This window comes from Uloborus diversus, chromosome 4 (assembly GCF_026930045.1).
Source record: "Uloborus diversus isolate 005 chromosome 4, Udiv.v.3.1, whole genome shotgun sequence".
Taxonomy (NCBI): domain Eukaryota; kingdom Metazoa; phylum Arthropoda; class Arachnida; order Araneae; family Uloboridae; genus Uloborus; species Uloborus diversus.
Window position 1 is genome coordinate 150,024,468 of NC_072734.1, and position 121,896 is coordinate 150,146,363.

The window sequence follows — 121,896 nt, forward strand, 5'->3', positions numbered from 1 at the left end:
TTTGCTTATTGCCGTAATGTTTGGTCACAGAGAGGGGAGGGCTTTTTTTTAAGCAGAAAGAGAAATCTGCTGATAATTTTCTTTCTAATGAAAATTAATCATTTGTGAATAGGAGAAAGTTTTACTTATTTATTTATTTCTTTTCTAAAGTTTATTTATTTATTTATTTTTTTTAAGTTTTGGCTTCAGGGGATAAATGAAATCAGAGGCGTTTTATTATTACACAAAAGAAAGATATCCAAACGATTTTTTTTCTATAAAATGTGCTTAATTCAATGTGTTTTTTATACTGAGTTTTTTTTTCTTTTAAAAATATTTGTTTATTTATTGTATTTTATTTATTAAAGTATCAACTTATTTTAGAAAACGATTAGAGATTTTTTTCTGAACAAACTCCTATTTTAGCTGTTTTTGCGTTAATTATAGGTTGCTGATGCTTAATATTCTTTAGTTTAATTATTGTTTTAATATATCTTTCATCAGATAGGCGAGGCATACTTTATTTTAAAAAATCAGCTTTAAATTTTAAAAAAGGATGTTTCACATAAAATTCAATTTGAACAAATGAAGAGTATATTGATTAGATGTTAAAAAACTGATGTATACGTACAAGAAAGTAAGCGTATTTAGTTCTGTACGGAACTTCTTTCTAATTATCAGTTAGAGTGAAACAAATATTCATATCGACAAAAATAATAGAAAACATTTATGCATGAGTAACAGCAATGATAAGTTAAAACTACTATACTAAGTAATTTAAAGAATACTTCATTTTTTATGTCTTGAACAAAAGGTTGACATTAGTTCGATATTTTGAAAAAAAAAAACGAAAAACTTTTGAGAGTGTTTCAAATTAGTACAAGCAAGCTAGATTAATTTTCCGAAATAATTTCATACTGAAAATACAACGCAGAATTGCATTGAAGCGAAAACTTTATACGAAAGTACAGCTTACGAAAAACGTTTCCAAGTATAGAAATATTTCAATTCCCCATAGAAAATATTTCCGAATTCCACTATTTAATTTACGTCGATTTGCTGTAATATTTGTTAAGCCTGAAGAAACTTTCTATTCCCTTATAACTTTGTAGTAAGCTGTAAACAATTTAAATTTATTTCTTATATTTTAGAGATTTTCATACTGAAATATGGCTTATTTCCTATGCAGAAGCTTAACTAGCATACAAAAGTTATGCGTATCGTTAGATAAACTCACCATGTAGCCATTTCCATGAGATTTATTTTATCTAAAAGTAACATTCCAAAAAAATATTTCGGCTCATGTTTACCTTTTAAATTTCAAATTTTTATCGGATATCAGTCGAGTACAGAAGTTGAATGCTGAATTTCAAACAGAAATGTAAATTCGGAATATTCTGGCCTTAAAATATAGCTGGAGATGTATTTGACTCAAAAATGTGACAGAAACCAAATCAGATGGGAAGAATAACAAGCTGTGTGATAAATTTAAAATTATACTGTGTTTTTAGTTAAGATCCATCCGAATGGTAAGCATTTAGAGATTATTTGTTTTAAACTGTAGGTAAATTTGATTTAAACAACACTCTCATTCAAATGCTTTTTTTTTTTGAGCAATCGCGATTGCTTATTGTTCTTGACTATTTTGATGTGTTATCATTTCATTTTCCCTCCAGCACCCTCTGCAGCATCACCGTCGACCGGCTCCTCACGCTGCTCCTATAGCGAAAACCGTCTCCAGGTTGCGTCTACATGCTACACACACGCGAATACATACACACGCACACACAAATACATACACACGCACACACAAATACATACACCTACACACGCATACACACACAAACACATACACACACTCAAACACATACATATACACACGCATACATACAGACACCTACACATACATACAAAAACATAGACATACACACACACCTGCACACAACTACCCACACACTCATCACACTCATGCCTACACACAACTACCACACGCTCATCACACTCATGCTTGCACACAAACACAAACATATATGCCTACAAACACATACACAATCCCCACCACACACAAACACTCATACACACAACTATCTACACACTTATTCCTGCACACAGACACAAACACACATGCCTACACACACATACACATACCCCCTACACACAAACACACATACCCCACACACACATAAACACACACGCCTACATACACGCATACACACGCTCGTGATTACGAAAAACATAATTTGAATTCAAAAGGTCAAAATTCTTTTTTTTTTTTTTTTTTTTTTTTTTGAGATTGAAAAAAAGATAGTATTGAATGGTATGCTTGAAATTTCTGAAAATATTAATTATCAGGTTTTTCTATCACAAATTTTAAGAATCAACTTTCCCAAAATGTAATTAACAAACATTTTTTGAATAAAATTTTGGGATCCAGGTGTTCCCGTTCGTATTTATGGAAATCACTGCCATAAATAAAATTTATAGTCAATAAAATTAACATTAGTGCGACTAAAACTCACCGAAATATGAAACACAGCGTTTTGTGAACTGTACCACTTTACACTTGTGGTTAGTTACATCTTTTATTTCTCAGTAGCAATACAAAATGTATATATATATATATATATATATATATATATATATATATATATATATATATATATATATATATATATATATATATATATATATATATATATATATGCGTGCATTTGTATTCTTCTGATAGAACGATTGGTTCTAATCTCATTTTCAGCTTGGTCCCTTTAAATTTTTAACTCGAATATCACCTTTAATTTTGGCTGTCATGTTTCGAATTTTCTTATCAGTATTGTTTTTTACTTCTTGTACATTCCCTAAATATAACCTTAGGGGCCCATGAGGCAAAGAAGCAAATAAATTTTGTGTTTTTTTACTGACTTTTTCGTTTTGCTTAAAACTTTGTACAACTTAAATCTACTTTTTTTAAAAAAAAAAACATTTTTTTGAAATTGGAAATGTGTTTCCAGGACTAAGATGTGTATGTTTGTACTAACGTGAACGTGTATACGCTGTATGTGAGCATAAAAAATTATGTATTTATTCATTTATTAGTATACGCATGCATGTCGGATATAATTAAATTGCCAATGTATTGCACTTCCGTATTCAGACATTTAACAAGTGTAATGAATGTAAATAAATAAATAAATATGATATTCACTGTATGTATATTTTTAAATATTTAAATATTAAGAGTTGGAAGCGCTCAACTTTAAGCATAAATGATCGAAAGGAAAAGTCTTATTACGAAGAAGCTTGTGCAAGAAAAGCCTCGAAAGTGATAAGAAAAATCCTTGTTCAAAACTATCAAATTAGGCAAATAAAAAAGTCAGAACCTCTGCAACTCCTAGAAGCTTTCCAGCACAACTCTAGTAAATCTCAGAAGCTTCTCTGGAATAGAAAAAGTATTGCACTGCCGTGATGCAATCTTCTTGTTTGCTAGAATTATGTTTTCCTCTTCCAAAAGGAAAGTTGCAAAAGCTACGACCCTCCTTGCAGAGTCAACAAAAAAACTCCGCAATCAGAACTTACTCACATTCCTCCCCCCCCCCCCCCCTCTTTGAATGCATGAGGTACAAGTTGCTTATTTTTTCATCACTTTAAAAATCGTCAAACATTTTTGACTCACTTTTAGAGCAGTATAACTTAAAATATTTGAAAATTTTGATGACATCATTACTGCAACACGGGGAATGAAAATGAAAAGAAAATGTTACAAATCAATGTGAGAGTAGTTTTTTACAACACTTTAACAAAAAATCAAACTAACATAATTGTAAATGTTTTGTATAAATTTACACAGCAAGTTGCATGCTTTAGATTTTTTTTAAATATTGAATCTGATGCCCTTCCTCGCACTTGATTTCGAAAATGAATCTTCAATTCTCACCACTTCGTCAGAATGTTTCAAAACCACAAGTTATTAATTTTATACAAATGGAAATAGGGTAATTTCTAAATAGGATGAAAATGCTTTGGTCTTAATTTATTACTTTGACGAATTTTCTCAATTTTTATATCTAAGAGTGGGTGGAAAAGGTAAGGCACACAATATATTACCACAAAATTTGCCTAAATTGCCTTCCTCGAGTGCGTTTAAATTAAACTTATTAGCTATTTTTTACGAAGTGCCTGTATATCGCGTCTTCATAAACCACTCTCGTTTTTGGTCCGATTTGAATGACGAAAATGGAAAATGTTTGCAATTTTTCCACGCATCAAAGCATCTTTGGATCTGTTATTCTTGTATCGAGCTTTTTATTTTGATTTTCCCTGAAGGAAGCCTTTCCTTTAATTTTCAAAATAACAAAAAAAGCCTTTAGAGGTGACTTTGATCCCTATTTCCATTATTAAATGTTCATAATTTGCTGCTGGAACAAAAATTAATTTTGAGGAAACCCAAGAAAATGGCACATAGCAAAGAAGATCAAATTTAGAACTCAATAGCTTACGATAGGTCACGCTGTCACACTGGAAAAGAACCGCTTTAAGTCTTCAATGCCCAACCAACTGGCACACGGAGATGAGGCAGGAAAAATCTAAGATGGATTGATGGCCTAGAAAAAAAACTTTCTAGTTTGAGAGCTCAAAACTGGCAGGGAGACACTGATAGGGAGAAGGCTGATCTGGAAAAGTCTTCTTGAGAAGGCTAAGGCCCAACCTGGACTGTCGAACTACTAACGAGGGAAGGAAGTAAAATTTGAGGCTGTTCCATGAGCTGGAAGCTTTTATTTATAAATAAAAATTTGATTTAACTATCGCATAGGCGTGTAGGAAATTTCATTGGATCATCAACGAAATGAATATAAGGTCTCAAGTAAAATTCGCCCCCACGAAAAAGGAGCATTTGCCAGTACCTTATGCTACATCGACACGATTTTGAGACCAAAGAACTTTCGACATATAAAACAAATTGTTTTGTCACCAAAGATAAATGGAAACAGACAGATATGAAGATAAGATATATCTCATAAAACTACATTGCTTTAAAAATACACAAAAAAAACCTAAGCACTTTTTACAGCAATTTTATGTAGAAATTAAGTTGTTTATAAACCTTTTACCGTTTTGTATGATCTCTTGCCTGTTTAGATATAGAAATACATAGCATAAAGAAATTGTATGAAACGTATAAAAGAAACATTTATACTTAATTTTGTGATGAAATTTTTCAAGTTTATGCATAGCTTAAAATTTGTAATTTCCGACAATTACTGAAATGATGAAAACAAATGTAAAGACATTTCCAATTTCGGTGCTAAAAAAATTAACTAAAAAATTAAAACACATAGCGATTTCAGACTCTCGTTATTTATGCTCAGTATGTTTACCCCTACAACTGTATTTAACCATCTGCTACCATCTGCGCTCAAAACGGAAGCACGCATTATTCAAACCAACATGAAACGTTTGATTCCTGTCAAGTTCCTTTACCAGCTTAAATAAAAACTACAATTTGCCAGAAATAGGATTCCCGAAAAAGTTCTACTTGCACTACTTCCATCTAATTAACTACTTCCAAAAGTAGCTTAGTTTTAAAAACACAAACAGCTTAAAGTTTAAACCTAAAGGGTTTTAACTAAGCAAAAGTCAATTCGTATTGAAAGGTTTAATTTAGGTTAAATCCAATGTTTAATATGTATCGTCGGGGCAACACCAAGAATATCCCTAACTTGAATAATGAGTCCAGAAAGCAATTTTAAACGTATCTATTTTTAGAAACATACCTCTTTTACTTTTATTATAATTAATCTTAAAATTAACTAACACAAACAAAACAAACAATCTTCCTTTTTTTCCTCTCTTCAATATCTGATATGTACATGAAAAAAAAGTAATGGATTAATGAAAAGTTTTGGAAAATGTCTGTGTGTGTGAGATTGAGTGACTGTCTGTCAGCGTGTCGTTTTGTACCTGCTTTTATGGTCACTCTTGATGCCCCCTTTAGTGTATATATCTTTATATCCCTTAAATTGTATAGATGTTGATTTAGCTTTGATTACAAGGGAGGGGGGGGTGAAGCAACCGAACATGTTTCTTGTTTCCTGTGACTACCATCCCTCAAAAAGTAAAAGTGGTTTTGGTGCCAATAGCTCCAAGAGGGGTGTTCGTTCCTGTTCATTGCTACTGCTATATATCTAGAAGTAACGGGTGAAGTTCTTGTCCGCAGAAGCAGTCGCTGATTTAATTTCAGAGACAATCAGCCCAAAGGAGGGGCGAAGATTTTTTCATCGTTTGCACGTGTTTGCATTCAGATTAATTAAATCTCAATGTGAGAGACAAATTGCATTAATATGTTTTCACTTAAGGTTGAGTCAAAAACACTTAAAACGTAAAAATCGAACAAGAACTCAAAATATTAAAATTTGCAAGTCTGTTAAATCCGTTTTCGATTTTTTAGGTATTTAATTAACACCGAGTTAGGATGATTTCGTGAATTTTGGTGGTGGAAACATATTTGCATTCTTTATATTCATACCAATCGGAAGAACTACTATTTCTGATGATAACATACTCTTTCTGAGTATGATGTAATTACTTTGGAACTTACAAGTTACATAAAATTCTAGCTATGTACATTTTAGGAAAATTTAAAATAAAATTTTTAGCCTTTCACACGATTTAATTATTTGCAAACGATACGAACATATAAATCCAATGATTTAAAATTGCTGCAATCAACTGTTTGTTAAGAAATAAAAGGTCTCGTAATTAACTTAAGCAAGGTTCTTGAAATAGTTTCAATTTTGGCTCTTGATTCCATTTTTGCAAATATCAAAACTCTCTCTCTCTCTCTCTGTTTATTTATTATGTATTATTTAAGTATTGCCTTTTTTTTAAGTTTAAGTACTAAAAACTTTTTTTTATGTAAAAAAGTGTTTCAAAATAGTTAGCAGAACTCTGGATCGTGAAACTGATTACAGCAGCCTCCCATTACTGCGTAACGCGTTATATAGCTCAATCGCATCTATCGCGTTTTTTCATTGACTACTGGAGAATTTTAAAAAAAAAATCTTGCTCTTAATTTGAGACCGCTAAAGCAAAAGTGTTGTATTTCTTTCAAGGAGGTTTCTCTAAAATTTTTTTTTACTAAACGCGTATCATTATTTTTTTTTTATTTAATTCAACTACAAAGAAGGTCTTTGTGTGTTTGTGTGTATGTATGATTGGGGGGGGGGTACATGTTTGTGTTTCCCCAAGTAGATAAAACTTTAAACTCGATATAAAGATTTAAGCCACTAAACACCGGATAACCAGTCCCTTAAACAGTCGTTAAAATTTCGACAAAACTCAAATTATGATTCCTACATATATTTGTTACTTTTCTTTTAAAAAGTTCAATTTTTAATGCTAACGCACATAAATATTTCTTATTGCATTTCCACTTCTTTCCTGCATGTATTACTGACACGCGTCATTCATCGAGAATTAGTAACTTAAACATATGTGCGATGACATTATTATTGATCTCAGAATTGCTGATTCAGTTTCGAGATATTTAATGGATTTTTGATAGCCTCTCATATTGATGCTGAATAATAAATCACTACGCTGTCTCATCATCATTAACTTTGAAGCTCAAGTACATTTTCGAACACAGGCAAAATTGCTTCTGGAACGACTTTGAAGGTAAAGAATCATTTTACGAATAAGGTCTCGAACTCTTAGTTTACCGGTAATATCGTGCTTGCTTCAGTAAATATTCGAGTTACTTTTTTGAAGATAAAGATATATCGTCAGAGAGTGCTTTTCGAATTTTTATTTTGACTAAAGTTTAGTATGTAATGCACAAAAAAAAAATTCTACTTTAGATTGATAAACTCTTTATATTTTATACAAAATTTCTCAAAATATGTTGCGTATAAATAGATATAAAAAAATATAAATTTTGAGCTGGATAATTGGATAAAAATATTTTTCAGCTGGTATGCAAAGCAAAGGGATAAAGAAGTAATAAACACGAGTAGGAAATAAAAGGAGGTTTTTTTTTTTTAAGGAATATGATTATTGGTTCATAATAGCAGTGTTGCTGTGGTCGAGAGGGAAACACTGTGAGAAAAATAGAGTCGTTACTATGATTCATGCATTCAAAATTTAAAAAAAAAAAAAACGTGTCATATAGGGACATCGTGAAAATTAGCCACTGCTATATTTCATCTTGGATGGATATTGTAGCTCTTTTTATCTATGCTACCACTAATGGACAAATCATGCAAGTTTGAATTTAAAATGTAAATTTTCATTCAATAATCAATATTTATGCAGCAGTTTAAAGCAGGAACCAACTTAATTGCATTTTTTTAGCAGCCCCAAAGTAGATTTGAATTTCTTCTAGCATTTGTGCCAGTTATCCCCAAATTTTTAACTTTGACGCTTACACCATTTTGCTTCTCGGCGCTTCAGATGTAACCTCATGTATCAAACACAAGCCATACCCCCATGTAGTTTAACTGTAGACAGATGCATATTTTACAAAACCAGTTTCAACACTTCCAAATAAATATTTGAAGACAAAATGAATCATAAAATGTATTATAGAGCGTTTTCTTTGCAGTAAATCAAGCAAAGTGTTCTTGAGATAAACAATTTGAAAAAAGAAACAAATCGCGAAATTTTATTTGGGTCAGAAAACAGTTTCTTTCATTGTTAATAACTCGTTAATTTATTTCCCATCCCATCAAAAAACGTATAAATTAATTTCGTTGACAACTGAAAAGCATTCACACAAAATTTCAATTTTTACTTTGTGTTTAATTTTCATAATTAAGATACACCGTAAAAAAATGTCAAGCGATTTTTTCCATAAAAATCTTTCTTTTGGTGAAGTTCCATCATATTTCTTTCTTATTTCCAGTCTTGAATATTCAGTTGTTTGCATAAGAATAGCATTTATGTTAATGTTGGGCATTTGTCTTTCGTGTTATTTTAAGCAAAACAATAAGCTTGCTTCATGAATATGTTATGAGCAAATTATCTTGCCTGTTGCTTGCTCTTCTCCTATCTTCAAGTCTTCTTTATTTGTTTTTAAGGGAATTGTTTTTAAATCAGAGTGCAATATTTATTTGCAGTCTCATGAACAAAAAAATCTAACCGCTGTGAAAATAATTTCGATGAACTTAGCATATTTCGTATATTTTTTCCTTCGCAAATTTTACCTTTTCCATTTGGCATTTGACATTTGTCACCCTCAGAGACCCCTGCACAAAACAATTGCTTGGTTTATCGGTTTTAAATGCTCAGATAAAGCTGATCAAGTTAGGTCCAAAGGAATTTTGTTTTGGGTAGACCGGGGCACATTTGCGAGGATTTTTTCTAATTAATTTTCTAATTTTTATGTTTGAAAAAAGGAAATTTTAGACATTGTGGTTTTATGAAGCAGTTAGCGAAATCAAAGTTTATATATTCAGTTGTTGCACAGCATGTTATTTTAACCATAACAAAATGTTTCAGTTACGTAAACTTGTCCGCAACACGCGGCAACATTACGCATCGAGTGGGGAACATTTACGCATATTGAAAATGATACCAAGGAGTAAGTGAAATAGATATTTAATCAAATTTAAATATTTGATTCCTCTTAAAACACTTAAAAAATAAGAAAATCTCGAATAAGTAATAAAAGAACATTTTATAGTCCTAAAATCATATTGCTAGTTAAAAACAAATTATTTAGTCGTCTTCTTCATCACTGCTAGATTTACTGACAAAAACAAAGTACAGTAAACTCCCGATTATCCGCGGAATAGGGTGGCACGGTAACTGCGGAAAAGCGAAACCGCGGATAATCCGAATAATAAGTAAAAAACAATACTTAGTGTATACGATGGCAAAAAAAGAATATATATATATATATATATATATATATATATATATTAATATTAATAACACTCGCGCATGCATTTAAATTCTAACTGAAAACATTGCTACATTGCATCTACTGACATTGATTATAAAAAAAAATGTAAAATCTAAGAGCGAACAATCACACGATCATAATTTTGAGAGGGAATGTGAAAAGACCCGCGGATAATCCGAGCAGCGGTTAATCCGACCGCTGATAATCGGGAGTTTACTGTATTTCTTTTCGCATACTTGTCATGGTACTGTGTTTTGACATCTAAGACATGGAAACCTTTCTTATCCTTTTTTCGATTGGTTTTGTGCTTTTAAACAATAGATGCAAGCACAATTTTCTACTTCGTAAACAGAATCGTTCATTAATTTCCATTTTAAAGAATGAACTAACTTTTTCCCTGTCGCAGGTTTTGGTTTCATAATTTTTTCTTTGATTTCTTCTATTTCTGCTTCAATAGAAACTTGTAAATTTTAAAGTAATTTCTCCTTTTTGTTCTGTTCTGCCCATTTTGTTTTTTCTCTTTGTAGCTTCTAACTTCTCTTGTCTGAGGGCTTCTTAAATCGGAGTATCAGTTAGGATTCCGAGCATCCTTATTTTTTTCCTTTCCTGGTTCTTAAACTTTTGTCCTACTTTTCAAATGGTCTCAGTTGGGGGTAGTACACATGGGTTCGTTGTGGAAGGCCTACTGTGAAAAATACTTGTATTATCGATAAGCCTTTTCATTATTTTGACATCTAACGTGGTTCTGTTAAGTGTTTTGAATTTTATGTCTTACTATCTTTAAAATAAAAAAAAAAAGTTATTACAGGCTGAATAGTGCTGAAAGTTGAAGCTGAACAGTCATGAAGACAACACTATAATATTGTAAGCTATAAGATACGAATCTTTTATTTAATTTAAAATGAATGGTGAATTTGAAAACAAAATAACCTGAAAATACTAAAGATTTGAAACAGTACACAGCGAAAAAAGCGTCCGAGGCCCGTTTAGAAGTAAGACCGAGTAGTAACACACAGTAAGATGTTACTACTAAATAAATGCTAAACACCCGAGGGTCCCCCGTTTTTATCACTGTAGTGTAGCCATGCTCCCAGAGACTTGATTATAGCAACTAGATAGTATTATTAAATAGAATTCAGCCGTGACTTGTGCTGTCAGAGCCATGCATACAGAGACTTGACTACAGCAATCGGACAGTATAATTGCCTCGAATTTAAACATGCAGCTGTCAGCAATGGAGAAAAAAACATTAACCATCGTCATTTGTCGCCATCGCTTAATTCAACTCGTTAAAACATGAGTTATTAATGCCTTAAGGCTCAACTAAAAACAATTGTCAACGCCATTTAAAATTCCAAAATATCCTAAATTATGCCTCGCAAATTTCTTCATTTGTAATTTACTTTACTTAAATCAATTCGAAAATAAAATACAAAACAACATTCGTTCTTGGAAAATACTTGACGAAAAAAGGAAAAACTAAGTCTCTAACATTTTGAATAATTGCATTAAATATTTGCCTCTGTTTTGCTTCTAAGCATTATATATTCAAAAGAATCACCTTAATTAAGTTTTAAACATTTTACCAAATCAAAATTTTTGCAGAAGGATGTTCTAAAAAACTAAAATTTTACAACTACTAACTACTGTTGCTTAAATAATGAAATGAATTTATAAAACCAGCCAATGTTCTTCAAGAAAGCTAATTTGTACAGATATTTACAGATTACAAATGTATTTACAGAGAGAGTGTATTAATTAATTAATATCTTCAGAAGACAAATTAGACTCCCAACAGACGTCTTTAATTTTTAGTGACTAAATATTTGTTTATTGTTTTTGAACAGCATCTCTTGAACGCCTTATTTTTACAACATTTTTACTTTTTCTGATGTTGCTCATCAGATGTGTTGATCTGCAGCCATTCGATCGAAATTTATAGATTTTACTTTATTTCTTAGTGCACAAAAAATAATAATTTATCATAAAACATGCTATGTTATTTGTTTGTTTGTTTTTTTTTTTCAGAATATTTAAAAGATCAAATTTATATTCGAAAATATCAAAATGTCGGGAAAGAACATTCAAACGAAAAACAAAAGAAAGATGGATAATGACATGGAAGGTAAAAACATAAATCAAGATCTTATAAAAGCATCTGAAAGTTAAGAAGAACAAGAAACTGTATATCAACTAAGAGCTAGTTTTAGAGTTATTTTCAATGCTTAGCCGCATGATAAAAAGTTGCCTATTCTTTTTAAAAATTAAAAAAAAGAAAAAAAAATGTTTTTAAATTACGTTTTGCAAATAACGAAATAACGCCATAAAAACAAATATAAGGGCAAGAAAAACTAACAATTTCTTAAATTAAAAAATTACGCAATAATTTCCGGATAAAAATATAAATGAAAAATATTTTACGCATTCTAAATAATTAAAAGGCTTGAATTTTCAGAAATTTAATTGCTTATTACTTGGGAAACAAATATAAATCGAAGCAAAAATTCATGCATTTAGTCTTACAATAGAATTTCTCAAAGCTAACAAAAAATTAAGCAATATGATTAGTCACTGTATCGCATTCTTCGTCATGCTGTATGAACGTCATGCTGCAGCACGTATTTATATGAATTTTAAAAGGAGAAAAATTATTTCGGTACAGAAAAAAATGAAGGAATGGACATGAAATTAAAAGAAAAAAACAGATCTGAGCCTCTAATTTATATGCAATAATAATAATAATAATTATAATTTAAAAGATTTGCTGATTCGTTTCGGCCATCAATTGCTTCAAGGGTGTTTAGCAATTGAGGGCAGAAACTGCCCACGCAGAATAGTTGTTAAATTTTACATTGCGCAAAAAAGCATTCAATCTCCAGCAATTGCTAACTAGATACACGACGAGACTCTGGTTTCATGGGCAACCGAGACCTTCTAGTAGAGGGGCAAGCGTCCAAAAATCTTATGCATGCAGAAAACTTTAGCCAGATAAGATTAAAACTGCGTTGCATCCATGTAGGCTACGCGTATGCTCCTTACTTTAAGTTTCGTGAGTTCAATCGCGGTCAGAGACTGCCGCTACTACGTTGTACATTTTGTTATACTACGTCTATAGGCTCAACATGGAGCAGGATCAGTCAAAAGACCTCCAGAATTCGACCCCAAATGAGGAAACACTCACATTCAAGGGGTAAAAAATTCCACTATATCTCACGCGATGAGGAAAACACTCAGACTTCGGCTACTACGATTAACAACGCCCCCCCCCCCTCCCACACAACACACACGTACCCTCGGGATAGTCAGACAAAGACTAATTACTGAGAAGTACCTCCGGCAGTAAGTCAAGGTTACAAGGAGAAGAGAGAGCAGTACCTTCCAGTATTTCGTAGAATACTTGATGTACTTATTCTATTCTTGGTGTGAGTGTTTTGCTCACGGCGTGAGGTCTAGAAGGCTAAAGGCGATATTTCAGCCATCCGTCCCCATATTTTATGTCCCCCCATCCATTTCACAATGTTAGAACTCGCCGCAGTTGAGTTCCAATCAAAGTTCATGATGTGAAGCATGCTTGCGTCTAAGATCGGAACATGAGTCACATAGATACAACGAATCATGTGTGACTTAGCTAGACAAACGCTGGAATTTTCTCAAAACCAAAGCTTGAGAGAATAAACTTTGTACACTCATAAAACAGGTTGAAAATGTATATTTTTCTGGAAAATTTCACTAATAACCAGTTTTTTTCAACGAAAGAATCTTTATCGGGAAAAATAAATTATAAGCTAATATTTTCATGATATAGTTAAAAACTTAACGTCTTGGATCGATGCTGTAAGGCAATAAAGACGTATGTTTATGTAAGAGCCAATAACATAATAAAAATATATAGAAGTTTTCAAAGAGTGAATGAGGCGGCAAAAGATTAGTTCTGTAAGAGGATACCGCCGGAACTGTAAGAGGATACCGCCCGACAGTAACTCCCCCTATGAATGCTGCATTTGTCCCTGTGATTAACACAAACAGCTGGCAGAACGCTTGCCAGGTACCTACGGGAAGAAATAAATACAAGTCATATGTGTATCTCTGTGTATGAAACAATTGAGTTAACGTCCGAATTTCTGAATAGTAACATTTCGGACTGGATTATTTTATTGCGAGTAGTAATTTGTCGGATTTAAGTTACTCGGTATCCTATCCAAATGTTAATCGACATGCACTAGTCTGTATAAAATTTTGCATTAAAAGGGTTAAATCTTAAAAATTCTTTAAAACTGTTTATTTGTCATTTTAGACTTAAAAATTTAATTTTTCAGGCAAGGACACTTTGCTATTACGATAGGAGTTGACACAACTGGTTTGAAACAGTGTGTATGAAACCAGTTCTCACGTTTAAAACATACGAAAATGATTACATTATTTTATAACTCGATTGCGTGGGGAAAATGTAATATCACATTTAGAAGTAATTAGGATTTGAAAATGTGTTGCTTCTTTGGAAAAAAAATCATTTTAATTCATTCAAAAAAATCTAAGAAATATTAACATTCGAGTATTTAAAAAAAATGGTTTTCATGTGTCAAACTTCTTAAAAAATATTGTTTTGAACTTCGTTATTTAAACGTTCCGCAGGAAAACGCTAAATTTTAACGCATTGAAATGTTTAAGAAAGCTTTCTTATTTAAGTATTTTAAATCAAACTGGTTTTCATTTATTTATCTTAGAAAATGTACTCTAATGATGATGAGTTTTGTTCTATAATTCTCTACTACTGAAAGAAGAAATTTTACGACAGCTTTATTGTGAGAAAGAGTTTATAGTGATTAAAAGTAGTTTTACGCTTGCATTCAAAATGCGAACAAACAAGATAAGTACCTTTCCTACATGAGCTAAAGTAATTCGTAATCTGCTTCCATAGTTAGTCTAAAATATACTATCACATCTAACAACTAACACGCTTCTGTTTAAAAGTTTCAAAAGGATAGAAGATTAATCAGTAAATAGAAGCTTAGCATTGACGAAACTCCTATTCTAATAGCAAAGTGTTCATTGCTGAAAAAATAAATTTTTAAGTCTAAAATGGCAAACAAACAGTTTTAAAGAATTCTTAAGATTTTACCGTTTTAATCCTAAATTTTATATAGACTAGTGCATGTCGATTAACATTTGGATAGAATATCCGAGTAACTTAAATCCGATAAATTACTACTCTCAATAAAATAATGCAGTCCGAAATGTTGCTATTCAGAAATTCGGACGTTAACTCAATTTCTTCTTTGCCATATGGACATTGAGTTTTTGAAGAAAGTGTTAACATAGTTATTGTTCTTATTAGTTTCGCATGTTTTGTTGATAACTGTCTTTGGTGTACAGATAAATCGACATGAGTTTCTTGAAACAGAACTTAATTAACTGAAAGTTTTACAGTTTTTTCGTGCCAATTCATATGGGTATTAGAATATTTAATTTAAAATTCCCTTTTAAAACAACTTTGATTATTACAAAATCATCAACATGAAGCATTAAAATAACGTCCAAATTTATACACAGAAATCGCAAAGAGAATTTTTTTTAAATAAAAATATTAAAGTATACAATATCAACAAACCAATTTCTTCCTGATTGATATACAAGCTAAGAACATAAAGTTATATGCAATTACTAAGGATGCATTTTTAATAACATGACAAATAGTATTTCAGGTGTATAAAAAACCTTCAACTCCAAATTATCGAGTTTATTTTGAAAATATTTAAGTATATCGACTACAGTGTGAAGCATTTACTTACACCGTTTTGTTAGAAAGGAATGTATATTTTCGTTCCACATTAATACGATGGTTTAAATTTTATTCTTTTTTTTTTCTTAATTCTGCGAGGAAAATTTAAATTCTGCAAATGCAGGGTGGGCGTGGGAGCTTCATTTTTTGAATTTGGCGAGCAAAAAGCGGAGCATCACAGAGTGGTGGGGAGAGAATCAACGGAAAGATCTGAATGGGAAGTATTGTTACATCATGTTTTCAGTTGTCATTGTGCTGTGGTCGAGACAGTATCGCGCTTTTACTGTGCAAGTGTATTCTTCTAACAGCTACTCGATCGGAATAGGGATTTAAACTGGCCTGCACGCTCGCCTGATTTAGCCCCTCTCGACTACTTCCTGTGGGGTTATCTGAAGTCGCAGGCTTACAACAATCGTCCCCGAACTCTGGAGAATCTGAAGAACCACATCCGAGCCGAAACTGCTAATATACCGGTCGACATGACCAAAGAGTTGACCAAAACTTCCGAGTTCGACTGAACCAGTGTATTGACAATGGAGGGCAACCTTTACAAGATATTGTTTTTAAAACATTGTAAGGAGTAATTTCGCATTATGTGTGGCAGGAATAAGATAATAATAAAGAATTTTTATATAAGTATGTTAGTTTTTTTTTATTTCATTTTCAAAAAAGGAAGTTCCTTCTCCCCACCCTTTGCGGCATATATCGCATGGTAATTAAAAGTCTTCATTAAAAACGGTAGGACAAAAGTTTCAGAAAAATGTGATAACGTTTAAAAATTTAGAACATAAAAATATTTCATTCCGTTTCTGATAATTTTTGAAGCAGTGAAAAACTTCTTTCAACGGAAAGACCGCTACTCTTCTTGAAAAACAGTTGTTAATAAATAAGAAGCACCTTAAATATCCTGTTGCTACATTTGGAAGTCGTTGAATTCTAAGGGTTCTCCTGAACTGGCTTTGTACAACGCTTTAAAAGTAACTCATCTAGATTTCAAAAGTTTGAATGGCTCACAATCTAAATTTTCATTCGTAGGATTTCCTTTGAAGAAGCAGAATTGTTATCACTTCTGTTAAAAATGTGTCTTGCACTGAAAGGGCAAAATCCTTCCTGCCACACTTTTAAGTTTAAATTGAATTTCACATTCGAGAAAACACTTCCACGTAAGAGTTTCTAAAAATCACCAGAATCCTTACATTTTAAGCTATGATTAAAGTAACCAGAGACGAGTTATATATGTTACCGTTAAGGATATAATGCAGTTATTTTATAGAATACCTAGTTATTCCATGAAATAACTGATCGTGTCCGGTAAAGTGCATAATATGTTATTAATTTGACACTTTAACTAGTTATTCTATGAAGTAACTAGGTATTCTATAAATTAACGAATGAGAGACAGTTAAAGGGTAAAATAAACAATTTATCTAAAATGAAATAACTATATATATATAGGTATTCTATAAATAAACAAATGATAGACAATTAAAATGAAAAAGAAGCAATTTATCTGATTTGTGCAGCGTATAAATGGTATTTATGGAAACTTACCATAAAATCATTTGTTACAACAATTATTACTAAAATGACACTTGGAATAACGAAGAACATTATTTCTAAAACAAAACCTCAGTCAGTACCTCAACTTTGAGATGTCGTGCAAGATATATGATATGGATTACTTTACACTTTAACGGGCTAACATAAAATAACGGATCGTTATTTTATGAAATAACTAGTTAAACCATGAAATAGAAGAGTGTTTTACACTTTAACGGACACGATCAGTTATTTCATGTAATAACTAGGTATTCTATAAAAAAAACAGATTTCATACAACTGTAACATATATACAGAATATAGTTTATTTCGGACAGAAATCTTAACTATATGTTCATTGAAAATTTTATCAAAACTGCAGTCGCCATATATTAAATACTTGGGAATTAATATACTAAATACTTGATTTTTTCCCAATAGCAGGAACAGTCTTATGCTCTTGCTTGATGCTGATTGTTACGCCAATTACAGTATACTTAACGCTGAAGGCATTTTTTTTTTCCCTCAGCAGTTAGTTCACATTCTTGTTTTTTTTTTATGATTTTTTTTTTTTTTTCGGAAAGGTGGTACTGGGGATTTAACTTAAGAGTAGGTCAAACCATAGGGGAGGTTTGACCTACTCTCTCTTTTTCCCATTTAAACATCTATTTCAGCATAATATCAAGTATCATCAAAAGTTGTTTCCACTTTCTTGCCATTTTGAAGTAGTAACAAGGAGCAACCATATGTGATATCTTTTACAGGCAAAAAAGTATTTTTTTGTTGAAAGTTTATCTTTTATGTACTATTCGTCAATAATTTACACAAAAGTAAATTATTTGTGCACTTTTATCAGGGTTGACAAAAACCCGTGTTTTTTTTTTCTTTCAAAGCCCATGGACCCAATGTTTTTGGAGGTTTTTTTATTAAATAAAACCCCCCCAAAAAAAACCCATCTAAACTGGGTTTCAAAAAAAAAAAGTTTTTTTTTTTTTTTTTTTTTTTTTTTTTGTCGTTCTAGGGAAAAGGTGGTGCATTTCTAGCAAATGGTAGTGTAAGCATATGAACAAAGTGTAGAAATTGTCTTGGGGTGGCAAAAGCTGAAAAACTAATTGAAATTCAGCGTTTTCTGAAGAAAAGTACAAAAGACTATGAAATCCAAGAATGTTGAAGTTTTAGATTTTGTAGTTTCTATGATTACCAACAGTTTAGACCAAGTTACTTCTCAAGTGATAAATCTATTGTTCTTTTTTAATTACTACATTTTTTTTTTCGAATTTTACTTTATTGTAATTCATTTTGTCATGCAAAACTATAGTAGAACCTCAAATTGTCTTAATCCCTTTTTACTGAATTCCAGCTTAAGACAATTTTTTTTTTAATTATATTTTGCCTGTTTTTCTAGTTGTTTGTACAGAGTAAGAAATACTAAACTTTTTTGTAAGATAATAAAATGGCTGTTTATCTTATTCTGTTTTCTGTCCGACCGTTTGTTAATCCTGTTAATTTCTAAAAAATATCTCTTCTTTATTTGAGATTTGTGATGTGTTGATTCACAGAAAATAATTCACATGAAAGCTTTTTGGCTAGTGTAGTTTTCTCTGTACAATCTACAAATCTGGAGAAAATCAGACCTGACAGAACTTAGTCAAGATATTTTGTATTATTTATTAATCAGTTAAAGTAAAAAGCAAAATATGTTTATTTAAAATCTTTGAAATATTTTTTTCAATGCCGTTAGACATGAGAAAGTAAGTACATTGGTGTATTTAAATTTGACTAAAATGAAAATACAATGCATTTATAGAGGCTGTTAATGTTCAAAAGTCATTTTTGCTATGTTCACTGTCTGTAGTGCAGAACAAATAAATAATAAGTTTAAATTGTAAAAGTATTTAAATTAAATAAATTTATTAAAAACTTCTCAAATTAAATAAAAAACAAAAGTGGGCTGAATTATGGGTTTTTTTAAATGGGGTTATCAAAAAAACCCCATTGGATCCAACTAAATCGGGTTCAATCCGGCCAACCCTGACTCTGATTAGTATTATAAAAAACTGCACTTTATTTTTTACTTTAGTTTTTTTTTATTAATGTAGTTTTTAATATTTTGCTAAAAGGGTTATCAAGGGAGGTTCGATCCACATTATTTCTGAAAGTCTTGAGCCGAATCAAACTTCCCCATTTTGCTTTATTTGATGGTGACACAATTTGCGAGCTAAGTACAACATTTGAGGCTACAGTGGACCCTAAAAATGCTGAAAACTGAGCAAAAAAAATTTAAACAAAGTTTTAGCCTGTTTTTATACTATATCAGCTACTGTATCCAGGGCAGCAAGATTTTTTTCATTCCATGCGTTATTTAATGAGTTATGGGTTAATTTTTCTTTGCACCATCCGTAATCACGCTCCGTAGTTTACATTTTGCAGCACGTATACACTGCTATCATTATTTACATAAAAACAAACTTAAAATGTTTCATGCACCACATCATTTATCGGATTATGATGAAACTTTTGAAACACATTCGGATAATATCTACAGTGGTGGTAAAAAAAAAAAATGCATAACCGCGCCGCAAAGGAGAGAAATATCATCACGACTGCATTCAACACACAGTCGAGCCATCCGTATCCCAGATGATTTGGGGATGTATTTCTGATCAAGGCGTTTGTGGGCTTCACTTTATACAAGGAACAGTATACACTCACGTGTATATTGGCATTTTGGAGGAGAAATTACTTCCTACTATCCAGGATCACTTTACTTCAGTTCCAAACGTCATTTTCCAGGATGATTCTGCTCTGTGCCATAGGGCAAAACTCGTAAGTAACAATTTAAAAACCTTTATCCTGCCATCAGACTTGAACTGACATGTGGTTAAGTATTTTTTTTTCTCTAAACTCACACTCAGGTTCAGAAATGGAAAAATGAGCATGGAGTCAGCAGTTTGCCTTGGCCCGGAAACAGCCCCGATATACGTAAACAATTATCGAATTCCTGCTGTTAACTGTTTATTTCATAAGTTTGCAGAATTTCACATACATTCAACGTTAATCGGCCGACCAAAACTTCTCACATAATCCCATTAATGTGAAAATGCGAGGGTGATGCAATTTTGTTTACCAGCACTGAAGTTACCAGCTGCGTCGCCCGTCTTTGCACGGTCTACCTCGAAAATAAAAGTTAGGTCAAGTGACGCGTGTTCAACAATCACGCTTGAACAAAAAAACAAAAAAAAATCAGTAAAATTTTGCGGCAAATTCCGGAAAAATAATTACAAAGGAAACATTTCAAATCTTCCGATTACAGGGAATGCCTCAAAACAAAACCCAGAATTTTATTTGTTCATATTCGAGAAAAAAAATGGCAACAGATCTTTCTTCTCAATGATTTTCTTCACATTACAAATTTCAATTAAAGCATTGTTACGGAAAGTTGAGATGAAACACTGAATAATAATTTGTGAATGGAGGAAAGCCTTCAAAAAGTAGAGATTTTATGTCGAAATCTAAGCGTCATAAGTAATAGCTTTTAATTGATATCTCCGCTAATTATAATCGGAGGATTATGTTAAACAGCCGAACATAAAGACGGAAAAATTACAAGTCTATTGATATCTGGCTCGACGATGGTCAGTTCACTGACGTTCGGGAGAAGTAACTGGGACATAGATACATACATGGATACATAGTTACATGCATAGATCCATACATAGATACATAGTTACACACACAGATACATACATAGATACATACGCTCAGTTTTTAATTATATAATATAGTTGTACGCATGAATTTCAGTAAAATTAGAAATTCAACTCTTTTGTTGTTAAAATCACCGTATTTGCTGAAAATTTCACATAAATTCTCCTTTTCATCTTTTTTTTTTACAAACTGTCTCATAAAACATTACATGTAATGCTTACATTGATTTAATTATGCCTTATGATTGAATAACAAGTGGAAATTCAAATTTTGGAAAAAAATTGGGGTGTTTGGAGCAATTTGAAACTTTTAAATATTTTGTTTATTTATTTATTTATTTTTTTAACTTCTGAAAAAGTATTAATTTATTTTGCACCGATTATTTTATTGTTTTAGATGTAAGGAATATTCAAGCACACAAAGTTTTAAGCATCTATATTGATTATTGAAAAAAAAATAGTCCACTGTAGCCTTAAATAGTTTTAAAAAGAAATAATTTCAATTTAAATGGAAAGAATTTTCGTTCTTAACTAGTTATTAATTCCATGATATTTATTTAAAGCTCGATACATTGCGCTTCATTTAAAGTTCAAAGTATGAAACTCGATTAAAAACAGATGAGACAAATTATCTCGGTATTTAAAGAGGTCGTGCTTACTTAGTCAGTTTGTTATAAAATTTGGATTATCGTGCCCAATTCGTTTATTCGTAATAGATCCAATATAGGCAGTCTTCCGCTACTCAAACTATACCAAATAGGTAAATGCAAAAAAAAAATGAAAAATAAAAAATATATTTAAAAAAACTTAACAGGGAGAAACATAAAATTCTGAAACTTGGATTTTTGAATATGTTTTAACTTTTGTGAATACGTGTGCATTTCTTTGACATCAATGTCGAAATTGTATTTCATTTAGTTATGTTAATTCAGTAGTTTTGATAAATTGCAAATTTTAAAGTTCACAGAAACTGGAAGAATTGCTACTTCAAAATAAACTAATATTTTATTCTCATATTTTATTCTCCTTTTTTCCCATGTACTAAGTACTGTCATTCATAAACAGATTGAACGAAGTAATGGTTTCGCGTTCATTTAACTTCCAAAAGTTTGTAACGGCCATTATAAATTTGTCATCTGTTTGTTTCAGTAATCATAGAAATTAACAAATCTTGCATTTCTACAACAATTTTAAAGATTTTGCTTCCTAAAAATGTTCTAAAAAAAATTCCTCCACAACACTTTCGCACACTCAGCTATTTCCATTCTGATTGATCCCTTTCGAAATATAAACAAGCAAACACATTTATTTAAACTTTGCTGCCAAAGAAACCTCAACCATTAAGTTTCAAACTGTCCCAAGTCGCAGAATCCCCTTTTTCTCCTTCGGCAAATTCCCCCTTAAATCCCAACCAGAAGAGATAGATAATCCCTCCTCAATAAGTTACCTCTACCACTACCCCTACAAAAATAACCGTTTCCCTGCCTCATAACCTCTTTTGCTCTGAATTCTAAAGAAAAGCAAAAGGTTTCCCTTCACTTCTTATCGTTTTTTTTTTTTTTTTTTTTATTTGGCAGACGATCGACTGGTCCGGTTGAAAGAAATAAAAAATTAAAAGGCAGCAAAAGTTCCAATCCAACAACATCTCATTGAAGAGCTCGACAAGAGAGAAGAGGACAAACTAACGGGGTTTCTTTTCCCCTACTCCCACAACGACATCTACCTCGAAACTTTTTCTTCTTCCATCGCTTTTTCTCCGTCTTTTTTTTCTTCTGTGACTCTCTCTTTCAGTTTTTCTTCCAGGTGAATCAAGAGGCCTCGTCTCTTTCTGGGATGTGCAGAAGGTTGGGAATTGTGGGATGAGGAAGGAGTGTGTGAGGAGTAGTAGCACGGAGTTTTCGGTCTTTTAGAAGAGCTATGGATGGTGCGACAACCAGATACTCTTGGCTTCGGGCTTCCGTTATTTTCCTCGTTATTTTACAGGGTAAGAATTGTTCATTAATGTTTTTTTTAATTGCTTTATGTAGTAATTTTTGTCGACCTCATGTTTACACTTTCGCCTATGCGGTTCATATTTAAAACCACATGGTTTTGTTTATATTGTTGTTTAATTGTTGTTCCAAAGGTTTACTGATCGCAACTAAGTTTAACAGTTCTAGAAAATATAGCTTTCTGTTTTCGTTATTTTCCTCGTTGTTTTAAAGGTTAAGAAACATTTATAATCACTCCTTTAATAGTTTTATGTAATAAAGTTTGCCTGTACTATGTTGAAACTTTTGCCTATACGCTACACATTAACCACCACATGGTTTTGTTTACATTGTCTTTTAATTATCAGTTCAGAAAATTAACCCATCACACACAAATTTTAAATTGCAAAAAAAATATGGTTTTGTGTTTCCGTTACTTTCCTCGTTATTTTACCTGGTGATAAATATAAATTAACACTCTTTTAATAGCTTTTATGTAATATTTTTTCCTCAATTATGTTAACATTTTCTCCCATTTAAGAAACACTAACCACCATATGGTTTTGTTTTTAATATCATCCAGCTATAGATTCAGAAAATTAACTAATTTCATCTAAGTTTTAAATTGCTAGACAATTAAGTTTCGTTTTATCGTTATTTTCCTCGTTATTTTACCGTGTAAAGTTCTTTTTTAACTCTTCTCTAATTTATTTATGCAATAATTATTGTTTATGTCATGCCTACATTTTCCCCTGTATAGCACACATTTATAACGGCAGGGTTTTGTTTTTAATTTCGATTAATTGTCAGTCCAGAAAATTAACTGATCACAACTAAGTTTTAAACTAATCTTTAGAAAATATGTATATTGTAAAATTAAGAATATTTTATTCACAGAAACACTGTAGTACTGTCTGACCACGGATTGCATGGAAAGACAAACATCCATTTTACAGCCGGAAATGGAGCAATCTATTTTTTTTAGCGATGCCAGCTTTTGCAGAAGCAAAGTCTCATTCAAATGAGCGGAATACCGGCATCAAATTTTTACTTTCAACCCTCAGTCAAATAGATTAGTCTTGTCTGGACGTTTGAAAATTCTATACAATCCGTGGTTGGACAGTAGTGTAATTAATTTGTCTATATCGTGTAATATCATACAACTTTTATTACAACTTGAATTCCATTCATTTCATATTTTTAAAACACTTTCCAGTTATACTCACAACTTTTAGTTGGAACCTATAATGAAGTTCCTTCTGAAGTTAAGTGAATTTAGATGCATAATTGTGGTTTTATAATAATACTGAAACATCACAGATCAGTGTAAACAAACATCATAAGGACAAAGCATCGTATTTTACCTTTCTACTTTTGGTGAAATTGTTGCCAGTTTAAATAAAAAACTAAGTGAAACTGCATTTTAAGTAGTAGGGGAATGTGGGGCAAAGGAAAATACGGGGGAAAGGGAAAAAGTAGAAATTTACTCTGTTGATAGCTCTACCTATTTAATGACATTTGAACTACAAAGTAACACATGTAGTTTATTGAATAATTATATTAGATCATTTATTAAATCATTTACGTATTCTTTTATTAATTAATTCATTTACATTCCTTCATTTTGTAATTCACTCGTTTATTAATTAACTTATTTTCTCATTCATTCAATAATTCATTTAAACATTTATTTTTACATATCGTTGCCTCAGAGCAACAGTAAGATATCTAATCTCAAAAATATCACTAAGATATCTTACGGTTGCTCTCAGGCGACAATATACTAATATTTTTTTACTATTTTTTTTTTCGTTTATTGCTTCATTTATCTATTTATTCATTCATCGTATTAGTTACTCATCCACTTGATCAAAAATATTTTTAACAATTAAATGTGAAAAGAATTCATTCGAAAAATATTTACTTTGCCCCATGAAAAATAAGAGCTGAAAATTTCCACTTTCTTTTTCAAGGTACTAATTGACTTTAAAGAAGAAAAGAAAAACGTTCCGATTCAAGTGTTGTTTAAAATATACTGCTCTTTCTTTATGTAGTGTAGTTTTCAAAACAAAATTCCATTTCTTCATTTTGGAAATAGTAAGTTATCGTAACAATCACTTTGGTCCACATTCCCTTACATTTGTCTTATTTAAAACAATCAAAATCAATGTAGTAGAAAGAATAAAAATGGTATACATTTTTAAATACCTTTGAATCAAACCATTCTACAGTTAAAGGCAACATCAGCTCTGTATTAAAAATTGATATTCTTATTCGTAAACGAATGAAAACACTCAAAGTTCAAAAATAAACAAAAATCTGATCGTTAAAAAATGCGAAGTTTTACCTTAAATTTGCAGTTGCAGCTAAAAATTTAATTTTTCTGCTTTTTTTTTTTTTTTTTTTTTTTTTTTTTTTTTTTTTTTTTTTTTTTTTGCATGCTGTAACTGAAATATTTTGAAAAGAAAGTTGTGTCGTTAAAGAAACAAAAATAAATAAATAAGAAGTTTGTAAATTAAGGACTCACTAAAAGTTGTCTTTGTTTGACGTTAGGTACAATATCAATTAAACAAATGTTTAAACGCTATGTGAATTTTCCCAATCAGGGGCTCGTTAATGAACGTTACATTTATTTATTTACTTGCATGTATTTATTTATTTTAGTGATTGCTGCAATAATCATGATGTTAATGGATTGCTATATTTTCATAAGCTAAATTGTTGACACTTTTGCATATATTTATTTCTTTAAAAAGCAATATTGTGCAACCAAACTGCTGTGTTCAACATCGATAAAAATCAAAAAATATCGATCACACTGAATTTGTATTTTGTGTGAAAATTTACGTAACATTAATTATAAATTGCCTTGTACATTTTTTTCTATAGTGTCTACTACATTTGTACACATTAAATTAATTGCGCATATTTTGTTTTTCTCTTTTGAACATTTTTTGGTTTATTTCAAGTAAAAAGATCATTTTATTTTGAGTACTTCTTTTAGTTTTAAAAGCATTCATTTACTTGACTCTTCTTCTTTGTTAGCGAGAATGTATTTTTTTTAATCCTTGAAAGTTCTTTTGAGCAATTATTAATACATCTGTTACAATAGAATTTCTCTGGATCAAATATATTAAATTTAAAGTGGAATTTGGAAAATTATTAAATAATATAGCATTTCTTAAATTGAATTATTATATTTTAGATTCTCATGTTCTTCCGTTTTGTTATTCATAGGAATGATTGCGAAAATTTTCAAAATTAAAAGATAGATTTCAATGCTTTTGGAAACGCTTTAAGAAAAGAATTGGTACTCAGGAAGAATTTTAAAAACTTATTTCGAATTGAAATGATCTAATAATGCATTTTACAATGGTGAAATCTATCAAATTAGCAAAACAAAATAAATCATGGAAGAATATATAACATATTTTTGATTTTCTTAAACGTAGTATACCTGTTTTTAAAACGTTTAAAACAGGCTTCCCTTTAAAAAAATTAGGGGGGTGGCGTGGAGTTGAGTGCTACCACAAGCATTTTTAACTTCGCTTGGTTTCAAAAAAAAGTTTAAATAAAAAAAAAATCAGAATATTAATATTAAAATTTTGTATGTTAGAAGGTTTTTTAAAAACCATGCTAAGTTTCTTTCATGTAAATAAAATTATCGAATAGAAGTTTTTTATTATTATTAGTGTTGTTATTATTTTTTTAAACGTGACTTTATAGTAAATTCAACTTCAGAATAGTAGCTTTTCCTTTTTTTATTTTTCTATTCCCAAATTGTAAACATACATTTTAAAACTACATTCACATTGTTAGCCCAAGATAGTGCAAAAATATTGCAGACTTATCTTTTGTTTTCCTAATTGAAAAGTAGATTTGTTCTTTCTAATATTTATTGCACGAAATTAATCGATATTTTATTGCATCATTAATTATTGGTGGTTGTCAATTGCATGATATAAAATTTAAAAACGAATAAAATATGAAACTTTTTTTATTCTTTTATGTAGACGAAAAATGCCCCATGTTTTAAAAAACACGGGAGGATCAGGTAGGCTTTCTTTGAAGTGAAATTGAAAAAGATGTTAGCTCGATATACGGTTAATATCGCACTTGCGATCTTTCAAGAGGCGTGCTTAACAAAGAACTTTTTTTTCAAATCCATTGAAATTCAACCATGTAGATTTTCATTTTACAATGGGTGAATATCAGAGTTGAGTTTTAAAAAATCTGCTTTTTCTTGGTTGTTCTGGGTTCCTAACACAGCGCCTTTCCTTCGGATAAAGCATACTCAAGTAGCCCACCAAATCCTTAACAGTCAAGTGCTATAAAAAATTCGACTGGTTAAACATAAAAAAAAAAAGCCAAAAGAGGGCAAACCTTAGGAGAGTTGAATAAAATTAGCGCGAAGTGCCTATATAGATTACAAGGCAAGATGAAAAAGTTTGAAACGTATGATCTATGTCAATCCAGGCCCATTATTACCTTTGTAGTCTAGAAAGTTTTTGAATTTAACATATGTTAGATTTCGGAAATACGTTAAAGGTCATCAACTGTCGTAAGGGGAATCATTGTTAATTTCAATGCAAACTCAAGTGATGTTATGATTTGGTGGACACATGGCGCTATATTGTCGGGCTTTTGGTCGCCAAGTTTTTTCTTCAACTTGGCGAGAAATTTTGCGGATTTTTTTTTTATGCCAGATTTCTGAAATGTTCAACCGGGACACCAGAAAGTCCCCTCCCCTCCCCCCCCCCCCCCGAGCATAGCTAATATTCAAAAGGGTATACACCTGTGTCTCGTTTTTGAAGAGTTTCATAGGGCAGTTCATTCTCATTGCTATCAATAAATGGTTACTAATTATGAAACTAAAACAGGCGTAATAACAAGAAGTTCCATCCAAAACTAAACAAGAATACTTACCCGTATATCAATATCATCTTTCTAGTATCTGATAAACATTCCCAAAATTAACTAAACTTGCAAATTATTTCTAAAACAACTTATTAACATTATGAGCTGATTTCTAAAAATAAAAGATGCATCGCTCATCTAAAGAAACAGATGCGTGAAAATAAATAAACAAACAAATTAAGTAATATCACCTTTTACCTATAGCAAGTAATATATTACTTTCCTTTAAAAAAATACATAATCGCTTTCAAAAAGAATTAAAAATAATAAGCTTGTTAAAATAAATACATTATATTAACAAAAAAAATCGTTTGTTTTTCCCCTGTTGCCAAAAAATTATTTTAAAAAAAGGACAAATGTACTTTAATAAATAAATAAACGACAATAAAATGTCGACTTAAAAGAAAAAATGTACATCATCAAAAAAAATCGTTTACCCTTATCTTTATGTTAAAACATAAAAGATTTCTAATTTCTCCGATAAAAATTGAATAAATAAATTAAAACTTTATAGTGAAAATAAAAACTAATCATGTCAACAATAATTATTTGATAGCAAAAGAGTACGACTGCGGAGACGGAGTCAATTTATTTTGGGGTTAAGGAGTCAGAGACAGGAGTTGAAGGTTTTTAATTCAAGGACTCGGAGTCGGAGTCGTTCCCTTTCCTTCAAAGTCTGCAACTCTACCAATGTTTGTGGAGTCGGAGTTGGACTTACTTTGGGATAAATGAGTCGGAGTTGAAGTTGAGGACTTTAAATTTCCAAGAGTGGGAGTCAGTCATTTTCCCATCATGTCTAAATTTTTTTCCAAAGCTACGAAGCCAGAATCGGAGTCGGGGAGTGGAAGTCCGACTAATTTTTGGGTACAGAAGTCGGAATCGACGGATCTATAATTCTTGGAGTCGAAATTTTTGTCTAAAATTGAAAGTGAGAAAAGGTGCTCAGGTTGTCATCCTTCACGGGCTGTATTTCGGGACAGTTTTTTTTTTTTTTTGATTATGTTTTTCTTTTCATGAATTGTCATGGACTATACTGAAAAGAGTTAAGGAATGAAAAAAACAGCGAATATTAAGAAAGGTATCACGAAAAAAACTCTCAAAGACTGTAAGTAAAGAATAATCATACTAATAAAACAAAAAGATTTTTTTTTAAGAATGAGCTGGCTAAATAAGGCACTGGATCTTTACTGCGTTTTAAGCCAGTATAAAAATAATCATAATAATCATACTAATAAAACAAAAAGATTTTTTTTAAGAATGAGCTGGCTAAATAAGACACTGGATCTTTACTGCGTTTTAGGATGTAAAGAGTTGCGTCAGAGGTCTTTAACTTGGGCTGAACGAAATTACATGTGATTAACTCGAACTTGGACAGGGGTTTACAAGTGCTCACTATTTGCTAAATCAAAATGTTTACAGGTAGTGCTCGTGAAATAACAAACAAATGTTTTATTGGTAGCTTTTGGGAATTTTTCATTAAGCTATTCAATTTATTAAACCAATAAAAAACTGTTTAGCTACCTTGTATTTCATTGAGATGCTTGCATTGCGATGAAATAAATATACAAAAATAGTTTTCTAAATTTAAGTGGGAAAAGGTTTCTACAAGAAAACGGTAAGCTCAAAAGGTTCCCTAAAGTGTAAAGAGTTACATTTTAGGAAACCTTTACACGTAGGGAAATACTTCTTGGTTAATCTACAGCAATATGATGTATCTAGATTCCGTTTTTAGCCTACTTTCCCAGTAAAAGTCAGAGAAAGAAGAAAAAAGCATGAAAGAAGGCTTGATGCATCTTAAAAATATCCCGAAAAACAAAAAAAGTCAAAAATAAATAAAATAGTTAGATAAATATTGAAAAATTAAAAATTGGAAAGTAGGGTATTGAGATGGGGAAAAATGTCTGTCGGTCTGTCTGTCTGTCGGTCCTTCTGTCTGTCCCCCCCCCCTAATAACTTCTGAATGAATAGTCCGATTCAAACAAACTTTTTTTTTTGTTCGAAAGGTCTCAGCGAGTAAACCTCATTCCATATTTCACATTTTGATTTGAACTATTTTTTGTTCAATTTTGAACAGTTCAAAAAAACTTAACATTAGCGCCTACGAGAAAATTCAACTATAAATCCTGAACGAAGAGGCGAATCGGCTTCATAAAAATTTTGCAGGAAAAAGCTTTTGATGAACATGTACCGAAGATACCTTTTTTTGATTTCAACAATTTTCCGTTCAATTTTGAACAATTCAAATCCCTTAACATTAGCGCCTACGGGGAAACTGAAAGTCAATGTAGATTCCGTACTTGAAGGCGGATTTACTTCAAACAAATTTTGTTGGAAACAGCTCTTGACGCCAAACTCCAGACTCCGACTCCGAGAATTAAGGAGCACCTGACTCCGACTCGACTCCTGTACCCGATAATTAATCGGACTCCGACTCTGACTTCATAGCTTTGACAAAAATTTATACACGGAGGACAGATGACTGACTCTGATTTTTGGATATTCGACTCCGACTCCTTTATCCCAAAATGAGATTGACTCCGACTCCGCAGCTATGGTTTTAACTGTGAAATAATTATAGTTGATATGACTTGTTTTTATTTTGACGCTAAAGTTTTAATTTAGGCATTCAGTTTTCGGCGCATAAACTCGAAGTCATTCATGTTTCTACATAAAGATATACGCAGCTGTTTTGTTTAAAAAAGCTGCTTTTTTTAAGATAAGTGAGGAATATTTTATTCCTAGAAATCAGCTTAAAATATTTAAAAAATATTTTTGAAACAATCTGCGATTTTAGCTATTTTTGAGAACATTGATCAGGTACTAGAAAGTAATATGGGTATATGGGAAATTAGGCTAGTTTAGTTCTAGACAGAACTTATTGTTTACAAGAAAATTACGAGGGTTACGCCTTGTAGATTAGTGAGGAACTCAAGAAAGGTTTTTTTTTTTCTTGCATTCTCAATGCACATGAAACAAACATATATTTTTATCAAACAATTAATCAGAATATTATTTATTTGCTTCAAAGTTCAAATAAAAACCGCTAACAACACATGACGAAAAGGAAGTCATATTTAAAATTGCCTTTACAAAAAATTTTGGAAAGGGTTAAATCCTCCTAAAAGTGCCTACTCGGTTGATGATATTTAAAACCGTTTTTAGGAAAGATAGAGTTAGAGGGTATTGTGATGAAATATATTCTTTAAACGGTCATTTAAAAAGAGATTACGCCCTTAAGAGTTTAGGAAAAAAAATTCCGTTACTCAGAAAGTAAATGTAGTTATTTAATATTTTTCTGTGACTTGAACTAAATTCGTTTGACAAAAAATATAACAAAACATTTGCTTAAGAATACAACTTTTTATGAATCCTAAATGTATAATATAAACTGTAGAGACGCAAAATCATGCTGGGTGAAAATATTCTCTTCATTTACCTTATTTTTGAATATTTTTCTTTAATCAACGAACAGTGACCAAAATTTCCTGCAGTGTAATATATTTGAGAATGTCACACGAGTAACTTTATTTTCTTCGCGCATTTCCCAAAAACGAAAACTCAAAAAACATCGCCAAAAGAGAAACATTTTCTCACATCTCGCCCATTTCAAACCTAATTTTATTCTGCCTCCCTTTTTTTTCGAGCAATTCACATTTTCTCTCTTCAGAGTAATTTTCTACATATTCACCCTTAAGTTACGCCATAAACATTTTAATGGATACCTTTTCAAACTTTCCTCTAATATTAAGGAAATGGACCCCACGTCGCGTGAATTTATTATCATTATGTCCATTAATACGATCGCACGACGAAAGATAAAATTCATGTGCCCATAGCAGTTAGTATGTGTATATAAAAGGTACGATGAATAAGAATGTTTTTATTTCTTAAGGACTGTTGCATAATCTAAAGGAAAGCACTTCGGAATGTAAAGTAGTCATTGATGTTTTCTATGTTCTTCGGAGGTTTTATTTAAGTTATAAAATTTTGATGATAAATAAAGTATTTACATTTACAATACTTTAAGTTCTCCATGAATTTGAGGAAAGAGAAGAGTAAAGTAATTTTTTGAAAGTTTTATAGCCTTGCAAGATTTTTTTTCTCGTATAAATTTTTATCCAATGTCTAACTATAATTTTTATTTTTCTTTCACCGAAAACCTTATGATATCCATATCTTTTTAAGTCATGCCATAGTTGTACCAGTTATACAGGGTCCATTATGAAAGTAATGAGCATTTACTGGCAAAATATATTTATTGATCGTAATTTGTCCAAAGTTCAATATTCTTCAAAATACATTCCTCCTGCATCAATACACTTGCGGAGACGTGTTTGCTACGCCTGAAAGGCACCCTGAAACTCTTCCAAGGGAATGCCTCTCAGGAACGTTGTAACATGGTGTTGGATGTTTCCCAAGGTTCCCCAATGTTTTCCTTTCTTCTATCTCTCTCCCTTGAGTCGCGGAAACAAAAAGAAGTCACATGGAGCTAAGTAGGGACTGTAAGGTGGTGAGGGATCACCGGGGGGGGGGGGGTGACATCCATAACGGGGTTCGTCGGCGACCTCCTCCTGGCTCTCTTTGAATGCCTTGTGCCACTTCCCAGACTGTGATCTTGAAATGCAATCGTCCTTGAAGGCTTCTTGCAGCATCTGGAATGTTTTGGTTGCATTTTTTCCAAACCTCACGCAAAACTTTATGGCGTATCATTGTTCAAGCGAACGCTCCATTGCGTTATGTTACAAAAGTTGAAAACATACTTCAAGCGGAGGCACTTATCTCCGCTCACACTGCTCGAAAGCAACTGACGACTGGATGCATTGAAAGGGCATATCCCGCACCACATTTCCCAGCCGGTTTTACCGTGCTGCCATCTATCGTCGCGTCACAATAACATTATGCTCATTACTTTCATAATGGACCCTGTATATTTTGATCAAATACAATTTCAAATTTAACGTACTACAACATGCAGTAGCGTCATTCTGTCAAGGAATATTGTTTTCTTTTTTTTTTCTTTTTTTGTGGGGCGGGTGTTCCTTGAAACCCCGAAACAGGTATCTGCAATCGAAATTTGAATTTTCAATGTACTTAATGTAATATGTACTTAGCGAATGATTCCTAAATGTTGACTCAGGAAACAAAAAAAGAAAAAAAAATGGAGGGGGAAAAATCTTTAAATCAAAACTGCACATGTAAAGTTGGCAGTCACTCTATGGAAACTCTTTATTTCTCCGAAGGGAGGTGAGGGAGATTGTGACAGCAGGTAATAGATCGAGATTTACTCGGTAGGTAATGGAGAGATCTTGACAAAACGAGTTCTAATTAATTTGTATATCTTAAGTCTTGGTTGAACAAAATACTATTTTTTGGGGGGGGGGTACTATTTTTTATATTATTATTACTACTGTTATACATTTTTTGCATACGCTGTTGCGTGCTTATTACTCATCTGGGCAGGATTAGAGTCCAATTTTTCTGGATTGCCATGGTTTCTTCTCAACGCCAGGAAATTTCGGTACAAAGTTCCCGACTGCTGTCAAATACAGGAGGCAATGAGGGCCAATGCTCAAGGACCTAGAAATCAAGAAGGAAATACACTCAAACCTGTTTTTTTTTTTTTTTTTTTTTTTTTTTTTTTTTTGAGCAATCACGATTGCTTATTGTTCTCACTAGACCGTTTTTGGCGTCCGTGCCTTTTTCAGCTTGGACCAGGCCTGCAGCACCACCGTCCACCGGCGGCGGCGCGGCTGGTCCTGAGCACTGTCCCCCGGAATCCACTTTTGCTGGGCGGTGGCGTCCATGTCCCACACACACGAACGCCTACACACACACACACACACACGAACGCCTACACACACACACACGAACGCCTACACACACACACACGAACGCCTACACACACACACACACGAACGCCTACACACACACACACACACGAACGCCTACACACACACGCGAACACCTACACGCACACGCACGTACACAACACTCACTCACACACATGCATACATACACTTACGCACCCACGCACCCACACACATGCGCCTACACAAACACACACGCTCGTGATTGCGAAAAACATAATTTGAATTCAAGATGCCAAAAATTCAATTTTTTTTTTTTTTTTTGAGCAATCACGATTGTTTATTGCTTTCATTTGACTGTTTTTGGCGTGCTATCATTTTATTTTCCCACCGCTACCCTCTGCACCATCACCGTCGACCGGCTCCTCACGATGCAGCTCCTATAGCGAAAGCCGTCTCCAGGTTGCATCCATGTCCTACACACATGCGCATACATACACAACTACACACATGCACACACATACACCTACGCACACATACACACAACTACCCACACATTCATGCCTGCACACAGACACAAACACATATGCCTACACACACATACACATACCCCCCACACACATTCATACACACAACTACCCACACACTTATGCCAGCAAACAGACACAAACACACATGCCTACAGACACATAACCCTTCACACAAAAAAACATACCCCACACACAAACATACACACCTACATACACACACTCGTGATAGCGAAAAACATAATTTGAATTCAAGATGTCAAAATTCAAATTAATTTTTTTTTTTTTTTTTTTTTTTTTGAGCAATCACGATTGCTTATTGTTCTCACTTGACTGTTTTGATGTCCTTTCATTTTATTTTCCCACCGCCACCCTCTGCAGCATCACCGTCGACCGGGTCCTCACGATGCTGCTCCTATAGCGAAAGCCGTCTCCAGGTTGCATCCATGTCCTACACACACGTGCATACATACACAACTACACACACACGCGCACACAAGCACACACACACGCACAAACACATACACACACATACACCTACACACATACACAAACACATACACACAATTACCCACACATTCATGCCTGCACATAGAGACAAACACATATGCCTACACACACATACCACATACACAACTACACACATACGCACGCACACACACAAACACATACACACATACACCTACATACACCTACACAAACACATACACACAACTACACAAACACACATGCCTACACACATATACATACACAACTACACACATGCACACACATACACCTACGCACACATACACACAACTACCCACACATTCATGCCTGCACACAGACACAAACACATATGCCTACACACACATACACATACCCCCCACACACATTCATACACACAACTACCCACACACTTATGCCAGCAAACAGACACAAACACACATGCCTACAGACACATAACCCTTCACACAAAAAAACATACCCCACACACAAACATACACACCTACATACACACACTCGTGATAGCGAAAAACATAATTTGAATTCAAGATGTCAAAATTCAAATTAATTTTTTTTTTTTTTTTTTTTTTTTTTTGAGCAATCACGATTGCTTATTGTTCTCACTTGACTGTTTTGATGTCCTTTCATTTTATTTTCCCACCGCCACCCTCTGCAGCATCACCGTCGACCGGGTCCTCACGATGCTGCTCCTATAGCGAAAGCCGTCTCCAGGTTGCATCCATGTCCTACACACACGTGCATACATACACAACTACACACACACGCGCACACAAGCACACACACGCACAAACACATACACACACATACACCTACACACATACACAAACACATACACACAATTACCCACACATTCATGCCTGCACATAGAGACAAACACATATGCCTACACACACATACCACATACACAACTACACACATACGCACGCACACACACAAACACATACACACATACACCTACATACACCTACACAAACACATACACACAACTACACAAACACACATGCCTACACACATATACACATACCCCTACACACAAACATACATACCCCCCCCCCCCCCCACACACAAACACACACGCCTACATACTGACACATAATTTCAATTCAAGATGTCAATTTTTTTTTTTTTTTTTTTTTTTTTTTTTTTTTTTTTTTTTTTTTTTTTTTTGTGGCATATGAAAATTTTACACAAATTGGGACTCAACTGAATAACCTATCTTTAAAACGAGTGCTTATTAGTGCAATTTTGAGCGGTTTTTTTTATACGGTCCCTTTTCTACCGTACAAAAACAGGTTTGAATGTGAACCCAATAGCTTAAAGAAGTAGATTACTGTTGTAAGTACGATCTTTACCGTCACAGCGATACTTACAAACATAAGTGGGTGGAATATATTCGTTCCATGACCCGTGAGGTAAAACTTGAAATAAAATCCAGTTACATGTTACAAATGTGCATACATTAAAGTAGAAAAAGTATTATTGAATAATTAGTGTGTGTTTAGACCGTCAATCTTTTATTTCTCCTAGTTAACAATTTAAATTAGCAATTACTAGAAAAAGCAGATTTTTTTAAGCTGGTTAACATTTCTGTATTTCATTACTTAAATATAAGAAACGAAAACATTTTGCTTAAGAAGGCACACATTTTCATAGACAAAATATTTTTGCTTATTCTTCTTTTTTTTTCTTGCCAACTTTCCAGTAAAAATAAAATAAAGAAGTAGAAATAATGAAAAAAAGACGTTAATCCATCGTAAAAATATCGCTGAAAAAAGAAACAAAAAACCAAAAATTCAATATTTTTAAAAAAATTGAAAAATAAAAGATTCTCAATAAGAGTTTTGAGATGGTGAAAATGCATGTCTATCGACCAATCTCTCCCCCCCCCCCCTCACCGTGAAAATATTTTACAGACTAGTCCCGTTTGTAAGATCTCGCAGAGTACACCTCAGTCCAGTATTTTCTATTTATTTGATTTTTTTTTCCAATTTTGAATCGTTCAAAAAATTTCGTAAATATAGATTTTAGATAGCGAATTTTGTTAAAACAATCTATGTTGGAAAAACCTCTTGTTGAGTCATCAAACTTTCATCAAAAATTAAAGTTGAGCCTTAAACAGTTTTTTTTTTTTTTTTTCAAAAAACAGATGTTAGCAATTTTTTTTAATTAAGAATCACCACAGAGTCAAGCCAACATTTTTCTAATGCTATGAGTTTCACTTACGTTGCAACATATTATTATTGGACATGTTTTTCTTTTTTATGTTATACTTCTTTTTTGTGATAAAGGTGAAATTTCGATACATTACTGAAGCTTCAAAAATTAAGAAATGTAGGGAAAGTTATGTCGTAAATTTTTACGATCATTTGTGGGTGTGTTGGCAAATTCAGTGCCAAAAGTGAAATGGCAAAATTGCAGTTTGCTAATATTAGCTAGGTTTTCATTGCAAGAAAACGCTAGCCAGATTTACTTGTAAAATCTCTAAAACAATGTGTCTTGCGTTGGCTGATAACAGAGTTTAGAACTATCTCTTGCGTTTCTCAAAACATTCTGTTTTATGTCACTATAAGTTGGAAACTGAGAAAACAGGTAGAAACTGATCAAAAACTAATCTCATAGGGCAAACTTTTTTTACATAACCTCCTTAACATAATTTCGCTATCATGTGAACTTTAGATTAATATTTAAAAACAATGAGCTTAAGAAGTATAACTTCTAATTTTCCCACATGGTTAAATATACCTATTTTCACCAATTATTTCGGCAAAAAAAGAAGCTTGCAATTTCTTTTACTTAAATAAATTTAAAGTACTGTTTTTTCTCCAAAATTAATTAACATTAGTCATTTTTACGTCACAAAATCTTCTCGTCTTGATAAGTCCAAATTCTATAACTCCGAAAATTTGATGTTAAAGAATACACAAGAGACAATTGTTACTTAAACTCTTATAATATCACTTAACATTATTAATGTACATTTGCAGCATTCATTTTGCAGTTTTCATTCTTTTACTATTATTAATTTATAAAATTTTCAAAAAAGAAACTTAACTTAACAAATTAAATTAACTCATCACTTGATATTACTTGAAGTAGATTAATTTTCCCAGGGTAAACGACTTAATGTGAAGTTGCTACTAATTAAAAAGGAATTCAATATAGGATTAATAAAAAGTAATGCATGCAGTTCATTTACGAATATTAACCTGCAAGCAAAATTTTCCGTAGAGCATTTATCGAAACAGTAATTATTTTGTTGTGATGTAAAATAAAACTGAACACGAAATTTTGTTAGCATGATATTCGTATTTATGCGATTCATTTTAGCTTAATTTAAAACAGTATCATCACGTCATCTGTTAATTTTATTTAGACATTTTTCTGTCTTTCCGTTCTGTCTTTTAATTAATATAGATATCCTGTTAATTTATCGTAAAATGTTCCAATATTTTACATTAATCCATTTCTGAGGGTGTTCCCGTGAAGAAAAATTTAATAAAGTAAGAAAATAAAAGTAAAGTCCACGTAAAGTACTGAATCGGTGGTTGCTACCTACCAATGTCAGTATGCGGTGGTGTCCAAAAATGACGCTGCAGTGGCGTCTTCATAATGTCATGAAGTAACAGGTAACGAATCAATTATTGCAGAAACGTTGTGTGATGTCGCATGATACATGTCCCTTGTATGCCACAATGTGACTTCTGTCTGTCAGTCGTAACGATTTCCTCACTTTGTGAAAGTGACCATTGTGTGTTTAATTACTACTGTTAAAAATCGCTAACAAGTCAAAATTGTAACTAATAATCAGTGTATTTGTTTCGAGTTGAATTAAAAATCCTTGGGGACACGCTTTCTCAGAGTTTTTTAAGTATTTAAATCCGATAAACCAAGCAATGGGTAGGTGCAGGTGTCTCTGAGGGTGTCAAATGTGACTTGAAGAGACATCCCTTTAACTTTACCATAAAATGTTGCGATATTAGGTTATATCTGAACATCTTTGACCAATTACGAATTATTTACGTCAATTACTGAGTTTATTCAAAATGAGATTAATGCGTCAAAATCGCTTTTTGGAAACTTAGGACAAATAATGATTAGATTAACCGTTTATTTACCTACATTCATTTGAACTCAATTCATGTAATTGAACAGATTTATGTAAATTATTAATGACTGATAAAAACGTTCAGAACAGCTCAAGGAAGCCGCATGCGACATTAGAGGTCGAAAATTCGATACTGACCCAGAATATTTGCTTCCAAAATTACTTTTGATAAAATATTTTAAAGAATTGCGAATATTTTTCTTTGTAAAGTTTCTTAGCTAAAATAATCATATCTTCAACACAATGTTGTATGGATGACATTCACTAAAAAAATCCAAATTGAGTTACCATGTTTTGAAAACTCAAGCTTACCGCCCCCCGCACAAACTCTTCTCTTTGCTTCCTCATTATTTCTACCTTTACTATGATAATACTTCTCAGTATTCTATAGAATAAGAATGGCTTGCTTCCCGTGCATCCTTAAACCTTAGGCAAACAAAACTTTTCTTGAATTAGATTATGAAGTCAGAAAACTAGTTCTCTCACTTTTCACCTAAAAAAATCATGGATTTTCTATAAGATATTTATTCAGCTGTTTTACTTTTCCTCCAGAGAATTTTCTTCCATTCTTCAAACCAATCTTTACAAACTCAGCACGTTGGCCGGAGGGCTTAACTGGCTTTTAATAAAAAAATTATTTCGAAGATAACTTTTTTCGTGACTCTTGAATAAAGAAAATAGAGAAATTTAAATTATTATCTCTGATTTACGGGTAATCCCTGAAAGCTGCGTACCTCATTTTTTATAGCACACTAATTTTACTAAATATATTTTTATTTAAAAAATATTTTACCTGTTGACTTTATTAACATAATATAAGTTATATTCGTTTCACATGAAACAAAAGTTAGCAAAGAAACTGGTATCAAATAATTCCGGCACAGATTTGCAATATGATCAAGTATGCCAAATGAAATTTTACTTTGTCAAAATTTTACTAAGAAAAGGGGGGATTAAAAAATATATTTACATTTTTTTTGTTAACAGCTATATAAGCTCTGAAAATGCATAAATCACAGCTGGTGCAAAGTGATATAAGTCACTAAACAATACGCTTTATATCGGTGAATATTGGTCGACTAATGGCGCAGATTTTTGTGCTGAAATTGTGTTTTATACTTGCGCTTTCTCTTAATAAGAACAAAAAAGACTGGAAGCTATATGAAAGTTCAGATTTTGTATTATTTTACCCTTTTCTTTGAGTAAAGTTTTGGATATTTTAACTCCGCATCGAGTTTTGTCCATTTCTATAACTGAAGTATGCATTTAGAACTAACGGTAGCGAAAATAGAGATCTTTAAGCTATTAAAATATTAAAAATAGACGTGGACACGCTGTATGTAATATACATATATATATGTAGTATATATATAATGTGTGTGAGTGGGGGCTGGTGTCTGTGCGTATGTTTTAGGGTGACATTAAATACAAATATAGTACCTCAAAACAGGCAAAAATAAATGTCACATCCAGTTAAAAAATAATTTTACGTAGTTATTTACGAAAGACGCAACTAATATTTTAAAAATATTGCCTTTGTAGTATATCTAAAAGGATATATCAATTAAAAACCATTATTTTTTAAAAATTTTACACAAACCAAAAAATAACTTAAAAGTAGAATACACATACAGATGTGTATAAATTTGAATTATAGGGAAACCAAAAGTAAGTTTTCTAAAATTACCATTGAAAAGTTTATCCTGCTATAATCTTCTCTCTTGAAGATACTTTTTTTCTTTCCACAAGATAAGGAAAATGAAAGATGAAAATCTATTCGTGACAGAATAATAAGTTTATATTTATGTACATTCCTGAACATACAAAAAAATATTGCAATTTTTTATTTCTTTTTTTAATTATTTATTTATTTATTTATTTTTATTGCGCAATCACGATTGCTTATTGTTCTCATTTGACCGTTTTTGGTGTTCGTGCCTTTTTCAACTTGGACCAGGGACACCAGCACCACCGCCCACCGTCCTCTGCTGGCGGCGCGGCTGCTCCGGTTTTGAGCTATCCCTCTCCCTCGGAGGCGTCCATGTCCTACACACACGCACGTTCACACACATACACACACACGACTTCACACACATACACTCACACACGCCTACGTGCATACACACAGGTCTACGCGCACACACAACTATGCACACGTAGGAGGAGAGGCAGGCTTGGGGGGGGGGGACAGGAGCCATTTCTAGAAACAATAACTCCAATGAGTAGGGTCCTGTCTCAGTTCGTGATTGCGAAAAACATAATTTGGATTCAAAATTTCAGAATTCAAATTATTTTTTTTTTTCTTTTTGCAACATCTGTTAAAAAAACTACAATTTCGTTGAAAGGTAAAATCGTTCCGCATTTACTTTTGCCAAGAGTTATTTGTGTTACATTTGTGTGATTTCTTTTACTCATAATGACTAATCACTGTGAAACATAAAAATTCTTCCGTTGCTTCCAACGAGACTAAAAATCAATTATTTCATCTAACCAGAAACTCACAACAGGATTTTCCAACTCGTTGGAACCATTCCATTTACTGTTTACCTTACACTCCATGAGAAATTCATGGATAATTAGACAGCAAAAGAGTCGTTCATTTACTCATCATCTAAATCTAAAAGTAATTGTCAGAACGTAAACGTTCGGAATTAGTTGTAGATATGTGTACAGATTTCATAATGCTGCTATTCTTTTTAGCACGGAGAAAGATTTTCCAATTACTAGGAATTAAAAAGATTTGTTCTGGGTTTTTAAATATGTTAGTAAATACCAAAAGCACTACCTCAAGGATGAACAAGCCAAAAATGTATTTAATGTATTATTTTTCTTGTTAAGGCTTATAAGTCTATCGAGTATCATTTATAAAAGCCGATCTTGGTGCTCAACAATGTTTAAAAGTAGATCTTCGGTTTATTAAAGTTGCCAACCGCTGACTTTTTTTTTTCTTTTTTGTCAATTATAGTTAGTATAGTCCCGAAAAAAAAAGTGCTTGAAGGTTCTAGTGAGATATATTTGCAAAAATCATTTTACATGTTTAAGTTAACCCTTAAAAGAAAAATCAATAAAATTAGTGATGCAAGTATTTTTCTAATCAAAATGAATATCTTCAATCATTTCAAGATATAATTCGTTTTTTGAGTTCCAAAAGAATTTACTTGCACCACAATCCATTAAAATTTAATGGAATGGAAACTCATCCGATGTTTTCAAATCAAGGTCCTGAAAAAACATTTAGAAACAATCTAAAATTTTTAGCGAAATTTTTCATCATTACTCTCTTAAAAATGTAAGTGAAGCTTTGAAATATTCTATTTAAAAAAAAATTAAAAGTTTTAACATTTTATACACTATTATACAGCATTAAATTTTCACTGTTATTTTATAGTCAGATTATTAAATAAGTGCAATTAACAATTTTTATTGTAAACCTGTAATTAAAAACTATCCTTCTGTTGCATTACACAATTTGATTTTTAAATTGACATTTTAAATTTAATGTTCTTTAAATATCAGCGGACTTAGTTCAAAGAACAGATAAATTCTTCATCTTATGTGTATTTGACCCACCCTCTTTCAATTATTATTCAGAGAATTTGTAGTAGTTCCTCCACATTTTTAATCTAATTCAAAATCCAAAAAAGGATCTTCATATTTCACATTTGCAATTATTTTTAAGAATTAATCCTTAACAAAGTTTTAAATATCTTTAACCTCAATTCTAAAGAAAATGTTTCGAAGAAGAATTAATTTTTATCTCCATTTCCATTAGAAATATTTAACATTCTTTAGAATATTTCAGAACAATAAAGAATATTAAGCCGCTAAAGATAAGAGATTCAAGTCTGAGACTATATCAAAAAGAATCAAGAGTGTAAGAGCATAATGTTGAGAAGTAAGTTTTTCGTTCAGTCTATCCACCATTTTATTTCAAGAATAAAACATTTTTGAAGTTCTTCCATTGCTATTGATCTTGTACGAGTTTCAGTTTGAGCAAAATGATCGGGATTAAAACTCTTAGACTAGGGCTCTTAGAGTTCTAGGGAAAGTTGTGTTCATTGTTGAGAACTCCACTTAATCCTCAAAATTCGAATTCTTTTTACTGAAAATCAGCGTAACGTTTATACGTAAGATGAAAGATTTCCGCTCTTACATAGAAACTCATGCGCCCCGTCCGGTTTTAAAACTGAGACTGACTAGCTGGGTGTAAGGTTTCCTAGTGAAGATAAAGCTAGTTACTGCTAAATTTTAAAGTTTTCTGCTCAGATTTATTTATTTTTTTTTTATTTTTTTAAATAAATTTCAATTATGAATTTACTTTCAAATAAAGATCATTGTGACAATCTTATCAGTATAACAATAAAAAAAATTATATTTCTTTTTTTTTTTTTTTTTTTTTTTGATAATTAAAATAGTAGGTGCAGGTTTTTGAAGTTATATAACTTTTGGCTTTTTTTAAGTAAAATTTAAATATTAAACGAAAAGGAAAGAAATGATAAGACCTCACCAATTGGTAATAACTTGGCGATTTATCGATAAAATTCCATGTCAAAAATGGAATGCCGAAGTCGGTGTCGTCTTGGAACGAGTTTTGACGAGTTTCCTTTAGAACTCAATGTATTTCTTCCAAAAGAGCGTTTTTTTGAAGACTTCAATCAACTCAAATTATGTATGAACAATGCAAACATTCTTAATATTGGTATAACGACGTTTCTTTACAGCTTAATAATTTCGCTAGTCATTGGCACTTGATTCAAACAAGATTCGACTGCATCATTCAAAACTGTAGTAATTGAAGTATGATATTAAAAAAAAAATTTTAAAAAAATTAAAAAATTAAAAAATAAAAAAAAAACATGTTTATTGACACATGTAGTTGTTTAAATAACTGACAGAATTTTTGTAGTTCTGGTGCAGATTATTGTAGTGCGTAAACACGAAAAGTGCAGCAACCCTGTAAATAAACTCATCTAACCAGTAATTAACAGCATATTTTGGTTATTTCTTGTTTGAAATTACGTAGGCGGTTCAAAAAGAAAGGTAAGAAGATCTCTGACGAGCGTGGAGTTTATTCGAATACCGTAAAGTGGGGCTACTTGAGCCTCCATGGATTACTTGAACCCATGAGAAAACGAGCTGATGTGTGCATCACATGACTTCCTTTTACTCCAATTTAATGTCATTTCCCCATTATTCGCTATTTTAATGTGATTCAATATTTATTCTCTAAATATCACCAACAATGGCCAAATTGAAACCAAAAAAAAAAAAAAAAAAAAACTCCGCCAAATTTGTCGCCAAGTTGGCGACAAAACTTGGCGACCAAAAGACTGGCGATATATCGCCAAGTGTCCGACAAATTATAACGCCACTTGAGTTTACATCGAAATTAACAATGATTTCCCCCCAAAAAGGTGCAAAAGACCCCCTTAGGAACATCCGAAAGCAACCAAAAGGGGAGGTGCACAACTAGACCCCACTACGAGTCTATGTACCAAATTTCAACTTTCTAGGACATACCATTTTTGAGTTATGCGAGATACATACGCACATACGCACATACACACATACGCACATACATACAGACGTCACGAGAAAAGTCGTTGTAATTACCTCGGTGATGGTCAAAATGGATATTTCGCGTGTCTATACATTCTTAGGCACTTTTCCGCATGTGGTCGAATCGAAAAAAAACTCAACATTCATTTGGGGGTGAGCAAAATGGAAATTAAGGGCGATTTTTGAGTGAAAATTTTTTCGCGAATACAATACTTCCTTTTTTGTAAAAGGAAGTAAAAAAGGTTTAAAATCCGTCCTGGTCCTATATAACGCAATGTATTAACTTTTAAAAAAACTCCATGACAGGTATCAGTACTAGGTAGAAGCTGGAGCATGAAACAAAGTTTCTGCTATTCCCGCCTTATTCTGATTGAGATTATGATTGCAAGTTGTCACAACAGTTGTTTTTTGTAACTGCAAACTTTCATATCTTAGTTCGTGGAAACATCTGATATACACAAGGTCAAGATAGTTTTATGTTTGCATTGTTTTTCTTAATAAAATAACAGTGTTTTAAGGTTATAGCCACATAATTAAAACAGTAACTAATGTAAGTTAGTAAAAGTGCACTGGTTGCCTTAAAATGGGGTTACTTGAACCCAGCGATCAAACAGCCCCAAATCACATTCCATCACTAAATTATGTTATTTAAGGTTTGTAATCTTTTAAAATAAAGAGGGTAGTTACCATTTATACCTTTTTTTACTTCCTTTTACAAAAAAGGAAGTATTGTATTCGCGAAAAAATTTTCACTCAAAAATCGCCCTTAATTTCCATTTTGCTCACCCCCAAATGAATGTTGAGTTTTTTTTTCGATTCGACCACATGCGGAAAAGTGCCTAAGAATGTATAGACACGCGAAATATCCATTTTGACCATCACCGAGGTAATTACAACGACTTTTCTCGTGACGTCTGTATGTATGTGCGTATGTGTGTATGTGCGTATGTGCGTATGTGCGTATGTATCTCGCATAACTCAAAAATGGTATGTCCTAGAAAGTTGAAATTTGGTACATAGACTCGTAGTGGGGTCTAGTTGTGCACCTCCCCTTTTGGTTGCTTTCGGATGTTCCTAAGGGGGTCTTTTGCACCTTTTTGGGGGGAAATCATTGTTAATTTCGATGTAAACTCAAGTGGCGTTATAATTTGTCGGACACTTGGCGATATATCGCCAGTCTTTTGGTCGCCAAGTTTTGTCGCCAACTTGGCGACAAATTTGGCGGAGTTTTTTTTTTTTTTTTTTTGGTTTCAATTTGGCCATTGTTGGTGATATTTAGAGAATAAATATTGAATCACATTAAAATAGCGAATAATGGGGAAATGACATTAAATTGGAGTAAAAGGAAGTCATGTGATGCACACATCAGCTCGTTTTTTTGTAGATCTGGGGATTAAAAAGGGTCCGAAAGTAAAAGAGAACCCCTTGAAGTAGGGAATAATGCGGAAGAGGAAAAATTAAAATTGTGTCCAGATTGAACTAATTCCGGAGAAATGTCTTATAGAGAGGCATCAGCCCATTTCGACTGAAGTATGTATATCAACTCTAAAAAGGATATTAAAAGATCGTTCACAAAACAAGCCTGGGCATCCTGTAGTATTTAGTATCTAGGAAGAGCAGATATTAAATAATATCAGAGAAAAAAAAATCCATCCAAGCCATTAAATTGAGGGGTTTTCAGTCTTTCTGATGTTTAAATAATGAGCATTTCAAATTGGTTTTAGCTGTAGTTAGATTGTTTCAATTTGAAGAATTATTTTGCCTAAAATTATGTTTTTATATACATGTTGATTTTATATTAATTTATATAAATAATTTTCAGTTTATATAAATAGTTTGCTCATTAGAATATACATTTTGAGTTTATTTTTCAAAATCAAGAACCAATCTTCTTGATACCACCACCAGTTTTATAGCTTTTTCTAAAGGATTTGCTGAGTGGGACCAAGTAGCCCCAGCGCGGGGCTACTTGAACCCAATTTTTAAAAACAGAAAAAAATATAAAAAGTTAAAATTGTTATTTTAAAAAGGCTTTAGGTGGTAGCAGAACGTCTGAAAAGAGGTAAAAACAAGGTTATCAGTTCACATTATGCGTTTAACAAAGCACTCAGTTTAAAACTCGCAAAACGTATGAAATTTCGGGTTCAAGTAGCCCCACTTTAGGGAAAGTAAAAACCACGTTGAAGACAACAAAGATTATCAGAGTTTCTAAACGGTACCGGTGGATGGAACTGGGTGTCCACTAAATGAAAAAAAATGTCAGATAAAGACGACTGCCGTTGACGGAACAATATCCCGCCAATGAAACAAGAAGCGTGATAATATTTTTCAAGCGGTCCAGATCTCACTCCAAGTGATTTTTATCTTTTTGGATCTTAATGAAACACCTAGGAAGACAACAGTTCACAATCGGTGCTGTGGTTCAGCAAAAGCCATTTTGCTGAGGTTCCACATTCTTGAAGATGATTTTTTTCATGCAGGAACTACAAAGGTTTCTTTAAAGATCTAAAGACATAAAAATCACTTGATGCATGGTCGGGACTGTAAGGAGGATGCTCCAATACCTCACAAAGCAAAAGCCTTATCATACTTCTTGTATCATTGGCAGGACTTGTTTCCGTCAACGCAGCCGTCTTCCAACTGACATTTTATCCTGTTAGTGTAAAATCAGCTATATCAACCATCACCGTTTGAAAGCTTTGATAATCTTCGTTATCTTCAGCGAGATTTATATTCAAGAACAGAATCTAAACACCCGTCAAAGATCTTGCTCCCTTGCTTTTTCAAAACCCTCGTGTATAGAAGGAAGTTACTGTTTCGAATTCATCAATAAAAACTTTAAAATTCGATTTTTAAAAACAAATTACGAGTTGAGCTTTAATGGGAGATGGGGCCATTCACTGGTCGGTTAGCCCAAATCTTAAAAATATTGGCCAGTGTAGAAATAATCATAAAGAGCACTTTTTTATTCCGTTGAATTAATGTTAAAATGTCATGTTTGTATTAATCTGCAGAATATGCTTTCCCAAATCTTAATACAAGTTGAGTATGGCATAAATAATTTAATATTCAACTTAAAAATTCCCAAACCCGAATTTGTAAGCGTCTTTTCCGATGTTTGAAACGAAAAGTCATCTTCATCGCCGTATCCTACATTTATATGCCAGTTATATCTATCGTAAAATCAATTATTCTTATTTTGTTAAATTTCCGTTCAAATACCATGTCTTGTAGTTATTCGGGCACAAACTGATGGGATTATAAAATTCTGCAAGCGAAAGCAAATAGAGACGCGTTCGCGAGTAATACACCTAAGAAAATTAGGATTCAAGTCAGATTTCAGTACCGCATAAATTCATATTTATTACGGTAAGAGCTGGATTGCAAAGTTTTACGATTTCATTTTATCTACTGAGCAAAATGGATCTTTTTTATAGTGCATTTCTGAAATAAATGAAGGCTGGATTTTTTATTGCTATAGATGATGCATAGTGAGGCTTTTTTTTTTTCTTTGGGGTAAAAAGATTTTATAATTTTAAAACATTTTAAGTATGAAACTAATCACTAATGTTTATGCACACACCCGTATTGTATAATTTTACTAGTGTACGTACATTTGTGGATTAAAACTCAATATTTAAAATTCATATTGATTTTTTTAATATCAAAATACGGTTTAAGGCTTTAAAGAGGAATGTTAATGCGTTTGAGCTTTTTTCGGTATAATTTTTAACGTTATTCAATTGGTGGCAATCTGTGAATTGTGTTCCTTGATCTAAACATTTAAAACTCATCTTGGTCATTAATTGTGGAATCATTTTTTAAATGCTCAAAATAAAAAGGATTTCAATGTTATATGCTTACATATGCTACAGTTCAGCTTAGATTCTTAAAACCGGTTATAAAAACGTAAGATTAAGTAATGAAATCTTTTGATTGAACTTATAAGGGGTTTTTTTTTTTTTTCGAGGCATTAGTTACGAATAATTCAGTCAGATTTTCAAACATCTAATTAAATTGAAGTTAAATATAGAATAAATGTGTGTGTCATCGTCCTTCTTACTGAATACGTGCACAACGTATTTAACAACCTCGTTTTTAAAATATTATACGTATATAATAACGTTTTTAAAATATTTTTCGTTCCTAGTTTCACGAAATATTCCAAATAAAATACACTGAATGTGACAATAAGCATATCCAGCTTAGTTTGGTTAGAAATGTTTTCTGAAGGAGCAATTTTAAAAAGTAGTCACATTTGTTTTCTTGTCGGAATGCCTTCAAACTCAAATCATTTTCTATTTAAAAATGCTTTTAAAGAATTTTGCTCGATTACAATTATTTTTGTCATAGTACCAATCCAGAGACCAGAATGTTTTTTACACGAAGCACTAGCGTAATTGTATTTTTTCCTACCAGAATTATCTGCAGAGGAGGGGGGAGGGAGAGCATGCTATTTCTTGCATGTATATCTATTACCGTATCAAGGTTCACAATGCAGCTTTGAAATCTTTTCAAAATTAGTAATGATATGCCCCAAAAAAAGGGCAGTGGTTGCACACTGTTCAAAAATTTCCTGAAGTTTTACCGTAAAATGTGCTGGCATCCATATAACCAATATGTTTTACCAATGACGGAACCAGAATTTTTTCAAGGGAGGGGTGGTTGACTTTTATTACCTACTTCTTCTAATGTATACTGATTTAAAAATATTGATCGCGATGGTTCATAAGACTAAGAGATAGGGTTATAAATTCAAAACTCTTTTCTCCCAACATCAATGAAACGCGACAAAATTTATGTTTTTTGAACTTCATTTTCGAAATATTACCGGTGGAGTGACCATCAAGGGAAGGGCCGGTCCGCCCCCATCACCCCTTCCTTGTATCCGTCCCTGTGTTTTACCATAAAGTTATATTTTGAAGTAAAATTTTCCGCGAGAAAAACGAGAATGCTGTGGATAGTTTCGCTAAAGGGAAAAGTGCGTAGGGGAGAGCGAGACTTGTGGTAGTCACACGAGTTGCTTGTTAATGGGATATTCTATTGTCAGTAGTGGATGCGAACGAGTTGGCGTTTGCAAACAAGTGAACAAAAATCACATAATGAATTTTTTTTTCATCTACAAATATTTTTTATTGTGTATTTAATTATTATCTGTGTTTTTGACAGTTTAAAACTTCTGAAGACAATTATTTTGACAATTAAAAGACTACAATTTTAGTTGGTAATTATCAAAATTTTTTCTGCTCCCAAGTGTTCGCTTCTTAAAATATTGAGCTCACACTATGAAAATGGCTCAATAGAATAGTTGTCACATCAATATTGAGACTGCATGTCCCAAGATTGTTCCAAGCATATAGTAAATATGGACCCAATTTTTTTCATTTTGTGGATGAGACCATCAATGCACAGTAGTACTATTTTTTCGTATTTATGCATGGTGGCAGCGAGTTCGAATCTCACATCTACACGTAGTTTTCTTTCCAAAATTAACTTGATTGCACTCCCCCCCCCCCGCCCCCCAACCCGGATCCACACTGCAGTTTAAGTCTCTTTTATGTGTTTATAATGAAATAGTTCCATGGGATATTCTACACATCTGGCTAGAAACAGTAAATGTTTTGTTCCATCGAGTTAAAATATTATTTTCTTAGTAACCACTTAAGACATTAAAATGCTTATTTTTAACTGAAAAGCTGTCCTTGTTTACTTAGTTAAGTTAAAGTAACGTCTAGCCATTTGAAAGCTTAATCTTCAAGATGCAATCAGTAGCATTTTAAACAAAAGAACTTTTTTTTCGTTTTGTAAAAAAAAATGAGTTTATAAAAAATAAAAAGCTTTTAAGACACTGTAGTTTAGTAATAGGAAGCTATAAAGTTAAGTGATGCAACGCTCCTTACTAAACATAATTCTCATAATACAATTTTTTAATCCCATGCTGATAATTCATTTATTTTAGCACTGACGGAGAAAATTTATGTTTAAACGAATGAATAGAATTAAGATTTCTAATTCCAAAAAAATTCCCATGTTAACACTTGCTTTACATCTACAAATTATTTTCCATCTTTCGCTAGTGTTTACAACTAACTTAGTTAAGAAAGACCTACTTACTTTAATAGTAATTATTTTCTGCTGTTTGTGCACCATAAAACGTTTTGAATGATTTCTCTAACAATTTAAAGTAAATATCTACTTAAAAGTATCAGAATAATTTTTATAATTATAAAAAAATGCCTGTTTATATATATATATATATATATATATATATATATATATATATATATATGTGTGTGTGTGTGTGTGTGTGTGTGTGTGTGTGTATGTATAGAGAGAGAGACAGAACAAATGAAAATTGCTTAAAAATAATTAACATGCATTTGCTATGCGTTGTTAGCTTACTTATCTGTAAAAAAACGAAAAAAAGAAAGAAAAAACAAGGGCTTCAAATTGTTAAAAAGAAAAAACAATAATAATACGTCTACCTATAAAAACAGGTGATGAACAAATGTTTTTAAAATAAGAAAGTTAAGTTAGAGTTGGGGTATGTGCCGATCCATCTCTAACCTCCTTCTCTTCAATACTTTTTGAGAGTATAATCCGATTCAAACGAGGTTTTCCAATTTAAACATTTCTGTTAAAGTGGTTTTAGCTGAGAGAATTCATTACCTTGATTTAAACAAATATTCGTTAAATATTGAACAGTTAAGAAAATACTAATAAAATAATAGGTTCAAAACAGAAATTTGAATCATTCATAAATAGACAGGATCATTAACAGACGGATTTTTTTCCAAACTAATTTTGTCAAAAAGGGATTATAATGTGTTAGGATTTCAAATCAATTTTTTTTCTCATCATACTGCAAGATTCTGAACCACAGATGTACTGTTGCGTTAAAATCAGTAAAGAAAACGTTTATTTTAAGCGTGGTAAATGGCAGTATCATATAAATCATATTTCAGAAGAGTTTTGTTTATATATATATATATATATATATATATATATATATATATATATATATATTTCATACAACTGCAAAAGTAGGGGGCGCCATTTAAGTTTTTTTCCCTGCCACACCGAAAACTAAACAAAAAATTCCTAAAGTGATTGTTTTTTTTGAAAAATTACCATAAAAAAACAACAGATTTTTGATTTACCCCTGTCAAACGCGAATACTTCGCACTGGTAAACAAGTTTTATTTAAACGATTTCTTATTTACAGACACCAACGGGATACATTCAAAAAATTTAATGTAAAAAGCAGTAATAATAAGCATATTTTAGTATCAAAAATATTGAAGAACTTGTCGAGATTCCGACCCTTTTTAAAGTTTTTTTATGTCAATAAACTTAAAAACCAAAACTTAAATGCATTTATCCTTAGACTGTACGCAGTAATCGTTAGAGACTTATTACTTGAAGGAAACTGAAGTGAAATCGAAGCAATTTTTGAACAAGTTAAGAAAATGGAGACGATCTTCTTACAATTGTTTTTTTTTTTTTTATGTTAACAAATATGTGTGCCACTATATTATCCGAAAAGTATTTTTACTTGACTCGTTCATTTGTTTTTACCTGTTCAGTTTTAAAGTATATATATATATATGTGTGTGTGTGTGTGTGTGTGTGTATGTGTGTGTGTGTCATAAATGATATCTTTTCCCCTTGCCCATTTCCAAAATTATATGTATCCATCACTGTTCTTTTTTGCATTTTCTTCATGCGTCTATGGATTTTCTAACGGTTCCTTCAAACTCCGCGCAAGAAACGGAAATCTACGGCGTAATGCCACGTCATTTTCTTCCGATTTACTCTCATTGATATGCCACTACAAAATAGGCAACGGACCGCAAATGTCAGAAAATATCATGCTCAACTCGTAAAGAAGAGACACTCCATTTCCTTGCATCACTCAGGATGCGATGAGGGACACGGCAGTGCACATTATTCAATATTGCACTTTTGCTGAAGGGAATACTTCTAAAATGTAAAGTTAAGCAACAAAATTTGATCGAGTGTGTTCAATGGATTTGTTACTATTAATAACACTGTTATTATTATCATTTATTACTATTATTGTTATTATTATCGTTAAAGTTATATTAATTTATTACTATTATTACCATTATTATTAGTATTATTATCGTTATAGTTACATTAATATCTTTATTATTATTGTTGTTATTATTATTATTATTATTACCATTATTATTATTATTGTTATTATTATCGTTATAGTTACATTAATATGTTTATTATTACTATTATTATTATTATTATTATTATCGTTATAGTTATATTAATATGTTTATTATCATTATCATTGTTATTATTTGGTTCATTATTATTTTTATTATACTTATATTAATATTTTTATTATTTTTATTGTTATATTTATATTATCACTAATAATATTGTTACTGTTTCTATTATACCTTTTTAGCAATATATTTTTATCATTGTTATTTTTATTGTTATCGTTGTTGCTGTTGTGGTCACTATTAAAATTTTTACCATTGTGTTTTTTATCAAACAAAATTATTTTTACTAAAAATAATTTTGTTTTATTTTTAGTATTATTATTATTAATATTGTTGTTGTTGTTACTATTATTACTGTGATTTTTTATTATTTCAAGCAACGTTTTTATCGTTCTTCTCGGCTGTGGTTGAACTGGTAATTTTATGTGGCAAAATTTACTTTACAAAATGAATAATATTTTTTAAATTAACAATAACTATTTAAAAGTTATCATTTTAATGACGCATATTTTATAAGTAAACTAGAGAGATATTTACTATTAGCTATAATACATATATAAATATGTGTATGCGTGTGTACAAATACATGTACATTTTCTTTTATTATTATTCTATCCTTAAAAACACATTTCAATAAGTATAAAAAATTTTTTAAACGGGAACTAAAGCTGAAACCTTTCACCTCAAACGTTACCTAACCGATAAATTTAATAAAAAACATGAATTGAAAATTTCTTCTCATGTAAGTTTGAAATATCATGTCAAACAAGCCTAAAACATAGATTTCTTTTAAATCGATACTCCTCGAAGATTTCCACGTATTTCGTTCTTTTTTTCTCCGATAAAAAGAAAGGGGATAGAATTTCTTCTTCTGGATTTTTACTTCTTGCAGACATCTAATTCTATTGTTTGACGAGATTTTCCTTTAATAGTTAAAATAAACGGTTATGTTTCAATTTTCTGACTATAATAACTATTCGAGGAATACTGTTAAACGATGCATATTTGGTAAAACGTTCATAATTGTACTTAATTTATTTTATCATATACTTCTAAATTTCAATTTCCAACTATTTTTCAATGTATCATTTAAAAAAATACTGATATTCAAAATCTAAAATGTAGTTCTTACATTAAAAGAAAAACTTTAAAATATTGTTTTCGATTAAAACGTTTTATATTTATTACATCTGTATTGTAAAAACAAAAAAAATGTACAATGTTAAATATAATGTAGGGTAATGTTAGAAATGTATGTAACTAACTTCTCTTATCGACCGCATGTAAACAAGGTAGGGTACTCGGTTGACAAATTTCGAAAAAATTAAAAATTATCACAAATTGTAATCGGAATTAAAAAAATGAATATAAAAACATCTACACACTGTGCAAAAACGGTACTAAAGACTTATCTAAAAATTTCTCTTGCATTTTTTTCAGGAAACTGCACTAAACGTTTACGTTTACATTTTATTAGTAAAAATCGTAAACAAACTTCAAAGACGCTCAACTTCCTTTGCGCACAATAATTTACAAATCTAAGAATTTTTTTTCCTCCTCAAACTAGAAATGTATTTAAATAAATTTATGTAAATATTTAAGCTAATAGCTTGATGTAGACAATACATTTTAAACTGTAAGAATTTCTTCGAAAAGTTATTGCTCTCACGTTATGGCGATAAAGGGCTTTCATATGAGTAAAAATTGGTCAAACAAACGGTTTTTCATTTAGTATATTTTCTAAAAACTGCACCTTTAGTTGAACCGTTAAAGAAAAAATTGAATCGGTGGAAAACGGGCGAAGTTATGACACTTTCTCTGGGAGCCACGCCTCTTAGTTTGCAGAAAATGCATATAAAATGCATCTGTAAAAAATTCTTACAAAATACATCTGTAAAAAATGCATTTAATGTTTTCATATTGAATAAACATTAAATTGTTTATTCAATAATGATATTTTCTACAATAAAACAAAAAATGTTGATTTTCTCAAAACCTGATTTTCTAGATAACCACAAAGTTCAAACTATTCCAGTGTAATCAATTACTATTTAAATTTGCTCAAAATTTTATGCCAGGTACTTAATAGGTTTGTTAATATTATGCTGTAAAAAGTTTTTCTATTTGGCTAGATTTGTGGAATATATTCGCTATATTTTATTGAAGTATGAACATATTCTATCGAAAACGTCTAGTTTCTAGTTTTTCTTCCATTATTTATCTTTACCACATTTTGAAAAAGTACTTCCAACATTCTATTTTCGGTTGTTTTACGTATCATATTTTTTTAGTATTTCATAATTTTGAGGAAATTTCATGCGCTAGGAATTTTTTGAAAAAAGCGTCATAATATCAAAATTTAAATTTAAAAAAAACAATTATATTTTAAAACAAGTCAATGAAATTTTATTTTTGAGTTGGTATTAGCATCATATAACTATGCTGAAATTTTCAAAGAAATTCATTGAAAATTAGTGAAAACAAAATTGATAGCCCCTTATATATCGCCTTAAATAGTTTTTTCTGTTGCACAAGTTTTAAGAGGCTGTTCCTAAATATTGCTAGTTGAAAACTTTTTGTAGGGCATATCTAAAGATTTATGACTTTCAGTTGAAATTATTTGACTCGACTTATTACCAGATGACAATTAAGCAAATTAAAGTAATTTTAAAAACTATTCTTGCTATTCCATTAGCATGAAAAATAAATTTTCTATCGTTTGAAGGAATCTTTCTGAATATCATTGGATTGGGAAAATAAGTTGGACATTATTTTTGAAGAACATTTTTACGGAGATGCCTGATTTGATTTTCTAACTGTTCAAACCAATTTTGTGTCGCTATTGAATCGCTGATCTTACGGCTTTTTCGAACATTTTGAGTTCGATATTTCTTTTCTAGAATAATCTTATGGAACTGCACGAAACAGTGGAGGAAAAACGCCAAATGGCTCAAACTACTACAACACCGGCCATGTCACAAGGCCATTTTATTTTCTCCTCCCAAAGACGGAGGCACATTTCCACCATGCATAAGTCCCTGTTTGAAAATAAGATATTCTTTTCCATTAGACGACGAGCCATCGCTTTGGCAAACAGCTTTTTCTCCTCAACGACCGTTTAGGGAGAAAGAAAATAAAAATAAATCGCCAGTTTCAAAAAAAAACACTAACAAAATGGTGAAGAGCTTATGGCACGATGCAAAGGGCAAACAGGTAAAGGGAAAAGTTTTCTTAGCTAAACGAAAAGTTTAGGGTGTTTTAGTTAAAATCGTCAGCAGCCTGTCAACTTGGTACTAAATAACGCATTCATGTACGCGTGTTAGAATTTACACTTCTTAATTTTATAACTTGTTTCATAAAGTTTCAGTTTGGTTGAAAGTGAGATTTCACTAATGGGAGAAAAAACGCACGCAAGGTACAACATTATGAAAAAAAGATTTTACCCAAATTTTTCACCACAAAAAAAGTTCATTAATACGAAAATATACATATATATGGGTGCAGAAATACAACCACATTCAGTGCTACCAAAGCTTTCTTAGCATTTCAGCATCATGAACTTAACAGTACGTATGAAAATTTGGGGACGTTTTGGAAAACGAAAGGTTGGCAATATTTTAATATTCAAACTGTCTGAATTTATAAAAATATATTGCATTGCAGTATGTGTTTGGGTATTTTAATGTGACTTTTAGATTTTAAATTTGATTCAAATAATTGAAGTTATAAATTAAAATATGAAAAGTGTCCCAAGGTACAGCATTCTCCCCTACATGGCAACATTTTTATGTTAGTTCCAAAACATGTGTACACACATGTTTTACCTCAGCAAGTGACAGACAACAGTTTCTACAAATGTATCAATGCTCATATCGACATAATAATTATAATAATAATAATAATAATGATAATAATAATAATAATAATAATAATAATAATAATAATAACAATAATAATGAGAGAAATAGCAATGCTTATGACAAAAATCACATCAAATCCAAACACTGACGTCAAATTTTCAGTGATTCAGTCATTTTGTATTTCTTTCACCTTAGAGAACCAAACAGATAGAAAAAATATACCATAATTGATAACAGGATAGGTAAAAGAGTAATGGCAAACGTCATCATTTATACCAAAGCATTATCGCGTAAAATATAGAGCAAACGGAGCGAAAGTTCAAATTTACTTTAACATTTTCATTTTTCAAACTGTCTTCAGCATCAACAGTGAAAGATTCCTCAAAACTATATCCATCACAGAGAAGAATAGTGATTTCACTTTTTTCCTGCGTCTTTTCTTTAAAAAAAAAACATAAATCGTTTTTCACTTATAAAGAGCTTTTAAAAATAGTTCCGTAAGGATATGAACATGAGCGCAAACAAATATTTCAAATAGATTTATTATTAAAACGGCTTTTGTTCGGGAGAAATCAATAAACATATCAATTGTAAAAAAAAATAATATTTTTTAAATAAATCTTCTATTTTATTTACCATTCCGTAAGTTATAAATATACATAGTAAATTATGTGTGTTATCTTCGCTATTTACATGATTGTTTTTAAGAGTACCACTACACATATAACAAAATAATATGCTGCGTAAAATTGAGCTTTTGAAGGACGCTGGACAATGCTTGTTGTTCTCACACTCACATTATAATTTTGCTACTACTATAAAATAAGTAAATGATGACTTCTATGAGTAATTAATAAAAATATGTATCGTTATGGTTTCGTTACAGGTGAATTTCCAAATTTTATGAGGCCTCAAAAAATGTTAATGTAATAGAATCAGAACTGCATATGTAATTTTCACCATAACATGTTATTATCGACTCACCATAAAATGACATTATAATTGGAAAAAAAAGAAATACTATTAGTAATGAATTAAGTTTCATTAATTTAAAGTGTGCTCATCGGGTATTTGTATATATTAAATATTTGTATATATTATAACATCGAATATTAGTATAAGCATTTGTAGACTGGTATGTAAACTTACTTGTACGCTTTTTGTGATAGTACGATTACAGACATATGCGTATGTCAAAATGTTTATGTGTACATTATGATGTTCCAAAAAACGGAAGTCCATTTTTCAAGTCGCACACCTTTTCATATTTTTCCTTTTAAGTCAAAACAAATGAAAAAAAAGCTTCGTATAATTTGAACAACGGCAACCCGTGCCGACTTTTTACGCGGAAGCAATATCCAGCACATAACATCCAGCTTCGAGCCACTGGCATTCGATTGATTTTCGACGTTGCGAATTCAAACTATGGTTACGATAAAAGCCATTAGTAGAAACAAGAAACCCAACGATTAGAGTCCTATCGCAATTCATTATTGCAAAAACATAATTTGAGCTCAAAATCTCAAAATTAAAACTTTTTTTTTTAATTGTTGTTTTAAAATATTTTTTTTAACATATATATATAAATGCACTTAGCAATGTCTATTTCATTTTTGGGAGTTTTCTATCTCTTGTTACATTTATTAAATTTTACATCAATTGTTACAAATAACTTGTATTCCGACTTTCAGCCTACATTTAACTAAAAGTCAAATTTATAATGTAAACCGTGAAACAAACTCTTCCATAATTCATTGTGTCATAAAAAACTATTCTCCCCTGAATACCAGCTACCTCATACATAACCAAATCATTGAAAATGTTGGAAATAAAATGCGAACGCCTGCATAACTCAGAGAGAAATGAAAATTTCTCCAGGAATAGATGACCATAATATGTAAACTCCCCCATTCACAGAAAATACAATCAAATGGAACATCCCCACTTTGTTGGAAAGCCATTTTCAGAAATAGGCCCATCCGTAAAGGTAAAGTCATCAGTTTTTCAAACGATGAGGGATTGTTCGCTGCAGCAACAAACATATTTGCGACCACAGTTTATGAGGCATGCTCGGCCGGCATTTTTCGCCGATGGGTTCTATTTATGGAACTTTTTGGAATATATCCAGAACAATGGGGGAAGTTGCGCTGATGCAAGAACACACAAGAGGATCCAAAAATTTTAAAATTCAGAAGGAGTTTTTATACTATCGGGGCATCGAACTAGAACTTCTTTAGTTACATGTTTACGCACTCCATTAGTTTAATATTTATTTTGTTTCAAATTCAAGTTTGGTAAAATACGTTGTACCACTTCAAGCGGATGATGCAATATTTGCAAAACTTCTAAGAGAAGGTTCTAAGGGAAGAGATTTTTAGCGGGTATATATTTTAAAATTTTAACTACATTTTTCTTTCATCTATTTTTTTAATTTGACTCGAGGCTATATAACAATATATAATGCTTAAGAGTCGCAATTCAAGACCAAAATAATCACTCTTGTAAATGTATTAAACTTCTTTTTTGAGTAAAATACGTCGTGTCGTTACAAACTAATGATGCAATATTTCCGAAATTTAAGTACAATCTTTTAGCAAATTGTTTCCTTTTTTTCTGGTTGATATTTTAAATGTTTAATTCCTACTTTTATATCTTGTTATCAATTTGTCTGGTGGCTCCATAAAGATATGTTCTGTTTAATAGCATCAATTCAATAGTAAAATCATCAAACTTATTACTGTATTAAACGTCTTATCTGGTTAACGTACGTTGTGACATCTAGAACTGTTGATGCAATATTTTAACGAGCTCTTGGTGGACAGTTATTATTATTATTATTATTAACTTTAAGAATATTTTAAGTGCAATTCACTTTTTCATTTACGTTTTCTATTTGTATAGCTACTCTGTAAAGATATAGTCTGCTTAGTAGAGGCAATTCAATAATAAAATTATCAAACATATAACTGCATTCAGTTTCTTATTCAGGTAAAGTAGGTGAGAGCGGGAATGGTTGACTAACTTTTGACTTAAGCTCGTATATCTCTGATGTTTAACTTAATATGACAAAAACAACAATTGCTGCAGATAGAAGAACTATTCAGGTACCTAAAACACTATAATACTTATTTAGCCGATTTTATAAACCCCTGACGCTTGATCAACCTACCCAATGTACCGGGGGTAAACTGACAATACGCATGGGGTAGGTTGACCTAGGCAGTAATTAGTGTAAATAAAGAGGATTAATATAAAATAAAACACCAAAATTCACTAAATTGATTGAAACTTTTTATTTAACATAAACAAACTTAAATTTGCGATCCATTCTCCGTTCACAAAGGACTTTGATAAATGTAGCAATTTTTAATTCTTTTATTTTAAAGATTAAAAAAGTTTAAAAATAACAATAAGCAAGATTAATTCTTTGTATCCTCTCTGTTCCAAACTTAATTATAACTTGAATTATTGTAAAAAAATCGCTAATCAATTAGTCTACCTACCATCATTATCAGTCTACCTACGCCGAGCAAAATTTGTCAACCAGCCCCTAACGCCATTTTGAATTTTACCTGCTCATCATATGCAAACTCTGGCACTAACATAGAAGCAATACTGTGTTATATATAATAGAACTACTATATTTTATTTTGGCATAAGAACAATATTGCTTCTAACATTTTTATAGGCATAATAACAAAAAAAAGTACGAACGAAAAAAATTAATTACCGAGACCAAAAACACAGCTGTAATCTCACTTACGAACGCCTCGCGACTGCCGCGGCTCACTTCGCACAAGTTCGCGGGTCGCGGGGAGGCATCGACGCTCGTGATTAGTTGATGAAAATCACGTGATGGTTATGAGTTATTGTTGCTTGGCCTACCTGCCCCATAGCCAGCCATCCCCGGTCTCCCCTACATTGTTTCATTCTGAGTTGATAATACAATATTTTTGAAATTTTACCAGATTCTTAGCGAATAGTTTTCCAGGTGAATAATTTAAAACTTTTTTTTTACGTGTTTATTCTTTTTGAATTTATCTAGTAATTTTGTAACGGTAACTGTTTAATAGCAAAACCATTGAACTTATAACTGTGTTGAATTAAATTATTCGTAATTCATAAATAGCGTAATTAACCTCTTGTTTTCATCCCTTGCTGAAAATATCTTTAAACCAGTATAATTCATTCCTATGGAATTCGCTAAACTATAAACATGGGATAATTAAATTTTTTTACTAATCGTTGTATTCAATAGCAACAATTCAATACTAAAACCAGCACACCTATAACCAAATAACGAATAAATACCTTGTGCTTGATGGTAATTCGTTCATTTAACATTCATTTAACACCTAATTAACAGAATTACAAATACAGAATTAATAACTATTTAATTCTGTACTTGTAATTCTGTAAAAGCAAAGTAATTATCATCCCTTTTCAGTGCTACACTGAAAATAACTTCAAAATAGATAAAATCATTCTTCTAAAAGGGCTAAACAATAGACGTACGTTGTAGTAAATTAACTTGCTACAAAATACCATGCTTTGCCATCAATCTTTGAGTTGAACCGCACCATTGCTGCGGTCATTCATCTGGTATGCTAATTCTACATTAGCTGCCAGTTTGTTTGGCTCTCTTGGCTCCCTTAAGAGGTTTTCGCCTCCCGCTCATGTGATTCCTATTCCGGGCTGATGAGTGCTAAAAAGCACGAAATTGCAGACCTCGGATGGAATAACTGAGCTGGTGGTGTATTTTAAGTAATAGACGTATGATTCTTAAATTTCATCATTTTTCTTTTACTATACATGCAAATGCATTTAATGGAAAATTACCAGTAAGTTTAAGAATCACTTTTAACTAAAATGTCAACTAAATATGTTGATAAAAAAATCAACTAAAATTGTTTTTATAAAAAAAATTTAGTTTCGATATTAAATACATAGAAATAGCACAATATTTATCAACTTGTAATTATTTTTCAATTAATCAGACAAATCATTTGCTACCAAATAGATAACGCTTATCAAATTTCCTCAATATTTGTGCCAAAAAATGTGATTAATTGTCCTTTTATAGGAACAAACTTTTCTAATTAGAACAAACTGCGAGAAATTTTTATTTTCGTAAGCCTAAATTGTCTCAAAATCTCACGTAACACCAATTTATTGTTCCTTAGCGCCAAACTAAATGTCATATCTCCTAATTGGTTAGCCGAGTTTAAAGCCCATTCATTAATCGTAGATCTAGTAGTTTAGTCTCAAGGCTGAAATTCTGCTGAAACTGCCTAAAACTTTTTTACTACCTTTCGAACAAAGTACACCTGTTCTTTCGTCTCAAATAATTGGATCACTTTTTTTTCCCTCCGCACCCTGATCAAATCATTCTATTTCTTGATCACGTACGTCGACACCACGAAGAAAATTGATGCTCTACCTTCGATTCTTCATTCGAACGCAGTTGCTGAAACTTTCTAGATTTCTTGTATACAAATGGAATTTCTTCGAACCTTTAGCATGCATAAAATAATTTTCCCAAAAATTACAAATTTCAGAAATTTCTCAGTCATTTCGGATGTAGGTAGATGTGATTTTGCTAATTCTATCATAATTAAAACCAGCGAGGTTCTCTACTCTATTTACAGTACGTAACAAATAAATTTCTGGATGTTTTGTAGTCAATCAGAATTCTCAGACTTGTGATTCCTCATTCGAACGCAGTTGCAGAAACTTCATCGACTTTTGTTTACAAATGAAATTCTTTCGAACCTTAAGCATACATTTTAAAAAATTCCAAATATTGCAAGCGTCAGAAGATTGATAAGTCACTTCGATTTTAGGGAAAAGTGTTTTTGCAAAATCTCATTAAAGCCAACGGGTTTATCGATTGTATTACAATAAATAAAAATAGTATTTTTATCCTTCATAGATATAATGCCAGATATATTTACTGACCCGACATACGGCAAAACATTTGATGCGTTCTTACTTCCTTTTACAAAAAAGGAAGTATTATATTCGCGAAAAAATTTTTACTCAAAAGAGGGGGGTTTTTTTTTCGACTCGACGAGACGTGGATAAATGCCTAAGAACGTATAGATGCGCAAAATATCCATAATAACGATTCCCGAGTTAATTACAACGAATTTTCTCGTGACGTCTGTATGTACGTATGCATGTACGTGCGGATGTGCGTACGTGCGTATGTATGTCGCATAACTCAAGAACGGCATGTCCTAGAAAGTTGAAATTTGGTACGTAGACTCCTAATGGGTCCTAGTTGTGCACTTCCCCTTTTGCTTGCATTCGAGTGTTTCTAAAGGGGTCTTTTGTCCCTTTGTGGGGGGGGGGGAGATCATTGTTAATTTCGATGTAAACTTAAGTGGTGTTATAATTTAGCGGACACTTGGCGACAAATTTAGCAATTTTTTTTTTTAATCTGATTTCAATTTGGCCACTGTTGGTGATAATTAGAGAGTAAACTATTGAATCACATTAAAATTGCCAGTAATGGGGAAATGACATTAAATTGGAGTAAAAGAAAGTCATGTGATGCGCACATCAGCTCGTTTATCATGGAGGCTTAAAAGCTATAATATTCAGACTAGCCAGATATTTTTTTCGGTAAATCTGCATAATCTTTTTAGTAGGTATCTAGTAAAAATTTCAGCTGCTCCAACTTCTAGCTACAAAAAAAAACCCTGCGTCAGAAAATTTGAGAGCTCAAGGAGGATATTACACCAAAAAAAAAATATTGTTAATATGTTTTGAATAAATACTTTTGTTCAAGAAACTAACAATAGTACACAACATAATATCAAGCACATGCTGCAGACACGGGTTCCGGCGTTTCAATGAACCCCTTTTTCAATGCAACGAAGTGTGATCTTCGGGATGAATAGTCATCTGAGGAAAGCTAAAAAATATTAATAAAGCTAAATATTACCTTTTCTTAGACGATTTTTCACCCTAAAGCTTAAGTTTCTCGAGGTTCCTTATAATGCCGTAACACCAGTTTGCTAACTTTGGCTTAATTACAATTCTTACTATTGTTACTAATATCATCAATGTCCCATTTACCTTTTCGGAAATAAGCATTTGAAAGAAAAAAATTCTCCTTAAAAACTCATTTTAAGTTCGAATGCTAGCTTTAAATTAGTCTTATAATCTTTGAAAATTTCACGTCTGACTCTTAAACTAAGGATGTGCAAACAACAATCAGTTGTGAGATTCTCCTGCCTAATTAAACTTCGAACATCAAATTAATTATCTTTGAAAAATGTGATACAGCGAAACATTAGAAAAACGAGCTGATGTTTGCATCACATGACTTCCTTTTACTCCAATTTAATGTCATTTCCCCATTATTGGCATTTTTAATGTGATTCAATAGTTTACTCTCTAAATATCACCAACAGTGACCAAATTAAAACCGGATTTAAAAAAAAAAAATTAAAAATCACCAAATTTTTCGCCAAGCAGTCGACAAAACTTGGCGACCAAAATACTGGCGATATATCGCCAAGTGTCCGCTAAATTATAACACCACTTGAGTTTACATCGAAATTAACAATTATTTCCCCCAAAAAGGGACAAAAGCCCCCTTTAGAAACACCCGAATGCAGGCAAAAGAGGAGGTGCACAACTAGACCCGACTAGAAGTCTACGTACCAAATTTCAAATTTCTAGGACATACCGTTCTTGAGTTATGTGACATACATACGCACATACGCACATCTGCACATACGAACATACATATCTACAGACGTCACGAGAAAACACGTTGTAATTCATTCGGGAATTGTCGAAAGGGATATTTCCGTGTCTATACGTTCTTGGCCTCTTATCCACGTCTGGTCGGGTCGAGAAAAAAAAACTCAACATTCATTCAGGGGTGAGTAAAATGGAAATTAAGGTCGATTTTTGAGCGAAATTTTTTTCGAGAATACAAATACTTCCTTTTCACCAACAGTGGCCAAATTAAAACCAGATTAAAAAAAAAATAATCGTCAAGTCTTGTCGTCAACTTGGCGATAAACTTGGCGATTTTTTTTTTTAATTTGGTTTCAATTTGGTCATTGTTGGTAACATTTAGAGAGTAAACAATTGAATCACATTAAAATTGCCAATAACGGGGATGATGCACATATGTGAAGTCATGTGATGCACATTGCACACATCAGCTCGTTCATTTAAAGAGGCAGCCTAGTTCTACTGATACTATTTAGACATTAAATAATTGGTTTCTAAATTCTTTATCTAATTTAAACCGAAAACCAAAATTTTCGGGCACATATGTGAAATTCAGAACAATGTCTAAAGAAAACTTAAGCTCCTATCCATACTTCTAAAATGTAAAACATCCGAATAATAAGAGGTTCGATTGAATAGGAAATCATTATCCATTCCTGAATGACGCTCCTGGTAACGTCATTTTCGATTACTTTTCCGTGTAAGAAGGTTACGGGAACGTCATACGTCCCTACGTTCTTTAGGAAATGATTTCAAGAACCGCAGTTTCAGCTTTGAATTTGAATCATGAATTTCAAATATATTCCATTGTGCAGTGTGTAAGGCATTTACATGACGGTTTTCAGAATGATTCATATGAAAAATCTATCGTAAAAATATTCATTCAATACAGTGCAAAGATCTTGCTTTTGGAGTTACTGTCTTAAATATGATATTAATGTGTGACATTAAAATACTTCTTCGATATACAGGGTGCTCCGATTTAACCTGCAAAAAGACCTCTATTTTCGCAACCGTTAGTCCTTGATGCAAACTTCCAATTGCATAAATGTTCAAATTCAGATGCGAACTTAAGATATTGAACGTTTGAAGTAAAAATAAACTAGTATGTTGTGGCCATTACGAAACTTTCTTCTATATTTTTCTTTTTTTTTTCTGATCCCTCCCCATGCTTGACGAGGAAGCAATATTCCCAACAAAAACGAAATTACACATGCAAAAACTTGACGACCATCCCAATGTCTGAATTATTGCAAAAGCAAAGCAAAGAGCGAAAATTGAAAGTTATTTTAAAAGCCTTGCTTGAATTAATTACAAATATTTTATTTGTTAACAAATATAAGATGGCAACAGTTAAAAATTTTAAATCATTGAGATAATATTTCCGATCATTTCCATACAATTAAAATCACGAGAAATACGCAGACGACAATCTATTACGATTTATCTTTCTTATTGTTGCATTAATAAAACTATTTTTATTCGCTAAAAAATAATGATAATAAAAATAAATCAGCACATCTTGGCACGATTGGCGCCAAAGTTGAACCAAAGCCTGTTTACATATAGATTCACATATATTCCAAATTTCAACCAGAACGTAGCATTACTTCTTGAGATAGGGCACTCACAATGGAAAAAAAGAACGGGTGATTGCGCTACCCCCTTTTTAGCTGTTGACACCAAAATAAAATCAGCTCTTATACCCACTAAGGGGTACTTGCCGATAAATTTTTCTTTCATTCCGTTCATTATTTCTTGAGATACAGCAGGCACAATTGACGGCGAAAAACGTTCTATAGCTCAACCCCCGTTTGAGTTATTGACACCAAAATTGAATCAGCACCTGTTCTTGTTAATGGCAACGTATGGACCAAATTTTGTTTGATTCCGCCAGTTACTTCCTGAGGAATAGCAATCACGCGTAACTCAAAAAACGTCCCATTGCTCCACCCCCCCTTGGAGGAATTCTCGCCAAAAACCAATGGGCACAAGTTCACATAGGGGCACATATGTGTACCAAGTTTCGTTCGATTTCATGCGGTAGTTTTTGCTGTAGCGCGGCCACAAAAAACTGGTCACACACAGACGTGACACACACACACACATACACACACACATACATACACACACACAGACAGACAGACATTTTCCAAAAATAGTCGAAATGGACTCAGCACACCTCAAAACGTTCGAATCCGTCAAAATTCGAAAATTTGCACGAATCCAATACTTTCTTCTATGTATTAGATATAGAAGAAAGTAAAATGACTCAAAAAATACAAAATTTAACTTTTTGTACGGAACCTAGGTCTCCTAACTTATATTTAGGGAAATACAAATGGCTCTCTGTTTAATGACTTTCAAGGGACAACAAAAAATCGTCCTTAAGTAGAAAACGGCCTTAAATAGAATGCTTTTATCACTACACTGGACCACCTGGGACCATGAAAAGCCGTCGTTAAATAGAGAAAGCCGTTAAATAGAGAAAGTCGTTAAATAGAGAAAGTCGTTAAATAGAGCGTCGTTAAACAGAGAGCCAACTGTAATATCCATTAAAAAATGTTACCAACACAAAAAAAACTTGACATTTGTGGTACCAAAACTCGAGGAGATATTTGAGTTCAAAGTTTTAAGGAACCATACAGAGGATGAGATTGGAACTTATAGCCCTATCAGAAGAATGACAGGTTGAAGAGAAAAACCAACGTAAATAAAGCACAAATTTTGAAGAAAATACAGCATATAGCTATTTCAAAGCTACAATGGAGCCTCTTAATTAGTGCAAGAAGCTCACCAACACAACCGAAAGTCGCGAAGAAACTAACAACAACCAAGTGAACACCGGTATTTATACCAAAAGAGGGCAAACCAATAGGAATTCAGGCCACTAGACAGAAACCAACCAATCAACGAACAGCATGTCAACCCCGGGATCAGAACTGACAAAAACCAATAGTGAGTGTAATTGTAAATGTAAACATGATTTAAAGTCATATGAGTTATTTTGGGTGAAATATGTGTCAAATATACAAATTAATACTTAATTTTTGATTAAGCACAGCGATGCCTTTTTTACTTTCTTCTATATCTAATATATAGAAGAAAGTATTGGATTCGTGCAAATTTTCGAATTTCGAATTTTGACGGATTCGAACGTTTTGATTATAGTGTGAAATAAATAAATTAAACAAGCATTATAAACTGTTTAACAAAAGATTTAATTCGAGATCTCTAGAAGCTCACTTTTCAAATCAAAAACCATGAGTTACTTTTAAGAAATCCATCAACGCAGAAAACATATCGATGACCCACGCTACAGGCTCAATTTTTCATCCGCTTCACTAAGTGCTTGAAAAGTGGAAGAAATCCCATATCTGAAACATTGAACCGAAAACAATATAAACTCCGCCAACCTTTTATTTTGCCATGCACATCCAAAAGCAATAAGTTTGCTGAAATTTATTTTCTGGAATTCTGGAGCTCAAAACATTAAATTCATCTAAAATTTATAACTAAACATAAATTCGTCCGTGGAAAAAATGGCAAAGAAAGTTGAAACAGCGCAGACCTGAGTAATATGTTATTTATGTGCTCACGTTTCAACTAGGTCCTAAGCGCTAGTTTCGGGCCTTTAAAAGTATTTATTGTTTTCTGGTACAGAGGGAGGAGTTCTTGGGAAATGGAAAGTAAAACAGTAGTTTATGCTTTTTTTTCTGTATGAAAATGCTCTTCAAATTAGTACACTGTGTATTGTTTTCTTCTATCGGAGTTCTTTCTTTGAACTCAAATGGAAAATTTATGCTACTTTTGCATTGTATGATATTGCACTTTGCCTGATATGAGCAATTTCAATTGAATTATTTAGGGTACATTGGATTATAGGGACTCCGTTTCGTTACATTAATATAGTTTTATTTATATTTCTGCATATACCTCATAACTTAAGAATAGCATGGTTTACAAGCTTTTGAAAATTACTTTGTGTTTCTCGAGTTCTGCAAATTTAAAGCTAAATAGGATACAAATATTTAAATTTTTATAGCGCTCCTACTGTTAAAACGTTTTCTCATATTTTTTCCGGCATTTTACACAAAATATTTTAGTGTATATTTAGACTAGTATTGCTAAAAATAATTTGTTAACTATACGAATATTGCAACTTAGAAAAATTGTTTAAATTGCCTACTTCTCTTTCTTTGGCGGGGAGGGGGGGTTAAATAACGATAAGCAATCCGAATTAAACTGTATTTAGTTAATATGTTTGAAAACTTTTTAATAATGTTCCTTTTTATCTATGAAATATTTATTTTGGAAAAGCTAAGGAAAAATATAGAATAGCTTGAGAAAAAAGAATTCAAAATGAGACAAACAATTACTGAAATTTGCAAATCTTTAGTACTTTTACTTTAAACATGTCCTATGATACAGAATAATTTAATTATTATTTAGTTTGAAAGATATTAAGCACACTTAATTTAATTTTTAATCTTAATTATATTGCATATTATTTCTCTAGCCTGTTTTTCTGTCTGTCCGCAAGATCTCTATCAGTCCTTTATCATATTCCATGATTTACCCCTCATTTTAAAGCTTGTCGTGCCGGTTAATGACGAAAACTGGACCCAATGTGTAAAGATGTGCCGCTTTCTATAAAATTTTAGATTTGCATTGTTCGACAGTGAAAATGCATCACCAAGAAGGCGTGGTCAGAAATTAATGCAAATTTCAGGGTAGACGCACGTCACCGAGTTATGCAAATGATGTGCAATGTGCAGCTCTCAAAAGTTCGTGAAGTAAGATGTAAAAGAAGGAACTTCTAGCGCAGGCAGTATTCGTGCCGTTATTTCTGCCGGGCGAATAATCGAAGCGATTTTATTTTCGTCTCGGAGGATACGTGTAATAGGAGAGAATGATAGGCCGCCTGCAAAATTAAGGCTCTTCCATAAGACAGACGGTTTGACAAGGGGTAGGGTAATAGGGTTGAGAAGGACAGATTGGTCCTTACGTCAAATCGCAGCTGATACCAACATGGATGAGTCCATGGTGTATCGGTTGTGGCGAAGATGGTTGGAGCAAGGAAATGTGGCAAGTTTGAGGGGTGCAGGTGCAGTCAGTGACGTCAGCATGCGTAGATTGACGCATCCGCCGAAAAATGGTGGCAGCCCCGCAAGCCACGTGTTATTAATTTGTTTCGAATGTCGAAAACAATTTGTTTGGGAGAATGTTTCGCACGGATAAGCTGCTTTTTTTTTTTTGGTGTGACAACGCCATAGCTTCGTCAATAATTCGTCTAATCTTCATATGTAAGTCATAATTTTAAAGATGTTTTCACCGCTTTCTGCAAAATTAAAACTCACATTGTGGTGTGTTCCAAAAAAATCTGTTTATTCTGTTTTTGTATTAAGCATGTCTTTAATCTACCGCGCCCCCAAGAGACGACAAAACCTTCGAATTATCGGAAATTCCTTTCCTAGCCTTTTGAAGAATCATTTTTATTTTATTTTTTAGGAGTACTACATAAGGCACCTATAGTTTGTAAAAAATTAATTATTAATTCTACGTAAAAATATCTTAACACATAAAAAAAAGTTCTGGTATCACACTTGTGTGATGTGTAAATTGTTTTCGAAGACCACATATCGCTACTTATAGATAAACACATCGACATATAAGCAAGAATGTCATCATATTTTTTAATTTCGAAGCAGGGTCCAATAAAATCCAATGACAGAATCGTGCCGATTTTGAAATTTATATTTTTATAAAGATTTTGCTTGCATTAGTTATTAATTCATTATTGCACACACGAATGTTAACGGTAATTTTTATGGATTGATTTAAATTGTCCAACCTCTGATTCACGTTGGAAAAAATTCTGCCCGCCTCTCGACTAGCATTCCAAAATGCGCTCTTTGAAACAAAAAGGGCCGTGCCTCTGCTCTAAGCAATAAAACTGTTAAAGTAGGCAAGTATAGAAGGTATTAATACCCTCCTTCAAACTCTTTTAAATGATTCAATCAACACAAGCATCGCTCTTTTTTTTTTCTAAAATACTACGCGTTTTTTTACCTTCCTCAAGATGAAGATATTTTTAGCCATCTACTTTCAACTCGTGTGGGATGCAAAAAGCGTTACTAAGCAACAGGTTCTTTCGTCAACAAAAATTTATACTAAGTAAAGCGAGCTTGGAATATTTACTTCTCGCATATGTATACCGTAACAAAATACTTTTTATAGACAAGCCGGGTATTTCGAAGCGAATTGTTTTTTCACGATGTTTTCCCGCTGATATGAAAACACGTTTTTTGTTTTTCCTCGCTCATTTTCAGACTGCTCTTCCAAAACAGTAAAAAGATATGAAACAAAAGTGGTATATATTGTAAAAAGTTGCTTCAAAGAACTTTGAAGAGATGATACGGAGCCTAAATCAATGAAAATTCTCTGGTTGATCTTGTTCTCAAGTTATCATACCAAATAATGTCTAAACGGCAAAAAATTCCTATTTTCAGAAGCTTATAAAAACACTGCATAAAAATAGAATGCTTGAAATACGTTTAATTATTATTACGATAGTTTCAGAAATTGTTCGAATGAGCTTCGACTACTAGTAATGAATGTCTCGCACCTGCGCTGTTGTGAGCGACACACAATAGAAGAAACACCCGGTAATTAGATGCAGAGTTATGATAATGAAAGTGGGAAACGAAAAAATTGAAAATTTAACTCTTTATATAGTCCCTAGGTCCCCTACATTGCATTTAGGGAAATCACAAGCACCAAGGAACAATTTGAGTGCAAAAAATGTGATATTAGTGCAACGAATATTCACCGAGATAGTCAAATAGAGATGTTTAGTAAATTTGTTTTTTTCCTCTTAAATCGTAAGAGTTTTTTCCATATATTTTACGTGCTATTGTATTTTATATTCATTTATTTTTCAATAGCAATGAAAAGTATAAATAGGTATTTTTTTTCCTTTTTGCTTAAAGAGTTCTCGTACTTCAAGAAAAAAGTCTAGTCGATGATGAAAAAACATTTAAAAAGGGGGAGGGGAGGGGTCATGAACAACATTTTTGCAAAATATTAATTAGAAATAGTGAATTGCGATGAGAGACAGCAAAAACTCTTACTGCTTTTTTTAAAACATTATTATTGCCTCCTGGGAACCAGAAGTTAAAAAAACATTGATCGAAGGAGAATTTAAATAAAGACCTCACAAATTCCAGTTCGAATCACTTGAAACTAAAAAGAAAAAAACGCCTTGTTATTTCACCAAAAAAAGAAAATTGAGGCGAGAATTTCGTTTTTATTTTCGTTGGAATGGTTTGTCAACTATGATATTCACAAAATATAATCTAGAAAAAAATCATGTTCTCTTGAATATCTTTTTTACATTGAGCATGCATAAACCATAGTGTTGAAGAGCCTTCTGAACACAACGTGTGTATGTTGATGTCCTTAAAATTGTCGCTACACTTTTGAAGTAAAAACTGCATCTGCTGCTCAAAAATTTAAAAAAGAAAGTTTTATGGCTCCTCGAATTTGAAGAGCTGCATTAGAGTAGAGGTTACATCGGTAGCTTCCGATATACGGTGACAGGAGACAGACGAAATAGTGTGGCTGTTGCTAAAATGAGCGACGTGGGGACAACTCTACTGCATTCTACGACGCTTGCCAGAAAACAGAAATAGCTTAGCTGAAGTTTAGCATCCCCGGATGAGGATGCTTGCATCGAGGGCAATGGAGTTTGATTCGATATGTATTCTTTGAAGAAATGGCACAGAATGAAAGTTTTTATATCTTAGCTCGTTTGTGGACTTGCAATAAGAATATTTGTGGGGCACATTTTTGACACAAGAAAGCTTGTTAAGATGAGTTTTTATATAGATAAGAAACTCGACGCTGTTAAAGATAGTTATCCATATTTATTATTGCCTATATAAATGAAAATTTTCAACCTCAACAGTATTTATTTTAATATTTTTTTTTCTGATGCACAAATGCAAATGTTCTTTTTTTCCCCCTTCGTAATATGCAGATTGTTTAAAGTATCGTACTGTTACAGAAACTTTATTTCAAAAAAAGCTATATAAGGTTTACTAAAAATTATTTTTTATATTGCCTATTTCGTCGTTTTTTTTTTCTATTGGTACAATATTTTAACAATATAGCAACAATATTAGATATAATGTAGATGACGATCACATCGAAAATTGAAAATAGCGTCTATGAAACAAAAACTCCCTTTGCGTTTGGGGGGGTAAGGATCAAACTCCCAGAACCTTTGAACTCTAGACAGTTTATATCCGTATAATGATTGCTATGACCAAGCACCCCCCCCCCCCTTCCTCCACCTCCAGAAGGCCAATCCTGCCTGCGCTATATCTTCCAGGAACTACAAAAGGTATACACGTAAAAGCTTACTAATATTTTTAAAAACTTTTTGAGGTTTAGGATCAAAACAATAAACGAATTGTGTTTAAATCTGAAATAGTTCTTTTTTAATGACTCAAAGACCCCAAGTCACGTGACTCAACAACGCCGAATGGTTGGCCTGTTTTGCATGAAACAAGCAAAAGAAATCTCATTTCTTTCAACTGACTGTCCTTAAGGCTTCTATCATAAGGATTCTTTTTTATGTTGTAGTAAATACAAGGACTTTTCAGGGAAACAGTAAAAAATTTTATATTCTCCCTGTATATTGTATTCATAATCCTTTTTCGTTCATCCAGAGTTTTTGCGAAATTAGGCTATACAATTACACATAGCGTTTGGGACAAATGAGTTTAAGGGTTCAAAAATTATTCCATTGACAGTACTAAAAGCTTCATTTACAAATCTCAAGTTGCAAAAAAAAAAGGTACGTAATTGTTAATTTGCGATAGGATTGATTCACTAAGATTTATAATCACAAATTTATATAGTAGTCAATCAAGGTTCTTTGATTCACGATTTGATATATCTATCTATCTATTTATTTATTTATTTATTTATTTATATATAAACAGCAGTCCGTCACATATTTTATTAGTTTAACGGTACTTGTTGGCATAATACGAAATAAACACTCCTAAAGCATCGTTGTTTAGTTTCCAAACCTAAGAAATAATAATTATGAAATCAATTTACAGTAAATTATGAGCCACGTTCAAGGTGCTCCCACCATTTAGGGAAATTTTGAACCAGTTTCGAAAAGTACGACAAGATAAATTATTTTAATACAATTAGTAACCATAAAAATAAAATTTAAAAATATTTAAAAACTTCCCATCTTACCTTCACAACTTCAGAAACTTTCCTTTGTTTATAATACTGCATAGAATATTACAATGCAGGAACAGCGATTACAGATACTCCAAAAATAGCTTCCAAACGTCCACTTCAGAATTACTGAATAATTCAATGAGCTGTATACAAAATTTCCAACTTTTTCTCTAAACCCGCTGTATGATTTTTTTACTTTGTTTCTTTTTTTTTTTTCTTTTTTTTTTTAAATATAGAAAGAAAAAGTTTAGGTTATCTTAAATGACTGTCCTTCATGTTTTATCATAAGGGTTCTTTTTTATGTTTTAGTAAATACAGGCATTTTTCAGGGAAACAGTAAAAATAATTTCAATAATAAAATGCAAAGAATGAAATTGGAGTATACAGGATGTCTCAGTTAAATGTTTCAACCTAACGCCTAAGAGGGGTAGGATACACCCTAACGACTCTAAATGATATATCAATACAGGTTCGGAAATGCTTTCCCAATCCAAGAAATTGAAGATATGCTAGGAATATTATTCCGCGCTGTTCGGAGTTCTATGCGCCTAAGATGTAAGGTGTGCATTGTAGCCGGTTGAAAAAACTTCGAACACTTACTTAGGACCATGTACCCTGAGGTTTTTAAAAGTATTATTAAAAAGATTTTTGACTTACTGTATCTTTTCTTTATGGTGCTTCTGTGTACATCACCGCTTCAGAAAAGCATTTCCAACCCTGCATTGCCATATGATTTCGAGTCTTCAGGATGCATACTACCCCTCTTTGGAGTTCTAAAACATTTAACTGAGACACCCTGTATAGACAAACATTTAATGTTGACAGAGTATAAAGAAGCAATCTCTGGACACTTGTTCATATTCTGTTCTTTTTCAGCAAGTCTTCAACAGACAACGTCATTTCTACTTTTTTTTCTTTGAGTCATGGTTTTACCTAAGAGCAGGAATTAAAATGGAGGGAGCGAGTCCAATCATTGGTTTAGCAAAAGCTGACCCAACAACCCCAAGTCAAGTGACTCATTAACGATGAATGGTTGGTACGTTTTGCACTAAACAAGCGAAAGAAATCTGATTTCTTTCAATGATTTGCATTAAAATCTATCACGTGACATAGGGCCTTGGTTTCATGAATGAAAGTCTTCACTCCCTCCATTTTATCTCTTCTCAATGGGTTTTACTCATGCAATGAGTGTTCTTGACGCAAGATTAGAAATATCTCCAAAGCCTTGGAAAGCGACATCGTTCAAACACAGACATAAAAGAAAACCCAAGACGTCACTTTGAAATCTTAATTTGTAGTTAAGGCACAAGCTTTCGAATTCATCCTCCAAACACACATACTACGTATATATAAGACTTCAGAAAAATCTTCAAAATGTATGGCTTCAGTTAGTATCTTAAAATTTATGTTTTCACGCAAGCGTTTTCCCTTTTCCTTTTGTCCACAACCTGGCTAAAGAGTGGTGGAAACATGTGCTCTAAGGAATGTGTCTTGAAAAATTCACACATTCATCTCGTTAAAAGACATGTAGCAACGCAGGTCCTTTGTTCATAGCACTTTCTTACATGTTCAAGATTAAAGGGAAAGAAAAACGCATGAGAGTAACGAAAGCTAAATGTTTGTTTTACATTTCTTTGGTAATATTTAATATATCTGTGCAAGTGGGAGGGGTGAATTTTATTTTTGGCAGTAGCTTCCAAAAAATGTTTTTCATTGGTAATAAATTGTTACAATATTTATCACTATAGTTTCCAAACGTTTAGGCGCATACACCAAACATCTCGGAATAATTCCTTTACATTCAGCATTTCAGCTTAATAATTTCTGAGGGATGGTTAATCATTTACATGCACCTACAGAGTTCTCGAAGTTAAGCTCAAAGGGCTGTGCTGGGTGATATATGGTTCATTTTGACACGAAATCTTCACGACAGATTCCTAAGATAATGCATCGATATTTTATTAAGTTTTTAAAAATAGTACACAAATTCGCTGATTGGTGGTGCTAATGTGCAGAAAGAGTTTTACAAAATTTCTCCTGTGGTTCTACAACAATGCTCCGTGACTATTATGTTTTTTGAGTTCTCACAGACAAAGAGTGCAAGGGATAGAGAAATGAAACAAAACCAAGCGGGGAAAAAAATACGTGTCATATGTTCTTCGGTGAAAGTTTGACTGTCGTAACAGCTGCTTGACACTAAAACGAATATGAGGAGGTCCAACGTCCGACACAACAGGTGTAACATAAAGGTGATTATAATGATCAATTTCGTTATGACAAACATTTTCACCTTTCCCTATGAATAATGGTTCAATGAAGTCAATCGTTCAGATTTTTTGACTTTTACAACGCCCTGAACGTAACTTTTTGTTCGGGAATTATAATTTCGACAACCCCATACATCATAAAGTTTTACACTTCCATTCTATTTTTCTCAAAACTAATTATTTTTTTTCTCTTAGAATGTTTGTCGCTGGAGATAACCCGACTAACAGTTCCAAGTTTCGTCCAAAACGGTAGCGAAGAATCTGTACTCCTGGACTGCGAATACACCTACAACCTCAAAGAAGACAAGAAGCTAGTGGTCAAGTGGTTCCATGAAGACGACCCGAACCCTGTTTACCAGTGGATACCAGAATTTGACGCGAAACTCCATTCTGAAAAGTTTCGAGTGAATGAGGACTACTTAGTACCGGCAGGAAACGAGTACACTCGCTCTAGGGCGCTCAACATACAAAGACCTACCACAGAACTCAGTGGAAAGTATTCGTGTCAAGTGCAATCTCTAGAAGGCTCGGATACCAGAGAAGATCATATGGTGGTATATGGTGAGTAATTACACTTGATATATTCAACTGACGGTCACAAGTTTCTGTTAAAGCAAGCCCTCATCAAAATACTCAACCCTCACTAACAGACGTTCAATAGTAGGTAAAAAAAAAGTTCAATACCAGAAAAAAGCCCCAAGTTTGCTTCCTAAACCTTTGAGGAGTTTGAGTTTTCGTAATTGTGCAGAAAGAACCGGCGCAAAAACATTATCGGTTTGACGTCAGGACAAATATGACCGATGAACCACTGTTAAAACTAGATTGCACTTTGAATAACATGCAACTGAAAGCATAAAATCTGACAACATTTCCAAAGGGGGAATAGTGACATATTCACATTAGAATCAATAAAACAATTTCTACATTCATTGAAGGTTGAGTTTCAAAACATTGTTGGGTTGGTTGAAAAATTTCAATGCAATACAAGTTATCAGTTTTATTTTGTAGGGCGCTGCTGCATTGTTCATAGTGAATGATTTTTGAGATGTTGCGTCTTGGTTATGCTTTGATTCGTACCATTTCTATACTATCTTTCAAAAACCGATTTCATTTTTAGCTCTCATCCATAAAGCTTCATATAAATTATTTATATTTTTAGCAATGTACTTGAATTTTGATGCGTAATATTTTAAATAAATTTAAAAAATATATTTGCTCTCAGCAGTAAATTATTTTTCAACAATACCAACTGGGCGTTTAAAGCAAGCTCTCACTCGCAAAAATGTTATATTTTCTGACTTTTGCTTACTACTGACTGTTTTGCCTAGCCCTGGTTGAATCGTAAACTTAGCGCGTCAGTTCAAAAAGAGGAAGAAATAATAGCAATAATAATTTTCAGAAAAATTAAAATCCATAGCGCCAGGTCCTCCGGGAGACTAAAAAATGCCTTGATGACTAGCTCTTTTAGGACAAAAACGTTTAAAAAGACATGTTATGCTGAATTCTTCTGCAAACTCTGTAAAATAGTTTGTCCGTCCTCTAAACATTTATCCAGGCTTCTAAGATTTTACAACTTTTGTCGACCCTCTGATAATAATAGCAATCCAAAGCCAGCTGCCATCAACTCTCATCCCCCTCCGGCTATACAGATCACAACTAGTTCACAGGGGCATAGTGAAAATTAGTGTGAGTTACAATCAAGCCTTCTAATATGTGTGTGTGTGTTGCTGACTTTTTCTAACAAACAGTTTTTTGGTTAATCGAATCTTCAGTCACTTACGAAAGAGAAAAAAGTACTATTTTAGTGCGCGAAGTTTAGATCACATCTGGCACAAAAAGAAGTTTATTTCACATCTGGAAAAGCTATTCACGCCCCATATCCTGAACTTTTGTGGTAGTTTATGACCAGGCCACCCACAGAAATACAGTGCTTACGTGTAGCACATTTTCTGAACTAAACGAAAGAGTAAATTTTTCTACAGAGGAAAAATGCCGTAGTTGTATATACAACGTGTTCCCGTTAAAGTTGCAAAACCTCTATTTTCGCAACCATTAGTACCCGATGCATACTTTCAATTGTAAAAAACGGTCAAAATAAGTTGCAGGGATAAAATATGAAACGTTTCAATTGAAAGTAAAATAATAATAAATTAATTAGCTTAATTGGTTAAAAAAAAATACTGAACCTAACTTTTTATATACTTTCCAAATCCATTGTGTTAAGGGAAATGAAAAGCATGAAAGAACAGTTCGAACACAAAAAGTTAGACATTAGTATTACCAATATTCACCGATATTTGAAACGGAGCGTTTTGTGACGTACAGCACTTTACACTCGCAGCAAATTACACCTTTTAGGGGGGGGGGAGAGATATAGCGACTAACAAGGTTTGAAATTATGCATGTGCATAGAGGGGGGGATTTCGGATTGTATGAGCTAGAGTTTTTACGTATCATAGTATAACGTTTGCATTTATTTTTTAATAGCAATGAAAAATATAAATATTTTGTTCTTTTACTTTGACAGCCTGTTATTCTTCTGAAAAGGCGATAAGTTCTAATCTCATCTTCCGCACGGTCCCTTAAAACTTTGAACTCTAATATCTGCTTGAGCTTTGGTCGCCAATGTTTCAATTTTTTTTATTCAATTTTTCTAAATCATGCTGTATAACAGCACCAACCAGGGCTACTAGTACCATCTCTTGCTCCAAGACAGAGGAGAAGTTCACCTACCATTTGTACTGATTATTTCCAAATTCTTAATTTTGACACTTACATCCCTTTGCTTCTCACTCCTCAATTGAGATTATATCCCTAAAGATAAGTTAGGGGGCCTAGGATCTATATAAAAATTTAGATTTTGTATTTGTACGCTAGCTTTCAACTTTGCTTCAAACTTTTAATATCTAAACTCGGAACATTAGTTTGACACTTTTTGCAATCGAAAGTATGCACCTAGGACAAACGGATGTGAAAATAGAGGTATTGCTGGTTAAACGGAAACACGCGGTAGATAGTCTTTTAAATTTCATAATTATATTGAAAACAATATAAGTCCTCGAGATTCAATCTTCAAGCGTCCGGATGTATCGCCAAGGCGTAAGTGTACTTCCACCATAGAATTAGCAATCAAACAATGCCAACGACAAACCGGTACACGATATGTCGCGATTTACAGGCCCGTAAACTTTTTATGTTTGTTATTTTAATTCCTAGAAATTAAGAAAAAATCGAACATTATTTGATCTGTTTTATATCGAGCGTCGTTATAAACAATCGTGACTTTTTTTGCCTTGATAATTTATCTACTGGTCAAATACGACGAAATATATTAAAATAACACTCCAGTTCATTTTTGTTTTCAAGCTTCTACTTTGTTTTCAAGCTACTACAACCAAGCCAATGAAACATGAAAACAATTTTACTATGACCATGGCAATGTGATATTTCTGTAGTTTTTCGCATTTCAAATAGTTTCATTAACTGTGTTGATTCTAAAACGTAATATTTCATTGGTGTACAGTTACTAAACTTTGATTACTAAATTTAAATTACATTATTTCAAATTCGGCTCGCTTCTCAAATTTAATTTACGTAAACAGCCTCTTTTCAGCTTTTGCTTTTTTCTTTTTCGTCTCTAGCTCAAATTATAATGCTTCGGTTTGGATTAGTTTAGCCATCAACTTCGCTTTAATGGCGTAAACTTGTTCAATCTGAGTTTATTACATAGTATTGAAATTCATAGCACGCGAGGGAATAAAGGATTTAATTTCATCTTCAAGATGGTTTTGCGCTTTGGAAATATTTTGTCACTTCCTCACGATGGTGCCGAAAATTAATATTCATTTGCTAGGTTTTCCGACATGAACGCCCGTCTCATATAAGTGAAAAATTATCAAGCGAACCTGTCATACCTGTCCCAAGTTCCGCTTAAATGCATTAAAATGGCTCACTCAAATTTCAAACCTGTAAAGATTCTTCCAAAAGTATAAGCATTAGTTGCACATAAAACTCCATGCAATTTTTGTTTTATAATCTTTGTCTACATGCAGCAGTTTATTACGTAATTCAAATATATAATTAGGATTGACATTGAAAGTTGTGAAGAACGCATTTTCACAGTGCAGTATATTATCATCAGCAACCAGCCACAGTAGGTTTTTAACGCTATGTCAAATATCTGCCCAGCGGTTCCCAACCGGTGGTTCGCGAACCACTGGGGTTCGCAAGAGGTTTTCAGGGGGTTCGCGAAAAAAATATTGCAATGGCGAGTTTTAACATGCCTGTCTCTGATGAAGTTTCATGCTCAGGAGGTTTCAAACAAATTTTGTTCCTTTTTATTCATTTGTCTCTCGCACATTTGATACTCTTAGCTTGAAAATATTTGCATAATTCCTGATACATTTTGCATTTAAATAATTTAGTCTGTCATTGCAAAGTGCCGGTTTTAGTGCTTACATTGACAATGATAGGTGATAGCCCTAATGCCATGCTGAAAAAGCTCTCGTTATGAATATAATGTCCTCAGATGAAAGAATTTGAAAGCGTTCGTTTCCTCAGAAGCTTTTGATCGGAAATATTGATTTAACTATTGAGAACATAGCATAGAGCATATACGAGAGTAAAATATTTTGATGTTTAGTTTCTTTACTATTTGAGTATGACAAAGAGCTATCGCTCTTGTGTTGAGTCAGAAATGCATAGAAGTGTGATCACGCTGTTATTTGTTGCTATAATTTTCACAACATAGACTACAATTTACTTCGAGTTTGCTGTCGAAAAAGGGAAAAAATGGCTAGCAACCCAAAAATACCACAGAAAGTATGAAAAAATTAATTACTGTGGACAATTTTTGTGTGTAAACGTTTGGCATTGTGAGGTTTACGCAGTAAAAAAAAAACATCGGAATTTAACCATGCAACTTAATTTGCGCTATATGTAAGTAAGGAATTTATGGAATTTGTGTAGAAAATTTGTCTTGTAGTGAGTGAGCTTAACAATATCTGTTTTGTTACAAATTTCCTTTTGGGTGAAATAGTAAATGCGTTTATTGAAAATAGCCATGTCTATTTTCAATGTACGTAGTTTACTTCGCACGTATAGCATAATTACAAGAAAATACTTCAGCAATCAAACGATTAATGCAAACAGTAAATCTTTATCAAACATCTAGGCTCGTAGTCCTTTTCAAAAAGACTTCAGCCCGGATCTTTCTCATTTTACTGTAAGAGAAATGTTCATCTATTTAATCTGAGAATTCCCTAAAAGGTATTTTAAAGATCATTTTTTAATTGACTTCTGATTTAGTGATAATAGAGGTAAATATACCCTAGGGAGAGAAAATTTTCAGTCAAATTTTGAACCTCTTTGTTCCACAAATATCCCATTTTCATATTTTTTTCAAAGTTGATTGAAGCTCAACACACAATAATCACTGTGTTTATTTTTTGGTGAATTTGTTTTGCATTCATTTTTTAGCAATCATTTTAGTTCGCAACAATATTAGTAATTCTATATTTTGCAATTATGTTTTCGTTCTTGTTATAAACTATGCAGCAGCATTAAACTAAAAAAAAAATCTCACAATTTTTGTTGTCTATTATGTGCAGTTGTGTGCGCGAGTTTTTTTTTTTTTTTTTCCTTGTTACTTAACCTAGTACCCAAGGGGTTCGCCAACTTCAATTTGGAGTTTGAAAGGGGTTCGCGAAGGGAAAAAGGTTGGGAACCGCCGCTGATCTACACCAACGTTGTAAAATAGCCATATTTCATCCTCGTGTCCAATTTTGCCACCCCCCCCCCCCCGGCCCCTGGAAGAGTTTCTCTGGTCTGATACTAGGTGTCGCCACTGGTGAACGATATTCACAAAAATATTTCTGGGAACATGAATTGTTTTGCTGATGATGTCAAAGTTATGGGGACTGTAGAAAATGAAGAACAAGCAAATCAGCTGCAAGAGGATCTAGATCATATTACGGAGTGGGCTGTTAAATGGGGTATGACTGTTAATGTTGGGAAATGTCAAGTGCTACATTTAGGGCATGGAAATAAGTGTACAAGTTATTATTTGCAAGGTTCAGTCATTAGTCAGGCAGACAAAGTTACTGATCTGGGGGTCTTAATAAGTCAGGATTTAAAGTTTAGCCAACAGTGCAGCATTGCTAGCAACAAAGCCAATAAGATGCTTGGGTTTATCAATAGATTTATTTCAAACAAATCTAAAGAAGCTCTTCTGCCCTTATATAGAAGTTTTGTAAGACCCCATTTGGAGTATGCTGTTCAGTTTTGGTCTCCTTATCTTAAGAAAGACATTAATGTAATGGAAAGGGTTCAAAGGCGGGCTACAAGGCTAATAAGTGGACTTTCCCACTTAGATTATGATTCCAGGCTTAGAAGGCTTAAAATGTACAGTCTTGAGCAAAGAAGAGACCGAGGGGACATGATTCAGCTGTTTAAATTTATTAAAACGAAAGATGTTACGGGGCTAAAGTTTAGCACTGAAAACAGGACAAGGGGTCATTGTTTTAAGCTATTTAAATCTCAGGCTAACATGGATATTAGGAAAAATTATTATTTTAGCAGGGTAGTGGAACCTTGGAACAGCTTACCGGAAGTGGTGGTAATGAGCAAGGGAGTAGACAGTTTTAAGAGGGCCATTGATCTTCAATGGGGATTGTAAATTGACTAGAATCAGTCTAGCTGGGCCCAGAGCCTGTTGCTGGTCGCCACTTTTGTATATGTGTTTGTATATTTCTGGTTGAAGTCAAGAAAACTATTTATTTATGGAAATTTCGTGAACTTAGTCATCTGCGTTGCCGTTTGGGGAAAATTTTTCTGATTTTTTAAAACTGAAGTTATTGTAATGCTATTTGTAAATGTGCTTTTTGGTTCATTAGAAAGCGCTTATGAAGTTATATTTGACACATTTGTTAAGGGTATGATGTAAACTGAATGATCTGGGCGAGTTGCTTTGTATTCACTTCACGTAGAGAAGAAGCCGCTATATTGGCAAACATTATGCTCCGCATTTCTTCCCTACCGCGATAGAGTAAAATACTTGATGCAGAGTATCCTGTGTGCCAAAATCTTTTTATGAAGACAAACATGCAGAAAAATTGGTACGTTATCTTCAATGCCCCTCGTGGCTAACACAAAATGTGCTGCAAAAAGTCAAAAAATATCATTTCTCACGCTTGTTTGGAGGTAAAAATTGATCTTACAACTGTTAATTAAATATTTTGTTTAAAAAAAAATAGGGTGTTTTTCTTTAATGCAATTCTTAAACCGTTTTATTATTATCACCTAGTTTTTAACCCTTCAGAAGGTGTATTGCACGGAGTCGTAAATAGAATAACAATTAATTTCTGGTACAAGTGCTTTTCTTTTAAAACATTTATTTAATGGAAAACAAATTGTGTTTTATGTATTTAACCTTAAATGCCATGTGTAGGTTTAGTTGATAGTGTTATATAAACACTTTTGGATTAGCACTAGAATTACGGAAAGCGTCAGTTTGACCCCAAGCAAACTTTTTTTTTTTTGCTAACTGCTTCCCTGTATTTTCATAAAAAGCTTAATCCTTCCTTCACTTTTCCTAAATAAACGTGCTGTGTAATAATAATACAAAGTTTTCAAGAATTTTTTTTTTTTTTTTTTTTTTTTTGTACTCAAACTAAAGGCTAACACCTAAAAGAGAGCAGGGGTCATATTGACAATTTTTAGATAAAAAGAAATGCAAAATTTACTGATTCTGAAAAAGAGCACCAATTCAAGAATGTCTCTTAGAATATAACATTGCTAGAATCTAAAGCATTCATAATGTTTTTGTACGTAAAAAGGAGCATTAACCGCTAGTTTCTGAAATGCAACAGAAACAGAGATAATTACTTTAAGGGTACTTTAAGCTTTTTTAACCAAACTATCACTCATTCATGAAATCTCTACATACTTTTAATAAACTTCATTGATTATAAATATATTTATTTTAAACTCATTTTTACAATTGTGTACTATTATGTAGATTTCTTTTCGACTGTCAAAATAACTCCCGCCGTAATTCTATAAGTATACGGAGATCGCCGTTATTCTAGTGTTAATTGATCATAACATATGCAACTCAGAGGCCAAAAAGCTTAGACGAGACGAATTATGCTGCCTTTACCCTATAGGACGATTCATCAATGAAACATCGGGAGGGTAAAATAAAAATTTTGAAAAGCACGTGGGATCTCATGTATATGAACTAAAATTTCATCCGAGAGTCCAAATAAGGAACAACTAACAAATAAAAGTATGAAATGCTCGATATCGACGCAAAAAAAAAAATAATAGTAATAATAATTTGAATTTTGACATCTTGAATTCAAATTATGTTTTTCGCAATCCCGAGTGTGTGTATATAGGCGTGTGTGCTTGTGTGTGGGGGTATGTGTGTTTGTGTGTAAGGGGTATGTGTATGTGTGTGTAGACACGTGTGTTTGTGTCTGTGTGGTGGCATAAGTGTGTGGGCAGTTGTGTGTATGAATATGTGTATGGGGGGCTTATGTGTATGTGTGTAGGCATATGTGTTTGAGTCTGTGTGCAGGGCATGAATGTGTGGGTAGTGTAGTTTGTGTGTATGTGTAGGTGTATGTATGTGTGCGTGCGTGTGTGTGTGTGTGTAGTTGTGTATGTATGCGCGTGTGTGTAGGACATGGATGCAACCTGGAGACGGCTTTCGCTATAGGAGCAGCATCGTGAGGACCCGGTCGACGGTGATGGTGCGGAGGGTGGCGGTGAGAAAATAAAATGATAGGACATCAAAACAGTCAAGTGAGAACAATAAGCAATCGTGATTGCTCAAAAATTTGAAATGCGTTTTAACTGTATTTAATAAACTAACTTTCATTCTTTGTGTTCATTTGCATAAGATAATCGTGTAAAATATTGAAGATATTTTTCCAAGATTTTTTTTTTTAACCGTCAGTAAAAAATGTCCTAAAGATGAATTTTTCCGCTCTTTCGAATGGAATCAAAATCGAAATGATACGAAGATTATTTAGAGTAGAAAGATCCATTTTTGTTCAAAAAATTACATTTAAAATAAAAAAAGTGCCATTCATAGATTTTTTTTCCTCGATTAGGTCTATAAGCCTTCCCTTCAATTACCCAAACAAACTGAAAATTTCAACAAAATTTGTCTCGTAGATTCGAACTTTCGCCGGATATGTAAATTTGGAGTTTGTGCTACATTTAAACAAAGATAACATACTCATAATTCATAAGAACCTGCATCCTTTCTGCTGCCTTCAGAAATTTTGTAACGAAACACCTTTTACAACATGCCTGGAATTATTTTTATTTGTTTAAAAATTAGCATATGTCAATGCAGCCCTACATATTTAAATATTTACTATTAGCAGTGCATATAGAAACGTGCTTTATGTGAATCATACTATGCCTTTTTACTTCCGTTTACAAAAAACGAAGTATTGCATTCGCGAAAAAAATTTCCCTCAAAAATCGACCTTAATTTCCATTTTGCTCACCTCCGAATGAATGTTGAGTTTTTTTTTTTTTTTTCGACCCGACCACGCGTGGATAAGTGCCTAAGCACGTATAGACACGCGAAATATCCATTTTGACGATTCCCAAGTTAGTTACAACGCGTTTTCTCGTGACGTCTGTATGTACGTATGTATGTATGTGCGTATGTATGTCGCAGAACTCAAGAACAGTATGTCCTAGAAAGTTGAAATTTGGTACGTAGACTCATAGTCGAGTCTAGTTGTGCACCTCCTCTTTTGGTTGCATTCGGGTATTTCTAAAGGGATCTTTTACCCCTTTTTGGGGGGAAATCATTGTTAATTTCGGTGTAAACTCAAGTGATGTTACAATTTGACGGACACTTGGCAATATATCGCCAGTCTTTTGGTCGCCAAGTTTTGTCGCCAACTTGGCGATTTTTTTCCTTTTTTTTAATCTGGTTTCAATTTTGCCACTGTTGGTGATATTTATAGAGTAAACTATTGAATCACATTAAATTACCAATAATGTTAAAAAGACATTAAATTGGAGTAAAAGGAAGTCATGTGAGGCACACATCAGCTCGTTTATGATGCTTCAACATCAAAGAAGAATTGACGTTGTTTAAGATCAAAGCAAAATTTTGCTGGAGAGAGAAAATTTATTCGAAAAAATGCACAGTAATTATGAAATATCTGTAGCTAAAGAAAGTAAAATGATAACCTTATCTTTTTCCAATAATGTTATCTTTGAAAATTATTAAATAATACTAAAGACACGTTTTTATGTGAAACCTTTTTAACGGCATTTTATTCTCTTTATTTTCAATTACTTTCAAGGTAGCAATTAAATAAATTTTTAATTCGAGAATTTATTATTGCACGAAGAAACACATAAAAGAGATTTATTTGGCTGAAGTTTTTCTCAGTTCGTAAAAATTTAATGTTAAATTCGAGTTCCTCTGGTCTCATATACAGTAACATACTGTTATTTATTTAAACTCGGTGTTTAAAAGATTTTTGTTTAATTGCGATTGCTGTTTTAGTTTTATTTAGTTTTCTATAGTTTTAATTTGTTCATTTTTTTCGAGATATTTTTTAAATATTTTCTATTCTCAATTTGTTCAAGAACTCTACAATTTTGTTCGTTTTCCGTTTTTATTTGATCCAACTTTTCACGAAAGTACGAAAGTATGTTTCAGTTTGATGGAAATAGCTATAGTTAGAGGTCGCGAAAACAAAACTTTGTAGTTGCTAGAGGTCATTAGTAAAGTTGAAAACCTAGATAGACTTCATTAGAAAAGAAAAAAATAGTAAGGCGTAGAAACATGAAATTTAGCGTACGGGCAAAATTTTTGTCAGTACCACGGAGCCTGATTTCTGATAAATTAATTGAAGAAAATTTGTTCAATGTTGAATATTATTTTTAATGATTTTTAGCCCACTGGCGCAGAACCCCTTTTTTTCCCCCTTCAGTATTCTTGGAAATAGCGAAGCTCAGTTGTAATTGTTACATATCTGTAACAATAAAATGTATCCAAAAATTAGTTAAAATCAGTTCAAGTAAAAAAAAAGTATATATTAATGTGAGTTATTTCATATATACATATATAATAATATAGCTACATAAATACGGAGATATGCAAGAGGATGTATAGATAGATATAGATTGATAGATATAGCGATTTACAGCTGCAGAGATATACAGATTGATATAAATTGATGAATATGTAAAGATACAGAGAAAGATTTAGAGAAAAATATACGTAGTTCGATAGTTATAGAGATAGACAGATAAATCAATAGATAAAGCACAGAAATACGTGAAATAGTTGAAGTTGAACCGAACCATTGCTTCGGTCACTCGTCTGGTCTGCTAATTCTATATTAGCTACCAGTTTGTTTCGCACTCTTGGCTTCCTTAAGAGGTTTTCCATCTCCAGCTCAGTCACTTTCCTATGCCGGGCTGATGAGTGCGCCAGCATCGAAACTGCAGTCCTCGGCTGGAAATGACTGAGCTGGCGGTGTATTTCACGTATTTCTGCTTTAGCCCTGGTTAATGGGCAGTAATTTACTGAATATACCTTGCCTCGCGTTCAATCTTCGAGTTGAACTGAACCATTGCTTCCTGGCTCACTCGTCTGGTCTGCTAATTCTGTATTAGCTACCAGTTTGTTTCTGCACCTTGACTTCCTTAAGAGTTTATCTTCCAGCCTGGGTCACTCTCCTATACTGGCTGATGAGCATACACGAAACGCAGTCCCTCGGCTGGAAATGACTGAGCTGGCGGTGTATTTCACGTATTTCTGCTTTAGCCCTGGCTAATGGGCGGTAATTTACTGAATATAAGGGTTTACCCAGTTAGGCTGGCAACAATCATGCTGGAACATAGTGTGGAGCAAATTGGAACATTGTGTGGGTCGAGTTAAAACACAATAAATTGACCTAGCAGTATTCCTCGATCATAATTTGCTTCTTGAGAGCGATGTATTTATTATTTTATATATAAAAATATACACCTAGCATTATTTTTACTTAAAATAAAATGATGTTTCATAACATTTTCTTCTTAAATTTGCAAACAACTTTTGGTTTATACCAGTGGTCCTTTTTTTCCTCTTTTTTCTTAGCAATCACGCTGATATAAATCAGTGAACTCTGGCAACAAATATTTCAATAGAAATATTAAGAAATTAATTTTTATACACTATCCTAATCAAGAAGAATCCAAAAGCTGTTGAAACGCTGCCCTTCCTTAAGAGCCTAAACGCATTCCATTCTGCATTATAGTTTATCTGTTATTTTAGACCTAACTTATCTGCGGCTGCAAGTAAATGTTATAATTATTTAATATTAAACAACAACTAATTTGTATAGTACAATATGTAATAAATAAATTATCAATAAAGAGGAATATTTGTTATTCCCGATTTTCGTATTCGAATGATATTATTACTTCGTTAAATCTCATCCAGCCCAGATTTCCCCTTTTTTTTCCACAGTACTGCTTGCATTTGAAAAAAGGTTGCTTGCCTCTCAATATGTAAAAATATTCACTTGTAAACACAAGGAATAAACTGCAAATAAATTATAAAAGCTTGTATAGTTGTGGACAAGAATAATTTTACTCATGAAAGGCAAGCTCAAAGAACCGTTTTGAAGACCGAACAAAAAGAACACAATATAAAAGAAGATACTTTTTTAGAATGCAATATCTTGCTTTGGTATTTTTCTAATCTAACCATAAATCGATTCTATTTTTATCTGCCTGCGGCAATATTTTCTAATAAATGCATTGTATTAAAGGCAAAGAAACTCCAATATTTCAATTTTGAAAACTTTCTTTTGGTGTAGTAAATAAAATATTCCTTTCAGGTACAGCTTTCTCACCGATATTATTCTAACGTAAACATGCATGAAAATGTAAAACCTTTTGAAATAAATTTAGAAATTCAATTAAGGATTTTTCCTCTTTTAAATACCCACATTAGCAAAAAGAATGCTATTTAAACATTTGTCTTGCAAAAAATATTCGAAAAGGAAAATTTAAAATAGTAAAAGTTAGAAACTCGGTGGAAACTTAAGCAGATGTTGCTGCTAAAATTTAATTTCAAACTCGTTTAGCAGCTTAAATAGTTAGACTTTTTTTTTCTTGTATTGCAGATGAAATATTTGAGAATGACAAAATTTATTACTCTTAGGAATATTTCTACTAGAGAAAATTGTTTTAAATGTAAGCAATTATTTTGAATTTTTAGCTGACTTCAAAAAGGACGTGGTTATTAGTTCATACTGATTTTTTTAACACGAATTTAAAAAGGAGACGTTTATCAGGTCATGCTTTTTTTATAGCATATAGTGTTTCACTTAGTGAACCGATTTTGAAGATTGTCTTTTTAATGGATAGGGGATGGCTTAATTTAGGTCCCATACTTTTTTTATCACACATTTTCCTTAGAAAAAACGAGCTGATGTGCGAATCACATGACTTCCTTTTACTCCTATTTAATTTCATTTCCCCATTATTGGCAATTTTAATGTGATTCAATAGTTTACTCTCTAAATATCAGCAACAGTAGCCGAATCGAAACCAAAGCTAAAATTTAAAAAAAACACGCCAAATTTGTCGCCAAGTTGGCGACAAAACTTGGCGACCAAAAGACTGGCGATATATCGCCAAGTATCCGACAAATTATAACACCACTTGAGTTTACATCGAAATTAACAATGATCCCCCTACCAAAAAGGGCAAAAGACCCCTTTAGAAACACTCGAATGCAACCAAAAGGGGAGGTGCACAACTAGACCCTACTAGAAGTCTACGTACCAAATTTTAACTTACTAGGACATACCGTTTTTGAGTTATGCGAGATACATACACACATACGCACATACATACGTACATACGGACGTCACGAGAAAATTCGTTGTAATTAGCTCGGAGGTCGTCAAAATGGATATTTCGGGTGTCTGTAGGTTCCTAGGCATATATCCACGTGTGGTCGGGTCAAAAAAAAAAAAACTCGGCATTCATTCGGGGGTGAGAAAAATGGAAATTAAGGCCGATTTTTGAGTGAAATGTTTTTCGCGAATACAATACTTCCATTTTTGTAAAAGGAAGTAAAAATTAAGGGCAAAAAATGGTAAATTTTATGTTATTTCCCTATTATGTAATTTCTCTGATTAAATATAAAACCCATTGTTAAAAAAGTGGTTGCCATAAAACAAAACTATTTCTGAAATCATAATGAGAGTTTTGAAAGAAGGCCTCCGAAGCAAACATAAATTTCATTGACTAGCACAGTAGTATTTTTCTTTTCATCTATGCCAATTATAGATTTGGAAAAGTAAAAAGACATAGGATTTTTATTGGGAGTAATTTGTATTTCTGAGAAAAATAAATTAGTTTGGAAAATCGTTAAAATTTAAATGGTTCTAATTAAAATAGTTAGCCCAGAAATAAACCAAGATTCGTTTTTAGTACCAATCACTTAAAATTTAGACGCGTTAAAAAAATTCAAAATATGGAGCACTTGTATGAAAAATAGGGTGAAGTTTCGTAATGGCAGCATCATACTATTTCTGAAATGCATCTAGACTAGAAAGAATGAAATAAAATATTTTTGGAACAAATGGAACCAACTTCAAAACTGCTGGAAATTGCTTTAAAGAGTAACAAATAATTTATAAGTTGAACACCATCGATACTACTTTTAAGCATTATTTTTGAAGTATGTGCATAAACGGTAGATAAATTCATACTTAACCATAATTCAGTACGAATATAAACTTTAATGGGCCTAGGTTCTGCAATAGAAATCGCATACTACATTGATAACAACATATCTGTGTAACAGTAAAAATGTTCGTTCTTAATTTTGACTGGTTTTCATAAACAATACAAACGAAAAATAGTCATATACCACTTTCTCCATCGTTTTTGCGCCGACTTCTTAACCTATGTTTAAAAGTAGTACCGATGATGTTAAAACAAGTTTTTTTTTTTTCCTTTTATTTTTCAGAGCAATTTCCAATTTTGAAGTCGGTTTTATTTTTCTCAAAAAAAAAATTTTACATAATTGTGTAAATGTTAAGTTACTTTGATTTTTGAGAGCAGAGATGAAAATATCACTACAGTCTCGACCTCTTCCTTTTTACTCAAGTATCGTTTTTATGAAATGATCCCCAAAAATTGTTTTTTGAAATTGCATATTAGTCACACATCTCCCCCAGTGATGTTGCTTTTTTAATGCATAAACTGTTCATGAATTTTAAATCCTTAAGAAAGACGAAAATTTATTGCAACAATAATAACAAATCGTTTTAATGCTACATTTGAAAAAAAAGCTAGCTCGAAATGCAACCTTGAAGTGAAGTCTAAATTAGTATTCTCTAGCTCTATAAACGTTTTAAACAACTTATATATTTATTTATGATAAAATTAAATTCATTTGAAAGATGGAACATTTTAGTAACTGTTGAATTCTGTTTCACTCAAACAAGACTGAAACAGTCTACTCAAGAATACATCGCATAAATAAAAAGCAAAGATCAATTGAGGCAGTGAGAAGCAAAGGGATGTAAGAGTTCATTTTAAAATTTTGAGTAAAACGCGTTAAAAGATAAGGTCCTAGGTAGTCTTTCATTGAAAGGTTTTCTAAATCATGCTGTATAACAGCACCTACCATTGCTACTAGTACCATATTTTGCCCCAAGACAGAGGAAAGGTTCACCTACCCTTTGTAGTGGTTATCTCAAAATTTTTAATTTTGCCACTTACATCCCTTTGCTTCTTACTGCCTCAATTCAATTTTCTTTGTATTGCTTTGTGAGTAAGAAAATTCTGCATGGCATATTAATGCTCCAGTTGTCTTCTTCATTACGTGTACGGTGGTCAAGGCTTGAGATATCTAGAAACAAAGACGTTTAAGTGAAAAAAAGGAAGATTTTGAGATAATCATTTTAAACCATAGAAGAAACAACAATATTATGTCACAGCGCAATATTTTAGCACTAATCCCCACAGGTGCTTCATGTTAACACGGTTTAAAAAACCTACTAAATAAGAACTCCTGCATGTTTTTAACTTAGCACTTGTTTTACTCAAAATCGTTTGCTGCTTGCACCCCATTTTAATCTAGTCATGCTAGTTCTTAATTATCAAAACTAAACTTTTTGTTCACTAGAATTCATCGCCCTCCACATATTCGTTCTTTTTTTAACCATCCCAGCAAGTAACGAGAATTGAGGGACTTTACTGCATTAAACGCAAAACATTTCCTGCATACAAAAATAAATATGGTCAAAAGTACGAGGTGAACAGTTGTTATCGTATCATCAAACTTATTATTGGTACTTTTTCCATTATGTCATATATATAAGGATTGCAATCTTTTCTTTTTTTCTCGTGATTCAGTCCCGGAAGCAAATGCTGCAAAATAAATTGGGGTGGGAGCTACGTAGATTTCTTTTTTCCAAAATAGTAAATAAGCATTCCAATAACCAAAAGTAAGAAAATGAATCAGAATTTATTGCCTACTAACAAAAGTGAGTTAATGAGAAGTGAAGAAAATGAAAAGTGAATTGAGAGAATAAGAATGTTTAAAAAATATAGGACTAATGTTTGTCGTCATGGTTACAAATTGTCGGTGTTTTGCGTTTCAAAATTCAGATGTATGCCAGGGACTGAATGCTGGATGCTTCATTTTAATTGAAATTTTAGTCTTAATAAATAATATTGGTTTTTTCTACAGCAAACCATTAAGTACAGCATTATTTTTTCTTTTGTGCGTGTGTGAACGATTTACGGAAATTCAAACTGAACCTTATGTATCAATATACACTAGACATATCTATTACAATCTATAACATGCCTATGATAAAGTAGCAAAAAATATTGAATTGATAATAATCAGGAAAAGTAATTTCATCTCTCTCTCTCTCTCTCTCTCTCTCTCTCTCTCTCTCTCTCTCTCATTCCAGATCTAAGTAAGTTTTAACCACTTACTAAATACTTAAAAGTTTTAAACTAAAAACTTTCGTTGCACTTACCAGCTTATATTAATTACGTCTAGTAAAATCCAAGAATTCATATTCTCCTTTTTTTTCTTTTGCAGTTAAATTTGAGAATTTTTTTTGCAGAAATATTTAAATTCGAGTTCCATAAAAGAATATCTAAAACGCTCCCTAATCATCATTCAACGAAAACATCAGTGACTTTTTTCTTAAATTAACACGTTTATCTCCTTTCTTACCTTCTGACAATATTTAAACAGCTGTATGTTTGATCAACATAAAGTAATCTACTAGAGTCAAAAAGGCAGAGTAGAGAGTAGTTTATCTTTCCCTTACCTGTTGAATTGAAATTAACCTATGAGTTAACAATCGTTTTCTCTCATTTGTAAATATAGCAACGTAGATAATGTTTGACACCTTTTTGATATGGAAAATATGTTGACATTTTGGAGTAATTGAGCAGCTAAATAAGGTAAAATAGTAAGGAATTTTATACCATGCAATATTGAGGAGTATAAGTACATAAATATTTGTATTTCTATATTTTTACCGCATGGGAAATTTTTTAATGAGGACACGGTTTTGTTGACATATACTTAAAACTTTCAAAATATGCGTGTTTATTTTATTATTTCTCTTTACATAAAATGTCAATGTAAAAAACATCTTAAAAGCTTTTTAAAGTGGATTTTTTTTATTTCCTCAAAGATTAGATTAGATCAGTTTTGGTTTGTTATGATTTTAGTAATTTTTGAATACTCTTTTTTTCGATTACTAAAAATCGAATTATATATATTATATTGAAGGCATTGAATATTACATTTGAGGCATTTTTGACGCCAGACCTATTTCTCTCGAAATGATCATTTGAAGATAAAGTTAGTCAAAGAACACACACAGCACCACTCCCATCTCAACATTTTCATCTTCACTTTCACTTCTCCATTTTTCTTTTTATGATGAAAAAGAAAGTTGCTTCTCCCCATATGGCGTATTTTGCTCGATATAGTTAAACTACGAGTTTTGTTGCAGATTTTTTACGAGATTTGTGAGCTTTATTGATCTTCCCCGACATTAAATAAAAAGCATTAATGAATGGAAAAAAAATCACAATTAAAAATTTCTGATTTCTTTTAAAGCCTATATTTGTTTCGGAAAAAAAATGAAAATTGATTCTACTTGTTAAAAACATGCACCTATTTATTTAGCCGAATTTACTTGATTTAAAAGATAAAACAACATATACTTTCGTACAGGCACACAAACGACTTTTGGTTTGTAAGGAAAGTTGGAAAACTAAAAGAGATGGTCCTTAACAAGACATGCATTCTTTTTACACAAAAAAAAGAGTTTATAAATTATACCCTAATATAGCACAATGTTTAACCGTATTGAAAGTAAACTTAGAAAAATAATTCACTTTGTGGGTACAATGTATTGCAACTATAATGTGTAAAAATAAAGACATGCATTGAAAAACCTTTAACAATAGACAGAACCCCCCCCCCCCCTCCATATCTAATAACTATTTTATACTTAATGCAAAGTGGAAAAAAACTGTATTGTGCGGGTACAATTTATTGCAACATCTTCATTTAAAAATAATGACATGCATTCAAAACCTTTACCAAATTAAGAACATATTAAATTTCCTCTTTTTATCCTGAATGTCAAAGTTACAGAAACATTTAAAATTTATTACAATTAATACAAATAATGCATACTTCATAAGAAAAACTTGATCTTTATTCGGAGCATGCATTTTCCTATAAATTCTCATAAAACAGAAGACATGTGTTTACAAACATTTTTAATTCAACACTATTGACAAATTTCCCGTAACTCATAAAACCCGAAAATATTGTAAAAGCATCAGGCAAGAGTTAATAAGAGAGGGTATATTTTACAGGACTTTATACTTAATGTCAAACTTCTTTAAAGCACAACCGATTCTGCACGTGCCCAGACTATAAAACTTTTATCGGCGGCAAACAAGGCAAGCCGGAAGCCAAGGAAACGCAATAGCCCCTGGGAGCAAAAGTTTCCGCCGAAAAACACCCTTACACTTAGGGAACAGAAAACTTCAATTCCGCGGGAATTCTCTGAAGAAAACTTAAAAGAGATTTTTAAACACTTTTTCGGGCATTGAATGGATTTAAAATATAGGTGGCTGAAGTCTGACGCGTTTTATTGGCTGAAATACTTCATCATTGGTTGTGGTCTTAAAGCTTTTTTTTTTTTTTTTTGGAAGTAAGGAAAGTTTGAAATTCAGCAAAATTTTGTATTATTTTACGGTAAATCATAGTGGAACTTTAAAACAGGAAAAGTTACTAGTTGCTTTATGATCATGTAAAAGGGCGCTAATATCGGGGGGACGGGGGGGGCTCGAGCCCTCCCCCCCCCCTTTTAAATTAGAGCTTCCTTGCTTTTGGTACTTTTTTCTTTGCAAAAATGTGAAAACATTTATTCTCCAGCCATTAATGAATAAGTTATTACAAATGAAGTATTTTAATGACTCTAATCTATACTGAAATCGGTTTCCATGGAGAAAATACCCTCCTAACCCATGGGGAAAATATCTGAGCCCCCCCCCCCCTTAAAATTTTGCATATGGGCGCCCTTGATCATGTACCATATCACTTAAAATTTATAATGTAGCAAAAATGTGTAGGTAGATACGCACTAATAAGTGATGTACCGACTAGTTTAGTTTGGAAGCCAAAGATGTTTAAATGCTATTGGGAATGAAAAGTAACTACAGGTGGCGCTATAATTAGGATAAAAACAAAACCAGCTTGTCTGCTACAATGTTCTGCTACGGTATGAAGCAAGCAATGAATCATTACATTTCTACTTTTTTTAGTGATATTTTTGCCTTGTTTTCATATTTTGTGCTTGGTCTGTGAAGATGTAGTTATTCTTAATGCATCATAAACTTTAGATTTATTGGTTTTCTTTTCCTATTTTGATTTGTAGTATTGGTATTTGTTGCACGTCCATTCTTCGACTCTAAACAGTTTACAATCATTTCATATCTTTTTGAATTTCTAACTTTAACTTTGATCTACTGTCTACTACCTTCCCTTTGGTTGGTGCTTATTTCTACACAAGAAGATTGCATATTATTATTTGCACTGATTGATCTAATTAGTTTCGTGCCGATAAACACCAAGTTACCTTTAAAAATGTAGCTATAATATACTTGTATCATAGCAGATCCTAGTAATTTATCAATAGTATAAACTACTCAGGGTCAGTTTCCCGAGTGGTTCACATTGCAAAATATTTTTGTATCCCACATTGTCACCCTTGGATGACTGATGATCAAAAGTAGTATGAGTGACAAGACAAGTTTTCTTATGATTCCTTTTTCAGATTTATCAGAAAGATTAACGGTTAAACAAGAGTTTCTACAAATATAACAGCTTGAGAGCTTTTCATTTTCGTTCAATAAGTTAAAATACACGAATGACATTTTTTCCTTTGCTTAAAAGTTTAACACGCAGAACAATGGGAAATCGCCATCGTTTCCTATTTAGATTCTCTCGCCAGATGGCGTGTTGGTTACTTTCAGTTCCCAATTTTTATAATGGTTTTATTCTATTTGTTCTGTATTGGGTGAATTGGTTGATTGGCAGTTCATAGGTAGTGAGTCAAGATTTTTTTTTTCGATACAAAAAAAATCAAAAGTGAACAATAGCAATTATAAAGTTAATTGTTACTTTAACGTTAACATGTTAATAAGAAGTTTGAACGTGAGGCTGTTAAAACGCGATCTTTTAAAATGCGTCACTGAGAGAAAACAAGCTATTAAAATTAAATGGATTTGCTTCATGCTGAATGTATATGAATTCAATGTGTATAAAATGTATCAAATATTTCGCAAAATGAAAGTAATAGGCTGATTTGTGGACCTTTTAAAAAAAAGGTCGATTTTAGACCCACCTTCCCCCCACTTACTCTGTCTTGGGTTGATCTATCGGGATAATCTTTTCAATCGTTGCCAAAAACAAAAAGGAATGATGGTAATTATAAAATTAATGCTAAAACATATAACAATTAGTTATAACACATGGATTTGTGAATTTTGAGCTTTTAAACTCTTCTTTGCTGATAAAAATGCTGAAAAAGTCTGTGTCTCTGAATATCTGTGTCTCTGGATATCTGTGTCTCTGGATGTCTGTGTTTCTGGATCTCTGTAAGTCTGTTACGCGCATAGTGCCTTGACCGTTCGACCGATTTTCATATAATGTGGCATAGAATTAATTCATAGCATAGGGGTGGTCACCTTAAAGCGATTTTTCATAAGTTCAATTTTGTTCTTTTTCTATTCCAATTTTAAGAACATTTTAACGAGCAAATTATCATAACGTGGACGAATAAATTACCAAATTATCATAACGTGGAACCGTAACATGGGCGAGCAAATTAACAGAGCAAATTGGCGAGAAATTCATCGTCCATTATTTATAAATATACTGGCGAATCAAATGACCTTTTAATTTTCTACTACGGGCAAAGTCATGCGGGTACCACTAGTAAGTAATAAGAGAGGTATTTTAGGTTTACTTTGATTCTAGTCTTCAGTCTATTAAAAACTGTTTCCTCGCATACCTTTTTATTATGTGTCTGAATCAGCATTCTAACTAGGTTTTTGCTTTATGACACTTGATAAAGGATAAAAAGTTGTCTCAAAAATGTAGCGACTAACTTTTAGGGAAGGTAGATTACATTTTAACGAGTGAGACTTTCACTGGAGTCCAAAGTCGGGGACGTTAAGGAAAAGTATTAGCAAAGGCGGAAGATTTGTGATAACATAAGACAGTGATTGATGAGGAACCGTAATTCGTACAAATGATGCATCAGATGAATCGAAATGTTTCAACAGATGCTACAAACTTACACTTGCAGATATGATGCAAACTTGAATACTGGAATGTCGTCAGGGAGGGAAGGCATGTTTAAATTACTTCGGAGCAGGTATAAAAAGGTGTCAATATAGTCTCCTGATGCAATATCGTTTAGAATATGAATAGAGACTTGCCTTTCCATCCATCGAAACTGAATATGAATAGAGACTTGCTTTCCATTCTTCAAAACTAGAAACCAATTGTGTCTTTAGACATTCCTTCAATACAGCAACGCACAGCCTTCTCGTGCAAAAACATGGAAATGTCTGTGTCACTAGTTCCAGTTGTGTTCCTGGTGCTCCTCGTGCAGCTTCAGACTTTTGACTGCCTCCTTGCCCATCTCTTCCGTGTTAATATCGTTGACTCACCTGTGTGTATTTTATGTTCAACTGGACAAGACATCAAACTCCCGGGTCCCCGTACATACCACCTTCTGTGGTTTTACCTAATTGCATGGGGCCCTGAAAACATCTGTGTTTTCGATTCAAACCAGAAGCCGAGAAATCCCAGGTCCAACATCTCTAGAGGTATTGAGTTACTTGGAGGACTTTATGTTCATGACATATTTAATCTGCCTCTTTCACCATTAACGAACACGGAGGATCTTTGACCGACTGACATCCAATCCGGGACCCTTTGGTTACGAGTCAGACGCCTTACCGATCAGGACACTACGGCCACTGGACAAGATAAGACAGTTAAACACATAGACGAATTTCCTGCACTATCTTATTGTAATTCTACTGCAAGAAAATATTGGAGAGTGCGTAGTTATATGACATAATTGTCAACAGGTGGCATTTTAAAAATAAATAAATATAGCCAGCTGAAGTACCATGTTCCATAATTTTGGAAGTAGTTTGGAACCGTAAGTCCTATCCCCCTCCTCACTCCTTCTGGGTGCGGCCTGGGTGCGTACGTCCCTCCATCGGAGAACTGGTTGCCAGACATGTTCAAAGAACTCATTTAGTTTCCTTGATTGTAGAAGCCTAAAGGGGATAATTTCGAGCATTTGTTGTTATATAATATACTATATTCTTCTAGTTCGCTCTTTGTAATAATCTTCTACCTCCGATGAGATGGAAAGGTGAACATCTGGGTTATAGGCGGAAACGGAAGCCTCCATTAGTTTGCAGGGGTGTCAGTTTGAGTTACAGATGTGCGAGTTCAAGACATTGCATTATAATTTAGAAACACAATGTAAGTGGAATCAATTTGCAAACTTGAGTTGGATATTTTGCATAAAATAAAGTATGGAGCAAGAATTCGAAGCTTAGTCCCGTTGAAATAAAGAAACACATGCATAAAAAATCCTCTGGCAGTTTCTGATTTCCCCCTGCTAGGTTTATTCAGGTGAAACTATACCACCGAAAAATGGCGATCGACCTGAAAGTGGAAACAGAACACGATCAATAAGTTTGTAATAAGTGGGACGAACGAGAGCAAACAGTGAAAATTTTACTACTCGTGTGGTCATGGGTATCCTACCTAATCCAAAATAAAATGTTCCGTTTTCGTATTCTGTTCATCCACCATCTCTATTTGTACATGGTCAAGCTATAGAATCGTCTTAATTGGTCGTTCACAAATTTTCCACTGGAAACGTAGTCGGATAGTAACTACGCCCAAAACATGTTTTCCTTTAATCCTTTTCTTGTGTTCTTTCAGATCTGCTACCTCTGCTACCATTTTTCCTGACTTTTCCAGTTATGAGCTCCTTTTAGACCTACCTCCCCTAAAAACTTGTCGCTACGTTTTTTGAGGCATCCTCTATATGCTCAATTAAAAGAAGAATTACTGTTCATACGTATATGAAGTATCAAAGATATGTTGCTTTGTCCTAAAATGCAGAGCGTCTTATTTTTAGAAAATTTAGCTTTGTCGCAACTTCTAACGAAAAATTTACTTGGGTAGCAAACTTTGCTCCAGATATGTGCTCTTAATAATGAAATTAAGTTTGTGAAATGTACCATCAGACATTAATGTTAAATTCTTTCAACAGCTCTGCCATCTTCTGTGAATTTGAACTATACCATCCACTCTGGAATAGTTCGTGTTGCTTGTGAAGTGGACGATGTCTTTCCCCTACCTGAGATGTCCTTGTTCAAGGTCGAACCGGGAGAAGTCGACCCGACGCCCATAGACGAAGAAGAGCTGGATTATGAACTGGAAGATGGGGCTTACAATGTTGAACTCTCGACAAATATTACGGAAAGGGAACTGGCATCGGATGGATTAACATTCTTCGGATGTTCGGTAGTCCTTAATGGGACCAAATACGAGAAAACGATTCAAGTTCCTTACTTTCCAGGTAGTATTTTGCTCTAATACATCGACAATTTTCCAACATTGAATTTAAGATTACTTTGCAACAATCAGTTTTTGGTTTAGTTGCGCAAAGAAGGAAAGAATCTCAATTGAAATTGCCTTCGCCAAGGAAATATAAGTTCACACTTGTGCATAAGCAGTGATGAGTAAACCACTTTATTAAAGCAAAATTATTGCACATGTTTATTCTAGGGTTACATAGAGCTCCCCTTTCATGATCCTCATCACCATTATCATCCTTTGTCCTTCCACTGCGGGAATAAGCCATTTCCTGGATTATTCCAATATACTCTATTTACTGCGATTCTTCTCCATTTTGAAAAACTAATATCTCCATTAAAAACTCCCTTGGAAAAAAAAGTGAAACGTATACCTTTGTGCAGAAACAATAGAGAGCAAGATAATGGTGAGCAAGTTTTAAACCATAAACTACAAAAAAAAAAAAACAAAGCATACGCGTATTCTGGAGTAACACGAAACCAATTTCATCATCATCATACTTATCATTATTAGAATTTATCCATCCACTGGAGGATGAAACCCTCTCCTAAGTTATTCCAATATCCCCTGATTCACAGCATTCTCCTCCACTTTGCTCCGACAAACGAGAAGCTGATCTTTTCAACGAAAGTAGTCTATTCCTTCTCTTGGTATCCAAAACAGAGCTTTGCTGGTCCATCTAGCATCTCTTCTTCTAACGAGGTGCTGTTCACTGCCCTTTTCCATTTAAACTACTTTACACTGGAAAAGACACCAATGACTTTAATTTGCCCGCTAAATTATGTGTTTCGCTTTCCATTCCTTCGTATAAATGGGTGCAATTATCTCTAAATGCTTCTATTAGTTGTTTGCAGCTTTATTGCAGTTTTTCCCAATATCCGAATTTCTGGATTATAAGCATTGACAGACCATTATAAACTTTACTTTTCAAATTAATTGGGAGGCTATTCTTCAATATAGTACTATTTCTTCCGAATACTCTCCTCGCAAATTTAACTTAGTTGCTAATTTCTTTCATGATGTTTCCGCTTTTGTTCCAGACCAGTTAAGCGCCTCACCGTCTTTAATTCATTCATATCAATAGTGATCTTTTGCTGAGAAAAAAAAGTAATTTAACATAATTTTTGGGTTGCTTAATTTATTTTTCATGCAAAAAATTTGTTAATTTTGTTTCGTTCTTAAATTATTTTCTTAAATTCCTCAAAAGAAATCAAATGTCAAAATGTCATCCGCAGTTTCCAAATGATTTGTTAGTGCTCCTTGAATAAAGCTGTGACTTTTTCCTTGAATAAAGCTATGAGTGAGCATCAAGCAAAAGTAACTTATGCCTTGATGCTCACAGCTTTAGTTTTATAGGATTTTTTGTAAATCCAAACCACGCATTAACAATTCCTAACTTCTGCTGTTTATATTTTAAAGTACTGTTTCGTTCATTACGAGTGTGACAGTTGTTTAGCTTTAATTGTCGAGATAAGAATATTAATTGAAATAAAAGAGTTTGTCTTTAAAATCGCAAACACAACCAAACTGCCAGCAAAATTACACTACGAAAAAAAAGTGTACAGATAAACACCAAATCTGGAATGTTAATTATTAATAAAAATAAAATTGAGAAAAACAGCATTAAACCAAAAAAAATATTATGTTAAAAACTGTAGACGTATTTGAAATATTTAACCGCTCCGCACATTTTAAAAACTAATTAGAAGTGAATATATTGCCACCACTCAAATAACCGTATTAGTCACTGTTTCCAGCATTTGTTGTATCACTCTTTACAGTAAACAATTTTTCGCTTTTTCAAAATATGAAAATTGAAAATTCTTTTGCAATATGGCATATGAGTTAGTTTTTTTTTATTTTAAAGATGCAGCGCAGTTAATAATGCAACTAGTAATATAAACATATGAGGCAGTGAAAGGCAAAGGGATGCAAGTGGCAAGATTAAAAATTTGGGCATAACCCGTACAAATGGTAGGTGAGCCTCTCCTCTGTCTTGGGGCAAGAGATGGTACTAGTAGCCCTGGTGTTTGTTGCTATGCAGCATGAGTTAGAAAAAAATTTTTAATGAAAGCCTACCTAGGATCTGATCTTTAAACGCGTTTTACTCGAAACTTAAAATAGTCCACTTGCATCCCTTTGCTTCTCACTGCCTCATATATCGTATCCATGACATTTAAACCTTTCACCTAAAATATTTTTAATTTTGCTGTTATGGGAATATGAATACCAAAAAAGAGACGCAGAATTTTAACGTAAAATTTTTATTTTCCTAAGATTAATCAAAAATTCAATTTTTAATCTATTTACTTAGATCTTGCAATACACATCACATATTAAACACTGAAATTGAATTCCTAACAGCATTAAAGTTATTAAATGAATTAATAATTAAATATCTTGCAGAGTCAGATAAAATTCTTTAAGCACCTAAACAGCATTTAATATTGAAAAAATGTATAAACGTTTCATACTTACAACGTCAATTTCTGAAAATTTAGAGAAAAAAATCAAGGCTTCGGCAGCCAATTTTGAGTAATATACATTTTAATTAAAAACTTACGCAAGGAACAGTCAGCAATTTGAAATAGCATTCTAATTAATTATTCTGCAAAATTTAAATCACTTGAAATACTCCTTCTCATTGCAGCTCATTAGGAGGCTAGCGTTTAATCTTGAAATTTTCTTGCTATATTGAAATGCAATTCAATTTTTTTCCTTTAAACTATTTAATATAATTGACCTTTCTAATAATATAGTAGAAGTAGTTAATATGAAATATTTCTTAAAAGAACCGTATTATCAATCAACTTAAAAATCATAATTAAACTAAATCTGCAGGTAGACTCACTGATGTTTGGTTTGATTGGCAAAATAAGTTACAATTATAATAGTTTAATATCTGATATCAACCTTATTAAAGATCTTTCCAAATACAGGACATGATAATCATTCTTCCCCCTATTTTTTCTGGAAATAAAAAAATAAGTTCATTAATTTAGGACCTTTCACTCTACTAAAGGAAGAAAGTTTTTTTTTTTTTTTTTGCTAAGAATTAAATGCTGTTTTAATTACAATGTCCAAATAATTTTAGTGCAAAGTGCTCAAGTTATTTTTTTTCTCCTTATATTAAAATCATTAGGTTTTTGCTCGCGAAACTTACTTTCTCCGTTAAAATTGTCAGTAGTACTATTTTTTTTTTTTTTTACTTAGTAAAACTATTTTTTAGCTTTTAGTAATTGTGCATCTTCTTCATCAGTTAGGTGGAGTTTGACCTAAAGCCCTGAATCGTAGAATAAGTATAAACGCGTCCGCCATCTTGGGGCTAAACACCGCTTTCATCTATGTGCGCTCTGGTGAAGTAGCGTGTTGCTTCTGGATTGTGGTTTCTTATTACCTCTATCCATGGCCCCACTAGATGGCGCTGACGCTTAACGGGTCTTGACAATTTACGACTTTTCTGTGTTAAACCGATGCAACTATGATCCACTCATGCATCCACCAACAATGGAAAGTTTCAAAGTTTGTTTATTTTGTTTGACGTCGCTCATTTTTACCGCAAGATGCACTGAACGAAACTCCTGCATCCACCAATCAATTTCAACGTAATGGAAACAGGGGTTCCCTGTAGCGCCCTCTTTGTTGCCATGAGTTTCAGCGATGGTTACGGCCAATAAGCGTGAGCGATATTTAGTGGGGCCACGTTCTATGTTAATCTACAATCAAGAAGCAAAACGCACTACTTCATCACAGCAGACATAGGAAGGAAGAATTTTTCTTTCTTTTTTTCTTTTTTTAGTTTGTAAGTAGCTTATTTATCAGCCTAAACCCTTGAACCTGAAATAATCCGTTATCTTTGACTGAGGAAAAATTCTGACCGCACCCTTACGCTTCAACAAAGCCAAACAAAAGTTGTCTAAAAGCTTGAATGGATAAAATTTTGCCGAAAAAATATTTTAAAAACGAAACAACCGCACAAATATTTTTTCAATGCTGCTACAGTTCTCAAATCTAAATAATATCATCCTTTAAAAGTCTACTACTGGATGACTCACTTCGATAAATATATATAACATCATAGGACAAAGGCAGATTTTTTTTTTTTTTTTTTTTTTTTAATTGCTTGTAGAAACGAATTATTGTAAGTGATGTTTCCCTACTGTACCTTTACATTTTCTTCCTTGCATATATCAGCATCAATCATAAAATGTTTGCATTTTTATGTTACATTTATATTTCATAGAAATAAAATGTTATTTTCAGTCTTTTCATGATGTTTCTGGAAATCTACAGCGTTTTCATCTGCTAATGTTTCATTTTGTATCTTTTCATACTTTTATTTTGCATTACAAAGAAACTAGCATATGCTAACGATGTTTTTCATTCTAGATCCTGTAGCAGAAAAACAAGAAGGTAAGAATCTACTTCCAATACTCCTGTGCAGATATTATAACTAAAAATCGATAAAAAGTGCATTAAAACTATTTTTTTTTTACTTTTTAGATCTTAGTAAATAATAATCTAGTAGTTGTATTAATATTTACTTATAAAACCTTCGACGTGTTTCTAAAACAGTTATTTGTGCTCTCTCAATATATATAATAATAGAAAATAAAATTCCGCCAGAAAATATTTCAGGCGGAAAATATTTTAGGATATCTCTTGGGCATATGATATATAGCTGTAATATTGTTATTTTCCCATATAATTTCATATTGTCAATATTTATCTAAGTATATCAACTACAAGTTCTGAAAATCTTGCATTTTAAACTAGTAATCAGCTTTTCAATCCCGCTTTTATGTTTTTAGGAAAGCAAAAGAAATAAGTTTTGATAGTTAAGAATTTGATTTTATAGACGATAGGTTTTGAGAGCGCCCAGAGAATTTTCGAATCTATAAATAAGTAGGGGAATGTAGGGCAAAGTGAAATAGTTAAGCTGACTGAGCTTTTCTGAAATTTACAGTACATAAGGAAAAACATTGTATTTTACAGTAAAACTTGCATTGAAACTGTTTTTTTTGGGGGGGGGGGGTTTTAAAATTTTAGCCATAAAATTCGAGGAACATTTTTACTTTAAATTTTTCGTGAGAAAAATAAAATATTTTCTATTTGGTTATCTTTACTAATAATAAAGCTGAAAGTCTCTCTGTCTGAATGTCTGGAGGATGTCTGGATGTCTGTAGGATGATCGGATCTCTGTGACGCGCATAGCGCCTGGACCGTTCAGCCGATTTTCATGAAACTTGGCACAAAGTTAGTTTGCAGCATTGGGGTGTGCAGCTCGAAGCGATTTTTCAAAAATTCGATTTTGTTCTTTTTCTATTCCAATTTTAAGAAAAAAACTATCATAAGATGGACGAGTAAATTACGAAATTATCATAACGTGGAACTGTAACATGGTCACAAGCAAATTGGCGAGAAAATTCACCATACATTATTTGTAAATATACAGGCGAACCAAAAGAACTTTTAATTTTTCTATTACGGGCGAAGCCGTGCGGGTACCACTAGTAAAAAATATTTTTGGTCAAATTAATCAACAAATGAAATGTTCAATGATTAAATAAAAAGATCTAGAAACAATAAACGAAAAACATACATACATAATACATAAATTGGTTAATCATGAAGAAAAATAAATGAGTGAGTAAAACAGTGAATGAATAAGAAAATGAATGAATGAACACACTAGTGAATTACTAAGTGAAGGAAAGTAAATGAATTGAATAAAAAATAAATATGTAAGTGATTTAGTTAACGATAGGGAAAATAAACAAAATAAACTCTTTCCCTTTGCCCTATCCACTTTTGCCCCGCATATAGTTGACTAATTGCACAATATATTCAAAATACAAATAAGCTTGATATTAACTAAATAAATATTTCACCGACTATTAGAAAGTCTCAGTTAATATTTAGAATGTTAAAAACTTCGGAGTTGGAATCGGAACCAGAGTTAGTCATATTTACTGGTTTTAATTTAACGAAATTGATTCTTTTTTTTTTTCTAATGAATTGAAAAAATCTTGTTTTTTGTCAAAAGCTTAGACACAAAATTAAAAATTGGGAACCACGCTTAGAATGTTAAATGTCATCTTTTAATCACACAATATTTGCAAAAATATGTAAACTACAAACTAAAGCAAATTATTGTGCACAGATTTCTTAAAGAAGTATGAAATAGTGTACTTAAAAACGTGTGTTTGTTGTAATACGTGGTCAAAAAAAGGTTAAAAAAGGAAAGAGGATTATTCAAAGCCACATTGTATGTAAAAAAAAAGTCAGTTTCATCAACGAAATTTTAAACTTGTCAGCCTAATATTAATCCACCATCGTTTCAGTAACTTTCATCAACGTTCCATACTTAGATGAGAATTCTTTTCAGAATGATTGGAATTTTTAATATGTACTTGTTTTTTATGTTTCACTGAAATAACAGAAGAGAATTTTTAATTATTATGAGCTACTTATTTATTACTGATGCTGCGAGCATGCGGAACTTTTTTTTTAGTTGGATTATCCTTTTTACTTAACAACTGTGTACTTAACTGCATTATAACTTTAGCTAACATCAGGATTGACTTTTATGGCAACTTAATTTAGAAACTTACTCTCTCATAACTTTCAATCGTCGCTCTACCATCTCACTTTTCCTCGATCGTTCCACAAGAGCCACCTATCTATTACAAAATACACTAAACTCCCGATTTTCCGTTGGTGGCATTAGTGCGAGGTGGAGTATCCGCGACCTTTCACACCTGCAAAAACATTTTTTTGGCGATGGCTAACTGAATGTAGATAAAGGCACACGTTTTAAAAAATAATTGAAAAAAATATTTTTATAGACGTTCCTATTTATTTCTTTCCCATCCCTTACAATGACATCAAACCTTTCAATATCATTGACACCTGACTAGTTGAAACCTGATTTTTAGACCTACACTAACAGTGCTGGTAATAAAAAAAAAATTGCATCACCCTTGCATCTTCACAACAATGGGATTATGTGAGAAGTTTTGGTCGACCGATTAACGATGAATTTATGTGAAATTCTGCAAAACCTTTGAAACAAACATTTAACAGCAGGAATCCGATAATTGTTTACGTAGATCGGGGCTGTTTCCGGGCCAAGGCAAACTGCTGACCCCATGCTCATTTTTCCATTTCTGAACCTGCGTGTGAGTGTAGAGAAAAAAAATGCTTGACCCCATGTCAATTTAAGTCTAATGGCAGGATAAAAGTTTTTTTAATCTTACTTACCAGTTTTGCCTTATGGCACGGAGCAGAATCATCCTGGAAAATGACGTTTGGGACTGAAGTAAAGTGATCCTGGATAGTAGGAAGCAATTTCCCCTCCAAAATGCCAATATACACCTGAGCGTTTACTGTTCCTTGCGCAAAGGGAAGCCCACCAACTCCTTGATCAGAAATACATCCCCAAATCATCTTGGATACGGGAGGCTTGACTGTGTGTTGAGTGCAGTCGGGATGATATCCCTCTCTTTTGCGGCGAGGGTGATGCAATTTTTTTTACCACCACTGTACTATTTTAGATCTACAATATTTACTGCTTTAGATCTACACTACTTATTGATTTTTAGATTCATCCTACATACTGAGTTTTAGAGCTACATTACTTACGTGCGTACCAGTGACCGGACCAATCTTTAAAAAATTGACCTCCCATCTCCAATGCATTTGTATTGTAATTTAGCGTGGTTTGTTTCAATTAATTTGCTTGCACGATTTGCTCACGTATGTCTGTAATAAGTTTGCAACAATAAGTGATCCTTTTTGCAAGTTTTATCAGCATTTTTCAAGCAGTTATCGACTTAGATGTAGTTAAAATGTATGCTAGTGTTTTTTAACTCTTTAAGAAATTGCATACACTAACATCGTTTTTACTAAATGTGCGGATCACATGCGAATCCGCTTATCAGCGCAGTTACCGTGCCTCCCTAAACCACCGATCGGGAGCTTACTGTAATCTTTAAAAAGTTGCAGTGTAAGGAGTCATTCATAAATTACGTAAGGATCATTTTGGCTATTTCAGAGCCTCCTATCCCCATGTAAAGGTACGTAAGATTTTTCAAACCCCCCCCCCCCCTATTCTTACGTAAGATTAAATTTCGTTTTTAAAAATAATAAAATAACGAATCTTGCATCATTAGAATCTTTATGAAATTCACTATTGTTAAATTTAAAAACCTTTTATGCAAAGAAATATTTACCAAAACGTTGGAATCTAGGATGAATGCTTTTTTTGATATTTTTTTGCATATGATGCGATACCAATTAAAAATTAAACATGCCATACATACTATGATTCTTTTATTATATGTTACACTACTCATGCTTTGTAAAACAAGTAAAAAACAGCTCATTCTAATACGTTATTTACCTTCGAGAAGCAAATGAAATAGGAGCTTTGGCAAACCACTTGACCGTGTGATTTCTAATATAAAATATCGATTTGAAAAATATTACATAAGAATAAGTTTGACCCCATCCCCCCCCCCCCTTAGGGTATGTAGAAATTTTTCCAACTCCCATCCTCCTCGAGACGCTTATGTAATTAATGAAAGGCCCCTAACAACCAAACCATATTTCCCAATTGAAATTGTATCAAACTCAATGAAAAAAAGGCGAAATATTTATTGATAAAAAAAATCTCTTGTAGGTGATGATTCTGACGACGATGGAGCAAGTGAACATGCAGCAGTCACAGCACTAGTAGCTTCTTTGGTTTCACTGCTTTTCCTGTTAACGTAGCAAATGCTGGTAAGTTATTCTTTATATCTATTCAGATACACTCCTGTTTGTGAAAATTGCAACACCACGAAGGACTTACGCGAGTGAGCTGAAAATTGCAGGAAATGTAAAGTAGGGCATGATACGCAAATGATTAGAATTGCAGACCGGTAGAGCATGCGTATGCTGAGCAGCGCGCTCTGAACGGCGAATCGAACCGAATATAAAAAAAGAAAAATTAATTTGAATTTTGACATCTTGAATTCAAATTATGTTTTTCGCAGTCACGAGTGTGTGTATGTTGGCGTGTGTGTTTGTGTGTGTGAGGAGTATGTGTGTTTGTGTGTAGGGGGTATGTGTATGTGTGTGCAGGCACGTGTGTTTATGTCTGTGTGCTGGCATAAGTGTGTGGGTAGTTGTGTATATGAATGTGTGTGTGGGGGGGATGGTATGTGTATGTGTGTGTAGGCATATGTGTTTCTGTCTGTGTGCAGGCATGAATGTGTGGGTAGTTGTGTGTATGCGTGTGTGTATGTGTTTGTGTGTGTGTATGTATTTGTGTATGTGTGTAGGTGTATGTGTGTTTGTGTGTGTGTGTGTAGTTGTGTATGTATGTGCGTGTGTGTAGGACATGTATGCAACCTGGAGACGGCTTTCGCTGTAGGAGCAGCATCGTGAGGAGCCGGTCGACGGTGATGGTGCGGAGGGTGGCGGTGGGAAAATAAAATCAAAGGACATCAAAACAGTCAAGTGAGAACAATAAGCAATCGTGATTGCTCAATAAACGGCTGTAGCGAGGCGTGTATGCTTATCGGTGGTTATATGCTAGAGTAAACGTTAACTGAATCTTTGCTATTCCTCTCGACGAAAGAAAGCGAAATTTCGGAGTTTGAACGTGGTAGAATCGTTGGCCTTCGTGAAGCTGGATTGTCTTATCGTGCAGTAGCCGCTCGTGTGCAGCGTAACAGCAGCACAATCATGCGTGTTTGGCAGCAGTGGACGGACGAGGGCCGGACAGCTCGGAAATCCGGGAGTGGACCCCGAAATGTGACGTCAGCTCGCGATGACAGACACCTGGTGCATATGGCGCTGACGAACCGCACAGCTTCTTCTAGACAATTGGCAGCACAGTGGTCAACAGCTACAGGTGTTTTATTGTGTGCTTCATCAATTCGGAGACGTCTGCTGCAGCGTGGGTTGCGCGCAAATATTCCTTTATACAGGATTCCTCTCACGCAAAACCATTGCCGCCTGCGGCTACAATGGGCCAATGTACATAGGAGCTGGCGTGCTGATTGGCAGCTGGTCGTCTTTTCTGAAGAATCTTGCTTTAATTTGTGGCACCATAATGGCCGAATTCGTGTCAGGCGCTATGCCGGTGAACGGCACATTCCGGAGTGCATTATCGAACGCCACAGTGGACGAACACCCGGAGTTATGATCTGGGTTGCCATAGCATACCATGGACGATCTCAATGGCTACGAATTGTGGGCAATTTGAACAGTACCCGATACATAAACGAAGTTTTAGAGCCCCAAGTTATTCCTTTCCTGCAAGGATTGCCAGGGGCTGTATTCCAGCAGGATAATGTCCGTCCACATGTCGCCAAGACTGTCAAATCCTACCTAGATTCACAGCAGGTACAGCTTCTTCCTTGGCCTGCATATTCCCCGGATATGTCACCGATTGAACATGTGTGGGATTTCGTTGGGCGGCGTCTCGCTCGTGATCCTCGTCCTATTGCTTCGACAGACGAACTTTGGTTGCGCATACAAACAACATGAAGTACTCTTCCGCAGGCAGATATTCAAACTTTGTTTCACTCCATGCCGAGTCGTGTAGCAGCTCTTATTGTGGCGCGTGGTGGCCACACAAAATACTAATTTCTATCTCTTTGTATTGTTTGTTTGGTTTGAAAATGTAATCATTTATTTGTACCATTACCACTCAACTGTGTATTAAATTTCATTCAAGTATGATTCTTCTGTCATGGTGTGTTGCAATTTTCACAAACAGGAGTATATATTCATTACTCCCTCCGAGGTCTCTAAGTGCAAAACAGTTTTCAATTACAGTGGCCGCCGCTTACATGAATCACGTTTGTTGTAAACAATTTTGATTCCATAAAGCAGTTGATTCAATTAAGCGGCTGATTCAATAAAGTGGGATTTCGTTCTGTTTTCGATGATTTGATTCATTAAAACGATTGATTCAACTAACCACTAATTTCATTAACCGGCGTCCACTATATTTCTATTTTAATAGTAACAATCGGTTCTTCCCTCTCACTATACGCTATCGTAAGCAACTGTGTTATACGCAAAATGAGTAATTCTTTAAAAAAAACTTTGAGGAATGTCTTCAAATATTTTTAGAAAGTTAATGCCGTTTAAGTACATGAAGCATTTTTTTCTTTAAGCATAGACATTAGCACCCCAGAGACCCCCGTAACCTTTCGATTTGTTGCGACGAACCGGTTTGGAATAGGTCTCTGAAAACAGTTTAACCGGTAGCTTTCAAGAGAAAGAATTTACTACACGAACTTTGATAACAATGTTTATTTTTAGAATAGTTACTATAGAAACTATTTAGAGTTAACTTAATCAAAAACTATTCTGAAAACACATCAATTTATATGTTAAATACAAGTAAAAGCTACTAATTATCCATTAATATGAAGTCTGTGCACTTGACAGTAAAACGTTAGTATTAATAATTACTTTCGAGAAGACTAAAGTAATAGAGTTATTGTTATTCTCTTTAATCTAAATTGATCCAATTAAAAATGTGCTTAACTGCATAACAGCTGAATAAAAACTAATCCAGACAGTTTGCGATTCTGCAAATACATAATCATTCAGCAATTTGTTTATTATCTAAAAAAAACTACCAAAATTAAGTAAATTAAACACGAATCTCTAATTTCCGGTACGTTTAATGGTCTTAGTTTTGCTAATAATAAATCCATTAAAGGTATTATGGGCTCGGAAACTCATAATAGCTGAGAAAAATTGGAACCATTACCGCAGATTGTAAAAATAATTGGATGGTTATAATACTAATAACCTCATAGGCCTTCGTGAAAACCTAAATGTATGGATGTCATTATGCTCTCATCATGTTAATAGTCATTCAGAGTCTCCTTAGGTATCATCAAATAAGACCAAACCTTTTTTTATAGTGAATCAGGCAAAACTAAACAAAGAAAGAAGACGAAAGAAAAGTAAACATATGTTACCGTTAAAGTATGAAATCCGTTATTTTATAGAATATCTAGTTATTTCATGGAATAACTGATCGTGTTCATTAAAGTGTAAAACTCTCTTGTATTTCATGGTTTAACTAGTTATTTCATAGAATAACGATCTGCAGCCCGGTAAAGTGTAAAATAATCTATATGATATATATCTTGCACGACAACTCAAAGTTAAGGTACTGGTCAGGGATTAAAAAAATGTTTGGGTAAAACCCAGTGTGTCAACAAAAAATGTTTCTGTTTTAGAAATAATGCTCTTCGTAATTCCAGGTGTCATTTTAGTAATCCTTGTTGTAACAATTGATTTTATGGTATATTTCCGCGAATTCCATTTATGCGATGCATAAATTACATTAAATTGCTTCTTTTTCATTTTAATTGTCTGTCAATAGTTTATTTACAAAATAACTAGTTATTTTATTTTAGATAAATAGTTTATTTTACACTTTAAGGGGGTCCGGGACACATTTTGAAAAATTTTTTATTATGTACTTTAGAGTTTTGAAATTTTTTGAACTGATTCATCATTTATTTAATAAGCAAAATCATAACATAAATATGAAAAAAAAAATTGTTTTTATTTAAATTTAATTAGTTTTTTTCAAAAAAATGGGGTTGCTTTAAATTGCTATAACTCAAAATATTGTTGGTCAATTTTCAATTTTTTTTCAAAAAGTATGCACAAATATCTAAGCTTTAATTTTTATTCGGCGATTTTAAAAATATTGATTCAATAAAAAATAAAAAATATTTGAAGAAAAATTTCGAAAAATTCGAAGATACTTTTTTTTTTAAAAATCATAATTTTTGCGGTAAACGTTTTTTTCAAATTCGCCGAATAAAAACTAAAGTAAATTGCTTGAAAAAGATATGCTCCAAGTTTCATTACTTTATCTCTATCGGTTCCTGACTAATAAGAGTTTGAATGCAAGAAATCGGGAAAAATTGCATCATGGAGAAAAACGCGTTTAAAGTTTTAAAGTTATGTACACATTCGTTAGATGCATGCAACAAAAATAACTATAACTTTCGTTCTATTTAAGGTAGAAACAAGATTCAAACGTCCTCTTAAGCAGAAAACAACGGAGCAATTTTTCAAATTATAAAAAAAAAATTGCAAAATTTGAGGATTTTTGTGTCCCGGACCCCCTTAACTCTCTGTCATTAGTTAATGTATAGAACACCTAGTTATTTCATAGAATAACTAGTTAAAATGTCAAATTAATAACATATTACACACTTTAACGGACATGATCAGTTATTTCATGGAATAACTAGGTATTCTATGAAATAATTACATTATATACTTTAACGGTAATATATATAATAGATAAAAATAAGACAAAAAAAGAAATGTTTATGGCATGCAAAAATTTAACCTTTGATTTAAATTAAAATCCATGGGTTCTTAAAGTGGGTGCCGTGTCACCCTAGTGTGCTATAAGGGTTAATGAGGGGTACCACGAAGTTCCCACGAAATCAATTCTTTACTGTTAATTTAACATATAAAAGTGTAATGCTTATTCATCAAAAGTCTAGCCCGGTTTTAGATATTTTACTTTATTGAAAAAATTAATAACACAATATTTCATTCCTCTGCATTATGAACATTAAAAAGGCATTTATTTCATTCAACACATAAAAAAAGTTAACCGTTTCTACATAATTTCAGGTATTTAAAAAAAAAGCCTATAAATTAATCAACATGATTTTAAAGTACCTATCTTTAAGTACGTAGAGACAGTTCTGTTTATTTACAGTTAGATACATAAACCTATACGTATTTATGGATAGATATTAGGTAGATATATAATAGAGGTAAAAAAATAGGGTGTCGTGAGAAAATTTTAATTGTTCAAAAAGTGCTACGACTTAGAAAAGTTTAAAAAACCCCTGTTATAATCAGTAAATATGAAAAACATTATGTGTGCTGTTAGTTTTCAAGCATCCGGTGTGAGTACTTCAAAGCTTCCGGCTTTTTTCTTAAAAGGACGATGCTCAAGTAGTATAGTAATGAATAATTAATTAGCGGTTGAAAGAGCAGAATGAAACATGTTTTTGACACATAAATCATTTGCCATCAAAATGTAAAGTCTTAAAATTCGACAACATCTTAAGAAAAGTGGAAATTTAGCGAGAAATGGAAATTTCTGGAAACATATATCAGATTGTTGACTCTGAATTTTATCAAAGCTACGGCGGCTGTTTAAGAGTTCATTTCTAGATAAATTTGGTGACTGTTTTGAAAATGTCGCCAGACTTAAGACCTTATACCTACATAACGGGGGAGGAGGATAAATGATTTATGCATCAAAAAACCTGTTCCACTATGCTCTTTTGGTTGTTATTTATGTAAATTTAATTCATTACACTACGTATTAACGTATGGTTTTCTGATTAGAACTAATTTATGAAAAGATAATTCCTTTTACGCCAGCAACCGTTTTTAGTGCGTCAACTACTTTAGGATGTACTTGACTTTTTACTTCCTTTTACAAAAAAGAAAGTATTGTATTCGCGAAAAAAATTTCACTCAAAAATCGGCCTTAATTTCCGTTTTGCTCATCCCTGAATGAACGTCAAGTTTTTTTTTTTTTTTTTTTCAACCGGACCACATGTGGATAAGTGTCTAAGAACGTATAGACCCTCGAAATATCCATTTTGACAATCCCCGAGTTAATTACAACGAGTTTTCTCGTGACGTATATACGTGTGTGCGGATGTGCGTATGTATGTCGCATAACTCAAGAACAGTATGTCATAGAAAGTTGAAATTTCGTACGTAGACTCCTAGTAGGGTCTAGTTGTGCACCTTCCCTTTTGGTTGAATTCGGGTATTTCTAAAGGGGTCTTTTGCACCTTTGGGGGGGGAATCATTGTTAATTTCGATGCAAACACAAGTGGGGTTATGATTTGGCGGACACTTGGCGTTATGTCGCGAGTCTTTTGGTCGCCAACTTTTGTTGCCAACTTGGCGACAAACTTGGCGATTTTTTTCTTTTTAAACTGGTTTCAATTTGGCCACTGTTGATGATACTTAGAGAGTTAACTATTGAATCACATTAAAATTGCCAATAATGGGGAAATAAAATTAAACTGGTGTAAAAGGAAGTCATGTGATGCACACATCTGCTCGTTTTTAAACCGTGTTACAATACCTGGATAAATCGATTTCGTTCAATAGAGAAGTCTTTTGAAATAGCTATTTTTCTTGACATTTTTCTTAGTTAATGTAAAAGTAGCATTTAAATATAGTTTTCCTAATATTATTGAATCACTAGATCAAAATTGCATTTTAAGTCTATTTACCTCAAAAATTAAACAAAAACGATAAATTAGCATAACTCAAGAAAGAAAAAGGCCATAACAAAAAAAATCTGTTGATCGTAACAATAATTTGTAAATGAATTGCTTTTTTTTTTTTTTCTTTTTTCTTTTTTCAATTTAGTTGTCTTTGCCTCATCTCCTGTACAACAACCTGTGAACATTTCATTTCAATTTCGTTAAATTGTTTTTATTTTACTGCATTTTTTCTAACAGTTACTAATTTTTGAGTAACAGTCTAGGCAAATCTCTTGAACACTTTTTTAAAGGAAGCTCATTTAAATCTACAAATACTTTTTACGACTGCAAAGTACTGAAGATTTTAGAGCTGTAAATAGTTTTACAATACTGTGGAAGTTGCAAGAATCTTAACTAATGAAAAAGCTGAAAGTCTCTCTGTCCGGATCTCTCTCTGTTTGTCAGGATCTCTGTGACGCGCATAGCGCCTAGATCGTTCGTCCGATTTTCATGAAATTTGGCACAAAGTTAGTTTGTAGCATGGGGGTGTGCACCTCGAAGCGATTTTTCGAAAATTCGATTTTGTTCATTTTCTACCCCAATTTTAAGAATTTTTTTCCCAACAAATTATCACTACATGGAATAGTGAATTTCGAAATCATCATAACGTGGAACCGTAACATGGGCGAGCCGTTTAACATAGCAAATTGCGCGAGAAATTCATCATCCATTATTTGTTAATATACAGGCGAATCAAACGACTTTTTAATTTTCTACTACGGGCAAAGCCATGTGGGTGCCGCTAGTGTTTATATAAACCGCTACTACTTCAACTTGCCTGTTTTCAACACAAACCGCTATCCAAAAAAAAAAAAAAACAGTTGCGTCTGATTTCATGATATATGTCATCGGTTGTCTCTGTGCTTTACAGTGGAGTAGGTACACACACAATGCTTACATTTATTTTTCCTTCCTTTCTTTTCGTTACTTTTTCATATCACTTAAAGTTATCATTACAGGAAATTTATAGTCTTCCTTCACTCTGAGATAAAATCTTCGCTTTGCCAGGCGGCAGCTCGTGGGTTCGATGCCTTATGGAACCGTAGGTGTTATTTCCCTTCTTAGAGTTGTAAATCTTTCTTATGATGCCTTTAATGTTAATAAATCGACCTCTTGAAGTATATCTTATTACATGAAATACACCAACAGCTCAGTCATTCCATCCGATGACTGCAGTTTCGTGCCTATTAGCACTCATCAGCACGGAATAGGAAGGATCTGAGTTGGAGGTGGAAAACCTCTTAAGGAAGCCAAGAGTGCCAAACAAACTGGTAACTAATATAGAATTAACACTGACCTATTACACTTCAAGGTTCTCCGCACCTACTACAATTTGGGATTTAACCGTTTGTATAGTGGCCTGAAGACAGTTGTTTTTCTTTTTTTTTCATCCAGACCAGAAGCCGATCAATCCCTGGTCCAGCAGCTCCATAGGTATGAATTTATTTAAAGTACTATGTGTTCACGACACATTTAACGTGCCACAGTCACCATTAATGAACACGGAAGATCTTCTATCCGGCAGGCATTGCACCCGGGACCCTTCAGTTGCGAGTCCAGCGCCTTACTGATCAGGCCACCACCTTCAGGGCTTCGCCTCCTCAAGGCAATACCCCCTCCCCTCCATATCGACTATTGACCATTACACAGCAACAACAGCAACAGAAAATGAATTTGCACAACTTATTTCAGACTCAGTAAACAATCCCGTACCAGAATGAGTAAAATATTTATTTAATCAATAAAATCAACTTTTAAAAAACTGTTTGAAAGCAAAAAACTAAATCTGCTTAATTTTCGAAAACGATACGAGCTCTACAAGTATTTTCAGAATTAACTACTAAATGATTTACAAAATAACTCGAATGGAACAATCGTGAAACACAACGCTTTTATGCTCGGTAAGCTTTTTCAATTTCTGCTTGTATAAAACATCAGAAGTGGTTTCAAGAAAAGAAATGCATTTACATACGGTTCTCAATAGAAAACAGATTTAAAAACAGAATTTGAATTCAATTCTCAAAAACCTTAGAATGAGCTCTTTAGTGCAGTTTTCCTTCTTTGCCAAATGAAATGTAAAAACCATGGTCTTACATTTATTTCCATTTTGTTTCAAAGTGCCCCAGAAATACGATACTCAAAAACAGAAACATATATTAAGAAACAAATAGAAAATGCTTTGTTCAAACATAAGTGCTCCGCTCGATAAACGAATTGATATTGCCGGTGAGAAATGTAAAATGTCATTTTTTTTAGAGAAAATAATCTTAGAATTTGTTCGGTTCGAATGATCTATTCAATCAACCGCATTGGTTTGAAATAAGTATTCATTGTTCTGATGCAAGTCAAGTGTGTTTTTTCTTGCATTTTGTGTATATATTTCGAAAGCATTTCGTATTTTCATGCGGGAGGTATTGTGATTTTCCGAAACATTTCGTTTACTTTAATTTCAAGTGGTTTAACTTTTGATTTAGATCAATAGAAAAATATGTTTGAGTATTGAAATTTGAAATTTAATATTTTTAAAAGCATGGACGTCTAAAACTTTTAAGGAAGAGGAAATCAATTGGATATATATATATATATATATATATATATATATATATATATATATATATATATATATATATATATATATATATATATATATATATATATATATATACAGAATGTCTATAACTGATGGCCCCGATTTTAAAAAACCGTATTTTCAGAAGTTCTCGGCGGAAAAAAATAATTAATACATAAAATTAAGGAGAAAATTACCAAGTTTTTTTTACCTTATAAATGTTCGATATGGGACCCTCTTGTCACACGGCATACGTCAATTCGATAATCTAGTTCCTTCCATATATTTTCTAACATGTCTCTGTTAAAAAGGGTTTGTAATGCTGCAGAAATGCGTTGTTTCAATTCTGGGAGGCATTAAAAAAACTCAAAAACTTGGTACTTTTCTCCTTAATTTTACGCATTAATTATTTTATTCCGTCGAGAGCTTTTGAAAATATGATTTTTTAAAATCGGGTCCATCATTTATAGACACCCTGTATATAAAATACATTGAAAGCAAAACTAAGGATTAAAAATATTTCTGTTAACTACGAACTTCAATTTCCGCACTTATCCAATGAGTTTTGAAGAACTTTGCCCATGTTAGTATTACACAAAGATACAGTATCACGCTTTGCTGTTGATTGAGAGACAGGAAAGACATATTATTGGTTAATTTTTGCGTTAGTGATGTTCAGAAGGAAGTATTGTACAATTAAAATGTTATACATTTCCAATTAATTAAACTGCAGATTGAACATCAGTAATTTTAATCGACTAAATGTTGAATACGTCACTTTGCAATCGAATTTTATAGTGAGGTATAGCTATATGGTTGAATGCATGAATAAAATGAGGGGCGCTCAGTAAGAGCTGTGTGATTAGTTGGGATTCCTTTTTCTTCATTTTGAAGCTTGAATACACTTTTGTATATTTTTAGAGGCATAAAATTCATTTTGGAGGATAAAATATAGAAAAACAGAATAAGTCTACAATAGAAAAAATATCAATTCTGTGAAATAATTAACGTATTAGGGAGGAAAAGGAAGGTGGCAGAGAAAAAAGAAATCCTTATTATTTTGAGTTTTAGCATTTAAAATGTTTCACATTTTGCATAAAACGAGCTGTTGTGTGCACCACATGACTTCCTTTTACGACAATTTAATGGTTTTTAATCATTACTTTCAGGAAAACACCAACATCATAACCTTACCTGATTCGGGCGTGTCACCCACATTAAGGTATCTAAAAACCTTTCAAATATTAATTAGTTTGTCCCGAACCGATGTAAAAAAGCGTTTTACGGAGATTCATTTTCCCAATACCGATAATTTTAACGTGATTCTATGGATAACACTCTAAATATCACTAACAGCCCCAAATTTAAACCGAAAACTGATTTTTTGCCAAATTTGTCGACAAAACTTCGCGATATATTGCCAAATGTTCACCAAATAATAACATCATTTGAATTTGCATTGAAATTAAAATTGACCCCCCCCCCCAATCGTTGTAAAAGATCCCTTTTTGAACAATTGAATGCAGCCAAAAAGGGAGAGGCCCAACTAGACCCCACTAGGAGTCTACATATCTAATTTCAACTTTCTTGGACATACCATTTTTAAGTTATACGAAATACGTACATACAGACGTCACGAGAAAACTCGTGATAATTAACTCGGGGTTCGTCAAAATGGATATTTTAGGCATCCATACGTGCAAGTGCGGTCAGGCCGAAAAAAACAGTTCAACGTTCCTTTGGGGTGAGCAAAATGGAAATTTAGGCTGATATTTGACGGGGAAATTTTTCACGAATACAATAATTCCTATACTATGTAAAAGGAAGTAAAGACATTAAAACGTATTATTTAAAAACTCCAATTCCTTTTTTCTCCCATTGTTAAATTTTTATCTAAAAAGATGCAAAGCGTGAAAATACGCCAGACTAAATCTTTGAAGCGCATTTGTTTTTAATGCATGAAATTTGTTTGTAGATATTTTGTTCATAGGAAAATAATCTCATGTAAGTTTCAAGAGCTCACTTCTATTCATGTTAATCAACAGTTTCAAAAATCGTTCATAGTCGATTACTATTGTGTTAAACTTTGTAATGCTAATGTTTTTTTTTTTTTTTTTTTTCAGAACGAGTACAAGTATAACTTACGAATCTTCAAGTGCCACGCTGTTTGCTACGCCAAACTACTTCGTGTGTCTATTTTTTACGAAGAATGTGATGAATTTGTTGGTAGTTTTATCATTATAAGACTTTTCTTGTGAACTGTTGTAAACTACGTAAAAGATTTATTGTTTTTTGTTTAAATGACATGTGTTGAAAACAAAACTTTATGCAAGCAAGAGAAGTCTGATCTTAGTGCATATCAAAGTTATTTCTCAGTACGATCTATATCAATTGAATTGTTAATTGTTAAGTCATTTTATCTCTTTTTTTTTCTTTTGCATTTTTGGGAAAACCAAAAGTATTTTTGAGTTTTTTCGATAGTCCATCTATTGTTTTAAAGCAATTTATTTAATGATGTAATACCCATCTAGAACTTCAAAAATTAGAAAAACTCCTTTCAAAAATTGCGGTTTAAAGATTGATATCAATTAAAAAGGTGACGTAATGTAAAAAGCTATGCAGGAATAAATAGTTACCTTTATGCAACAAACTTTTGCTGTGTCACGTGACTGCTGGATAACGGGCTGATTTGTTTGACCAAGGCTGAACTCAACAACCGTTTATCAACCTTGGTTTGACAGAATGTTGAACTGATCGATTTGAAATTGATGACCCTTCCTAACTGTTACAAAAATGCTCAATCATGGAAATTTGCTTCACTCAGTACTCCATGATGTTTTTGAAATACTTATCTAAATTTGTGTCGATTTTAGTAGTCACCTTCTGTGATAAAACTATTCGTCATCTATGTCTTTAGTTTTTATAATTTAGCTATGTCCTTTCTCCCACCTTTACAATGCAATATCATCAAAATGTTTAATGAAAGTTGCAAATGGATAGAAACATAAAAGTATTACACTGAATGGCTGTAACTCCAAGTGCAGAAAAAAATCTTTCGTTTCCCTTATATAATGCAAACCTAGTATCTTTTCACTGGCATAAAACAACTTCACCTCGCCAGAAGAAAAAACTTATATTTAGCTCCTTTTCCATGTGAATTGTTTGCTATTTAAAAACGCACTCCCTTTAATCAGGAAGTACTATTATCCTTATAAAGGGTGTTTTTTCAGAGGTATAGAACTTTAGGTTCAAATAAAACACCGTTAAATGATGTAAATCGCCACGAATTTGGCTTCATTCGAAAGATGATTCTTCGGCATTTTTATTTAAATGTGATTTCTGGTATATGGCAACTTCGGCTGGCTTGGAGAAAGTCTAATCTTGAAGTCCAATTTTCTATCACTTTTTGCAGCAATGGGGGCCGTATGTGAGTGATATGTGGCGAATGTTCTCGTTCAAGGCGTCAATCGTCTGTTGCTTTTCGGTGTAGACCTGAGACTTCACACAGCCCCACAAAAAATAGTCCAGCGTAGTTAACTCGCATGATCTTGCAGGCCAATTCATGGGTCCATTAAGCGAAATTATTCGTTTTCCGAAAGTTTCTTTCAATAAAGCAATTGTGACACGCGCTGTGTGACATGTTGCACCGTCCTGTTGTTTATTCATGATGAAATGGCAAACCAAACTAAACAGAAAACAAGTGACAACTATCAAAACGGCCCACAGATCAGTGTTCCCGACTTAAAGTTCTGTACCTCTAAAAAAACAACCCTTTACTTTATAAGAATTCACCAAAACACCTTGCTTTCCTTGCATATAATTTAAAAATACTTTTCTGTTCATTATACTTCGGCTAATGAAGTCGCTGGAAAACGAATTTCCATATTGCACTTGAAATACGTCTCTTAATCGTACGCTCAAATTTGTAAACATGAAGGTTTTTTTTTTTTTTTTTTTGCTCCAGCAGTCATACAAAGTCGTTTTCTCTCGCTTACGTCTCTTTATTTTTCACGG

General features: G+C 32.8%; 1 protein-coding gene across 1 annotated transcript; it reads left to right on the top strand.

Annotated features, from left to right (window-relative positions):
- The first annotated feature begins 22,749 nt into the window (after positions 1-22,749).
- Positions 22,750-120,289, top strand: LOC129221219 (uncharacterized). Its single transcript, XM_054855673.1, has 6 exons — positions 22,750-22,886; positions 75,903-76,268; positions 99,635-99,943; positions 104,350-104,373; positions 108,644-108,744; positions 120,006-120,289. The coding sequence occupies exons 1-5, from the start codon at positions 22,820-22,822 to the stop codon at positions 108,733-108,735; spliced, it is 858 nt and encodes a 285-aa protein (XP_054711648.1). The 5' UTR covers positions 22,750-22,819; the 3' UTR covers positions 108,736-108,744; positions 120,006-120,289.
- The last annotated feature ends 1,607 nt before the right edge of the window (positions 120,290-121,896 follow it).

Coding starts and splice junctions, on each gene's coding strand:
- LOC129221219 (XM_054855673.1), top strand. CDS start 22,820: ATGGATGGTGCGACAACCAGATACTCTTGGCTTCGGGCTTCCGTTATT. Junction 22,887..75,902: donor TTTCCTCGTTATTTTACAGG/GTAAGAATTGTT, acceptor TTTTTCTCTTAG/AATGTTTGTCGCTGGAGATA. Junction 104,374..108,643: donor TGTAGCAGAAAAACAAGAAG/GTAAGAATCTAC, acceptor AATCTCTTGTAG/GTGATGATTCTGACGACGAT.